The sequence below is a fragment of the Aythya fuligula genome, chromosome 2 (assembly GCF_009819795.1).
Source record: "Aythya fuligula isolate bAytFul2 chromosome 2, bAytFul2.pri, whole genome shotgun sequence".
In the NCBI taxonomy this organism is placed as follows: domain Eukaryota; kingdom Metazoa; phylum Chordata; class Aves; order Anseriformes; family Anatidae; genus Aythya; species Aythya fuligula.
Genome location: NC_045560.1, coordinates 35,133,361 through 35,277,539, shown reverse-complemented (window position 1 = coordinate 35,277,539; position 144,179 = coordinate 35,133,361). Strand labels below are relative to the sequence as shown.

Below are 144,179 nucleotides of genomic sequence, written 5' to 3'. Positions count from 1 at the left end.
TAGAGATCTAGTCCTAATCACCACCTAAAAGGAGAGTCTGGGTACTGAAGAGGCAAGAGGATCCTGGAGCAGACATTAGGGGTTTGCCCAGTAACAAAACCTGACAACCTTAGAGAGGGCAAATATCCACTGTGGGAAGAGTGTGAAAAACAGAAGCAGTCAAGGAAATGTATAAGGAGAGCCACAGACTCCTTGACAGAGCAAGCAAGATCATTTTTCTACGCGTGGTTTGTTGAACAGAAGCTGAATACAAACAGATGGAGAGACTTCATGCCAGTGTATGTCTCTGGTCAAGGTCTCCAAGAACTGGTGCAGCTGACTTATATCCTAGCCTCACAAATATGACCACATCTGCATCATTGTTTGCTTACCACCAAACAAGACAGTCAAAATTCAGACTATAAATCCTCATGTATGCTATCTTGTGCAAGTCGTGTGAAATGGCCCTAAAGTTCATGGATAGTCAGTGAAGAAATTGCCCCCTGCAGGGACAGTGTCACACAGGTAGCAGAGATGTTATGACAACTTCCTGCACAAGTTTTGCTTGTGTTTGTTGTCCCATGGTTAATAGGAAGGGACAGGTCATTTGAGTGTTGTTTTTTGTTTGTTTGTTTGTTTTGTTTTGTTTTGTTTTGTTTTGTTTTCCTGGCAGAAAGAACATGACCTAGGAGAAACCTGTCTCAACAGGTTGTTACAAGCAGATTGAAAATGGAGCTTGTGTACCTTGTAGACCATCCTTCTGTGTCAAGAGAATGGATTAGATAATAGATAAGAAGAAGGAGAATAGATTAGATAACAGATTAGAAGCAAATCCTGAGAGGTGCTGGACATGCCTTAATAAATAAATAAATAAATGGGCAAAACCTGCTCAGAAATGCACTTGGGCTGAGAAAACCACACAACTCAAAGTCAAGTACATGAGTACAAGGAAAGGCTGATAACACTGGAGCCGACTACTCAAAAGAATCAAGTACCTAATTCCAAACCCCAGCCAATGCCCTCTGAATCATATTTCATTTTAGGAATCCCTTTGCTCTGGGGATTAGTCCAGTCACCTCACATGTCACAGCCCAAATCCCTAGGGAACAACTACCAAAATAATTGTTTTGACCAGGTGTCATAGACTGTAAGCTTTTATCACAGTAGCCTGTGTACTTGTGGCATAATAGGAGATTAGGACTCACTTGAGAAAGAAATAGCTTGTCACTCCATCTATCAGAAGGTCGTACAAGAGACCAGCATTGCCATCATTGCGGAATAGGGGAGAGTTTGAGAAGGGACAAGGAAATTACTGGAGCTATTGAAGAGACACAGATCACTCCCCTACTCACACCTGGCCAGCTACTTTGACCATCAAGTTAAGGCAGAAAACAGCATGACAGATTGAGGATATGTCTATGTCAAACTGTGAACTCCATTTGGTTCTATGAAACGTGTTTTGTGTCAGTGCCTCTATACAGCGCTGTGACCTTCACCAAAGAATGTCACCCCATGTTGGACTGCAAGCTCATTTGTAGATTACAGCATACATTTTACTGCAGACACAAACAAGCTGTCAGCCACGAAAAATTCTTTCCTGTGGGAACAAATGTATTTTACTAGATTTTGTCTTTGAATTCTGTCTTTGAATACCTCTCCCAGCAACACCTAAGGAGGAGTTTGATGGGAAAGCCTCAAAGAAGAAGCATATGGACTGAATAAAACAGAACTCAGATGCAGAAAGGCTGGAAGAAAATTCACTGAATCTTGGGTTTGTGCTTGCCTCAGGATCAGATTGCAGGAGAGCCATGTTCAGGACTTGTACTGTCTCTGGGGTGATTTTTTAACACAGAAGTGTTTTGGATTAAGGACTTCATTCCCTCCTGATGCACAATTCCTGGGATGCTGCTAGAGTTTCGCTGCACATAAAGTCTAGGAAAAGGGATCCAAAGAGCTGAGGAATCAGGAAAGCAGAGTGGTAAGTTAGAGAGGTGCAAAGATCATGGTGGTGAATGTGCTGCACTTAGAGGGCCATACCCACAAGACACAATACTAGGAAAAGATCCCAGTTTCTAGACATGTATCTTAGATTACAAGATATATCCCAAGAGGGTAAGTAGCCCTTCAGCCACTGTAGATGACTCTGACCATTGCCTCTCTACCTTTCTGCTGCTCATTTCTCAGACACTGCATTCATAAGGGAAAGCTATGGCTTGAAAGTTGAACCAAGAACTTCACCTTGTCCTCACCTGAGTAGGGAAAGGGCATTTACATATTGTTCAAAGAAATAAGATGGATGTATGTCTAATTCATGTGTTCTATTTGTAGAGTGCTCTGCTGGCAATAACACGTCGTGACTATCAGGAAACCTTTCCGTGAAATGCTCTAGCACAATCAGTAAGCACTGCTCCTCAGGATTTTCTTCTGCTACTTGTTCTGCTTAAGAACCAGTGAGGTTTGTGAGCAAAATGTATGAGGAACAACTGAGGAATTGTTGAATTACATTAAAATGAAGTGAAACAGTCCCTCCTGCAGTAGGTTTCCTCTCCCTGGTGTCCCTGCTGAGGCTCCAAGCCATTACCTGAGTTCTGGTTAGAGAGTCAGCATTTCCCTGTTTTAAAAGTCCATTTTTGTCCTTTATTTCTCCTGTATGGAGGAAGATGACAGAAAATTGCCTCCAAGCCAAAAGTGTACAGTACTGAGGCAGCTTACCCAGCACAGACAGCACACCAGGAATCCTTCTGTTCTTGTATCATGTCTGATTTTGGTCTGAAGGATTTGCAGAAAAAAAAAAAAATCCTGGGAAGAAATAGCATAGTCATGGCAATTTATTTCCCCAGTTTTAAAGACCCACTTCATAAACTTAGAGATGGTAAAATCTAGCCCTTTATTTAGTCTCTCTCTGGACAGACATGTCTGTATGATGAAGGGAGGCATTCAGTGTCCACATCAGAAAGTTGCATGTTTCTTCTTCTCAGATGCCGTGAGAGAGAAATGCCTTTCATTACCAGTCTAGTGCAAGGAACAAGAGGAATAAGATACGGAGAGAAATATAAATAGATAAACTCACTGTGAGTCTGGATGTGTTTTTTTTTTGTTTTTTTTTTTTTTTGAAAAAAATCTTGGGTGGACTAGAGTATCCAGCAATGGGATAAAACAGATATATTTATTTTATTTTTTTTGAAATCCACAACCACATTTCCAAACCAGCACCGCCTTACCAGTAAGAAGGATGTGAGCTAGGGCAAGTGCTTACTGTCAGATGTAATACAGTGAAACACATCACATTTTATCCTCCTTCACTTGATTATTTCCCCATTGTGTTGTTTATCCTTGTGCAATGCAGAGTTTAGCACTCTGAGCTGGAATGTGCTTTCAGTGGTATTCTTTAGAATAGGAGAAATTTATTTGAGCCTATCTAGGTAATTTGAGGGTTTTGCTTCTTCCACTTGCACCCAAGGGCATGTTGCTGCTGAATGCATCCAGAGCAAGAGACAGCAAAGCATGACTTATGATGCCTGTTGTCAGGACACTCAGGTTTAGCCTAAAGGAGTGGAAGGGCATAGGTTGAATAAAGGTAAAAGACGCTTATGGAAGTTCACTGGAGCGGAGTAGCTGTAACTGAGCAAAACTTCTCAGTGGAGCATAACAGCAGCCACCAGATTGCTTTTAGGTCAAAAAAACTGTGTAACAAACACACATTTTTCAGTGTAAAAGAATTGATGGCATCAGTATAAACACTGTGTGAATAGCATGAGTTTTACAAAATGTATATATGGAAAGGTACTTCTACTTACATACAACTTGTCACAGAAGGATGTGTTTGACTATTAATATGCACCTGTGACAACTCTGACATGCTCCTGGTGTTGCATGTATGTTCTTCCGAAACAGGTTAAATCAGCATTTATCAGAGGCATGTTCCAAACCTAATCAGACACCTGAAAATATGGTAAGCCTAAATTATCTTTAAAACAAACAAACAAACAAAACACTAAATATACTTACACCTAGAAGATGTGGGATTTATTACAAATAACAAAGGTTATAGGCAATGTATATTAAAGAGTTTTTAACTTTTCTTTTTTTTATGCAGAATATATAGTATTTCTGTATGTGCTGCTGCTACCTCTTTAATACAAAGGTACACTGGGAGCTCCATAATGCCAAACTGTGAATGGACAGGAGTAAAATGAAAACTGTTCTTCTCCCTCTTAGCATATTTGCTGAACAGCTGAACCTCACTGGACTGGATCCAGCCCTCACTGAAGGGAATGGAAAAGAACAGCGCAGCCAGCTGGACCGCTTATCCCAACCCAGGCAGGGTTCGGCAGCCTGCGGATGGCCCCACAGGGCAGGACTCTCTGCAGCTGGGGAGCTGTGATCGGAGGACATACAGTGGTCTTTGTAGTACATGCATGTAATGCTGCTTCTGAATTTATTCCTCGTGTCTCTGGAAGAACCAGCCTTTTATGTCCTTAAAATGCAACACTCCTATTTCTCCACCCTTGCCACTGGGCCACAGGTTTTAGCAGAATAATTTGTCTGATAATAAAGTATCATTTGGTCCTTTTTATTTAAATGAAAAGTTTCTTTACAAAAGGGAAGTGAAAAACACAGACTTATCCTTAAAGGATCCCAAGAACTTGTCAAAAACAACTACAAATTTAGGGCACAGATTTAAACTTTATTTGTTTTTCTACAGCTTTTTGCAGAAAAGGTGAAGTGTCAACATTTGCTCTGAATATCCAGACTGTGCGTATTTTATACTAACAATAAAACAATCAGATGCTTCATGCTCTTCAAACTAGGCTTGATTCTTCAGAGCTTTCTTTTATGGAAGGTTTTTTGTGGATATATAGGGAGATGTGCATGCAGATGCTAAAAGACAGACAGACACATATTCACACAGGCAGCATTCATCCTGCATAGACTGCACCTCATCAGGGCTAAACGGACATCAGTGGGCTGCCAACCACCCCTGGGCACACAGCTGTCCCCCAGCGAGACCTCCAGGCTCACAAGCACCTTGTCAGCCAAGCATCTCCCCAGCAAGATGGGTGATCAGCACAAGGTGTTGGATGCAGGTTTGGGATCCTGGACCCCATCCCAGGAAAGCCATCAAGCTGGGAGTGTGGATGTGCCAGTTATGGGGGCTTATTTTTGGCGATGCAAGTGGTGAATGCAGACTACCCAAGGAGGCCGGGCTGCGCACAGACGGTGCTCGGGCACCGCTTCCTTTGAGCGCTGCCGTAGCAGTGGTCTGACACAATACATCTTAAGGAACATTTATGCTGTGTTCACTGCGCATTCAACTGTGGCCACTTCAAAGGTTTAGCCAAGTATTTTATGGCCATGGTAAAGGCTTCTTATTGATTTAAATTGCAAGCCTGGCTCCCGTCAGCTTCACTTGAGGGCAAAAATGCAATAAAATATCCCACAGCAGAGAGACAGACGTATCGCATTGAAAATCTTGAGAGATCCTTTTTACTATAATCACCTTCAGCAGCATGCTGTTTTCCTTTTTTTTTTCTTTTTCCCTTTCTTCTATAAGGACAAGGTTATCTTAGAGATGTGTCCATCTCTATAGATCTGGGAGGGGCCACCCCTACAATCTGCCGGCAGGTCTGTCCAGTGGCAGGCATGAACCAAATCCCGCGGGGTTTAGGTTTTTCCCTATTTGTCAGACACAGGCATGACATTGCCGGGATGACATTGATAGATTGGCAAACGCTACTGCAGAGTTACACAGTTTGGTCATACAGTCATTTGCATATGCAGCGAGCAAACCCCAAATGATTCAGAGAGGTGTGAGGCAGGGGGGACCTTGAGTGTGGGGGACCCATGTCCCCCATTTGGGGACCCACTGTTGGGACTGGGGAACACCATCCCTGCTGCTGTGCCTGGGGAAGGAGAAATGTTGTCTATGTGAAGCATTGCTTGTCATGTTCTCGCCGTGGTGATGCTCCAGTGCAGCTGCAAAGGAGGTCTCCTCGCCGGGGGGCCATGAGAAGACAGGCAATACTTTCTGTGTACTTCACAGGCAGTTTCTTTATAATAATTTACCTGAAATGCACCCGAGGTGAAGATAACCTCCGGACACATCCGGAAAATAGCAAATGACTGCTACGTATCTGACATTTGAAATAACATGTTTCTGGAGGGTTGACATTACAAGAGTCATTTCACTTCAAAATGTTATTCCTAATGTAATTTTTTCAAATTCATACAAGGCACTCGCTAGGATTCTAGCGCAGCGCCGGAGTCGCTCGAAAGACAGAGGTCAAATTCATTTCATTTCTTTTATGTTTTCCTCTCCCCGCTAGATGAAACAAATGATTGAGCCGGGGACGCTTGGCAGGTCGGCGGCCGCGCTCGGCGGCGCCGTCGCGAGATCGATTTTTCCCCGTCCGGGGGGCGAGCTGCTTGGCTGACATCTGTCGCCGTTGTCATGGCAGCCCATGGCGCGGCCGGGGTCAGGCCTGACAGGGAGGCCTCCCCGCCTCCGCCCGCCGCGCTTCAAGGTTAACAGCCAATGGACCAAAGAAATAGGCAATTATAGCGCAGTCAATTCTGGTTAGGGAAATACCCGAGAAGTAAATATATCTGATAAGCGGATGGAAATGAAGCGGCCCAGCGTGGGTTATGGGGGGCGGCGGGGGCCTCACTGCCTCGTCCTGCCTATGGCCCCGTGGCCTCCTTCGCCTGCCTCCAGCTCTGCCCCTCACAAAGGGCGGCTTTCCTCGCTCGCCCAAGGACAAGGACAGGCTCCATTTGCTGATGGAGACAGGCAAAGAGGTGTCTCTCCCACCGCCCAGTCCTGGGAAGAGAAGCCAGCTGAGGGGCTGCCACCATTTTGCACCCTGTGCTGAGGACAAGGAGAGAGCTTTCACGCTGAGCACAGGGCATCCTGAAAACCTCCTGCGGCCAGCCCGCAACCTCACACTGGCTTTGATGAAACACCATTGCTGCTTATGATGGAGAGTGCTGTATAATTTTTAATTGATTTTCTTGAAGCAAGACCGGAAAGGTGAAATGCACTGGAATAGGTTGTACAGCTACGTTGTGGAATCTCCCTTTTTTGAGATCTTCAAAAGCCATCTGGATATGGTCCTGGGCAACCTGCTCTAGGTGTCCCTGCTTGAGCAGGATGACCTCCAGACGTCCCTTCCAACCTCAGCCATTCTGTGATTCTGTGTGGAAATAAAGCATGGAAATTTCCAATTACAACAAGCATATCTCAGGAGTGCAGCTCCTGGCAATGTCTCCTCACAACACATTGAAGTTCATTATAGCAGTTATATTTCTGTCACCTGCCCTTGATGGCATCCCCTCGCTGCTAACCCCCTCCCAGCAAGCTGCAGCCAGGTTGTCTCACCCTTGGGCACTTTTAGTCACAAGGCAACCCACTCAGGCAGCCCCAGTGCTGGCAGGGATGGCACTGGATGGAGTGGTGATTTAGACTGGCATGACAGTCCCCAAACATGGGATTGCATAAGGACTGTAAACCCACAGAGAGGGAGAGCCATGATTCATATCTACGTGATGCAATTATACCAAAATACTATTAAATTATAACTCCATGTGAGTATATAAATGTATAGCTGTACATATGTGTATGTCATAATGTGAGTGTCTGTTCTGATGGTGGCCTAGCCATTACAGATAGGCTGGAAACACTTTCCTCCACCTTTCCGTGCCTGGGGAAAACAACCCCCCATCCCCAAGAGCTGGAGGGGCTGCACTGGCTGAAATGCTTGCATTGGTTCTCGTACTGTGGGTGTAAGCTTGCCCAAGCCAGAGCCCCCTGTCAATCACCCCCAGCTCCCAGGGGGACCGGCACAGCAGAATGGGGGCTTGTTTGTCTCAGCAGCTGCAGCTACTCCGGGAAGACCGTCTCTGAATCAATGAAAACATTCAGTTTTAATGACCGCAGAAAATAAATCCCGCAAGATCATGAGTTTGTTTCAAATGGTGCATCAAAAGCAATGCTGGCATTTCCTTCTGAAGAATTTTTCCCAGCATCTTGCTGTGGTAACCATCCTTCTCCCTAACCTTCTGACTTTAATCCAGAGCTGTAACTGGAACAAGATGAAACTTTCCGTTTCTGACAAGAACACAGCAAACAAGAGCTAATGTGAAATTTTCAGAATCAGACCCAGTTCTGAATGGCTTCTCTTTCTGCATGCATAGGCCAGGATCCCTTGTGTCTGCAACTCAGGTTGATTCATCATTTCTTCTGCCCATATATGTTTCTTGCTCTGTCACCTACAGGGCTCTTGTGACACTCCTCCTATGCTCAACCACATGTAAACACAGGGGTCAGGGCAGGGAGCTGAGGTACAGATCACTCCTCTGGCCTCAGTGCAAAGGTCCAGCTGCCAGTGCTCTGCAGAAATGGTGTACTCAGGGCCAGAAAGCTTCTTGCTGGCATTTATGAGACTAAACTCCTAATCACTTTCCTATCACTTTCTGGATTTTTCTTGCACACAAAATAAATTACTTTTGTGTATGTTGTGTTTCTAAAGACATTAAAGTTTGGGGAGCCAAGCTTTGCTCCTTTTCTCCTTTTTTTTTTTTTTTTTTTTTTTTTTTCCTAAGACTTTCTTCAGATTTGCCCTGAGCAGTCTTTACCACCAAAAAATAGCTTAGAGAGAGTAAAATGCTGTTCACCAGACTTGTTATTGATGACAAAGGGAAGTACCAAATCCTGAAGATTTTTTATTTTAGTTATTAGTGTCTCAGCTGTCATCCTGGTCTGAGATTCTGCTGATCTTCTGTTGCCCTGCTAGCTTTCTGTCAATCTCCTCAGCATATTGCCTGGGTACCCAATTATTTGACATTGCCCCTCAGATGCCCTCTGGACTCATTACATGGCCATTAATGTCTCTGTGTTACTGTCTCCATCTGCTAAGGAATTACTTTCAAAGTATACTGTGTTTTCCCTAAGATCTCCCAGTGGTACACTAAAAAAGAAATATTTATACCTAAGAAGGTCACCACCTCTATTTAGTCACCTGTTGAATGGATTCAAGATGCTTTGATTGCAAGCTTTCTGGGGCAGGGCTTGCCTTTGTGTCACTTGTAGATATTCAGTGCCTAGTGAAATGATCCTGTGCTTCAGAGGGAGTCTTCATCTACTGCTGCAGCAGAAATAATAAACACACAAAAAAATATATGCTTCCCAGATCTGGGGTCAGAGTGATACTATTTTTCCCCATTTTGGTCACATTTGTTGTCCCACAAAAAATGATTCATGAACTCATTTAATTTCTCAATCCTTTATGTGATCAACACGGCGAAATTTATAATGCCCATATACTCTGTGGAAGGCACCAGCATGTTGCAGCATTTTAACCTTTTAAATATTCCGTATTTCAGCTGGCTAGCCATCCTACCTCTTCTGCACAGTTCACTGCAGCTGTAAATAGTGGAGGAAAAAGAACAGACACCCAATCAAATTACAGAAAGCTGAAAAGGTCAAAACTGTACAATTTACTACTACCTTTTCCAAAATACATGAGGCTTTAAGATCCCATTATTTTCTCCTCAAATGCTTAATTGAAAGAACCAAAAATTGTTTAGCAGGAATACGCTTGTGGAAAAATTAGTAAGGCAGTCCTTGTATAAGTGTCACCAGCGTAACTGTTTCTTTACAGTCTTAATGTCAACTACTCTTGGTCTTCCTCTGTTATTAAGAGATGGCTTGATGCGTTCCAGGTCCTGCAGCTGCCTTCCCTGATTTTTAGTAGAGCATCACAGCAAGTGGGCAATCCTCAGCCCCCCACCCTTCCTCTGCCTGTCTGTTCTTACATGTGATTTGGTGATAAACTGGCACCTTTCTTCAGGGAGAGAAATTTTGTAAACACGCAAAGTTTGCTGCACATCTTGCATCGTACTGGAGGACAGTAATAAGTAGGAAATGAAAAAAAAACAAGAAACTGCCTTGAGCTTTTGGGACACCTAGGCAACACTACCAGGTGCATTTACTTGAGTAATATGCATGGAGCCTGCCTTTAGCCTGCGTAAGTGACATTGGAAAATGGCCTTCCCTCCATGACTGCAACACAGCCATTTGTTTTGCAAGTCAGTTTGCTCTTTTTCCTGGCAGGATCAATGTCTATAGAATTGCACCAACCTCCTCATCCTCTCCCGCTAGCTGTCCTTCCACCCATTGTAAATAATTCAAACAATTCCTATCGCAGACAGAAGGCAGCATCGCTGCTCTCCTCCTCAGTGCATAGAGAAATAGCTCAAAGATGACAGGCTGCCACAGCTCTGTCGCCCCCAGGTGTGGGCTGCTGTCCTGGGACTCGGTGAATTGCAGGCAGAAAAGTCATTTTTGCTCTGTGTAGCTTATTCAGCCATTTCAGCATGTGGAAAAGAGACTTCTGCTACTTTGCCATTTCAGCTGACTGTTCTTTTCTGTGAAAACATTGGCAAATAATCGTTAGGATGTATTTGCTCTGAGACTTTGCACTTTTTTCTTTCTGTTGAAATCACATTTATGTCATGTTATGAATTTTCACATGGATATCTTTGACAGTAAGTTAAAGCAAAAATAGCAGAAAATGAACAGCAGATAGACACTGTATTTTTTACACCACAGTGAAAGTGAAGTAGGGAAAAATGACAAAAATAAATGTAAATGGTGGAAGGGAAATAATTCCTCTCCTATTTTTCCACACCTATCTGAAAAAGAAAGTTTAAAGAGTACATGAATAGTTTTCTTTCTGTCACAGTCTAGGTATATTTTTCTACTAAGAAAAAAAGAAGTAAAAGCATATGGAAGTTTCCTCATTCACTGTTTAGATTTTCCTTTTCCTTTTCCTTTTCCTTTTCCTTTTCCTTTTCCTTTTCCTTTTCCTTTTCCCTCTCCCTTTCCCTTTCCCTTTTCCTTTTCCCTCTCCCTTTCCCTTTCCCTTTCCCTTTCCCTTTCCCTTTCCCTTTCCCTTTCCCTTTCCCTTTCCCTTTCCCTTTCCCTTTCCCTTTCCCTTTCCCTTTCCCTTTCCTCTTCCTCTCCTTTTTCCCTTTTTCTTTTTCTTTTTCTTTTTCTTTTTCTTTTTCTTTTTCTTTTTCTTTTTCTTTTTCTTTTTCTTTTTCTTTTTCTTTTTCTTTTTCTTTTTCTTTTTCTTTTTCTTTTTCTTTTTCTTCTCCTTTTCCTTTTCCTTTTCCTTTTCCTTTTCCTTTTTCTTTTCCTTTTCCTTTTTCTTTTTCTTTTTCTTTTTCTTTTTCTTTTTCTTTTTCTTTTTCTTTTTCTTTTTCTTTTTCTTTTTCTTTTTCTTTTTCTTTTTCTTTTTCTTTTTCTTTTTCTTTTTTCTTTTTCCTATGTGGCCCCTGGCACATACAAGTGCCTCCTGTATAAAAGCATACATGTATACATAAGACCATAATGGGGCTTGGGTGGAGGGGCTCCTGCTTACATCAAGTTGACTGAAGCATTGTGGGGCTCTGTTTAGCCAAGAGGGACTGAACCCAGCACTGGTATGCATTTGTGCAGTCGCAAGACAGACATTGGTCATAGTGCCTGGATGCCAGGTATGTGCACTCTATGAGGATTCACAAATACAACGTGTAGAATAATATCATTGATATAAAGATACCACTTCCAGGTTTCTTGACATAAAAGCACACCACCTTTCTATTCACTGAGTTCAAAACATTTCAGACACAATTCTCAGGTATGCTATTTTGTTTGAAAAACATCTAAACCTGGATTTAACATGCTTGGTAATGGAGAAGTGTCCCCAGCTTTAAATCATTCTCATGGTCAATTACTGTCTGAACTGACAACTTGATAAAAAAAGAGCTTTTGTCCTCAACTTTAACTTGTACCCATTTCTTTCTACTTCCTACTTCACTTCTTTACGTCTCTTTTTGCTTCCTCATCTCCTTTTACTGTCAGCTATTGTTTTTCTTCTTCATTTCTGTCAGCTTTACTTCCTACCCAACTTTTACCATGTCTGTCTTCTCAGCCTTTTTCTCCCTCCCCATTTCCTCTCACAACATCCCCACTCTTCTGAATTGATCTGCTTTGCAGAATTTCGTTGTGTCTGAGTACAACTGTGGCATGCAGCCAGCTGTGATTTAGTCACCAGCAATTTGTTGCTTTACCATGATGAAATCCTGCCACAAACAGAATTCCATCATATGAGAAGAATTTCCTTTATGGAAATTATAGATTTGGATGAGAAGGATATTTCTACTGTGGTAACCCCTCCATCTCCACCCCATTCTTTGCAGAAACAAAAATTTCATTTACTTCAGTATAAGAGAATGCCAAACTGGGCCTTTTGGGGAGGGGAAGAAGTAGTGCAAACTACTGATAATCAAGATAAATCAAGCCATGACGTAGAACATAAGCACTATGCTCCATTCAATTCAGCCAGGGAGCTCAACTTCTTCAGCACTGTAGGTTATTTTCCATTTGTAATTAGAGCAACAAAGAAACAGCCTTTCCCTGTTCTGCTCCATCAGCACAGCCCCAGCAAACATCCTCATTTTCAATAACTCTTCCCCTTTATCTCACTCTGCCTGATGCCTAATAAGCTGATTGCTATTTACTTTGGACCAACAGCTAATCTGTTAATGATTGATTTTAAATTTTTACAGCCATTTGTCTTTGGCAGGACTCGAGAGTGTGAGCAGCAGTCTTTCCTACCTGATGAATTGGCTTTTCTTTAAAAAAAAAAAAAAAAGAAAAATAAGATTTAAGTCAAAAGTCTTCACTGTTATGTTTTGCTGACAAACAGCTGATATGCAGTGAGCAAAGCTTAGAAAAAACAGCAAATCTTCATACAAAATTCATCAGCCTTTGAAACCGTCAGCAAATAATATAAGTGGACATTTTGTTAATAGTTGTAGAGGGGTAAAGACCTACTTATGAAGTAAAACATAATTGTACTATAAATTCACAGGGTTTAAAATTCTTAATTAACAAAATTGATGCTCGTAACCAGGACTAGGTAGGGGAATACGAACTAATACAGCTACTGTCCTCCAAAATGATCTAAACTGTATACCATATGATATATGTATTACCATGATATATGCCTAAAAGTGAATTTCATTTCCCATTAAAGGACTGCCAAATAGACAGTAGTTATTTTAATTGGTACAACACAGCAGTGCTGTGCAATTTAATCGTTGATTCTAAAAATGGAAAAGTGAATAATAACGGCTTAGCCTGTATATTCTGAAAAGAATAGGAAAAATTCTATACCAGGAAGCTATGCATATTTATAAATGTTGTTTCTTCAATGAGCCACTTAGGGATAGGCCCTGCAAGGAAATAAATCATGTTTAGAATGCCTATAGCATGTCTTACCCGTAGATCTCAAAGCACTTTACAAAGCCAGGCAAGTTGCATGATTATAGTTTTGCAAAGAAGAGAAGCCAAATATCAAACGCAATTTCCCTAACATCCAGAAAGACCCAGATCCTAGTTTTGGTTCAGGACCCACACTGGAACATAAACCTAATCCATGAAACCTGTGAAGCCACTTTATGCTAAACTATCAGTAAATTTTAAGAATATATATATATATATATATATATATATATACATGCCCATTTTTAAAGCTTTATGTGTGTATATGTGTATGCTGAAGGATAATCTGCCAGAAACAAGAAGGCAAGGATCCAAGTACATAATGAAGGATAACCTGACAGAAACAAGGAGGAAACCTAACAGGTTGTGCAGCAGGTCTGACTCCTCACTGATGATGAGACAGCAGAGGAAAGAAGGTAGTTCGATTTTCTTCAGTCCCACAACACAGCTGTGGTACCACAGGTAACCTCAGACAGGCCAGAGTCAGGGAAGTCTAAGGACTACTCCCAACTATCCCCAAAAGCAGGTATATGGAAGTTATGAGCCACCATTTCCATATATATATATTTTGCATAATTTGGCTGGAACAGATGAGCTGTATCCAAACATAAATATCCCAAACCTCTCAGTTTCTGAGCTCAAAGCTTAATATCTTACACAAAAAGTTTGAACCTATGGCTGGCTTAAAATGAAAAGTATCATTTTCTTGAAGAAAACAAACAGAATTGTAATTAATGCAACATTTTGGTAATATCAGCACAGGGCACCGACCATCAGTATGAAGGTTTTGTGTTCCAGTGACTGGCTGCATAATTGCAAAGCACCAAAAAGGACACACTGAACTGCTTGAAGGATGGAAGTTCTAATCTCATTAGTATTTTAGATGCCACAAGATGTGGAAGCTCCATCTGCCGCCAGCAATGTCATGGAGAGAATCAGGGCGGCTTGGGAACAGGACTCATGGGCTTCCACAATGGTCTATTGACCTTCTGGTGAAGCAGATACCATGTGACAGAGATTGCCTATCTCAGCAGACAGGATGGAAACAGGAGAAAGTGTTAAATATAACCAGGTAGACAGTGATGAATTGACATGCTGAAAAATCGAACGCTTCAGTAATCAGCCTAAGGATCTGATATCAACAACATTTTTCAGTTTTGTCCGAATTCATTGAAAGGTGTAGTTTAGCAAGCTCACTTCTTGTTGGTAAGACCTTTCATCTTTATGCAGGTTTTCTGATTGGATTCTGAGACGTCACCACTGGGCTCCATGTTGTTGCTGTCCTTTGCATAGAAAACAGACAAAACATTTGCATGGGAGTACAATGGCCTGCACAAATCCAGAAATGGCTTGACTTACAACATCCATTAAAAATTTATGACCTTTTCTTAGTTCCAATGAGAAGTTAGGGCCAAATTTCATCCCAACATTTACAAATATGGTTGTGTGAAGCCTCCAAGTGACTTGCAAAACACATCTGTGGTCCTGATCTGAAATCAAGTTCACGTCTCGCCAAGAAAGAAGGAATCTGTCTTCAGGCGTTGCTGCAAGTTGGAGATGACATTTATTGAAGCAGGCTCCATGGCAGTTACACAGGAGAGGATTTCAGCAAACTGCAGGTGGCCTGAGGGAGCAGTTTATTCATAAATGTAGTTTCACAGGTTGTTTGCCGAGTTTGAAGCGAGGTGATGTTGGGTACCCTCTCAACAAGTTGGAGTTGAGTTCCATCCTCACAGCTCTGAGTTCTTCCTCAGATGAAAGCTGTTTACTGAAAACTTGAAACAATGAAATATTGCAGGTATATTTAGCACACTGAAGCTTTTGTAACTATAACTCTAATTACAGAAGTCTAATGAATGTCTTTATGGCTTCATTAAATCTCTGGGATATTTATATTATCCAAAGAAATAATCTCCGTCCATTAAGAGTGCATAAATCCTGAAGCAGAACTTTAAAAATTGCTATGGATATGCTTATTTCATTGCAAAACACGTACAGAGAATTTAAAGAAATCCATTAATAGCATTATATACCTTTCTTCTAAAATATATTTTGAACATAATATTTTACTACAAAGGTCTGACTGCTAGCAAAGGAATGCAGGAGAAGACATTCTAAAGTAATTACTCAGATGGTCAAATGGGCAAAAATTGTTCAAATAATGTTTGAAAGATCGTTCATAATGGAGAATTTTAGTGTACCTTCTGTCTGTGTAAAGAAGCCAGGTTCCCTTCACCTCAAAATTAAATGGTATGGGTGCAAATGTCAAAAATCTGGAAGTGTAAAAAAAAAAAAAAGAAAAAGATTTTTTTCCTCAGAGTATATTTATCTCAAGCATGTGCACAGGCATTAAAGGTTCTTAGAATAGCTATAAATTGCATATGCAAAGCACCAGGTTTGCAACAAGATGTGCAGTTTTTGTGGGATCGATTCTGTTACCCAGATAAAGGGGCTGATGCCACCTGAGACGCCCTTGAGCAGCTGCGCTAGCCTTCAGCTGCCACTCCAGAAGGGTCTGGATCTCCCTAGGCAGCCAGAACAGAACCCTTGAGTGGCCAAGAACATCTCCAGTGGTACTAGACACCTCTCTGTGGCTAACTGAACTTCACCCCACCTGTATTCAGACACTTATTGTGCACTGTTAGCCCAGAAGGCTAACACAGGGACATAACTCAGTCCCTTGGAGCTCATCGGGATTCCCCTCTTCTTCAGACACCCACCAAAAAGTGGGTCTCACCAGCTGAAAAAAAGCACTTCTGAGGTAGCTATAGATTTCATGCTTTCCCTTTCCCTTCCCCACTTCTGAGGAAAAGTAAGCCTCAGATCCTTTCCTGCCCTGACCCTCTCTCAGATTCAGTTAGACTCTGACTGCCAAAATGAAATACTACTTTCCCTTTTCTCTTCATTACTCAAGAAGAAATCACATCCTGTATGGGCCACATCAGATCCGTGTTAGGTTTTACACCATTGCATCATTTCCTACTAACATGGCAAATAAATAAATAAACAAACAAACAAACAAAAAATTAAAAAAAAAACAACAACAACATGGTATTCTTCCCAGACTGACTGATGTAGCTAGGAACCTCCTCACGAATTCATTATAAAATTATATTTATATGCTAATCTAAAATACAACCCAAACGTGCATGAAGAGTACATGTCAGGTCCTCAGCACTGATTATTTTACTCTGCACATCTGCTTCTATTGGACAGCACTGTGTGCTTATGTAGGCATAGCACAGATAACTGCACAGCTCAACAAACAAACAAATAAATAAATAAACATTTAAAACAAAATCAGATGTCTGTGGAGAAGGTAGAAATTTAAAGCTGTGTCTTCATGCTAACCATTCTCTTCATCTTTCTTAACAGAAAAAATATACATGATTTTTTTGTGTGTGTGTGCCTTACCCCAGCCTCACTGAACTTAATAATAGAGACTCCTCAGATTTCGCACAGCTTGGGTCAGATTTTTAGTACATTTCTGTATACACTAGGGACTGGCAAAAATACCTCAGAGTAAGACATGTAAGTGGTTTGATCTGGTTAGCTTATCAAAATGATTGCACAGTTATTTTTTAAGAAGTAAACACTGTTGGCAGTGGAGGAGTTCTTGCCTGTTTATGTTTTCAGAATGAGGCTAGATTTCTTTCTGGAGCATCCATTTAAACTAACTGTGGCTTAACATTTGGGGGTACTTCCTTTCCTCTTAGCAGTAGTGAAAGGCTGCAAAGCTTTGCTGTGTTTGGTGTATATATGTTTTTTTCTTGTAGATTTCAGTTTCATGATGCACATGCTTATAAGGGAAGGAGTGAAAAGGGCTGTAGGCTAAAAATGGTGCTAAGATTTGTAGGAGTGAAGTTCTTGAGCAGTAACAGTCTGCAAAATTATCAAGATAGGGTGAATTCACAGTATATATGTGTACAGCATTTGCTGGGGATGTTTGCAGTAGTAATAAAGAAATGCACACTGTCTCATACAGAGCTGGGTTGAGTAATTTCTACCTAAATGCAACAAGAACATCAGTCCTGGTATTTGGGGTCCCTAAACAACAGCATCATTGTTAATAGTCAGCTGAGATGGTCTAACTTAACTATTTGAATGGAGACATATTGTGAAGCAGCCAAAGACAGATTTTGCAAAGGGCTTTTCCAATGATTTTTTTCCCATTTTGGAACACTTTCCGCTTCATAGAATCATCGAATGGCTTGGGTTGGAAGGGACCTTAAAGACCATCTAACTCCAACCCCCTTCCATGGCAGGGACACCTCCCACCAGAACAGGCTGCCCAGGGCCCCATCCAGCCTGGCCTTGAACACCTCCAGGGATGGGACATCCACAGCTTCTCTGGGCAACCTGTGCCAGTGTCTCACCACCCTCTGAGTGAAGAATTTCCTTCAAATGGCTAATCTAAATGTATCATCTTTTAGTTCAAGATCATTCCCCCTTGTCCTTTCGTTACCTACCCAAGTAAAGAGTCCTTCTCCATCCTTTTTATAAGACTCCTTTAAGTATTAAAAGGCCACACTGAGGTCTCCCCAGAACCTCCAGGCTGAACATCCCCAGCTCTCTTCTAGGAATGGGCAGGCTGGAGCAGATCACTCTTGAAAATCAATTAGTGAAATCCTGGGAAGGGGAAATTCTTACCTCATGCATTAAGAAATATGGCAATTGATTAGACATTACTGATCCTTTTGAACATGATTAAAGTAGTGTTATGTGCACTATAAATAAGGTGACATCGTCCAATAAAATTGCAAACTTTATAAATTTTGTCATTCCAGGAATAGAAGCAGAAAAGGCTATTTTGGATTTAAGTTCCTGAATATTGGTGATGATCTCTGAATCTTTCTCAGTTTTCTTTGGATCTCAGTAGCATGCATTTTACCTCTGAAGATAAAATGAGGTCAAACTTTGCTTTCCGTGAAGATAAAACTATGCAGAAAATGAAAATGCTCCTAATATTCTTAATACGCACCTTTTCTCTTGACTGTCAGAAGTCAAGGAATTTAAACATTTTAGAAAATCGTATATCCTACTGGAATTTTTTATAATGAACTTCAGTGGACCTGAGAAGCCAATATATTGCAACTTTAAACAGCCTTTCACCATAGGGTCCAGTTGTCAATGTATAATGTATTAATTTAAATTGTAATTGCAGTCAAAGACTCTCTCCTTTTCAATTAAACGTACTCAGAGTATTATGAGTGTCTTCTGAGACAGCTCTGAGGAGGTTGGTGGGCCTTCAATTTTAAATCTCTATTTAAAATTTTATGTTTTCTTTTCCACTCATCTCTTGGAACCTTCAGTATCATCTTTATTTATTAAAATATCAAGCTTCCAACATATTTTCCCACTCTAAAGACAAATCTACCTGCAATGATAAAAATGATCTGGCCCACTCTAAATGCATTAACATTTACAAGTGCTCTGCACTTAGCAATTGCTGTTACAGTATTACTTTCCATAGGTCCTCCTCTTACAGGAAAAGTGAGAAGTGAATGACCACAGCTGGAAAAAAAGATGGTGTTGCGCACATATGGGTAATTTTCTTTGGCAGTTGTTATCTAAGGCTCAGTTTTAGAAATTTATGTTGAACCTTGTATTTTCTAGTGACTTCAGACACAGCTTCAGGCCACTTCAGTGGCCAGGCCAACTGAAACATTAAAAAGCTTGATCCACAAGTTGTGTTTCTAGATGGGCAGACATCTCGTGAGTGTTTGTTTGAAGATCATTCAAATTTTATTACTCAGAGCAAACATCAGTAGCACTTATTTCTCCTTCATCCATAAAACACCCTTACTTTATTCTCTGTAAACAGCTCATCAACCTGCTCACTTTAATCCTAGATGCATTCACTGATGTTTATAATCCTGTCCTGTGCCCACTTCAACCCATTTAATTTTGTACTATACCCCCTCTAATTTTATCCTAATATAGAAATCTGCTTAACTCTTGCAGAAACACAGTAAAAAAAAGAGTATTATATAACGCAGTAGTAATGTTCCACTAGGACATAAAGGTTGTCTTGCAGTTCACTAAAGCTACTTCTCTACAGTGAAGTTGTATCCTTTTTTCTTTTTACAGAAACAACACTCACTGTAACTGTGGCAGCTGCCATTTTCCAAACTTGCTCCTTTTTCATTTTCTGCTCCCCATTCCATCTTGTGCACTGTGTTTCTCCTGGCCTTTTTCTATCAGTCTCCTGCATCATTCCTTCTTTCAGAAAAGAAACAAGTCCATGATTTAAGATGCAATGCCAACTCAGAAATCTTCTCTGAAATATCTGCTTCAGCAGTCAGAAGGGAAATTCCTAACATGAAGTGTAGTTTAGGCATCAGACTCCTTTTACCTGTCTGTGCAGGGGTTCTGCTATCTGGATGGGATCAGGTAGAACTTGCCAAGAAGAGTAAATATATAGCATGGCCCTGAAACAACCTTTCTCTACCTTCAGACTATTGATTTTTTTCTTTGACTGTGCCTCTCCTGGAGTTGCATTTACAGTCTGACTTTTTGTAATCTTTTCTCCAGTCCTTGCAATTCTAAACCCTATATAAGGACCCAGGCTGCTGCAAGCAACAAAGGCTTTCTGGAGGATAAACACCAACACTGACTTCCCACCTGTTTCTGAAGGCATTCCAATCTTTTTCTCCTGCATGGCTTTCATGGCTGTGGCACAAGAACTATTTATCCTAAACTTGTTAAACCATTGCTATCGGCATTGGGACATATTAGAAAAGTCTGTGTCCTGTCCTAGCTGCACATTGGTCGTGGGTTTACCAGACCATTTCAGCTCCTTTTGTCCCAGTTTCCTCACCTGTTCAAGAGGAGGTTTACAAATATTGGAGAGGTATTTTTGGAGATGGAAATTACATAATTAATAGGCATTATTATGGTTTGGGTCTGCATCCCTTCTCATCCTGCTCTTCATCCCATCCCATCCCTACCCATCCTGCTCTGTACAACGGAGAGTTTTGCTCTCCTGCATAAGAAGTTGATCTTTGTCTGGAATGACTTTTCCTCACTTTGACTCTTGGCACCCTAGGTGACAGTGGCAAAACTTTGGTGTGACATCCTGCTGCTTTGTGAACATTGTATGGAGAAACATAAAAGTGTATTTGTCCACAGTTTCTTATATGAATCTGTATATGCATGTACATACACAAATATAAGCTGTCCAGTCTACAGAATGACACTGTTGAAGACATTTCTCAATTGGTAGGAAGGATGAGAACCGTGTCCATGTCCCTGCAGCACCCAAAAAGGTAAATATGCCTGAAATGGGCCTATCTGGGTTCTTCTGCCAGGAACCACAACAACTCCGATCTCAGTGGATCTGCACAAGACACTGTCATTATCCCCGGATCATTGACACGATAGACCAAAACAGCTCCACTCTATCGTGTCAATGTGCACTTAGGGAGTCCTTAATCCATGGATCATTGGCATACAATGCTGTAAAATCTCTGTAGGAGATGTTGTGGTGTAGCGAGTCAATGCACACTTAGGGACTCCTCCATTTGTGAATCATTTACAGTGCATCGTGCCAATTTATACTCGGGGAGCCTTTAATCTGCAGGTTGGTGCATTTAGAGGGGCTCTGTATACTAAAAATACTTGTAGGCTTGTTGTAGTGTAGACACAAAGTTCACTTTCTTAAATAAATTTCAGTTTGCTCAGAAAGGACCTCCTGAAGGCATACAGATTCCAGTGGCACAATGATGCATCATGTCATAAAAATCCATAGCTTGCTGGGTTCTAGGGAATCTTTCAAAATCTCATTGTAAGAACAAAGGCCAAAAAAAGCTGCGGCTGTAACCTGTGTGTTTCTGACCCTCCTGCAAGTTTTTAAAAAATGCTTGAGCCAGTCTTTTTAACATGCTGCTTACAAAATAAATTAATCCCACGGGCCTTCTGTACTAAAGGATCATTGATCATTTTCATAAGAGCACAGAAAGTATCCTTTTCTGCAAATAATGAATGAGTCGGTGATCCAAAAATGTGAAAATTGTGGCAGCTAAATATTTACCCAGGTGATGAATTTTATTTTTTTTTTAAGTGGCCTTCAGTTTCACTGCACACATTGGAGAACTCACAGATGCCCAGCTACCTAATGACATCTGCTCTTCCAGTCGAAAAGCCATCATTTGCTCCTATGGTGTCGCAACCACAAGTGGATCCGGTTACTGAGAGCAGAAAAAAGACAGCTCTCCTTTTAAATATCCACCCTCCAGTCTTCAGCCTGGTATAAATCACTGTCATTCCATTGACTTCAGTGGGTTTATGCCAATTAACACCAGCTGACAGCCTAGCCCCATATTTAGTAAAAACTAGTTTCCAAGGCTAATGGGGTTGAATCAGACCTTTTGCTTACCAGGCAGCTTTGCCACAGGGAATTTTTCTTTTTTTTTTCTTTTTTTTTTTTTTTTTCTTTTCAAAAATTGACTTAAAAATTACTGAAGGCCAGTCTGACCTGCCTTGTTATTTACGATCCTGCGGTTTCTTTTATGAGGATGGAGTATGTCAGCGATGCCCCTTGCCACCGGTGAGCACCACACGGCTGCTGCCTCCCTCCCAGCCGTGCGTTCAGCAGGAGGGCACAGCACGCGCAAAACACAAACCTACCCTTGCCACCTGCACCTCACCAAGCAAATCTACCTAAAGCCGAAGCCTTCCTCTTCCTTGAGACCACGACAAAATGCCATGGGCTCTCAGGCTGGGATGAGAATGATGTCTTGGGGGGCTTTCCTTGCAAATCCAGTGTGGGCAAAGCGTGGCCACCTGGGATGCTCGCTCCTCATGACTCCTGTGATGCCCGTGTATGTGTGGGCACGGGTGGGCATGCAGCAGCCTCAGCTGCATGCTCCCCGGCTTGGAAACAAAAGCACTTGACAGGGGCAAGAGTGCAAGCACAGCAGGAGCCGGGGAGCCAGCCAAGCAGTAATCCAGGGAGTCAGTAGATCAGCTGCGGGGCTGGGGGAGCGAGGGGGGCGGCGGGGAGGGAGGGGGAGAGCTGGCAGGTCTATTTGAATATCAGGCTCTGCCACACTCGGGGCTCCGCTGACAACTTCATTACCTCCGCGTATAAAAATGACTGCAGGGTAATGCAAATGGCTCGTGCGGCGCGCGCTCGCCCGCGTCCTGCGTGCCGGCTGCAGGCCGAGGAGAGCCGGCGACGACGGGGCCCGGAGGCAGATGAGCTTTTGTCCAATTTAATAGGATATCTCTTGGAGGCATGATCCTCCCCTCCCGCTCCCCATGCATTATGGAGTCCGGTGACCCGGCTTTTCAGGCTCGGGGAGGGAGGGGGCTGTCTGCAGCTTGACCTCCTCTGTCAATCAGGGGAGAAAGAAAGCGGGGGGAGAGGGAGGGAGGGAGGCCCATCTATCTATAAGAAATTTCTAATGAATGTTAAGCAAATTTCCTACAGCCTGACATGGTGATCTAATTAATATTATAGAAATGTCGACGGAATATCATTCCGCAGATAGGATTTATCACCTTGAACTGCTGCATAACTGATGGTGAAGGAATGGGCACCCCCGTCCCCCCTGATGCTGATTAAATTAGACATAAGCATCAATATGTTACTTATTGGAGACTAGAATTTCATGCTATTACTCTTCAGTTAATCAGAGAGCTGTATCTTTTTTTAAAAGATATCAGACTCCCAGTTCTGCTTGTCTGATAAAACAGATGAAGGGTTTGACTATATGACACTCACTGTGGGGGGGGGAGAAAATCCTAAAGAAATGTGACCTCAAGCAGGCTGAGAGGTCCTGCGATGACCTTGGGGAAGCTCATCCTGAACACGTGGGACCCAAAATGCAGGGTGGCATTGATTCAGATGAAAGGAGCAGCAGCATCACCTTACTGCCCTTTTGCCAAGCATGAAAGGACCAGTGAGGAGGAGGCCTGCCATTCCTCTGCCCAAGATGTTTGGAGACAAGTACCTTCCTGCTGCACAGGATAAGTCCAGGTCCAATTCCCTTGGGCAAGGGCACCCAAGAGCTGCCTCTCGCCCCTGCCAGCCACAGCCCACCGTGCTCCAGCATTTACCTGACTGCCAAAACCTACAGACCAAGCTGTAAGCTTTTCCCATGAGCAGTTTCATCCTAATTATTCATTACTAGTGAATGTGAGTAGCAGATTCCCCTTTCGACGGCAGTATGTAACACCTCAGGTTGATTGTTTTCTTTCTCGACTTCCCTTTGTTTAGCCTCTGTCATCCTTCCTCAAAGGATGTGCGCAGGCAGCAGTTCCTCTCCCAGAAGCTTTGTTTGGTGCTGGGTGATCAGGGCACCTCAGCGCTGGAACAGCACCAATACTGATGCCAGCGGTGGAGATGACTGACTTTTCCTGTGTCTAATGCCTAACAGAATGATAATGCAAAAATAAAATAAAATAAAACAAAATAGAATGCATTAGTTGTCATTATATTTTGCAGTGCCGTGGCCGTCAAAGAAGTCGGAGCTGCTCAAGAATGTGTAACTAGACAAAATGGGATGAGGCTGAGCATAGGAAAATTGTGACAGAATATCAGGAAACATTTCCTCACCGTGAGGCCTTCAATTGTGTAATGGTCACCCCAGGGAAGCGATAGAAGTCTTGGCACTTGAGTAATTTAAAATTAGACTGGGGAAAGCACGGGGGAATATCCTGTTGGGAGCAATCCTGTATTGATAGTTGAATAGGCAGAGTCACCTAATTGGTCTTTTCAGGCAGAAGTGGGAGGCTGTGATGACTGATCTGTCCCCTAGGCATTAGGTTGCAGAATGACCATTTTGCATCACTAAATGCCTGTTCCCGATTTTCTGGTTGGGCAGTTTAATGCATTTCCAAGCTTGGCTAGCAGAGATGAATATTGTTGCATCTTACATGGGGCATAAAAACGTTCAGCTCGAAAGAAGCTCTTACGGCAGATAAGAGGATTTGTGATTCTGATCCCAAACGTTGTGATTAAAATCTAACAGTGTGATGCAAAATGTAATGAAGGGCTGTCAGTACCCTCTCGCTCATGGCTCGATTTCACAACCCACTTAATTTTTGCAGGGCTACCAACAGCAGCGACCCTCCCACCCCGCAACGCCGGCAAGCCCTACCTTCCCTTCCCACCTTCTCCCCTGGACCAGCACTAAGTGGTGGCGGGGCTGCATGGTCAGCTAGAGCTCTAAAAATGAGAGCTTACCCTGCGACACCCCCCGAAGACGTGTGCTCAGCCAAATCAGCTCTCAGAGCAGCTGCCTGCAGAGCTGCATGGATGCTGAGGCCAGCAGAAGAAGGGAGGGATACAGGAGAGCAGCTTCGGGTTGGGGGCATTTGGTGACAGCCCAGACTGAGGTCAGCTTCTGCTGATCAGCAAGCCTAGTCCTTCTTATTTTAATGCTTTGAAGGAAAAATAAATAAAATGAGGTGCAGCAAGCGTGAGGACTTTGCTATGGCTTTGTGGTTGATCCCCAAGAGCTCCAGCTACCTCAGGGCCAGGGTGTGATGCCCTCCCCTCTCATCTCCCCATGGAATTTGGGTCCAGCACAGATTTGCAGCATGGTGTTCAGCTCCTCTCCTGGAACAGCCCAAGAGCTGGGCTTCCAGCCTGAGCTTTCTGCAGTCCAAGGAGATCCTTGGTGTCTCCGGAGGGCAATTCACCTCCTGTGTCTTAGGCTTAGCCTCAAGCAGCAGCCTTAGCACAGCATGGGTCTCAATGGCTGTGCAGGGAGCCCAGGTGACTAATTCAGATGAGATTCCTAATTTTCGACATCTAAAGCAAGCTGGGGTGAATGCCTGTCTTTGGATGTAGGGAATTAGCCCATGAAGAGCTTGTGCTAATGATAAGCTTCAAAATGATCTTGAAATATTGTTTTAAATATACATTTAGCAATCAAATCTTCGTTTGGAGTGGGAGCTCTGAAAAATACCTTTTGGGACTGAGGAATGTTCTTCATGGTCCCACAATGGCAGTTCTCTCTCTCAAACAGGTGTTTCATCTATCTCATGCATCCTCCCAGGATCCCAAGAGGCACAAACTCGCAGATTAATTTTGCTTTGTTTTTTATTAACAAGGACTTTTTTTTTTTTTTTGCCTTAAACTGCAGAAAGCAGGAACAACTTGACGGCAAGCGAGGAGCAGGGAGGGTGACGTGGGCCACTGCCCGGTTGCCAAATCCAGCAGTTTGGCTCATGCAGTCCAGCTCCAGGCAGCTCCTGGCTGTGGCCACTGGCCTTGGGCAGCTCGGGAGGATTCGTGATCACGCCGAAGGAGCTCCTGTATCCAAAAGGAAGCGAGACCTGGGCTGTGCATTGGCTTTAAATGACATGCAGCTGCTGAAGAGCTCCGCGCTGAGGGCTGTCTGCTTGCAGCCTGACACCCAGCACACCTTCCCAGCGCAACTTAAAGGCTGTTCTTATTACAGATATAAAGCGGCGACGAGGAGAATGGGTAGCAATTTACTAACACCCTGAAGTGATGAAATGCAGGGAGGGAGGGATGGTAACTTTCCTTCTCGGCAACTGCTCTAACCTACACTAATGAGTAGACTGTTAGGGATTTTCTTCACTTAGCATTTCTCATTATTAATAAATTTTGCACTGACAACTATAAAGTGAACACTTTGGATTTATGCACCTAACCTAATTACATATGCTGCATGTACGCATTTCATTATTTACTTGACAGATTCATTCCTTGATATCATAAATAATTAAAGAAGGATCAAATATTAACAATCAGATACACGTTAATTCTACTCAAATCTGGGGAAACAAACACATTGTATTTTCTGTTCAATAAAAACAAAATAAAATGCTTTCATTAGAAGGGTTTAAAAAATAGGCAAAGTTCTCTACTGTCATTTTTATTTTGCATAGAGTGAAAATTAAAATGTCCAGCTGCTATCCAGTCCCTTTCCAGGAAAGCACACGGCAATTTTAATAAGCATAAAAGGTTAGTAATTTCTTTTTGACGGTTCCTAAATGAAACATTTTGCATTAGTGTTTGTCAGGAAACCTCAGAAGGACGTGACTTCAAATGTAAAGTCTGATCCCGTCCCCAGGAATGTCAACAGCAAATTCATCCCGACTTCAGGCAGGACAGCACCCAGCCCATTATTTCCCACACGTTAGCAGTTCATTTTGTCAGCCTAAAACCCCAAATTCTCCCCCTCCCACCAGGCAGCATCAGCTGCACGAGGGCCTGATCCTGCCCTGCGCTGAGTGCCTGGGGGTGGAGAGGAGCCCTGCGTGAACAGCACCCCTGGGGTGCAGCCCTGCTGCAAACACCAGGCAAAATTCAGCTCCTGCTCCTCCAGGTGCATCCCCCCTGCAGGAGCAGCCACCTGGGGCCTCCAGAGCCAGGTCTCTTCTTGGGATTGCTCCCGCTTCAGCCCCGAGTTATAATTAAATCTTCAGGCGAATTATTTGTGACGGAAAGCTGCTCCCAGCCACAAGCCCGTACTAACCATCTTGGTTGCTGCGCAAATTAAATTGGTGCTTCAATATTTTTATACGCGTTATTCAGTATCTCCGTTTGATCAAGAATATCCTCCAATTTGAACAAATTTACTTTTGGATATCACATCCCACGATTCTATCATTTTAAAGGTGTTAAAAATTCATAGATTGCCACATTATTCATCATGCAAGATTAATGCCAGCCTGACAGGTTTTGCAAAGATCCTTGTTTTTTCGTTTTCTTTTTTGTTTCTTTTTTTTTTTTTTTTTCTAAGTGCATACAGCAGATCTGCATGAGATGTACCTCAGTTGCTGAATATTGATTATTCACATCTCCTTTCTTATTTCTGATGCTAAAGAGAGAATATTAGGGTGTGATTGTCAGGGTTAGTGTCGCTCTGACCTACACGTGTACTATTAATAATTTATGAGTTGATTTGAAATAGATCTCAGTGAAACGAGCTGGCAATAAGCAGGGCTGTCTAAGATGACAAAGATTCAGAACAGGCCAACTCATGTACATCAGTGTCTCAGTTTCAATCCGAAAACAAAATGAAACAAAAACTTCCTGTGCCTTATGTAGCAGTTGTTGGGGATTTGTTGCTCGAAAACACAAAACCAAAGCACTCTTCCATATTAGAAGTTATGTCTGGATGATGCAATAGACATGTTAGTCAAACTTCCTAAAGTACTGAGCTTATTCAGCTATATAAATGTGTGCAGGAGGGATGGACGGGCAATAAAAGGCATGGCAAGCTGCTGGCCAGCCCCATGTTGCCCGGCGAGCATCTGCTGACAGAGCCAGCTCGCAGCCTCCTGCCTCCAACCAAGGGTTGTCTCCCCGAACACGGAGGTAAGAGCAGCGAAGGCCAGGCTCTGCAGGGGCAGCTGCTGGGCTGGGGAGAGGATGCCTGGCAGCTCATGGGTCAGCCCCACAAGCAGCACGGCACCAGCTCTCTCGGGAGCGAGCCCCATCATCCACATTGGGATTTTCTGTCTCTGCCTTCTCCTCTTCTCAGCTGCAGGGCTCAACGTGCTCACAACTCACTGATGAGGTGCGTTTCTGGGTTCCTTGTCACAGCCACATCCCCTTAGCTGGGGTGGAAATATGGCAAGGAAGATGTTTGTTATTTTTTTTTTCATACATGGTGTGCTACAAAAACAAACGTGGAAAGCAAACATATAACTAACCTCCACATTAAGGAGACTGCTACCTAAACCACAAGCAGGGAACTGTTAGGCACAGTCAAACTAGTCACTACTTTGATGCAAAACTGAAATAAAGATGTTCAGCCACGGAAATTACATCCAGCAGCACAAGCTGCAGCGGCAGAGAGTAGCGCGTCAGCCCCACGCGGTGACACGTGGACAATGCGACGGGATGACACCGCTCCTCTTGGTGGGAGTGCTTTCTCCGCCTGTCTCCCGGGAGTTTTGTAGGAAACCTTCCCTCTGAAGGTGGCAGCGAGCCCTTTGGAGGCCTGATTAATATTCCCCGCCGGTGCTGCAGCCCTCAGGTGGCTGTTGTCTCACAGCCAGCGCTGCGCGGAGTAGCAGGAGGAGCAGGGGCTTGAGAAAAGAAAAAATCCTTTATCTTCCTGTGGAGTTTCTGCACGTGCACTGTGTCAATACCTGCCTCTGCAAGAGGGGAGCTTGAATTCCTCCAACCTACCCAGCACCACACGATCTAGAGGCAGAAACAGGCAAGTGGCTCCCAGGATGGTGCTGCCTCTCAGCACTGCTCCCTGAGGAACTGCTGCTCGAAAAAAACCATCAAAGCACTGCAAGGAGGGGACAAGCAGGAGCAGGTGACCCAGCCACAAGTCACATCCCCAGCATGACTCACAGCCATGGAGGTGCCCAGGGATGTGGAGGACAGCGAGACCCTGGGCTCCTCCTTGCCATCCCAGCTGGGAAGGACACAGAATTGGAGAGCTGTGGAGGATATTCTCTGGGAGCTACATTTCACTTCAGGAATCCATATCTTTAGAGCCTCCTCAAATTATCACCCCACACCGCAGCTGGGAACTAAGGCAATGCCTCCAAAGAAATTCCAGGTTCTGCAGAGGGTGATGGCCATGAGGGCAAGCACATCACCACCGACGCCATGCACTGACTGTCCAAGCCATTTTTCACTAAGTTTAGCAGCCAGGCCTACACTTTCTTGGGTTTTACCCAGGGAAATCCCAAGTACTCGGTTCACAGCCCAGCAAAATGCTTTGTAGGCTCATAAGCCCAGAAATCTCAGCTGCTAGCAGGATGCGGCACATCAGCGCACATCCAGCTCATCAATCCCGCATGTCAATGCATGTGCCATCCTCAGAAGGAAATGCAAGCCTCGCCTTTTCACAATGGCTTCAGCATCATCCAGGAACAAGGAGGAACAAACTAAACCAAGGCATTTCCTAACGTGTCTCTTCTGTGGGAAAGAGGAAAGATAACATTGTACTTCGGGCTTTTGGGAAGGACGAGAGCTTGCTTATTTACAGGCAGTGGCTCGGGCTGATAAATGCCTTGTAGGAAGCCGTTGTGATTAGCAAGAAGCGGGGCAGGAGGGAAGAGCCCCTAAAGCTCTAGGCACAGCACAATGCTCTGGCCTTGGCACAGTGCTCGCCTCCTGCTCAGAAGTCACCATCACTTTGTACAAACAACACAGAACCAGGCGCACGCTCACAGGGCCTTCTGGCAAAGAATTCCCGTCACCATCCAGAGAAAATATAAAGCAAAATATGAAAGGAAAATATGAACCTTACAAGATTCGTCTTGGTTTTAATTAAATGGGTTGTAGTAATCTAGAAAAAACATATATTTAAAAATCTTTGGAGTCAGTTTCTGACACTTGCTTTTACAGTGGGATGGGAGGCCATGTCATGCTTCCCATCAGCAAAACACATCCTCCGGGTGTGAGGAGAGCTGCACCAGCAGAACAGGGAGCACAGCTTTTACACGGCGAGTTTAAAGCCCGGGTTTGCAGCGTTTGTTCACACAAACAGCCTTACCCCTGCCAGCAGAACTTATTATTTTAATAAGTTCTCATGGATGGATGAGTCAAGACTGAAAGAGCAAGCCAAAATCTGTCAATCTGTCCTGCAGTTTTCAGGCAGTGTCAGCCCTTCTTCCTTCAGTCCAGTTCCAATGATAACACCAACATTAACAGGACTGCGGCACTGCTGCATGGTTCCCTCTGAGAAAATCCTGTCAGTGCAGCCTATTTAACCGCCGTAAACAAGAGGCCCTAATTGCCTCTTTCTTCTCACCTCTGTTTTTTACTGTATTTTTTTAATTAGTGAGCCGCGTGAGTAACCCCCTTCTTTTTCCAAACTGGGCATAAATCTCTGTCCCGATTGCTGCAACCTGAGGGATAATTAGGCCCAAGCTTCCAGATGCAACAGATGTCTGGGGGAGTTTGGTTTCCCAGCGCCGCAGTTCAGAGTGAAGCAAATTCCTTTCAGGTGTTTCAAGTCAAACATCAAAAACCAGGGCCCTGCCACTACCTCCTCCAAACACTTCGTGCCTATGGTGAGGGTGAGACTTTTTGGGAGGAGCTCGGCACTTGGTCCCAGCCGTCAGGGGAGAGGAAGGGTCCTGGCTCCTCCCTTGTCTGCAGCAGATCCCCCGGACATCCCCGCACGTCACCTCGCCGTTCCTCAGTTTCCCCAGCTGTAAAATAGCAGATCCTGTTTATGGCATGCAAGGTTGAATTAGTCCCTCGTTGCAAAGGACTTTGAGACCTCAGGCAGGAAAACTTTATCATAAACACAGAAGAATTAGTGACTTCCTACATCCAGCCATTGATATGCAGGCTGTGATGCCAAGGGGTTGCTTTGACTTCCCAACAAAATTCAAGCCATCCAAAAGTCAAACTTGCTTCAGGAGTTCCTTTTCTTGTGTGATTGTGTTTGCAACGTTTTGATGGATGGACAGACAGCCACACCCCACCTTCCCTCCCAGTGCCCTCGGCCTGTACAAACAGCAAAAGCTGTGAATCTTCTACAGAGGGGAAAACAGGAGAAGATTCCTACAAATAACACATATAAGGCATTTTTTGCCATATAACAGGAAGCCATTCTGTTGATATGTACAGTTTACTCTTCCACCAGAGAACTTTCTTGGGGCTAAGTACTGCTCTCCCAAGGTGGACATGCACAGAGCTGTTTTCCTGTTGGGGCACCCAAGGGGAGACATAGCAGGGGAGTGATGGTCTCCTTCACAGGATGAGTCAGAGCAACAATATCTCTACAGACAGCCTCCCTAGGCAAAAGGTAGCCTTTGAAAATAGCTCTCCCCACACCTTGGGTACTTCAGTCTCGTAATTGAAAGCATGGAGCCTTCAAATGAACATAAGCAACAAATACAGACACAAATGTGAATGCTGGATTTGTCGGTGAAATCCTGTCCCATGCTAAGACCTCAACACTCCCACCAGCTGAATTAAAGACCAGTTTTATGGTGAGAGTTTTGGGTGAAGACCAAGTTGTATGTTATCACCTGATGGCCTTCACCTCAAGGAACTGGTTGAAGCGATATCCATGGTTCACAAAACCTCTGAATCTGCTCTTGGATGCGAGACACCAGCAAGTACCAGGAGAAGACCTCAGGCACAGAGCAATGCTTCCTTCCCTGGGCACCTGCCTGGCTCTCAGCCTCATACTGCCTTCACAGGGGCAAACACACAAGGCCAGAATTTGGCAATCAAATGCAAGAAATAGTCCTGTATCCATGAAAACCCAGTGCAGGGAATGAGATGCTAAAGTATCGCAGGGGGTCCAGACACAGATGAGAGGTGTTCTGAGGAAATCAGGGCCCCAAGGTCAAGTGTTTGACATCCTCACCTGACTCAGGCTTTTAAGAGACCTTACCTACCTATGGCTACTGGATACATTTCCTTTGCAGTAAACCTTTTTAAGTGTGTATTGCTCACATAGAGCAATTGATCTAAGAGGTCTTTTCCAACCTAAATGGTTCTATGATTATTAACCATTACCATGCACTGAGGACTCAGGACTTAAAGTACACATAAGTACACCAAAAACGTGAATTTTTAGAATAGTAGGAAATAAATCTAGAACTTCACGTACTACTGATTGTCTTTCAAAAACAGAAATGTATTTTAATTGCAGTTGGAAATTACTGTTTGAAAATGTTCTTTAATTCAAAGCAGGTATTTTTCTGCTTTCAGGAAAAAAAAAAAACTAACCATAACACATTCACAAAGGCCACCTATTGGTTCAAACAAGAATGTCATTTTTAATCTGAATGGCATTCAGAAGACAACATTTTTTCAACTTCAGTGTAAACAACACAATGTTTTTTTCCATTGACTTCAACTGAACCAGCCATTGATATTTCTTAACCATTTCTACTCTGATATTTGCATTTTGCATTTATGCATAAACTGAACCAGGCCTTCTGTATTGGGACAAGGTACAAACCATACGAAGCAAAGATGGTTTTGTTCAGAAGGTGTAGCTGTGGTGGATTATTTGGTTGATTGTTTTCTGTACTCTGTTCTCAATATCATGTTTTTGCTTTGTTTTCTAAATAAGCATCAAAGAATAAAATCAGTGTAAGGGTCAGACCAACCACCCATCGCAGCTGACGACTGTTCTCTTACCTACAAGCAAAAGAGGAGGGGAAGACACTACTAGTAATGAATATTAACTATTTATTTTGCAAGCACCAAAATCATGGGTGACACTGACAAGTTACACCGCTCTGGCATATTTAAAATATACCCATGGAAAGAATAAGCCAAAGCACAAACGCTTATAATCACAATACCCAGATGAGTTTTAAAATGCTTTGTTTGGTTCTTTTAAACAATGCTAAGCTCGGACATACGCCGGCGCGTTTAATTTAACATGGAAATTAGTTCTGCCTGATCAACGTTTTAACAGGAGGATTAGAGCAAAGTGTGTAGCTGCTGTAGAAGCCACGTGCTTTGCCACTCCTGGTCACAAACACGCAGAGACTGGGCTGACCAAGGCCTGGCCCAGCCATCGCCTGCCGGCTGTGTGCGATGAGCGGGTGGGCTTGCCCTCCTGTCAGGGGACAGTGTGGCATGAGCAGGTCCCAGCACCAAGCACTCGACCCCAAACTGTGGCTGAGTCCAATTGTCTCAGCATGATGGCAGGAGACAGCACCAAGGGGCCTGGGTGAGGCTGTCCAGGGGATTTGGGCCTCGCAGCCCCGCTTGCTGCTTTCTGTCCTCAGCCAGCACCTGGCACCACTGCCTCGAATGGCCATGGTTCTCCTGCCGGTCCCCCCTTCCTTGTTCGTGCTTTTCCCCCAGCTGTTATCCAGAAATGACCCACAGGAGGATCTGAGTCATCATGAAGGGGTCACCGAAACACATTGAGCAAAGAAATGACGAGAAAAGTGAAAATGCCCCCCACCACCAAGTGGCATTGGCCTGGGAGTGGGTACCCCCTGCAGCAAGAGCATGGTGATGCCTCCTGGAAGCCTGGGGACCTCGTGCCCAGGACCAAGCCACCAGCAGAGGCCACGGCACAGAGCCCAGGCCTCACCCCAGGCCTCCCATGGGAGGACGGGAGCCCTGAGCAGAGCACAGCCCCCTGCCATCACCTCCAGCCAACACAGGACCGCCAGCTCTCACCCTCCTCTCCCTCCCATGCTCTGCTCCATGCACAAGCACATTTCTCTTTTTCATATTTTTTTGTTCTTGTATTTATTTTCCTCCTCTTTCCCATTCCCCCTGTAATGCCGAGCAGGGCTGCTGATTACAAAAGAGGCAGCTTGACTCCAGCAATAGGTCTTCTTCACTAATCCTCACTGTCACGGAAACTCCAGCTGCTGCAGGAATAAGAGGCTCAATCCATATTTGCCAGCTCTAATATGAAATCTGTCAGGGCCCAAATTAATGAGTTCCAAATTCCTTACATCACGATAACAGGTTAAGACTGGTCAATTAATTACACAAATCCTCCCCGACTCGTCGTGCGTTTTCGGGCGGGATTGTGCCTTACATAACGCGGTGACACGAGGACCCCCGCCCCCCCCAGTGCCATGGGGAGGCTCTGGGGGGCTGAGGGGCTGCCCGGTGCCACATGGGCCTCCCCAAAACTGCTCCTGTTGGGACAGGACCCAACGTGATGCCGTGAATAGATACGTGCAGGGGTAATGAAATAGGGTACAGTGAAATACGTAGGAAGAATGACGTAATATTTCACAGAAATTTCACAGGATTATAGGGAGTGGAAGGGGCCTTGAAAGATCATCTAGGCCAAGCCCCCTGCCAGAGTGGGAACAGCTAGATTGGGTCATGGAAATAACAATGAAAGGATAGAAAATAACACAAAGTAAAATAGAATATTATAATAATATAAAAGTAAAATAAAATAATGTAAAATAAGATAAATAAGTTAAATAATGTAAAATTATGTAAAATATAACGAAATAAAATGAAATTAAATGTAATACAAAATAAAATATAACAAAATAATATAAAATGAAATAAAATATAAAACAAAATAAAAACATAACAAAGAGAAAGAAAAGAAAAGGAAAGGAAAGAAAAGGAAAGAAAAGGAAAGAAAAGGAAAGAAAAGAAAAGAAAGAAAAAAGAAAAATAAAAGAAAAAGGGAAAAGGAAATTTAAAAAAAAAAAAAAGCGAAAAAGAAAAAAAAATGGGGAAAAACGGAGAAAAGGGAAAAAAAAAAAAGAGGAAAAGAAAATAAAAACGGGGAGAAAAAAAAAAAAAGAAAGAAAAAGGGGAAAAAAATAACAAAATCCGATCAGATGGCGGCGGGGCTCCGCAGCACACCGCAGCCCGCGGCCCCGCTCAGGGAGCGCGCATTGCGCGCGCGGCCCCGCCCCGCCCTTGCCGCTCCCGCTGCCCCACAGCGCCCCCTGGCGGCGCGGGGCGGGGCGGCGCGGGGCGGGGCGGGGCCCGGCGTCTCCGCCCCCTCCCTCCGTGCCCGCGCAGAGGCGCCCCCCCCGCGGTTGCCAGGGGCAGCGGTTGCCACGGGTGACGGGAGCGGGGCCGCGCTCCCCGCCTGCCCCCCCCTCCCCCCGGGGGGCCGCGGGCACGCGCGCGGGGGGGGCACGCGGGGACACGGGGCGGGGCGGGACCAGGTAAGGGCGGGACGCGGGCATGGGGGGGGGGGGGGGGGACGGCCTGGGGCGCTGCCTGCCGGGGTCGTGCTCGTCCCCATTTTTGGTGCGTCCCCCGGTGTTTTTTTCCTTTTTTTTTTTTTTCCTTTTTACCCTTTTTTCTTTTTTTTTTTCCTCCCCATTTTCCCCCTTCTCCCCTTTTCCTTTTTTTTCCCTCCTAATTTTCCCCTTTCTCCGTTTTTTCCCCTTTTCCCATTTTTTTATCCCCCTTTTTTATTCCTTTTTTCCTCTTGTATCTCCTTTCTCTTTCCCTCCTTTTTTCCCTTTTCCTCTTTTATTCTTTTCCCCTTTTCTCCCTTCCCCCTATTTTTTTCCTTTTTCCCATTTTTTTCCTTTTTTCCCCCTTTCTCACTTCCCTCCCTTTTCACCTCTTTTCCCCGTTTTCCCTACTTTTTCCTCCCTTTTATTCCCTCTTCTCTTCCCTTTTCCCCATTCCCCTCTTCCCTTTTCCTTTTTTCACTCTTTCCCCCCAATTTTTACTTTTTTTTTTTTTTTTTTTTTTTTACTTTTCCTCTTTTTTCCTTTCTCCTTTCTTTCTTCTCCCCCTTCCCCCCCCCCCCCCCCCCTTTTTTTTTTTTAATTTTTTTTTCCTCTCTTTCCATTTTTTTTCCTTTTCCCCCTTTTTCTTTATCCTGGGGGGGGAGATTTCATCCCAGGCAGAGAGGTTTTATCCCAGGGCAGCACAGAGCAGCAGAGGAGCTGAAGGAGCCGCGAGGTCCAGCCGATCTGAGCCATGCCCTGGCTCTGTCATCGTCTCTTCCCCCGAGCACTGGGGCCTTCTGCAGAGAGAACCAGCTTGGGACTGGAAATCCTGATTTACATTTGGGGCAGCACTGTGAAATCCACCGGGGAGAAACCCTCTGCAGTGACACCTCCACTAATCCTCATCCTTCAGCTACAAAGAAACACCCACAGATTTATTCCATTCACCCCGAACATGCTGGCTTTATCTATAGAGATACAGATATAGGTATCTATATCCTATATTTTGACACATCACAACTGCTGGGTACCTCTATCGTTTAAATACCATACCGAAAATAACTGCAACATATCACATGTCAAAAATAAAAGAACCTCGGGCACAAAGCATTGCCGTGTTACATAGTAGGATTTAAGAGTATAAACTTCCTTAATGCTTACAAAACTCCACCCTCTTTCAATTAGGATTTTCTTTCCTTAGGACGGTTTCACATCTTCCTAGAGAGCGTATTTCATGTCCCCAAATAAGTAACAGGTTGCTCAATACTAGCTCATAATATCCTGAAGTTACACGTTACACAATTTGATAGCATACGTGACTGGAGTTATTTTTATTTCACCAAGAAAAGACAAAAAAAAATTAAAAACAAGCAACCAAAGACAACTTACGACATATGTACACATCACAAAAATAGTTGAAGTGTACTTACACAGGGTTAGTCATAAAGTGAATGGGATATTCATTTAAAAAAAAAAAAAAAAAAGGAAACCTTAATGACAGGTTTAGACACAGGATAAAAATAGTAACATGATTTAATGAAATAAAACTTTCAAGAAATCATCACATAAAATGAGAATATAACATGTACGCATGAGATAAAGCACAGCGTTTGAGTGCAGTCACTTGAGTACAGAATTACTGCCATTCAGTGAACTTGGCAACAGCAATGAGACGAAACCAGCAAACCAGAGCTCAGCCTGTCTGAAAAAACTAGCAGGAAACAGCATCATTCAAAACTAAGGAATAAGAATCAAAATAGCACTGGTGTTTTCCTAAAATCAAAGCGCATGATGGTGTTGAAAAGTCACCACATCACTCAAGTCACAGAAGACACTGAATGTTTTATATTTAAATTGTAAATTTATAATGCATATAAATGTTCCCAATTAAGATGTCCTAAAGTATTTATGTGCCCTTACATGCAGTTGATGCAAAAATAAATACTAGAACATAGAATGCTTTTCCTTCCCCTTTAAAAGGAAAAATTCCAGCACTACTAGCTACACAAACAACATCCAAAAGATAAATATTTAAACAAATTTATGTCAAAGGCAGGAAGAAAGTTCTGCTACAGTACTCTGGTTATTGAGCAGTGACAAAGGAAATAACAGAATAACAACAGAGCTATTAGAAAACAAATATTTATTTCAGAAACATCTCCATTTGGAAAACACATGCCAGCACACAAACACAGACCAACTCCTAGAATGGCACAAAAATAGCCCCAAAGGCTGGCCAGTCCTTGCGTTTCTGCAATGTGTGTCAGATACTGCAGACGTGGTAGCAGAGCAGCATTGTAAAGTGCATCGTTTAGCTCCATCTTTTAAAACAAAATAATCATTAAAAATTTTTAAAAATAAAATAAAAAACACTACCCAAGTCCTGTGTTAAATAAAAGCATTAATATATTTCTCAGATACAATTCCAGGTTTTGGTTTTTACATTTTCCCCATCTTTTAAATAAATTTTCTAAACGATTTTTTTCTAGCAATTTACCACCTTAAAAAAAAATAATTGAGCAATCAAACCATCTCCGTGTGGCAGTAATAGCAATTTTTAAGCTACTTTTAGTGATAACTTGTTGCTTTAATTAAATGTTATCCCTTTTGCATTAAAATAGCTTTGCTGCTAACTCGCACACAAGCTGAGATGGTGAATAGATACATTTGTGCAATTCAATAAGACTAAGCAAAAAGAAACAGGGGTATTTATCTTACGAAAGTGCTACCATCAACAGAAAACAGTGGCTTAAAGCAGTTACCTAAGAGATGTTATCCTCAGGCTACTAAAACATGTTTCTAAAATTACACAAATTCCCAGCTGGATGCTTTAAAAAACCATGCCCACACATGCCTAGGCTACCCTTTATTAGGTGGCCATTTATTAATCTATTGTTGTTGTAATTCACGGGCTTAAAACGTTCCTTCTTTGAAAGTATCCACAGATTTCTAAAAAAACGTATGTATTTCTTAAAAAATATACGGATTTCCATTTTTAGGCTGGGTGCTGAAGTATACGGGAGCTGCGCTGGGGCGGCCGGATCCCCTAGCTCTTTTTAATAGCAGTTAAATGTCAAATATAAATACAACACCACGGCGAAACATACTCCTTTGACAGAGCCCGGGACAAGACACTGCACAGCTGCTGTTAACAATAAAGAACAAAACTGACGTTTAATCAAAATAAGCGTTGGTGGTTGCAACGTTGTGCTCGAGCCTGCCTTTTGTTTGTGGGGGGGAAAAAAAAAATCAGCATCACAACGTGCTAACTACAGCGACAATGCAAGCAGCAGCTCCAGTTATTCCCAAGGACTGGAGGCCTACATTTGTGCAGCACGTTACAGCTGCACGAGGATCATCATCATCATCTCGGGGTGGCAGAGAGCCTCCATCTGAGCCGCCGAACTACAACATCCCTCCTGACATCTTCATGGAGGTGCCCGGAGTTAAAGTGCGTCGGGCGGAACCCTGGCCCTCGTGTAGCCAGTGGAAAATTCAGCCGCTGGTCTTAATGGACTTCATCCAAGATTTTTCACTGGGAATGAGTACCCGTGATTTCCCTGGGAACTGAGAATCTTGAGCAACCCCAGAAATGATGTCATTTTTATTAACATTTCCAACTTCTAAGCAACCGTACTCAAGAATTTTGGCCTTCAGTTCTCATACGCGATAAAACTAGGCTTTCCATAAACATTACAGAAAGACCCGAGGAAGATATATTTATATCTCAAATTGTCAGCAGCATATAGTTTGTACAAATGTTGTTTTGCTGATGTTGCTGAGCTACTTGAAAAAGTTAATACCTTGTGGGGTATGTAATTTCATCACCAATGTCAAATGACTTCTAAAGATGAAACTTCTCTGTTGCAAATTACAAAAAGATGCTTTGAATATATTTGATATGACCAACTTTCAAGCTGAGGAATTAAGTTATCTTTATTTTTCCAGATCTAAGACATGCACTCACTATGAGAAATATTTTCACAGCCATGTCAGTCAATGGAACATGACTGACCCAATATTGAGATTTTAACAGTTACAGAAAACTAAATGTAATAGGTAAACACGTAGACCTGAATCGACGCACATAATAAATCAAAGGAATAACATCAAGGTCTGTTTGGGAAATTCTCTAAGGACATATGGTTGTATTGGCAACGAGTCCTTTAGGTACATGTTACTAATAAGTTGCATTTACGTGGCATACGTAACTTGGAAATACATCAGAAACTACTCTGTGCTGTCCTTGGGATAGGAATACAGAAATGATTTTTCATGATTCTTCAGAAGCTGGGTTTGCTTTACATCCACAAGAAATGCTGTCATCACTAGGTCCAAGCCCGGAGGATGAACTGCAGAAAAGGGGAGAGGGAAAAAAAAAAAAAAGAAAAAAAAGGAGGAAATTGGTTTTCACAACACACTCAAAGCCTGAGTAACAGAGGAGAACTTTAATTATCTCCAGTCACAAAGAGAGACAGGAAATTTGGACTTTTAATTAGCCATTTGGAGTGCAGTTGGATATTTTTTTTAGCAAGATAATTTAAACGCGAATAATTCAAGTCTGACTAAATGAAATTCACATAATCAGAATGCAGATAATTGAATTTCTACTGCATTCATTAATTCAGTGTGGAGGTGTGTGTGAAGACTTCTATGATGAGCTGTCACAGCTCAATAAAATCTCAGTCAATTAATTTTTTCATTATCTTAGTATTACATCAACAAAAAAGTGAAGCATGCGCATGTGTATGTATATATAATCTCAGAAAGTAAGGAAATACAGAAATCACCTCTCCAAATCAGAATCTGCATCATTTTTCCCTTTTTTTTCCTCTTCATCTTCTATAGGAAAACGTCTGTTCAAAGAGGCAAACTTATGAATCGCATCAGCGACAGAATATTTGGTCTGTCCACATACACAAGCTTCCATATCTTCTGGGCTTAGCTGAGTCTGTAGGAAGAGGTGAAGCCTACTGTCTGAAAGCAATAATGCATTCTGTAGAATCCTGGAAAAAAAAAAAAAAGAAAAAGAAAAGCGAAATGTTTTTATAGAGATACACACACGCATTCTGAAGCATTTTACCAGTACAAATTCTAACTGATGTCGTACTGTTAAGTTTTTATATGAATCCTAAATCAGTTGCAGAAGGTAATGAACATATTAAAATGATTAGGTGTGTGTTACTTGCTTACTACGTTATTTGGAGTTTTAGGTGAGTAAAAACACGAGGCTAATAGTTAAGCACATCTGCTATAAGAATAACTTCAAGGACATTTCTCCCATTTAACCATCTGTTATTACCACATGGATCAATTAATGATTTTTAGGCAGTTGGAGGTATATACTCTTATGAAAATTTGCTCTCTGATTGATAACTGTCTATATACATTTTAAAATGGCTAAGCTTTTCTTTTTTCTTTGGTGGGGGAAAGAAGCGTGCACAGAGAGAGGACTTCAGACACAGTCAGTGCCAGGACTTTGAAATACCTGTAAACAACAGAGCTGACACTCGCCAAAATCTGTTTACACTTTTACAGATACACACGTTTAAGCTAGAGTGAAAATGCTGATACTGAACGATATTTTAAATGCACCTATAAACTGTTTTCAGGGAACCTTGAATACTATTTCATTCTAGCTATGCTTTTCAAAAGTCCATTTTCGTATTTGGTTCATATATATTCCAAGCCAAGTCTTCAAATACATTTAGCACAGAGCATTTAAATACAGTACGAGTGAAGAAAGTACAACACATTCCAGTAACACAGAAAGTTGTAGAGGTACTTTTACAAGGAGTGAAAACTGCAGATCATTATCACTATTTTGAAAAAAAATAAATAAATAAAAAATGCCACCTTCCTGCAGCATTTATCTACCGAAGGAATTATTCAATACATATATCCCAGAATATATAACAAGAGACTTTTTGCTTGCGTTTACATGTAATTTTTTTTATTTGTATGACTAAAAGTCAGAGCCTATAACCATGTCAAATAATTCTCCATGAAAATTACTTAAATATCTTTAAGCAAACCATAACTATTAGAGTCATTATTTACCTATTTCTACCCACTTAGGTTACAAGTAGTTACCCAAAAAAAGTCATCACACCATACAAGAGGAAACAAGAAATGACATTAATGCAAGAAGTAGTAAAAGCAGTAAGAAATTGTGCATTTGATAGGTACTCCAACTAAAATGAAATGTATAACTGATTAGTTCCTTCTATCAAAAAAGATTAATGATGTGCTTGGACTGTAACATTTTAAAATACAAATACATTCTGAAATCCGGGCTCTAAAGTAGCCAACATTACAACAACATTTAATTAATATACTAAAAATTGTCTGACTTTATCTAAGCCTATAAAATTCTGTCAAATCAAAATAAATAATAAGAGATATCTAACTGAAAACGTAGGATATTTCTGTACTCACATTTGCCTAGGAAAACACACACGCACTCCCAGCCAAATAATTCAAACTTTGTTATCTTCCAATGAGTCTAATGATTTACCAGGTGCGTGTAAAATTCAGTCTCAGAAGGACCAGATTTTGCTAAAACTCGAACACATTTTCATACCACCTTAGTCTTTTTAATCCTATATAAAGTCTCGCAATTTTACTTTAAAATAAATATAGCAAATAGAGTATACCTCCATGAAATCAATGCATGCAGTGTTTAAATACACTGTAAAACTTCTTAGCAGTCAAAGAAGCAACCAAACGCTGAGTAAAAATGATCCAAAGCACAGAATTTACAAGTCTACACACCTTGACAGCAACAGCCCCATGAATAGTTTGGAAAGTCATCATTCACTGGCCACTAAGAGAGGATCTCAGCCTTGACTCTTGATAAACATAAATTCCCAAAGACGACAAACATTGCGACAAAAAGTAAAAGAAAAAATAACCATCCCACACAATAAATCCATGCTTATAGTTTATGCTCTTGGAGGAGTAAATTTTCTCCTCCCTCTCTTCCTCCTCTTAAAAAAAAAAAAAGAAAAAAAAGAATAAAAAAATAACATCTTGGAGCTTACTCTGGAGTAACTATGAGTTACTAGTTTTCCCAGGCTTGGGAGCACAGTGAGGGGATGCACATTGCTGCAATTCTAACATTTGCGTGTCTAATACAAAGTAACACAGCAAAAGCCAAGATATTAAATTCTGCCCATGGCATTCAGTTTCACAGATTTTCGTCTTCCTCTACCTTCAAAAGTTTCCTGCCAACCAGCGAAAAGACGAGTAACTAACTGCTCATGAGATTACACCACACTTACAGCTTTGTTGCTGCTTGAAATGTATTTTATTTTCTTTATAAAATAATGGGTAATCTTTAAAATTGATTTTAGATGGTTTGAGGCATTACACCAGAGAAGTAATGAGCACTAACGTCAATGATATTGGACACAAATTCATTTTAGCTTTATTTCATGTCCAGTACAATTCTGCTAAGCCTTGAACTGCTAAAGCCGTGTTATTAACTCAGCAGTAACCTAACACAGGGAACAGCAAACAAAAGTGATAAGAGTACAGACTGATCAGGACCTCAAGGCTACCGTCCTTTTTCTGCAGCTATAATTCAATTTCCAATTTTACTTTACATTGGACTCATTATTTCACAGTCATTTTCTTCTCTGCTTCACAGTGCCATCTGGAGGTGGAAAGAGTGAAGGGAAACCGAGGGGATGAAATTAAATGTGCACAAGGCTAATCCCACATGCACATTTTGGGGGCGGGCTGGAGGATACCAAACACACAAAGCATTCTGCAATGCATTTAAAACCCTCCTGCAAGCAAATATACCCACACCTTTCACCCAGTCACATACCCTTGAAACATTTCTTCCTTCTTTTAATTAAAAAATAACTTCTGCTTCCCCCCCTCACCTGAACCAACAGGTTGGATCGCTTTTTAATTGCATCCTTCAAGCGATCAACATGAAAAATAAATGCTGTGCTATCCGTAAGGGTTACATTTTCCTGTTGGATATGCTCCCGTTGCAAGGAAACGACCACACGTTTGTCACCAGATGCTGTGGTGGCATTAAGTGCTGGTACAGCAGTCGCCCTTCAGGGCCTTCGCTGTCCCAGGGACACGTTGTGGGAGCTGGTGGGAAAAGCAGGTTTGGCTCCAAGGCCTTCAAAATGAAGAAGGCAGGAGGAAAGGCTGAATGCCCTGATGTTAATGCTCAGATACACGTGTGTGGTGTGAACGCAACCAGTAGCAGAGTGTTTCTCGAGCAGTTTTACTGCAGCGGGTGTCAGTGCCAAGCCGCCGTTGCAGCGAGCCGCGTCACTTCTCCCCGCAGCCGTGCTGATGCAGGAGTCACGGCTCCCTCTGCTAACTCCTACAGGCTGCCTGGCCTCGTTCAAGGGAACAGCAGACTTTCTATGCATGCCTAGAATAAGAATGCAAGGCTAAATCCTGCAAGTCTTCATCACATCAGTAGTCATTACTTGTCAGAGATCTCACTCCTCTCTGCCAGATTGCTCACATGCATAATGACTGCTTATGTGATTAAGGGGGCTGCAGGATAAGGCTCTACATTTGAATTACAGTTAATAAAATCATTTTTTATTCGTGGCCATGCGGATCTCTGTTTGTAAGCTTTCAGTAAACGCCCGTGATCTCTAGACCTTTAAAGAAGAAGGGCAGAAAATGCAACTTTCCAACCCGAAGAAATAATGTCATTTTTGAGGAAACGCCGGGCAGTACGTGAGGAGCATTTCTCCTTCCCCATGTTACAGCAGAGCATTTACAAAAGACAAAACATGTGCTTTGTCTTATTTGGACGGGGTCCAAAATCTGGTTTTCTTCAACATGATTTTATTAGGTATATTATACACTGCTCTGCTGGAGGAGAGCAACATATGGCCGAACAGTACAACTTAATCCTAACTAAAGATTTCCTGTATCTACTGTAACCTAATACAATGACAGATGCACACTTGTATGTGTGTGGAAGGTTAACACTCCGATTTTGTTTTCAACAAATTTACTCTGCCCATTTACATCATATCACGAGGGAAAGGGGAAAATAAAACTTGAGAGACAACAGATCACAGCCTGGGCTGTGGTGCCCTCTATTGAACATCCGCTCAGCCTCTCGCAGCGAGCGCAGGGCTCCGCAGTAAACAAAGCTTCATTTCCTCCTTTTAAAAAGCCTACTGTGTCTCCTCATTCATTTTTTATAACAGAGGAAATGTTACTGATAGCAAGCAACTGTGAAGCAACTGTTTAGGATCTGATAATGAATACATTTAGGAATTAACCGACACATGCCTGCAAAGCATTATTCACTTCAATGGATTTGCTTCCCTCGCCAGAGAGGAAATAGTTTCAAGGTTTTGCTCGGAACAGCTCCACTGGAAAGAGGCGGCCACCATCCACTGGAGGAAATCCTACCTGCCCCACGGCCACCAGTGCTGCTGCCTGTTCTGTGCTGACGAAGGAGCCTCTGAAGCCCTGGCAGGCTGGGATCCATCCTCCTCGGAGCCAGTCTCCCACTTTCCACATCTGCCTGTCCCCATGGGGACTTCTCAACACCTACACCAGCTTGTGCTTGCAGGACCACAGAAAATCTAAATCCCAAAGTTAAACCTGTGCAGCTAAACAGGGCTGAAAGCAAACGGGATCTTACAGAACCCAGTATTATAAGGTAGTTTTAATTTTGACCTCCAGTTTAAGAATAAGCTTTTCCAGTGAATCTATCCTCAAATCCATGAGGATACCTACCAGAAAAAAACACACATCATTTTCCTTATTCTTACAAAGTAATTCATAATTGAAAATGGGCTGGCTGGCTTCCGTTAATGCAAATGGGTTTTTGAAATATTAAATTATGCCCAGACAAGAAGTAAGCCTTACAGCTCTTCATCATTCAGAGATAATAACCTGTACGACAAGCAAGTCCGACCCTGTATTTGTGTGGTAAAGCCAAACCAAAACTCAAAACCCACTTCCAGGCTTCACCAAACTCTAAGGCTTTGGTTTAGTTTCCAGCTGTCGGCATGCTCAGCATGAAGAAGCTACAAAAAGGCCCTTTCTAAGTGCCTCAGCGTGCTACCTAGTTCTGTGAAGGAGGACAAGAGGACTCTATAGCTGCCTACATACAGGTGATGTGAAGGTGCTCCCAGGATAAAAGACAGGAACTGACACTTCTGGCATGTGGCTACCATCCTGGCAGAGGCTGCAGCAACCTTCTCACACTGAGCAACAGGCAGGAACAGAAAGGGTTTAAAATCTGAACTCCATTGTCAGGTATGGCTTGGATCCCGATGCTCTCACAGTGTACTGAATATAGCTTGGGTTCCTGTATCACCTTGACAGATACACATAGGTTAGGATCCAATTCCTTCCCTCTGTCACAAAGAAATATCAGCAAAGGCTGTGAGCTTGTGCACGATGACTGCTGCCACTGCTGCGGGGAATGAGGCACTCAGTTTTGTGGTTCTGAGCAATGCAACTGCGTCCTGGCTCCTTTCCCACTCTCTTCCCAATATACCAGGGAGGTCCTGCCTTCCCCTGTCGCTGCCACACCAGAGAACTTGTAGCATCCATACCCGGACTTCATGTAAAATCAAGTCTGTCTATATGTTTTTATATACATTTTTTTTCTTCTGCCTTTGCATAAGCTATATATATACACTCTCTATATAAACTGCCAATATGTAAAGGCAGAAGAAGTGGGATGGTGTCAGCAGTATTAGCTGGAGGAAGTCCAAAATCAGCAGTGATCACATGCAAGATTTAAAGACAACGTGCTCATCAATGAGTTCCACAAGAGAAAGAAATCACAACCTTTGGTTCAGACTTATTAAAAAAAAAAAAAAAAAAAAAAAAAAAAAAAAAAAAAAAAAAAGCATCATGGCAGCCTAGTTCAGCCACTAAAAACTAAAAAGATGCCTTCTATAAATAGCAGTACATCAGACATGCCAGCCAGCAGAGGGCAATGGTACGGCACATAATTTGCCAAGCCAATTCATCACAACACTACTGTATCTCTGAAAATTCCTTCCAACTATTCCCCCGGGCTGAGAAAAAAGCCGACACCTTTCCAAATGGCATCCAAGTTCAAACATTTAAATCATCTCCTTACGACAGAGATGCCTCTTTTCTCACTCCTGGACTAAGAGCAGCAAGGTAACATGCTCAACGCGCTGTCATTTTCTCCTGTCAGTACCCATTTAAGACACAGACATCCACAAAATTGGAGAGTGATGATCTGTTTTTAGAGAATCTACCTCTGTGTCTTGTCTTCTGAAGCATTGACAGCAGCTGTAAATATTTCTGATGCTGCAGTATTGTCCCGTGTTAACAGACGAGCCTCTTCACTATTTTAATATGTGAGTGATTTTGAAAACACGCTGCTCCGTGGGGCAGCACACCTAAGGCTGTGTAAGCACAGCTAAAAATTGCTCAGACACAGGGACCTGAACTACCTGTGGTCTGACTGGCCATTACTGCTCTCTCTCCTAGAAGCACCATCACTAGTTCACTGTTTTTCTCTTGTGAGGTGAAGAATAAACACTAATCCTTTTCTGCTTTCCTTTCCCCATCTTGTAAGTCCTCAACTAGTATGTAGTGACCATCGCTTTGGCACAGATCCTGTATATAACTGTACACAGAAATATTCCTGCAGCTCCCACAATGGCTAGCTCCTCCTGCCTTCAGTTATTGAGCCTAACATGCATGCCTTAGGATCAATCATTTATCGTCTGTTATGGAAACCTATAATTATAACATACTGAGTAGAGAAACAGTGGCCCAGTATTCCCCCTGCCCCCTGACCACAAGGCCTAAAACCTACTTAAATGATTATTTTTTCCTTTGCTTACGCAGTTCTGATTCATGGAAACACTGATAATAAAAGAAGACAAATGTCTCTGTTCTGCTTTACCATGCCCTTAACCCAAACAGTGGCTAAAGACAACCTCCAAACTCGCTCATAGTTCCTGCTGTAGCAACTCTGAACAGATCTGCACTCATAGCAGCAGTGGCAGGATATCAAGAGAATGGCAGAGAAAGCAGAAGATTACACCGACAAGGTCTCTGCCACTGCATATGATAAAGGGGTTACAGCTTTGCAGTACTAAAACTAACACTGTGCCTCCTTGTAACCCAAGTCAGAGGCTAGCTAAGACTGCACTGCTCCTTTATACTACCCCTTTACATAACCACACAGATGAATGATCTTATACAGACTGCAGCTGTAGTGAAAATTATCACAGCTGCTAGAGCTTGTTTATGTCAGTGAGACTGGTAAACACAGTAATTGGCATTATAGGAAGTGTACGTGTTAGGAGATCTCACTATAGAATTTACCCAAGCCCACAGTGTTTTAGCCCACAGGGTTCATTAGAAAGGTGTTCATTTTCCATGAATATCAAGATGGAAAGAAGTTTATTTCTTTTATAAGAACATCTAGCTCTTTCTTGGAAGCTATAAATAGACATCACTATGAAGGACCTTTCAACCTTAGTTCTGAATCACAATTCAATATAAATCCAAACCTATTAATTTTAATCAGTCTATGAAACACAATGGAAAAGCCCAAGTTGAGGTTTCCGTGCAACCGGCAGAGCTGAAGGCATGTATGTGAAATATGACTTTGTGCAAATAAAGCAAAAAATAAAACCAAATGAGTTGCCTATCTAGACGACCACAAGGTGGCTCTCACGCACCGGAGATGAGTTATGTTCAATCGGAAAATTGATGACATCATAAAAATGCCAACATCTCTGCGATAAGCTGTACTTACTTTTCCAGGAATTCTTGCAGACCCTGCCGACGATGGTCCACGTGATGCGGATTGTTCATATTGAAAAAGGGAGTTTTAGATGGCAGTTCGGGTAACTGTCTTTATAAACAACAAGCAAACACACAGTTAAAACCAAAACCGAAACAGCGGAGAAAAATGCTGCAAGACAATGCCAACCCCAAGCATTTGAAATTCATGAGCCATGTTCCAGAAGCTCAGGAAACTGAATTTGAGAATGTACGGTTAAGAAAATGGGGGGCTTCTGACACAACTTGAAAGGAAAAATAATTCAGATTTTTCTGGTCCAGTTGTTAGGCCTGCAGACATGCCTGGTTAGGTCATTTATGGCCCTTGGAGAACCTAACCACATCCTAGGTACACTTGTGCTGTTGTTACCAGTCAGTTTAAGCAGAACAACCTCAGCTCAACATTGCCTAGGAGTCTGCCTTGCCCAGATTGTCCTTTCTGCTACCTGTACGTAGCAAAAGGAAAAACAGCAGCTCAGATCTGTTAGAAATTAAAACTGGGACTCACCAAACAAAGGCCATCAGTACAAATCACTTTTTCTGGATTTAAAGCAGAGAAAGTGCCTTGTACAGAATAAGCTTGTACGACTGCAAGGATGCACTTGTACAAATGCAGGATACTTTCTAGTTCTCATTTTTACTGTTCTCAGAATTAAGGTAAAACAATGCTCCTCTTTCACGTGTTACTGACAGATTGTTAAGTAGGTATCTAATGAAACAAACCAATCATAAAAAGTTGCTCACATGAGCACAGCATTGCTCTGAAGCCTCTGCCGAAGCCAAACAAATTCTCGAAAGCGTCGTCTAACACAGGATGTTTTCCTTGTGAAGCACATACTGTTTGTCTGTTGAGAAATTGAAAAAGAAAGGTTACTTGTAAAGCAGCTTAACCTGACATGCAGGCATGACATCAAAAAGCATCTGAGATGCTAACCCTTGACACACCAATGGAAAGCTTGATAATTAATTCAATTTAGGTTAAGGACTATGCTTTAGCTCAGACAGGACTGATGACAGTTTCTACAGTTTCTCAGTGATTTATTTTTTTTTCCTTTTTTAAAGGAAGAGATAAGGATCATGGCACAACTTGCAGTAACAAGAAAAAAATCTCAGAAAGAAAAATTTTAGCAGACAGTGCCAAACTTTGCTAGGGAAAAAAAAAAAAAAAAAAAAGAAAAACATATTTAGTTTTCTAGTTAAAATCCTGCAAACAGCTGTTCTGACAGTGCGTGATCCTCCTTAAATCTGAACTGACATAACTCCTTTCTGCAAGCAGCAGCATTTGGAAACTTTCCCACAGAACACTACTACTCGACTAGAAAACACCAATTCATCAAAAGAGAAACAATTCATGGAAATGAGATGCTTTTTCCAACTTTTCCGATGGAGCATACATTTAGGCGAAACCCAGCCTCCCAGACAGGACTCCATTATAAAATTGCCTGCAGTCCAGCCAGCCCTCAAGAGCCTGCCAGGAGCCACAGCTCTTCCACAGGCACACGATGCAGATTGTGCAGGGCCCAAAGGTGCCAGCTTTCCAGAATAGATCCTGGCTACCTCACAGCTTAAGAAGGCAAATACTCCAGGAGCTGGGCAGAAGGGGTATCCGGCTGTTCTAAGAACCTGGCAGATGCAAGACTTTGAACCCAGATAATAACCTGGGTGGTAGGACTGACCCAGACTTGGTCTCTGAAAGTCCTAGCAGTGTAGGAGATGTTGCCTGTCAGCTTCTGAGATGCCCAGCACTGAGTCACATAACAGCACGTCTGAGTGACTTCACCCCAACTTAGCAGTTGCTGAGAAAGATGGCAATACGCTTCTATTGAGAAACACCAACGTCTACCCCACCCACCACCAAATCTACAGAATGTCTCTTTAGCAGAAGCCAAAAATGTAATTGCTTTCGTATCAGTACTTACACCACGCTGCAGAGGTTTAACAGCTGATTGCCACACAGGGTGAAAGTACTTGTCTTGATAGATACTGAACAAGCAATCATTTGACTGTTTGCTCACATTACACCAAGTGTTTAGCTTTCCCACACAGAAGGGAAATTCTGTCTGCCTTGTGCCAAACCATCAACTATGTAACTTGGTGCTTTCCAACTCTTTGCTGGAGAGCTGATGCACTTCAGAAAATTTATTTACATTATAGTTAAAAACCCTGGATCTAAATTTAGGAAATTAGGATAACTCCTTCCATGTATCACCCACCAAATGACAACAATCAACAAAATAAAATGATGTACAGGACAGGTTTAAGACAGAAGAAAACCATGACTCTAAGTGCACTCCATTAACAAATGGTGGACTACAATAATGAACCTGAATGTACTTAATTGACATATACCATCACCACTAAGGTGGTATAACATGAATATCAAGGTATGATGAAAACAAATACATTGGATCACCAAGTAACTTGGCAAATAGAAGAGTCAAGAAGAATTTAAAGTAAAAACAATCAGATACTTATCTGAAAACAAAGTTGTTTTCAATGTGAACACTTGAACATCAAAATTCTTTTATAATGTTAAGATATCACTGACCATGACAGTCTTCTAGTTGATGAGTAAAGCTAAGAATAGCGTCTGTTGCAATACACAGTGGAATGCAAGTGTAAATGCAATATCAGGTCCTATTTCCAGCTCTTTCATAGACTTTTCTGCATGGTCTTTTTGGCCACTCTACCCTTACCTGTTCTACTGCATTTCAGCTGTTAAAAGGAGAATAATAACCTGCAGTCTCCCATAAGCATTGTAAAGAAATTCTATTAATACCCGAAGCGAGCCCCAGCTCAGACAGAAACAGCAGTACGAGTCCAAAGAATCTCTAGTGATGTTTTTATACTCACATGGATAAATATCTCATAGTCGATGTAAGAATGCCATGAGTCTTCTTTCTGTGTCCTGGGGTCTCGCACCAAGACAGTAACAAATTCCTGCAAGTGCATAATAAAAATCAAGCAATTAATTTCAGAAGACAAAGGGAGCCTGAAAGACTCTCTTGATTGCTCTGCTGTTCCACAAACTACTGTGCTCAGATTAAAAGCTGAACTGCTGTTTTATTGAATTTTGCAACCCTATAAAAGGAGAAGCAAAAAGCAATGAATCATCTGAGCTATACCACATGCCCAGGAAATTCTTTGCCAAACTGCTAGCTGAAGAGGAATATTTCAGATTAAGTAATACTGTGAAGTTATATACATGCTTCGTGTGTGGGAGAGTTGGTTATCTCGGTAACTACAAACAAAAAATCTAACGTTCAAGTCACGCATCTGAGATAGAACTAGGTAGGCATTAAAATGGGCTTTTCCCACCCTTGTATTCAGCATTCATATAACATTTTATTTGACCCTAAATTTCTTCTGTCATTTTATCTACCCTCTTTTAAAATCAAGTATTCAAGCCCATCAATTTCAGGGATCTGAGTTAAGTGCTCAGTACCTCCACAAAGGGCTGAAGACCTGACTTTGTTCTGAACTTAAAATTTCTTGCTCCAGCAAGAAAAGCATACTTTTCCCACAGGAAAAATATGGCATTCTCCATTTTCAGGGGACAACATAGAATATTTATCCTAGAAATTGCCATATCTAGCCTATTTCCTTATAAATCATATGTTTACATAACAACATAGAGCCTTCCCAAACAACTTAAGAGTGATCCTGAAGGAATGAGAGAGGCCTGTGGGTATTACTGGAACGTAATTAGGCATCATTAATAGTAATTGGGAGCAGCTGAAGAATCACATGCCTCTGAGTGTTATCAGCTAATAACAACATGAAATCCTGTATCAAAAACAAACACGGCAAACCTGTGTGTTGATACTAAGATGGAAAAGGTTTCTTTAAAATATGAAGGCTGAAAGTGCCTCTAACTACCTGTCATTTCCACAGGGAAAGAGCAGGCTGCCCAAATCCAATTGTCTAAATAAATGATTACCCCAAAGAGCTAAGCCAACCACTTAAATAATGACTTAACGAAATGCTTTTAAGCTGTAGATATATTTTGGCTGAGAGGAAGGCACTGTGCTCCAAATCCAGGTACAGGAGTCAACTATAGGACAAAGTTTCTGACAAATAACATGCTTTTTTAGCAGCTCTCTTTTCATAAATCAAGAAATCTTGATCTTGAAAGATCTCAAAATGTGTCTCCAAACCACGAATGTCACAAATAAAACCCTTACTCTTCAGCCAGTTCCCCCCCACCCTCTCTCCCCACCACGCACACCAGCAGCAAACGTGGAACAGACCAGCAGGAGGGGAGCACGAGGACATCCTTGACAGGAAAAGATGCATTTTCCTGACCGGTCATTGCCCTCTGTATGTGGCAGGGAGGTGTTTGTGGTCCCCATTCAATCATTTATCATGCAGGAGCAGCTGATTTTATGGCAGAACTGTTTCAGAGAAGAGGAACCTGTGGCCTGGTGGAGCCCCAAGTTTTATCTCATATAGCCTGGCTCTTAGTCACAGGGGTGTTTTCTGCACTATTGCTGGGTACCGTCTTGGGGTCTGTCAGGAGTTCCTTGCCAAATAAAGCTTGCTTAAAAGTCTCCCATCACCTCTGCTGCTTCTTTCCTCACTGAAGAGCCTGGAGGCCTGATTCGCCTCTGCTCTGCACTCTCTGCAGATTTTTACCCCTGTGCCAACCTGGTACGAAAGGAACCAAAGAACAGCGTTGCAACTATTCCTGCTAGCTGAGGGTCAGGCCTTTGCTAACAGAACGACACCAGTGGGAGACATGACAAAGTTATTCCTCCTCCTGAGCAGATCCTGAGCACCAAACAAAGGATATAAAATCATTTTCAGTCCAGTTTTCCTTTTCCTCCTACCTCAGTTTCCATCATAGCATACATTCGGTCCCATTGCAACAACTTTTCATATCTACAGTCTTATTTTCTCCTTTTTTTTTTGTCTTTCCCCAACCTTCTCCTTCCCTGTGTCTCATTCTTCCCAGAGCCACAAACACTTCTAAATTTTTATTTTTTTTTCTGAGCCCCAAGTGCATCAGTCCTGCAAGCCAGAAGAAGCACAATTATGCCAGGAAGCTTCAAGCAGGACATTGCTCTCCTCTTCCTCTCAGCTACTGCAGCTGGACTGTAAATAGCCTGCTTACAGCCTAGCCTCGGGTTCCCTTCCTGCCATCCATTGCCATATCATCTTCCCGTTATGCTTGCTGTTGCCTAAATTCCTCAAATTATTTCATTTCCAAGCATCCTTCTCCTTTCCAAGGGGTCAAAATAAGTAAACTACTCCCTTAAAACCTCTATTATACCAAAGTATTATGACAGAAAGCTACTATTGGATATGCCATGGGATAGTAATGGGATGCCTTGCAAATGATTCCGGGCCACGTGATTTCCACACAAAACCCTGTGCACTTTCAATTTCCAGTTAAATGGCCCCCAGGTCTCAATACTGCAGAAGTCAAACACCTTTCAGGCTCCACCTATACAAGAAATAAGGCCCACTGTGCTTGTTGTGGTAGTCGGGTGTCTGGGTAGCAAATCACTGCCCCAGAAGTAGAAGTGTTTTATGGTTACAGCAGAGCACTTCAGTAAGATGCCACGCTCAAATATAGTCAGCATGAGCTCCAACTTAAAACACCTTAATCTCAGCAGAAGACTGGATGTTTGCTTGTTTTTTCCCCCTTCATTTGCTGATGGATACCAAGACTGAGGTCAGAATGAAGCAAGACAGGCATTAAGCAATTAGAAAAGAAAACCAAACTGTCCAGCCTTTCTCAAGATCTCCAGTACTTCCCTTCCAGCCATTGTGAATCCAGCAAGTTCTCCTTCCAGTTCTTGCTACACTTTCTACTGTTCTGGAAAAGCCATATTACACACGTGAACCACCCTTCCTCCTTTAAGCCTTGTCCTGTATACAAAACCCCACTGGGATACCAACACTGGTTGAATCCAAGCAGCCCAAATTGCCTACTGTGGACACCACAAAAGGCGTTTACACAGCCACCAGCTCGTACAAGGCCAATGTTCATGCACAGGCAATGTTAGGGCTTAAGCAGAGGTAGGTGGCAGAATATTCCCCTGGGAGACAGCTTTTGTAAGCTCAGTCCACTGGTCATAAACTTTACATAGATAAAGCATCTTTGGGTAATAACTACCTTTGAATATACTCCCCTCCCTCCCAAACTTGCTACAAAAACCAGGATACCTTTAGTAGGCATCTGTCTTCAGGTAAGCTGCTGTTCACCTGGGATGGGTGAGGCTGAACTCTTCACCCACAGACCACATGAAGACCAGCTTCATCTTCTATCACAAGACTGTGTTGCAGGCCAGCCTTACAAAAGGGGAAGCAGAACCCAAAAAGAACCAAAGCTTCAGGGAAGTTTTACTACAATCAGCTGCAATCATTTTCAAGGTGTCTTCTCCTTCCCAGTTCAGCTTGTTTTTTCCAGAATTGCAGAATTGTATGACACCACATTATATATACTTTGCCTTTTTTTTTTAATTATTATTTTTTATTTTTATTTTTATTTTTTTTCTGAGGGACACAATATCCTGGACATGTCTATTATACATGCAAGAACAGCATGTTTTCTGCAATGCCTAATGCAGACCAGAATTTACTGCTGACAGCCCAAAGTGCCTAAACTTGGCAGTGGAAGCCTCCTGCATTGGGAACTATACAGACTCAACAGAAAGCTACTAGTGAGTGGCATCTCTGTTTATTCCTTCTCCCTGGAAATTGTGAAATTCATAGGCAAAACATTTCCTATCCAAACTGCTAGCACTATAACTTCCATCTGGATTCCAGCCATCACACTGGCCCAAATACCCTCAAGAGCAACTTCACATCTGCCCCAAAACTGAATTAGCGAGGAATTCTGTTGAGGATGACTGAGAAAAAACTGAAAGAGATGTCTCTCTCATGTAGAACAACTCTGCAGAGTTACTGCACGTGCAAGCAGAGCAAACACGAGTACAAGAAGCAGTCATCACTACTTGGCAAACAGGAATAAGCCGAGCAGCTTCTCTGGCTGGATGTGCCTCTTAGTTCAAGGCTAACATGGCTGCGATTTCTGTGCCTGCCAGCCTAGGCATGGCACCATGGGCACTTCATGACTCTGTCCATAAGAAGTGGGACAGTCCCAGCTGTTAGGGTCAAAAATAAAAGACAAAACAGCCAAAGTGAGCCCGAGGTCTGGTGGGTACCTACCTCTCATAGTTACAGTCCTGTACAAAGACAGGAGTGCTGCCAACAGAGGAAAAGGGCAGTACTGAGGTCATGCAGACACAGGCACTGAAGACTGAATTGTTCCTCTCCAAAAAGAGGAGTATGCCATAAAAGCAGCTGAAGCAAAGAGAAGACTTTTTCTTAAAAAATAAAAATCTCCTGTTGGAGATATTTTTCACCAATGCCAGGGATTTCTCAGAAATAAGGCATAAGCTAAAAGCTCCAATATGTAGAATTTGACCACAAGAACTATGTTTCTGAGAAGTCCTTTTTTTATTTTCCCATTAGGAAAATAGGAAACCTGACATGGAAACATCTATTTTTAATATGGGAACAATCTGCCACGAGAGGGAGGAATAAAAATAATCCTGCATTGGAAGATTATGTGCTTCATTCATTCCAGCTGCGTCTAATTCAAATCTGTGTGCTCAGGACAGCGTCAGGTGATAGCCTCATGCTCCACGGTGCCACTGTTACGCGTCAGATTAGTCAATAACCTCCAAAGAGTCATTTTCCATAAAGCATCCTAGAAAAAGAGTTTCCCATCAGGTTGTCTAGTAGTAAAAGGATCAACCACAAATGAAATGGGGCTTTTCACACTGGGACCTACCCTCCATGCATGCTGAATAGTAAGGCTGGTAGGAAATGAACAGCTGAGATAAAATGACTTGTTTAAACTTTGAGTTTGCTGGCGCTGAGCAAAAGAGAATGTGCAACTTACGATACTTGTGGTCCACATTCATCTGGAAATCAGAGCTCAAGCCTCACTCAAATCATTATGTCTTAAAAAATACCTGATGACTGATGGAGAGAAGACTGAAATCCCAGTCCTTCTCTCCCACATGCGTGTCTGAGTCACTTATGCAGAGTCATTTACTTTCTTCCTCTCTGATCCACTGAATATTGAAGGAACTGGCAGTGCATCACTCCAGAATATTCTGTAGCTTGACAATTAAAGCATAAAGAAGAAAACAAGTATTTCCTGGCCTGTGTGAATGCCCTAAGCCACTCTCTTGGTGGATAAAGAGAAAGAGAAGGTAAGAGAAGATATAGCCCCCAGCATATTAACCAGGTGCAACAGGAGGTTTATTATATTTGTCCAGTATTGGCATGCAGGTGAGAGAGGCAGAAGGCATCTCCTTTATCAGCCCTGAAAGCTTCTTCTTTATCAGCCCTGAACAAGCTCACAAGTCAAGCAATAAGTTACTCAGCAGTGTCCAGACCAGCCCATGCAGATTTGCTGATGCTCATTAAATCCTCTCCTGAAGAAGGCTTAGACACTTCTGGAAGGGAGCTACTGCCACAGGTATAGGAAGGAACTGCTTGGGGGGGACATTGAGAGCTAAGTTTTGGATTTAACAGCACACACAGCTAAACTAAGAAGACATGCATATGCTAGTTTTCTGTGAACACTCACATTATTTCTGCTATTTAGAATATAAATACCCAACACAACCATATAGCAGCCAAAATATCAAAGGTGCAAATTGCCAGTTCTCCTGATTTCACTGGTGGTAGCAGTGGTAAAAGACTGACTGTCCAGAAGGTGCTGCTCCTGTAAAGCACCAGTGGTCAGCTGCTTCTAACTCTTCCTGCAATGTGCTAACAACCTTGGGGCACGTCAGTTTAAGCACTTTAATATCTGGTTCAAGTACGTGGCTTTCCTATGTGGCAATAATTAGCTCATACAGAGATTCCCTGCTAAATCAGTAATCAGGAGTTAGACTGCTGTAACCATTGCATAATTAACTGAGCTGGGTTTGGGCTAAAACAAACCACAAAGAACAAGGGATCCCTGCAGGGTCAGCTGTAGCAGAGCCAGGGCTCCAGCTTGTTTCCTAAAATCCAACTCCATTATCTAAAACAGCAGTACCTCCACGGAATATATACACTGTCTTCTCTCTGCGTGCCAGGTGAGTCCAGCTTCTCACACTCCTATGCATCCCTGCATTGACTTCCAGGCCGGGATGCACACTAGCAATTAGCTGGAGCAGACAATTCTTGGTGTTCCTTGATTAAAAGGAAGCATTTTATTAGCGCCTTGCTAAAAACAAACCAGTCATGGAGCCTACTCAACAGCACTTGAAAAAGGAGGAAACAAAGCATCACTGTGGTTCTTGAGGACAAGAACCACAGCAGTGGAGCAAGTAGCAGATGTGCATTTCAAAGGAATCCTTCCTCAAAACTGCCTGCAGGGTTTGCTCTTTAGTCCTATTAACCTGTTTTCCCTGTGGGCCGTGGATAAAGTCTGGCTCCAAACAATACTACAGAATGCTACTGTTGATTTAATTTTGTTGGTAAATTCATTGCATTCAAAGACTCATCCATATATGTTTTAATTGCAAAACAATTTGTATCCTTGAATGCTTCTGTAAACTCATTTTAATGTATTATTTCAATTAAGTGGTTTCTGACTTTGAATGGTTTGAACAGCAAAATATTATTTTCAATAACAATTACTGTTTTCAGAAAACTTTTACCTACAGTTATGCATTAGTATTGCCCCACCAGTGACAGCAGACATGGGTACTGCCACAAATGAAAGGCTTTTGTCTCTCATGGACATGAGTGGTCTTTGAGGTCTCTTTCTCCTGTGTTTGTCCAGAACACTTAAGTCAATGGGGCCTTATCTGCATCTTAATTCTGCATCACAAATTTTAAATAAATACAAATATCAAAAGAAATGGTGGTAAAATAGGTGAGTATTTGATAGAGCCTTATTAGTTGTATCTGATTAAACCCACTTCATTTACTGGCATTGATCAAACATGTTGACCTGGGCCTGCAAAGCAGGAATCACCATTTGCCATATACTACCTAGATCCGTTCTAATTTAAATTAATTCAGGTCCTAAATTGAGACAGCCACACTGGAAGTTACAAATCACCAATTATGTGTTTTCTTTTTCTACCCAGGCAGCACTGCCAGACAAAAAAAAAAATCTGCAGTGCTGCCTTTACTGCAATTTCAGAGTAGGATCAGGTGGGGTTTAAATATCCTGTCCGAGTGTCTTCCTCTGGCTAACATCAGCCCTCATGTACACAAATTAAGAGGACTGGGGGGCAGGAAACTGCATTTCTCGGTTTAGGCAGAAAGTCGGTTTCACTTCTCAGTCCTCTTGTTTTAATATGATACAAAGTTTAGGTTGCAAATTTTACTGAAAATAGTTTAAAACATTGACAGTAACAGCGATTACATCATCAGTCCTTAAAATGACTGTCTTGTTTTTTTTATAATTCTAAAAATTCCCGCATGTTTCTTCAATGAAGAAAGCAATATGACAGGTTTCATGAAACTGTCATTTGGTGTCAAAGGGTCCTCCTGAGTAGTCTGGAACACCCTGACCTAGAAATGCCAAAGAGCAAGAATTACAGGATTTTCAGGATCTTCCTTAGGATGTTCATGGCAACTACTAAAGAAGACTGCACTGTGTCATTCAGGCAGCTAACTATTCCTAATCACATCAAAATGAAGGCAGCCAATGGTACGATGAATTTGTGTAAGTAAAAGCAATCAGACAGTCTCAAAGCCAATGGTGGAACTGAGGGCATAGCAAAGTGTTGATTAAAATTGCTTCAAGGAAGTCAGTTTGGAAACAGCATATAAGACAAACCAAATTCAGTCTGTTTAGCCACAGAAACTTCTTTTCCTTTCCTTTCTATCTTGCAGTACTCATGGACTACTCTGGGGACTGGGCCACTGTCAGAACTATAGCATGACATAACTCTGATATTCTCAGTGTTTACCCCAAGGTGGAGCATCATGCCATGCTTTGTTCCCAGCATTTCACCTCTTTTATATATCACATCTTAATCACCAGCATCTGAGCACTCCAGAGACTTCACTGCATTTTAAGTGGAGATACTCCAAAGAAAAGTCAGTCTGACTTCAGGTTTAGTCAGCTGTATTGAAGAAATAGATGGCTTTCCTTGGAATTATGCAGTACACAGCTATTGGTAAATGTTAAAAGAAAAAAAAATGCCATGACCAACTATTTTACTTAATCTGACAGATGACAAACTGTAATCTCAATGAAATACACTCCACAAACATCAAAAGAAAATCCTTTTTTATTAAAGGTTATGTCACTTACTTGTTTTTCATGTTTTCGTGTCATCTTCAATGTCTTGTGTTACAGTAAAAATTGATCTGAAAAACAAAGCAGACATCAGCACGCCATTTATGAGTTACTTAAAAGGTCATTATCGCTTTTGCTAGACGTCAGTAAACTGTAGGAAGAGCCACACTCAGGTCTATACATAGCAAAAAAACACGTTTGCAACAGAAATAAGAATGTGTTCATTAAAATGATCCCATTTCCATGCCTTTTTGATTCATGACGGGCAGGTTCTCTGCTTAGCTGTGGCAGAAGCACTGGCTTAGTCCCTTTCTGGGGCTGCTTGTAACATACCTGGCCATCCCCCAGTGCTCATCGTGGCACTGATGCTCTGCACCAAGCTCCCAACAGCTCCACATATCCAGCATCCACAGCTGACACCCCTTGGCTTATCCTTTGTGAAAATGCAGCGGAGGCAGCACTGCCTGTGCCCTGATGGGTCTGCATGATTACGGCCGAGGTCTGGGAGACACTACAAGGCGGTGCCATCCTTGTTAGCTGGGCTGTGGATGTTTCCTCGGGAAATCCATGAAGTTGGCAGAATCAAAAAGCCTCTCTAAGTCGCTTCTTTGAAACAGAAAAGCAGAGACTCTGCATGCATGCTAAAACTCTGGCTAAATTTCACAGCATTTGTGGTTTTAAAATCTCCATGTGGGTAAAGTACATAATTAGACCAAATCCAAAAATCCTGACATTAACTTGCACTTTAAATCCATTCTTTTACTGGAAATCCTGATAAGATCTTAACTACCTCTGCCATTGCACAAAGCAGCCAGCTTGCTCAGGATAGATAACACAGGGAAGATCAAGGCAGATTTATTTAGTGCTGGTTTGCATACACACCTCCTGTGTAAATACAATGGCCATGGGGGAAAGGATTTGCATTTTGCCATTCCCCTTTACCTCTCCCACGTGCCACCCAGTCATCCTCAGGTAACACATCCACTGCCCCCCCCCCCCAGCTACAAAATTGTGCAATTTCCTCATCAGCTTTTAAATGCCAGCTTCCCCTTTCCAAACCAAACACACCCAAAAGCTTCCCTCCTCCTCCTCCTGCACCACCAGAGCACAGCTCCCCTCTGGGAACGCACCGGGCAGGTAAACCTCAACCCAGGGCAGCTGAGCAAAACCCTCTTATTGTGAAAGGTGAACTTGCAGCTTTCTTACACAAACGTCTACTTGTGAATAGGGGAGATACAGGAGGTTTAGGCTTAGCTGTACAGAGCTTGGAAACGCACAAATTATTGCATAATTACGTATTTAGGTGAAGCCCAGCTCAATGCCTCTTAGAAACACACCTAGCTGTCAAAACACAACTCTACCTACGTTAACAAAATACAAACATATGCACACTCAGTTTCCTGGCCTTACAATTTATTTATTTTTTGAAACAAACACATCTTTGTCAGATTTCTGTAGGCTCAGTTATAACCAAAAAAAAAAGGATATTCTCACTCCAAATGTCCATACGTCAGACTTCAGAAAGGGTGCCACCAGCACAGCTCCCATCTCCATAAAGGTGAGGCCACCAGTTTATTTCTGCTCTTTGACTTCTGTAGTTGGAACTTCATTGATAAAAACACAGGGAACCATACTAAAAACTCCCTTTTTTTTTTTTTTTTTTTTTTTTTTTTCTCTCCATGGCTTTATGCTTAACTAATCTGCAGGGTGATGGCAACACTCTGGGCAGGAGGTGCAGAAGAGCACCCTGACACTTGCTGGCAGTGCCAAACATGACAAGGGCCCTTCAGGAAAGTAATCAAGTTAGATATTCAGCTATCTGGCATGGCTAAGTGGCACAAAACAGCTGAACCAGGCCACAAGAACTTGGCTCATCATTTATTGTTACGAACACAGAGGTATTGGAGCTTTCCTTCGGCCCACGGCATGGAGAGCACTGTGCAGGCCTCAGGCTGTCACCAGAGGAAGGGCTGCTTCTGCCTGTTACCTAAACCAAATAAAATTAAAAAAATAACTTTTTTGGGGTTCTACCCCTCCCCCCCCCCCCAAAATGTATTTTTTTTTAAAGGCAACTCATTTTTTTCCCAGTTATATATTTTTATTCTGTCAGATTCTGCAGCCTCTTTCTCTTCAGTCTCTTAACTGATTTAAGCAAGTAATTATGCAAGCCCCAAATAGCTCATTCCTGACACTGTTAGTAAACGACTGGGCTGAAATAACACATTGGGTTTTGCCTTCTCCTTCCTAATGACCAAGTCACGGGCTGGTGCTGGTTAGCAAGAAGAGTTTAAAGTGCAAACAGCCACTGCAATTCTAAATATTTAATGGCTAAAGTTAGCATTGCACCACCAAAAAAGCTTCCTAAAATATTTAGAACACATCATTTTTTCATCAAGCAATCTGAAAAACTGAATTAGAGGAAGCAGAAGCACACCCTGGTACTTGGCTGTACATGCAGATACGTTGTCTGAGCAGACAAGAACCTACGACAAACCAAGAAACTGGATGCAGAAGGGAAGAAACTTTCTAAGCTGCTGCACTGCAAATATTACCCTTAGCTAATTTAATAGCAAAGGTTCTCTTGCTTTAGGAAAGAAATACAAAACCTCATTCACAGCTTTTAAAAATGTGTATATTGGAACAGCAAAATGCATCTTCCATTGCACATGCTACAGGCAGGCTGGCTGCCAACATAGCAACTTCCACTGGGATTAACCTCAATGCAAGCCCATCAAAGCTGCATTTTTTTTAATTACACTGACTTCAGCAAGTCCAAGATCACCCCAATCACCCTGCAGGCAGTTTAAAACCTACTGAATTAAGTATTTGGTTGGATAGCATGACTGGTATTTTAGGACTTCTTTAGCGTAAGTAGAAGTTGGTGAAGCAGAACAGTCCAACTGTCCGCTTAAGATGTGTCTGGCTACAGAAAAACCCTACCCAAAATACCAGTGATGGAGAGAAGTAGCTTTCAAAAGACAAGCAGAAGATTGCTGGTCTTTTTACTCACAAAAATTCCATCAGCAGAGAAAAGAACCAGTCCTGCAAAAAAAAGAATCAAAAAAGTCAACGGTAGGTATGGTTTTGATAAACATTTGTACTGTGACTGGAAAAAAAAATGTCACTTTGAGTAAGTTTTTCTTCTGTTTCTGATCTACTTTTATTATTATTATTATTACTGCTTAGTTTCATAGACTTAATGTAACACCTGTTCCTATCAGTGCATGTTTTTGACAGCCCTTAATTGCATAACCAAAGAAACTCCCAGGGAACGGCTTCACAACTGCCAACACCAACAACCCAAAAGCGATAAGGTTGGGTAGGATGGTTTGCCTGTAGGAGAAAGGAAAAAAAGAAAAAACACTACACAAACACCAGGAACAAAACAAAACAAGTGCCTCGGTGTTTTCCTTAGGGATAATACCTAAGTACTATTAAGTATTATACATCATGTCGTATATTAGAGTTGCTTTTATATTTTAATATCTAAATTAAAAGAAACTATATTACTGAGGAATACCCTTGCATCTTCCTCCTCTCACAGGAGGAAGTAACTTCTCACCCACATTCCCAGAATGAAAGATTAAAACTCAAGCAAGAGGCAAAGTAAATGACAGAGCCATGAGACCAGCGCAAACGAAGCCGAGCAAGGGGCACCTGGGGCTCTCAGCCTTGGGAGCTGACTCAGGCTGGGGACCGGGGTCTCCAAACTCATACCTGAGCACAGCCCTCCTGGCTGCCTCGCTAGCAGCTGTGTTTCATTGCACTGAGGTTTCACCACCAGCCCATTGCTAGGTAGTGGCACAGGCAGCACGTTTGTCTGCTCTGGGATTGCCCAGTAATGGCACGTAGCCAGTGTTGATCTTCAGCTCAAGAACTACCCATCCATCCATCCACTCAGCCACCCACCTTTGGTTATCTCTAAAAATACAGCTAAATATCCGCCCTCAAGCTTTAGGAGGGAAGAGTGATTTATTTTTAGGCCTTGGTCATGACCGAAAGTCCTATCCAATTGCAGGCAAAGTCCTCAGCTGCACTTCCAAGGTTGTTCCGTCACCAGTATCAAATGAAACTTGCTTTCAAGGCTTCAGGTGACCAAGAGAGAGATCATAATTAAATCCTTAAATGCATAAAGATCTTTCCCACATTTTAGGTCTTGTTCCCAAAAGGTATGTCATCCATCTGGATTTGTAAGGAAAATAAACATGCAGGTGATGGGGGAAAGAAAGGGAAAGACATGAAGAATAGAGCTGTAATAAAGAAAGATGCTAGCTCTGGAGAGTTTATCAGTAACCGTAATAAACTGAAATACTTCCATGCTAAAGTGTAAGTAGCACTTAGGCTTAGAATAGGATAATGCAGATTTCTCCTGGGGAGAATGGGCTGGATTTGCAGAAGACTCAGCCATATAGAAATGACCATATCGAAGAAGGTTGCTATAGCTGTTTCAGATTAAAGGATAACAAGCAGCAGAAAGCAACATTAACCTGTTTATGGAACAAATATAACAACAGCCATACTGTATTTACCAACTGAAATGTCCTCCTAGTCCAGCAGCAACTTAGTTGGTGACTTGTGGTGGAGCCTCAGAGGATAAGAAAAAGAAACTTTTGACTGCTTATTTCCTAGTTTTGGAGAAAATATTCTGAAAACTGTGTGAAGGTAGCATATGCTAATACATAAAAAAGTAACATTTTGTGATGGCCACATCATTGCATAGCCTGGCATTTACAGGATTTGAGTACAAGGTCATCATCATCACAGAACTACTGCTCTCATTGATGGGAATCAGCAACACACATCAGAAGTACAAACATTTCTGGAAGAGCAGGGGGCTCCATTTTCAGAGCACGAGTGTGCATCAGTAAAGCACCACAAGTCGTATCAGCTGAAAACCCCAGCCCCGGACTAGCCCTTTGCTCCAGACCGAACTGGATGGTTCACAGCCAAAGCGCTGCAGGAGCCCAGGAGGGATACAAGCTATGGACAGGCAGCAGTGGCTCTGGTCATGGGCTGAAGTTAGCAATCTCAGCACACCTAGCAAGGCAGCCCAGCTGACATGCAAAACCATCCAGCCACAAAACAGCTATCTTCATTTTTCAGCACTGTCACGTTGGCATTTTTTAGCTTTTAAGTGTGTTACAAGAGGCAGGTGTGCCCACCACCAGCACCCTGTGTTGCAGCCAGTTTCACCTCCTCTGCATCCTACTCTAAAGCTGTTCCCCGGGTATTCAGGCTAACCCAGAGTGAGCAGACACCCTCTAGCTCACCTGGTCCAGCCAGTTTAATACCTGGGGTCAATCTGACAACATTCAGGTGAGGAGTCATGAGCTCTCCTCTGCACAAAGTGCATACACAGGAGGGTGAAGACCGTAACCTTGGGTTGTTCAGGTCATGGCACATCCTTCTTCCTTTCATAAACCATGCTAGTTACCTGCTTCACCATCCTCCTGCAAACCACTGTTAAAGGTCTGCTTGTTAGAAGTGAAAAATGTATGAAAAACATAAGCATTTTATTTTAACTCTGCACAGCGCTCAGATGTCTGCAGACTGCTTAGCAATGTCCACAAAAATTCAGCACCCCTCCAGCAAATCCAACTCATGGACCAGGCTAAAAGTACCCACTGCACTAGTGTGGCACCACAGAAGCAGCAGTCACTTCATTGCTGAGCAGGACACACGGACATCATCTAAAGAGCTTTTAAAAGATCAAGAGCTTTCCGAATCACCAGCAGAATTTGTAGGCCTTCCCTCCAACCACAACACTATAAAAATACGCACTTCCAAAAATCATGCCTTTGTGGCTGTGCTTCAAATTCTGACCTCCAGCTGTCACTGTCAAGACGCTTAAGTTAACTGGTCTTCCCCTACAGGATTTCACTCCATTTGGTTGCTCGTTTACGGCCACCAGGTAGAAGACAACTCCTCTTTAAATACTATGCTGCCATTTTCTCTGTTGTGCTGCAATCTTCCCAGCTCTTAAGACCTGTTTAATCCAGAGAATTAATTTGATCCATTTAAAAAAACAATTATGAAAGAAATTTTCATTCATTCAGGAGAAACTTGAGAATCAAGTAATTAGCCAAATGTACCAATTTCCCCTTCACCCTCCACAATAAATACACAACGTGGATTACAGTGTCAGGTGTAGGTCACCGATATCCAGTTTCTGTAATATTATAGCACACTTTGAACTGCATGAGCTTAATAACATACTGCTGGACAGCAAAATGACTCACACGTCAAGGCTCTTTGGAGCTTCTAAGAGCTTAAAGATAAACAAGGAAGAAGTACCAAGAAAAGCATTCACAGTACATGGAGGCATTGGGTTTCTTCACTCTCCTATTCCTATTAGTCTCTAATTGCAGACGTATTATTGCAGCTCACCCAAAGGACTTCACACATATTCTGCAGCTTCAGTGGGTTGCTGATCCCAGAACAAGTTTTACATCGTTTTTCTCCCATTAGAAAATACTGATAAGGATAACTCTGGCAGATTCAGATTTAGGCAATGACTAGAGAGGGGAAATTGTGGGGAAAGACCTTGACAGGACAGTATGTGCCAGTCTTCATCTCGGTAACTAGTTATTACTCAGGGCTGATGTTTGTCACGATTTCCAGAAACTGTGTGGGGACTGCTCAAAATTCTCCTTCAGCTCAGACTCCTGTGCTCTCTGGGCAGCATATCAAGCTGGTCTGCCACGTTGGCCTACCTTTGTAACTCTTCCCAAAGATATGGGAAGTGTGTAGTAAGTAGTGTGTAATAAAAAGCTTAAACTACACTACATGATTCTGCAGCGTGACAAATAGTAGGGTTTGTTGCTGGGGTGTTTTCAGACTGCCAGTCATAGATGAGGCAGTCCGAATAGAAGTGTCGGTGACCTTCAGGATAAATTCTTAATAAATATCCTTGCTTTAGGGAACTTTGCATATCCCTTTTCTACAAACTAAGAAAAACTGATAGATGCTGAAATATCAGGACTCCAGAACACTGATTAAAATCGTCTCTCGTAAAATCTTAAATGCTGCTTCTGGAAAAGGGTCTCTGTTCAGAGAATGTATGGTTTGCTTCCTTCCAGAACTTCATGTTTCTTATAGGAATTAAATATTTTATATCATCAAAGCAAATTAAACTACCCTAAAAATATCATCTTCCCCAAGGTATCACTCTGTAATAGCTAAGTTTTACTTACCAAAGGAAAGATGGGTTGATAGAAGCTTTACTGCTGAATAAGCACAACAGAAATCAGCAAACACAACAAAGGCTTATTGCAACATTTCTTTTTGTCTCAGAAATGCAAATGCTGACATCACCTGACCCTTTATTTCCTGACTCACTCCTTGTAACATTTTGAATGTCACGTGGCAGAAATTTCTCATTTTTGCTTATTTTAAATGCTTTTAACTTATCATATGATTTTTCTCTACTGTCAAGCTCTCTTGCTGCTTAAATTGCTGATAGATATCACAACATGTCTTGTGTTGGCTTTCTTCCTGCTGGGGATTTCCTTATTCTAACAAAACCGTTATTTTTGTGAAGCACAACCTGGTCACATGTAGGAAGTGGTGGTGTTTGTTCTTGTCCCTAAAGAAGAAAGTGAAGCACAAGTGACAGTCCTGGTTGCAACCACAGCATAAAAACTACCAATCTAATCATGTGCACCTGGCGAGATGGACGTGTGAGAGCACAGATACAGTCAAAAATAAAATTATCAGTTAAGTAATTATTCCCCAAGACAAATCAATCCTGAACAGTCTCAATAACTGCAGCTCAAAGCAGCGGGGAAGATACATACTCAGCCAATATAGCAAGTTCACCAAGCATTTTGATCAGGTCTGTTCAAAATGCTGTGTTTCTTAGGTCTTTAAGATGACCGAGCCCTTAAGAGATCATTACAATGATCCATCTGGATGTCCTACATGTGAGCAGTCCCTAACACAGGGGCAACTCATGCACGCTCTCTTCCACTGAAGAGCTCATCAGGATGGTCCATCACTACTGCAAAAATTTAGTTGTGTTGCATCCGTGTTGCTGCACTCGTACATTGCACTAGTTTGTCAGCTAGATTTACTCATAGTTAACTATTTAATAACGTATTGAAGGTGAATTCAGCTGGGCAGCTTGCTTGTTGAACAGGCTTTGTTCTCTATCTCTAACTCTGTTAGCCTTTTGCTGCATGAAAACTATGTTTTGGAAGCAAATAGCTTTTAAATAATTTTACTCATTACTGAAGCAGACAGTTCTGAGGAGCAAACAGCATTTGGCAGGACAAGTTATTCATGAGAATGCCCGATAAAAAAGAAATTCAGACTGAAAATCAGTGATTCATCCATTACCACTGGATTTTCTGCTTTGCATTTCTACGTGCCTACTAAATATTACGATGTCATTTGGGGTACATTCACCTCAATTACAGTTCTTACCACTGTTACACTATGACCTCACAAGGTTGGCATCAGCCCCTGGCCAACTATCAGCATAGGAAGAAGTCTTCTAGTATGGGAAACTCCTTGCAGGAGCTAAGAGAGAAGAACAGGAGAAATGACAAACACAGATAACACGGTTATTACACCCATTCAACTCTGCAATCAGTCCTGTTTGCATATATGGCCAGATTTCCCTCTGTGGATGGAAAAAGGTCTCTTAAACTGGAACAACAGTGGCAATTTACATAATCACACCTTTAGTTAAATAAGCTGTAGCCTGGTTTGTGCGTTTGGACATATCTGAAGTCCCAGTTCATGGTCTTACTGGCAAATCCTCAATAAGCATCCGTCTGGTGGCTGCTAGCAGTTGCCAACACCCATGAGCTCCTCCCCAGCTCTGCTGCCCCGAAGAAAGGTGAGGATGCTGTGGGAACAATGGCTTCAGCTCAGGGTCACTGTTTAAACACACATCTCAAAACCGAACAGCAACCAAAGCAACTCAGCTACAGAAAGGTCCAAAACGGGCAGCAGCAGCCACACGTCTGCTGTAGATGGAAAAGAGTAGAGGAATCCTCTTTGGATGAGGGGGTATCCATCCTAACCCATCACCACCAGAAGCTTTCCTGAATAACTGATGCAATCAGGCTGCTATGGCTAACAGCCATGGAAATAACAGCACTCCTCAGAATTAAACTTTGCTAAAAATCCAGTCAATGGGTATCAGATACACCGAAACCCGTTATCATTTTCCACACTGCCTGCAGACTCACAGCTCAGATGGTTAGGGCAAGCCGGTCAGCACCCAGGGTTATAACTACGGAAGGTCTGGTGATCCTCGGTTGGTCAAAATAATTCTGCTATGTCCAGAAACATGCTAGTGGTCATCATTGTCATCATTTAAGAACATTGGCAAGAGAGTGCTATAAGCAGAGGCAGGATCTTTTATGAGAGGTTGGACATATACCTGGAGAAACAGAACAAATAAATAAACTCCTGGTTTCATAGTCAGTTAAACTGCTGGGATTGTAAATGCCAAAGCTGCATTTTTTCCAAGCAGACTTGTTAGTAGAATAAAAAATATTTAACCCAAAAAGCTTGCCTTGGATAAGGAGTTCCCCAGCTCTGAAGAGCCTGGAGAACATGGAAGAATCAATTTTGAAACCATGTAAAACCATTGCTTTTACCCATATACTATAGTGTAACACATTGAGAGGGCTAGCTGCTCTCTTCCTCGCCAGCAGGCCAAAGAGATCTTCCTTCCAAATCCACCTGTGATTACTAGTGAAACAGCAGTCAGAAGGTTAGTCAGAAGGCTTAGTTTCTGTGCAAGGATTTGTGTCAAGCAGTTCTCCATTAAATCCCCCAAAGGGGCATTTTGGCTATAAAACCTGTGACTCTTGGATCTTACTGCCTCAAACCACTGTCACAGTCTGGGAGGTGGAAGGACCACGTAAGCCAGCCACCCGGTTGCTTTCCCCATCATCTTCACGGCAGCCCCCACCTTTACAGATGGGAGACAAGGGGCTTTGATCTTACCCCGAGTTTCCCCTCCTGGCTGCCCACCAGCCCTGCTGATTCAGCCCCACGTAGCTATACAGCGATCAGTCCTCACTGTGACCCACCAAATGTAAGGAAGCCTTAAATCCTCAGGCAGCAGACCAACTCGTGTCCCAGTCATCACATGCAGGCCTTAATATTTCACATCTGGATACACATCTGGGCACTTTGGGCTGTGCTCCTCCACACCACGAGAGATGAGGCTATCTGGCTGTTCTCAGTGTGAGTATGATCGCAATGACACCGCACACTGATGGGACTGTTTATATGTGTGGATGCCCAGTGTGTCACGGGCTCTGGTATTACCAGAATGCTCCACAGCACACGAGGCCCACAGCTACGTATTTCGTAGCTATTTCCCTTCTCCCTGTAAACAAACCCTAGCACGCAACTTCTAGCCTTGCTTCTGAATGCCTCCTGAGTAGAATTTAATTTCTTCTGGGAAGAAGCACACCGCTCCTGGGGAAACAAAGCCTAACCCTCTAGGAAGGCGGCTGAAGATCTCGTCAAACGGGTACCAAAGTCATGACTAACCCAAACCCACACGGCCCCATTATGCAATTAAAATGGCGAGGCTAATGGAGTGCCCCGAGTTATAACCCTGTGACTGCTGCGGCAAGGTAGGCCAGCAGCTAGGCCCCGGGGGAAAGGAGGGGCAGGAACGTGAACGCCAGGAGCCTGCTGACAGGAGGGTCAGGGTGTGCTGCTCCTCCTCGTCTCGGCAGCAAAATGGAGGCTTTGTTGTAGGAAGGAGAAAGGCACCTGTTCTGCCATGAAGTACAAAATACCTCTGAGTGAGTGTGTCTTGCAAGACAACTCTCCGGCAGAGAAGAAAGGGAGAGCGAGGAGTAATTTTCTCAAGCCACAAGACCTTTAAACACCAGGGAACGGGAATTTCTTCATACCACTCGGCACAAAAAGCCAACGCCAAAAGCAAACTGCATTCTCTTTCTAAATACAACAGTTGCAGTAACAAAATCATTCTTAGCTTATTTGTTCTTAAACAAATGAAACTAGTCAACTTGCACCCTGCCGAAGCACTCTGTGGCAATCCATCGTGTCAGTCACAAACACTGCTTTCACAAAGTTATTGGAGCAAAAAGAAATGCCTTTCAAAGTGATTGAGCCCTTCCTCTTGGGCCAGACCCACAGGGTCATGCTGAGTAAAGGTCTGAGCAAGGTTCAGGTCTACCGATGAATGTACCTCTCCTGGGTCACGTCCTGAGGGAGGCATCTGAAATAACCTGTGCTGAAGGGCCAGCAGCCAGCAAACCCTGCCAGCCCACAGACACCAACCTGCACGACACCAACCCCAAGACGAAACCTGTTCAAAGACAGGCCTTTGGTAGAAGAGAACAAGCAAGGATCGATATTATTTACACAACCATCCCCCAAGTAGTGAAGGAGCGCATAGAGCTGGAAGCGAGCACAGTGTAAGCAAAGAGGTTGGCAGACAGAGCACGGGCTACTGGCTTCTTTAGCACACACTCTGTGGAGAACATGACCAGCAAAGGCCAAGAGGAAATTGCTTTCTGGGACTAGAAAACCTCCTCTGGGACCAGAAACCCTTCAGGCACTTAAGGTTTCTGTGAAGACTTACCACTAATTAGACCTCAAGAAGAGAAATATCATTTTGAAGTTCTCTAAGTTGAATGAGAATCATTCAAGTAACATGGTGGGAAGTACAGGACCGTTTGCAATGTTTTTCTTGTATTTTGTTCTCTTAAGTCTCCCAACAATCCCCCTGTCCTGCAGAAACCCAGACAAGTAGGATTTGGATACCTAAATATATGTATATATATAATATAGTGTTCAGTGTCTTTGTGGATGCTCACTAGATATTGTACTTACTCTTCAGCTGCTGCCCAAGAAAAAGGTGGACCAGCTGCTGGTCAAGTGTCATGACACCAGCCTCATACAGACATCTGGGTCCCCCTGGACAGCCCCTGAATGGCCCCAGTCACCTGTGTCAAGGCAATGTGGTGCCACGTGCATGAAGATCCCTACACACTGCAGCCTCTCCCACCACGAGGCTCAGTCTCTGTGCTTGGACTGTCGCAGGGGGTCTTGGCTCTGAGGTCTCTCTGCAGTCCCTCCTCTTGTTCTTCCCCTCCTGCAGGGGCTTGACTTCAAAAGCCCAAAGAGCCGCTGACCACGGCTGTGAACATGTTGGAGCTTCTGCTGAGGAGCAGAGCATGGTGACAGCCTTTGTGCTCAAGTGCTGTGACCACTCATGCAGACACTACTGAGATGACAAGCTTTTATTTTTGCTTCCCTGTTTCCCAATGTCTCTCTGTATGCAAATCGTGAATGTTTCATAACCATATAAATTAATCAAGGGGGTGGTTTGTTTTTTTTTTGTTCCAAGCCGGGGAAAGCTCATTAAAAGCATTTCTATTCTTAAACACTGTGCAGATTTAGCAAGTAATATTACAAATACACAGGCCCGGTGCCAAATATGCATCATACTTGTACATGTAGTTCTCTTTAACTATGTTTTTGTTTGTTTGTTTTTAAGAACAAGCAAATATAGCATGATTTGCTGCTCTACCCCAAGAGTTATTCTGCCAACAAGTCAAAAAATTCTTAGAGGACACAAAGCTGTGCTTTCCTCTTAGTATTTTTAGTAACAGAAAAACAAAACAAGTTGCTGAGTTAGTTTCTTTAGATAATAAAAAGATACGAAATGTCTAACAAGCGTAAAAATAATCACAATATCCTAAATTAACCAGATCCTGCATTTATCTGTTTACAAAAAACAAAAGCCTATGCATTCTACGCACCACATGCATGGAAGTAAGATCCATGTGATACATTGCAGAGACATGATGCACTGCATTTGTCACCTTTCCTATCCTACCTGTCAACTCCCAGGAGGCAAGGAAAGCTTCCTCCAGCAGTCTGTGCTGCTGAGCAGATGCTCAGTGCCTTCTTTGGGATTAAATTTTAAAAATAACAAAATAAAACACCATCACTGCCAAAAAAAAAAGAAAAACACACACACACACAAAATGCCAGAGAAGTGTTTCCTTCTTTCATATGAATAAATTATAAAACTGAATGATAAAAGCAAAGGTTTCAGTTGCCTGAAATTATGGTAATGGGGAAAAGTACTGAGCAAAAATTGACTGAAATGGGGCTGACAGCATGATTCAGCTCTTTACTGTCAGAAGTGCCCGACTTTTATACCAGTGCTCTTGACATGAATGTTTTATTACCCAGAATCAGAGGAATAGCAGAATAACAGGTGAAGCAAGCATATTTGGCAGGGCAGGTGCAGCCCTTGGGTGAGCGGGAATGCTGCTGTGTGCAGGGGGAATAGGCAGCAGGGGAAAGAAGGGAAGCAGCAAGAAGTGCTGCAGGGTTGCTCAGCTGGGAACAGGACGCGGGAAACTTCAAAGCAGCACCTGCCATGATCCTCTCTGGGTAGGAAAAGCTGTTTTTTAAGAGTGTCACGTGCAGCAGCAGCATGAGCTGTGTAGAAGTGTCTAGGAACGTCACCTTTGCCCTTACTATGATCTGGTCCTCACCCACACAGTGCTACTACCTTACACCATGTCACCGGTCCCTGCTGGATGGTGACAGTTCTCCAAGAGCATTCACATCACGTTTTTATCAGCTGATGATTCAGTGCTCTATCCCTTCCCGTGCCTGAGAAATATTCTGTTTGAGCAAACAGCCAAGAGGTTTTTGCTCTATACCGCACATTGCTTCGGAAAGGAGACCCCAGAGCGCTCGGAGCCTGCAGCTGAGCACCGCTCTGCTGGTTTCAGACCCCAGCACTGCCCCTGTGCTGCAAGTGGATGTACAGAGCTGTGTCCAGGTGCTGCCTTGAGAAGAGCTGCTCTTCATTAGCTAACGTGGAAACGCACAACTGAAAACAACTTCTAAGTGTATGAAAGGTCAAAGGGAGAGGCCTTGAAGAGTAAGGGCAATGTTTACCCAGCTCTGCCTGCGAGGCAGGGAATGGGGGAAAAACAGAACCTGAAGGGCTGCCGGGATGGGATCCAGGCAACGTTTCATCAAACACTGTGGTGGTTCTGCTGCAGCTTTCTACCGGGCTAACCCTGACTGACTGAAGCATAAGCACATCTTTAAAGAGAAAAATGAGAAAAAGAAAAATGCAGCATGGAAATCAATTACTATCTTATGGAGCTGTAAGAATTATTGTGGCAGGTTCTGTCACAAAACACCTGAGTTTAGGAAGGAGTATCTGCTAGCTGGCAAATATTGTTTTTCAGTGGTGAAGAGGCATTAATCATTAATTCCCGCAGCCCAGCAAATAACTGCAGTTAGGCCATATAAACAGACATAAATGAAATAGGAGCTATGACACCCATGTAATTTATAATGGGTTTTCCACTTGTCTGAACATCAAGAGGTATCTTATTAAACAAATATTTTTTTTGGTCTATGTTTAAAGTCTGTTGTTTTCCTTTTATTTCATAAATTCTTTGGGACCAATGACTGCCTGTTTGCCTGTGTCTGTGCCGCTTCTACCACAGGGCACAAGTAAATAAATAAGGCTTCTAGGTGCTACTTTCTTCTAATTACAGTAGAGCATCATAGAGGTTATGTTGTTAGTACTTTAGTAATAATATTTGCAGAACATATTTCTGCTTTAAAAAAAAAAAAAAAGGAAGCATTTTATTTCCGCAAATAAAATTTTGAGTCATAGTAGTCTATAATAAAGCTCACATATACTACAAGCCCTTAGAAGTATGTTCATACAAGTACGATACACCGATATAAGATCTTCTAATTGAAATTAATTAAAGATAAATCCTGCATAGACTAGGAATAAAATATCCATGATATGCAACATGCTTCTGGATTTCAAATCACAAGTGTTACTCTCATCTTCTGCACCTAGAAGACACCAGTATTTCAGTTTTTCTGCGGGATGGCGTGTTCAGCTTGGGTCACTCAGGCTTTTCCTGCATTACTTTCGGTTTCAGTTTCCCCCCACAGGTACAGGAAGAATGTCCCCTCTACCCCGAGGTCCTGTCCATCTGACACACAAGTGGCAGACACAAACCCAGGCCACTGCTCCCCTCCCGCGATGTCCAAGGAAGGGACCAGACATGGGGCGAGCGGGGACGTGGCCGTGGGCCAGGCGGGGATCCCGAGCACGGGCCAGACCCTAACCCTCCATGGTGCCACTCTGTGCTCTGTGTGCCATCAGAATTTGGCAGCACGGCCCCAGCACGGTCCCGCAGCAGACGTGTCACACAGCTGGGGGGCTGTGAGGATGCCGGGCCAGCTCGGCGGGTGCGGGACGAGAAGCAGGGAGGCAGCCACCCCTCCCTCCATGCCTCCATCCGCAGGTCACCGTGCCCAGCTCCGCTGCCTGCCCATGGCAGAAGCCAGCAGCACAAAAGCTGCTGTTGGCACCTCCTTCCTTTTACAGGTTTTATGATGTTTTAAGCGTATCGCCACCAGCTCGCTTCCCACGCTCCCCCAAATCCTCAGCGCTTTCGGCAGCACGCGATGAGGAGTAAAAACAAGGCCGTCTCCGGATTAACACAAAGAGAAATACGATGCATGAAAAATTCATTATAATGCATTATAATGCATTAATACATATACATACAGCATATATTTATGTAACACGTAATTCCGTGCACAGAGTATCTGTATGACACAGCGCCCAGCTGCCCGGCGCTGCACCCTCACCTCGGGACGCAGCGACCCCCCCCCCCACCCCCGCCAGCAAGCCTCGGTAACGCACCCTGGGTCTGTCTGTCCGTCGGTCTGTCGGTCTGTCCGTCAGCCTGTCGGTCTGTCTGTCTGTCTGTCTGTCCGTGTGTCCGTCTTCACAGCCACCGCAGCCGGAGCCGCCCCTAGGCCGGGCGGTGCCTGGCACGTCAGCGGCACCGGGGCCCGGCCCCCGGCCCTGTCCCTGTCCCTGTCCCTGTCCCTGTCCCTGTCCCCGCCCGGCCGCCGCCGTCACCTGGGGCCCGTCCCCTCGGCAGGAGGCAGGGACGGGGACACCCGCCCCGAAAATGAGCGAAAAAAAGGTAAAATTGGGACCGCCGGGGAGCTCCCTGCGCAGGCGTGGAGAGGGGGCCTGCGGGAGCTGGGCTGCGGCGTGGGGCGCGCAAAGAAAGGTGCTCTGGGGGCCTTTTAGCTAAGGGGTTAGAAGTGATGGTAATTAGGACAGATAAACCCAATTTTATACACACACACACACATATATATATATACATCTTTTTGAGGAGGAATGAAGTCTCTCCTGAATGTTTATTCCCTCAGGAAATCAAAATATCAATCATTTTTGGGGGGTTTCACTTTTTTTTTTTTTTTTCACCCCGATCACATCTTTGCGAGCTAGATGTTATCGTTTGAAGAGTTCTTTCTTTATTTTATTTTTTTAATGCTTGATATTGTGTGAAATATTGGAGATGGGCCTGGAAACAGCATTGTGACTTCGTGCCCCATCTCTGCAATAGCCTGTCCTTGGGTAGTGCAGTTGGGTTCCTAAAAAGGAGCTTAAGGTAGCTCAATTTGGCTTCTAAAAGCTACCCTAATGAGCCTAGGGGGATCGGGAAATGCTGGTCTCTTGCTGCTAATGATAAACATGTCTTTTCTTTTTTTCACCAGTTCCTCCACCTGCTAACACAGGGAAGGCCTTGGAGCTCCTGGACATGTTTCCCAATGTGCGCAGGGAGAGCAGATCTGCAGGCAGCATCCTCCCTGTGAATCGGCAGTCCTGGAAGACGCTCCTGGGTGCTGGAGCAGCACTGTGCACCTCTGGCCTATGCCAATTTCCAGGGACGTCTGGGGACTTAGCATGGCTCAGCAGCCAGTCCCAATATACAACTCATTTGGACCTCTGTTCTGGAGCAGAACCAAGATTACTGAACTGGACAGGGGCTGTGTCAGAGCAGCTGCCCTCTGTTAACAGAGAATAGCTCTGCTCACATACAGTTTACTGCTGTAAAGGGAAGCAAAAACAAAGTACAAAGAGGGCCTTTGAGCCCCTGTTATTGTCAGGAGGAATTCTCTGAATGAGTAGGCCTGGAAGGTAAAGGAAAATAAGGAAAATTAGGAAAATACCTTCTACTTAGAGTAGAAGGTATTACTTTTCTGTTACAACAAGTAGTAAGGGTTTCTACTTCCGAAGTGCTGAAATACTCTTCTTATCTATGTACTGTTAAAGAATCACCAAAGAATCTGAGCAACTTCTCTGATTTTTAAAAAGGAGAAGTGATTTGAATATATGTTTACTTCATTCCTAAATACTGAAAAACATAGAATATTGTCTTTTTATGTAACCTATGGGTTGATTTTTCCCGTAAGATACGAAAATATGAAGCAAGTTCTGGGATTAAATAAAAATTATTAATTTATCTTGCAGCAGAATACCCCAAACTTTATTGGATAAGAGCCATTACGCAAAACAGTACAGAACCGTGTAGAGATCAATATGAACAACTTATTCATAATGATGAAGTACAGAGAATTCCAGAAGTGTTACATAAAAGTGTCTGCAGTGACCTTTTTGTTCTGAAACATTTGTCACTTTTGTTTCGACAATGAACCAATAAACCATTTTGGTTCCGAGAAATGATTGACAAAGAAAGGCCAGATAGAAAAGACAGAAGTGAAAAAGGAAGACCGAGGCTAGCTGGCAATCAAATAGCTTTCTGCAGGATTGCTAGTATAAACTAGTTTTCAGAAGGCAAGTTCCTGTTACACTTTAACATAATAAAGATGATTATCAATGAGATTTATAAATCTCTCTGTTATTTCAATACATTTGTGAAATAATGCTGCCTCTAAACCACACAATTTCGCTAGCAAAAAATCCCAATTCGATACAGTCACATTTAGCAACAGAAGATGTACAAGCAAGTGTTCTTAATGAAAAAGGAAAAAAAAGTAATTATGATAGGGAACATGTCTCTTTCAGAGTTCTGTTCAAGCTTCTGAACTGTTTGTTTATACCATTTCAGTGCTCAATTCCTTTTTAAGGCTTTTGTTGTTGTGTCCCATTTCTGTGTCATATTGCATTACCTCTTTCCATAAGGGTACGGTAAGCAGATATTTTCCAGGAAAGAAAGGAGATTGGAAAACATCAGATCTTACCAAGATGACTGTTTGCAGTGAGCAGGAGAGCATACATGTAAAAGGACTGGCCGCTGATCATCACACATCTACATTTTGTGGTTCTGAAATGGAAGATCTGTCCAAGACCTCCTAGATTAATTTCTTCAAAGAAGTGTGTTCTTTTGTGGGGGGATCTACTTAATTCATTTTATAGCTTAATTTGGTCAATACACCCACAAAATTTTCCTAATCTCAGTCATCTGCACTGAAATTTCCTATTTTATGTTCCGTTCTCTATTTTTTCATGGATGACTGGGGCCATATGCTCCAACTCCTTTCCATTCTTCCTCTTGCCAGCAAAACAGGCTCTCAGTTTGCATTGAGCTCTATAATGCTGTCTGGTGAGAGATCCAGAGGGACCCATTGGATATTACTCAGAGCATCTACAGCAGGGGAAACAGCTTTCAATTCAACAAGCAAAATTTGGGATAATTGCAGCAGAAAAAAAAAAAAATCTATTAGTATAAAATATAGCATCCTAGGAAAACACCAGGAAAGACTGAGAAAACAAGAGGGAAAACAGAAAAAAAAAAAAAAAAAGGACCAAAAGGACTGGGAAAAGAGAATAAATATACTGTGGAAAGGGATAGAAATGAGAAGGGTGGAGTCTAAAATGGGTGTAAATAAGGGAAAGTGATGACTTAGGCTAGTTCTGTTGCCAGTTCTGAATTTGCATAGAGGAAATAACTGTACGTTTTCTGTAAAGTTCTCATGCTATTTTTGTCCCAACTGTTTTCACACCAGTGGTGGTGTGCCATGACATGATTTCCACCAAGGTTTCTCTGACAGCTTCCCAGGGATGCAGCTCTGGTGCTGGTGTGAACGGTGGAGGCTTGCTGCTGACATTATCTAACCCGCTGATCTGAGGGGATTTCTCTTTCTACACCTACAGCTCCTTAATGCTGTAATAAATCAATTCCAGTTACTGAAGCATAAGATATTTTTCTCCCTGCTTCTGCCAAACAAGAGGGACTTGATTCTACAATAGCTCTTAAAATTTGCACTGAAATAAAGTACTACTCTGCTATCGTGACGTCACTTCAACTTATTTCAGATTAAAACTGTGACACCCATTGCCTAAGAAGGGCAAACCTGTGTGCGTCTATGTTAGCATTTTATTGCAGTTCAGTTACATAGTTTTGAAGCAAATTAGGTTGACCTCCTCTCCTCCTCTTTGTCCTGTTTGGTGGAGCATCCCCAGGACACACAGAGGAAACATTTCACCTGCAATGTAGCAGGAAGCTGTGCTCCAGCCACAAATGGAGCAGCCTAGAAACACAAACCTGACCAAGCAAGCACAGCATGGATGCTGCTCTCCCGCTCAAATTAGGGTGCAGTGCAGAGCTCTTCCTGTGGTGCCATCCCGCGTGCTAACACAGTGATTAAAACACAATGATGCTAGCCCCATGTTTATAGCCTCAGCTATTTCCCTAGGCTGGGGTGAAGCTCGACACCCAGAAGATGCTGCAGGACTGCTTGGATCCAGACTGCTTGATCACATTATGAAAAAAATAATTTCAGATGCAAAACAAAATTCTTGAGTGCACCAGATACCCTTCCTTGAACTAGAGCTGCAGTTTTAAAAGATGCTTGGTGCCTCGGTGTTGTGGGAGGTGTAAGGATTAAGAGAAGAGTGAGAAGAAAGAAAGGAGCTCTTCCAATATTTCCTGTTATTTGTTTGTGTTCTATGGTGGAAAACAATTTTCCCTTCACAATGTTGTCATTTTGTATTTGGCAAGTATTGATTTTTTTTTATTTATTCATTTTTTTTAGCTTGTTTGCAGTAAAGCATGAAATGAACACATTTGCTGGTGCTAGTAATTTTTAGCCCTTTTCTATGTGTATGTATAACAGTAAGCAATCAAATAGATTTCAATAGTTGTATCCAAGAACACAGCATTCCTTCAAGCAGGTTGGACAGATGCGCTGATACCTAAAGTTGCTGGAGGATTGAAACCCTTAGCCTTGGGTTTTATGTGAGCAAAACTAAGGGAGTTTTAGATGAAAACAGAACAAGCAAGTTATTAGTACACTGGAAATTTTAATGCCATTAATGTAGTAGATTTAAACTTGATTTTCTGAGTGCAGTGCTCTCATACTCAGCAGCATCTGCTAAGTTTGCAGTCTCAAAGGTGCCTGCCATAGGAAAACAAGGTCTGCTCAAGCAAAATTGGGTCAGACAGAGGGAGGGAGGAAGGGAAAGAGGGAGGGAGAGAAAGAGTATTATCAGCATTCACATGGACCATGAGGAAGGACTGTTTATTGTGTTTCAATTTTTCCCCCTTAAATAGTTCCAATTTTCTGTATTATATCTCATGTGAAGACAAGCTAAAATGGAAGGCCTCTCTGTTTCTAGAGTGAGCAGGAAGGCACATATCAAATGAGAAGAACAATTAGTGAAAACTGCACACTGTCTTTTCAACTCCAGCAAAAACCAAATGCTTTATTAAAAACTGAAAACCATCAAAAAGAGCTACGACCCATTGCCATCCTTGCTGTTGCAAAAAGTTAGCTGGCCAAACTGCAAGTCTTGCATGGCATTCTGAAGTACAAATAAGCCAGCATGAAATAAAAAAGAATATTTTTAAAGGGACTCCTCCTTTACACATTTGACAGCAGCAGAGGAATACAGGCTTCCTTTTCCCTTCTCCCCTCTAACTTTGTTTCCTACAAGGTGTTTGTTGTTTCCTTGCTATATTTCTGGCCAATTTGGGTTCTGTTTGCTTTTGTTTTTCTAGGTCAGATTTAACAGATTAACACAGAGTCATTGTATTTATTTGCACAGATTCACCAGGCTGACAAAATCAGCACCCAGGGCAAATGCCTGAGCCACAAAATATACAGCCTGCAAATCCTGCTCGATACTTAGGACTATTTCAGAGCAGATGATAATAGTGTAAAACAGTGGCTTGCTGGAAGTGTCTCAGGTGCTGTTTTTCCATCGGTAGTTTCTTTCTGGTTCTTTGCTGGCTTCTGAAACAGATGCGTATGGCGGTTGTTCAGTAGTCCCCCAGCTTCTGTGGTTGGGGCAGATACAAAAATCTCCTTCAGACGTTTCAGGTTGACTATGATTTAATTTGTCCTCTGAAAACATCTGGGTTCCAGTGTCTCTAAAGGCAGCCAAGGGCAATTTTATACCTCAAGAGGGAGGCATCTGGGTCAGACTGTCTGTAAATGATAGTGTTTTTTTTTTTTTTTCTTTTGGCCATTGGCCATTTGGTAAGCACAGAAACTGTGTGGCATGTGAAAGGCATACGGACTACTCTTCACTCTCCACCATCGTTCTGATACGTTCATAAAGAGAGGTGGAACAAGAACAAACTTGCAATTTTACCAGTCCAAGGACTCTCAGTTAGTAAGTCCATTTCCTCTATTTGTGTTCTGTTTCTTCTTTTGATGCAAAGAAAATCCTCGTGCGCCATTTATTTATTTATTCCACATTTGAAAAACGATGACAAGATTACCCATCCTTTATCAGCCTTAGAGGGAGACCTGTTCTGAGCAGATTGTGCATGTGTACTTCTAAACGAGCATCTGTTTCATTTGGCAGATTAACCTACAATTTTCACCACACCGCAGAAGCCTGTGCAGAAACCTCACCCAGAGCCAGAGGAACAGAGGTGGGGCTGCCCCGCTGCCATGACTTCTGCTGTAGTCTTCCAGGCAGTGTCCATGCAATGACTTGCTGAGAAAACTTCTTGTTGCCCACAGGCAAAAGGAGTTGAGAGTAACTAGCAAGGGGAACCAGGGGAAGCCTGAAGGGAAGCCACTAAAAAGCCAGGAGGAATTAGTAGTTTTGAGGGGCATTTGGTTGATGGTTTTTATCTGAGATGAGCACAGACAGGAGGGACCAAGTTGGCAGTGAATATTTTAAGAGAAGCTGTAGCAAGGTGGCTACAAATGAAGATTAAGAACAGCAAAGTAATTAGGAGAAGCAGGTTTGGAAAGACAAAGACCTAGTGGGCCTGGCATTATTGACAGAACGGTGGTGTTACTGGGGAAGTGACCACTTTTCATAACAGCTGAAGCATGTATGCTTGTTCTAGTCACACACTGAGAAGAAAGAATATTTCCCACTGGTACTTTGACTGCAAAGGGTCAGGACTTAAACCTGTGTTGAATATCCAGCAGCTGAACAAGTTACCACACATCAGCTGAGTTACAATAACTGGTGCTGGTTCATGTAAACGCCATATCATACTATCTAATTTAGCAGGCAACAAGAAGGATTTAAGTGACTGCTATCATCTTGCATTCCCTTGCTTTGCGATCATAGTTTGTGGGCAGCTTCCACAGCATGAAGAGCAGATTCCTGCTACTTTGCAAGAATTCTCATGCCATTATCTTCCCTTAGCCCTATTGCATGGTCTTCATGGATTTACGCTCCTGTACCTGTCATTCAGGGGGCTAATCAGAATAAACCAGAATATAACCAGAATAAATACACTGGTACAATTCCTGTTAATAATGTATTATGCTGTTTTAAAGCTATTGCAAATTAGTATAACTCACCCTTTCCTTAGCACAGATATAAGCTTATCTAGTGCCAACTTAATGAAGTCTTTGACAAGGCTGTATTATTTTAGACATAACTGTAGTCAGAATGGTACTACTCTCATATGAGGGTACTACTCTCATCTGTAGAAAACTCTATTTTTGGTTCATCTCAAGGGGTCTCATTTAGTCTCTCAGCAGTTAGTCAAGTGTATCAGCTATCTCCTCCGGCTCAGCACGGCTACATCAGGCAGGCTTCACCCTGCTTCTTGACCATGGTCTCTGCACATTTCAGAGAAGTGCATCCATTGCCTTAAAGGCACTGCACTGAATAAATGCCATTTTTTTTCAAGTCTGTATGGAATAAGCAGTTATGCTTATGTAATATTTAAACTTGTGATAAAATTTACATCATATGCACTAGTATATTTGAAATGGTGTTTTGATTGTCCCATAAACAGACAGAAAACACATTCTAGGGTGCAAGTGGTGCCGAACTACTGTTGCTTCTTGGCAATCGGCAGACTCCACTTTGTGAGCTGCCTGGTTGACTTGCAGCAGTATCTCAGCACCCCAAGCAGCTTCTGGCTAGCTATTACCTCACCATGAAGCCATGCATTCAATGGGTCGATTTCCTTCATTTTGTAAATTTACAATGAAGGAGCAGTGCACTTTGTGCTACTTTGCATTGATCTATATAAGGTGGTTACTGTGAAATGATCTCAAGTGGGGAATTCAAAGCCCAGCAGGCACTGTACACCAGTTCCTCACATAGATGCACTTGTTTGACATGACGGATGCCTTTGCTTTTAACATATTTCACTTCTCATGTGTATTAAGTGAAACCACACAAATGCATACTTATGGCAAAAGAAAGTGCTCCCCCAGGGAGGTGTTGCAGAATAGATCCTCTGCTGTACCTGGTCTGAGCTATTTCTTGTGCAGGCAAGTCCTAGGGTGCACATGGTGGCTTTGTCTGCTCTTAATGACTTTAATGGGAGGTTTATTCATTATATTGTGTGGCCAAATAAGCTAAGGCCAAAGACTCTGTGACAGATGTGTTACTTAATTAGATATGCTTTCAAGTAATTGAGGGACTCTTCAGTTTCTGCTTATGCCTAAATTACTTTTTTCTGATCCCAAATTTCAAAATATATTTTTTTTAGTTAATTACCTTGTAATCACCAGTATGGATATCAGGGGAACTTTTGTGGTGGAAAGAGTGGTAAGAATTTCCTAGTCAAATTGCTACAAAACCCTTTGGTCTGGCCTTAGGATTAGCTGGCGCAGTAATGTGAGTAAGGAGGATTGCAATGCCTCCTGTCTTCAATCAGCCTGCGGCAGGGGATTCCCTCGTGCACTTGCTACAATTTCAAATAAATATTTCCATGCTGCTCTGTGCCATTCTCACTTCATTAGCACAATTAAGCAAGGAAATAAGTCTTGTTGCATGGATTTTTTCCCCATAAAGTTGCTGTATTCAAAATAGAGGCAGGCAGTGAGCAGTCTGTACTGCTGTAATTCAGCAGTTTCAGATAGCAAGTAACACAGAGGATGATAAGAAAGAGTGAGAGGCCTTCAATTGTTTGAATTTCATTTCTCCACTACTACAAAGTATCTCTTGAGTTTGTAATTGTGTCTTTGAAATGTTCTCCAGTACCGCTAGATTTATGTACATACATTGTCCTCCACAAATTCAAGTTTTAGTACTGCCTTTAACTTCAGTTTTGCCTTTGTAATGCACTGCCTAACAAATCAGATTGCCTCTTAAAAAAAAAAAAGAAAAAAAAAAAGCTTATCTTTATTTTAAGAGAAGCTAATATCTATCATTTGAAAGAGGGACTAGGAATTAAGCCTGCAATGGTCTCAGCATTGTAGCATTTTTGTAATAATGTTAAGACATGAGGAATGTTCCCTATGTCTTCTTTCCACGTAACATCCCCAGCATATGCCATAACCATTCCATCTGAATGGGTAAAGCTCCCTCTGCTCTGCGCATCGTTTTTCTTCAGCCACTTTGCTGCATCCCCAGCCTTGTCTCAGCAGGTCAGCTCTATGAGTCCAGTCCAGTATTTACCAGTGGTATTGCAAAAGGATGGGGAGTGTTTCAGTCAGAACTGTTCCAAGCGCTATTTTAGCATGAGAACTTTCTTGGAAAGAGAGCGATTTATCAACGTGAAATCTTTCAGCCAGTTTGGAATATCTGCATTGTACGGAGGCAACATTTCCAACTGCTAAGAAACTTTCCCAAATCTGCTTACCAGCATTTGCTGCGGTTGTTTTGCTGCTCTCACTCAGGAAGCAAACAGATTCTCCCAGTGCTCAGCATTGCCACAGAACAGCTACCCTGCAGTTCCCATGCTTGCTGTCTGCTGCTACTCCACAGCTGTCCCGGATGAAGTTAAACAGCTCTGCTCTCCTGCCCAAAAGTTCAGTAAAGCCAGTTAGAAGCCAAGGGAGCAAGTAGTGAGTTGGATCTCTTAGGATATCACACCACCATCAATGTGAATACCAGCCATGAAACCGGCAGCAGGAATGTAGCCATGGCTCTCACAAAACCCACCCTGAGCAGCTGTTATTTCTCACAAGAATTATTGGTGGGGTAAGCTATTCCATTACAACATCTTCTCTCTGCTAAGGGTTTGTAACATTTATTAATGTTACATCTTTATTCAAGTTTCAAAATGCTGCTGTATTTAAATGTTACCATTTAGTCATTGTTCATCCTAACAATACATTTGGAAACTTCAGCATGGATGTTGCATGTCTGCCAAGGGATAAAGAAAAACAGCGTCTCTTTATTCCAACCTTGAACCATAACTAAGCAGTTAATATTGAGCGCATAATACGACCTTTATTCCCCAGGCCCAGTTACTTCCCTCTAAACGAACACAACATCCTCTTAATGGAGGCACAAATCTTCACGACAGGAGCTCCAACTGCTATTCTACTGGCAGCGAACTGATCAGTAAGCAGCGAGCAGGGTTAGATTCCTGAAGGGGGGCATCAGTGCCTGGCACCACCTTGAGGGAAGTTGCTGTTCACCTCTGAAATTCTCAGGGCACTGCTTCCCATTCCACTTTTGATACTCATGTCCCAAGAGGAGCATCACAAGGAGAAGGCCCTACAGAAATATCCACTTTCACAATCCCTCTTCTCCAATGGCTGTTGTACACAAGCAGGTGTGCTTGGAGAGCTCCTGTGGTTCCCCATCATGGGTTCCTGGGTTCCTCGGGGTCTCCCCAGCCAGCAGGGGTGCAGGCACCCCACCTGCTGGAGAGGACAGGGTGCAGGCAGATGCCCAGCTCAGCCTGGAGTGCCACCTATTGAATCACCACACGGTTACACACTTAAACCCAGACACTGCATCTTGAACCACCCCACAAGTCGGCATCTCATTCAAAAAAAAGATATGCTTAACTATTTTTTTCCTAATCTGAGGGGATAGCATACATTTTCTGAGCAGTGATCAGCAAAATACTGACAGCCTAGGGGCTGTGACAAAACTACAGAATTTCAAAGGGCAGTCCATGAATTCTGCAGATATGCAATCTCCCAAATATATACATATATATTTAAATCTAAGGCCTACAATGTATTATTTTATTAAAGCAAATCTTTGAACACCTCCACCTGGCTTGTTAATACTATAATTATTAAGATTGGAGTGGCACTCAGGCGAATGGAAGTGTTTCATCTGGCTTTTGTTCAGAAATGTTGCATCTTGCCTAGACTACCAGGGCTCAACGATGGAAGAAGCAAGTAGTTTCAGTTCTTTAGCTTCTCAATATATTTGGTGTAAGCAGCATTTTGCGGATCTAGGAAAACCAACAACACAATTAATTCCCTGCCTTTTGATTGTTATTTTAAAAGGTGGGGAAGTAGTTCAAGCATTCTTTTTATTTCAGATATTAAAGAAAAAAATTAGCTGTCTCATTCTGTCTGAGTTTCAGTATTACGTCTTTTCTACGTGAAGACAAAACTTTCTGATTGTTGACCAAGGCTCAGTGCTTTTTGATGAAGACTTGGAAGCAAAAATACGTACACATCTCAACTCTGTGCAGAACAGGGCACCTGAAGGAAACCATTTTGGGGAGGGAGGAATGAGATCCACAAGCTAACGATGCCTCCCCTGCTCCAGAAAATGGGAGTGATTGGTACATTCAATAAAGAAAACTAACCCTGCCTTCCAGTACAAGACCCAGAAGGGCTATCTTTTCACCAGGTAAAAATTCTTTTTGCAGACAGTGCAATGAATGTAAGTACTTGACCACTTACTAGAACCATCATCTAATTAAAAAAATCATTGCAGTAAGTTCTTGCATTCTCCAACACCACGCCATCAACACCAGCGTCTTTAGACCTCGGAATATGAGCTCCCAACTGGATGGTGCCATCTGGAGCACTGGGAATCATATCCGATTCTCTCACCAGGTTAATAAATCCCACAGCACCTTCCAAGGAAGAAAAGCACCCTTCCTTTTTGTATGGGGGTAGATCAATTGCAGGCTCTTTCTCTGAGCCTGCAATTGATGTTTCTTTTTTGCATGTACTGCTTTTAGTTTAAACTATTGTCCTGGTTTCAGAAAGGACAGAGCTAATTTTCTTCCTAGTAGCTGGTAGGGTGCTACATTTTGGCTTAGGATGAGAAGAGTGCTGATAATACGCTGATGTTTTAATTGTTGCAGAGCAGTGCTTACACCAAGCCAAGGACATTTCAGCTTCTCACTCTGTCCTGCCAACGGGTAGGCTGGGGGTGCAGCAGGAGCTGGGAGGGGACAGAACCAGGACAGCTGACCCAAACTGGCCAAAGGGGTATTCCATACCTTATGGCATTGTGCTAAACAATATATAGGGGTGGCTGGCCATGGTGGGGGTGCTGGACTGCTCGGGGCTAGGCTGGGCATTGGTCAGCGGGTGGTGCACCACTTGTTTTGTATACGTTATTATTCTTAGCACTATTATCATCATTATTGTTATTATTATTATTGTTATTATTATTTTTGTCTTAATAAACTGTCTTTATCTCAACTCACAGGCTTCACTTTCCATTTCTCTCCCCCATCCCAGAGAGGGAGGGGGGAGGGTGAGCGAACAGCTGCGTGGTGTTTAGCTGCCGGCTGGGTTAAACCCCAACCACCATCTACCACTTATTTGAAATATGAGCCCTGAATGCTTTGATAGAAGTCCCTGAGATGGATTTTGGAGATGTTTTCCATTTGAACTTCAAAAAGCTCTGATGTTACCCGAGTTGTTGGCTGGAATTGTCCTAACAGCAGCACAAGCATCGTAAAGCTCAAAGCTTCTGCAGCCTCCTCCCAGGTCCCACTGAGCCGCAGGAACCACCAAACACTTGTGCCTCATGTGCTGCCACAACCAAAGTCTGGGAAAACAGCAAAACACTGTTAAACTGGACGTGCCTGTGAACAGCATACATTTGAGAAAGGTAAAAGCAACTAGTCAGCGTATTCACTCTGCAAAACGAAGCGCTGAGGCACAGCTCCTTGAGCTACCAGCGACACATCTTCATAAACCATCAGAAGTGTGGCTCTGCTTGACCCTACAGTTTTGGTGCACTTTGGTGTAAGGTGTGGTCAGTCTGTGCAGCAGGGTGTTTTGTGGGGGGGAGGCACCTCACAAACCTGGGGGCACCTTAGGGGTCCAGGCTGAGAGGCCTCCCTCAGCAGAGCAGGCACATCTTCATGGCATCAGTTACATGCAACAGCTGAGGAAAAGGAGGTGGTGCTTGGTGAAGAGATTCCAAACCAAAAACATCAAAGGTAAGGAAAATGCTGAGGGTGTTGCAGGCAGCTTTTAGAACAGGGAAGGGGAACAATCTTTTAGAGTGCTAGAGCCTAATTTAGGTGCGTAAATAATAAGATAAATAATAACTTGCAGTTAAACAAAAAATATTCTGGTTACACTTGAAATTACAGCAACTTACAGTGAGTCCTAAATGGATATAACCCATTAAGGAAACTTCAAGCAGTTTTAGAGAACTGGATCACGAATCCAGAATCATCATTAAACACATAAAATTGGTTTCTGCTGAACTGATAGAATTAACTTGCAATGCTGGTTGCTTATTTTGCATATACTAAAAACATTCATTTCATTCCATTTAGCAGCAGTTCTGCAATTAGTTCACTAAGGAACAAACCAGTCAAAATGAAGCTTGTGAAGTGATCCAAACTGGATCAGCTAATGAAGTGATCCAAACTGGAAAACTGAAGTTAAAATTTCTCAACAAACAACAGCGTGGTTGTGTTTAAATCGAGGGTATTTTCCTCACTCAGGGAGAGGGGTAGTATAGGAGCAAAGACAACCAAATACAACTTCCTAGGGAGTGTGGGGGGTGCTTTGGGGGTGGGTTGTGGTTTTTTTTTGGTTTGGTTTGGACAGGAGCATCAACACAGAAGGATCATGAAAAGACAGCCTGAAATCTTTGTTTCGGTATCAGCAAGGACAATGAGCAGAAACCTCCGCACAACTCACTAACTACAGAAGATATTTCATTTATTTAATCAGTTAATTTTAAATTAATAACATTTGATAACGTCTTTTTGCATATGTACCCAGCACATTCAGCATAATTTTACATAACTTGTAACTTTAAAGTGTTGCATTTCATTACCGTCAAAATGCAGTTTGACACAAATTGAGGGGAAATAAAAAGGAAACATACCAGTCAGCATTTCTACCAGCATAATGTAAAAAATTAAATTTCTAAGTGTGTAACAAGCCGTATAGTATTTCAACGTGAATACAGTGCATTTTTACGGATAGTCAGAAGGAAGAACCAAATATAATGTAAAAGCTGTACCTAGATGCAAAACCACATTTTAAAGGTTACAAATTGTTGAGCATCAACCTTTCAACAAAAACCTTTACGTCTACCACTTACAATAACCAATAAATTGACTTTTTAACCTATATTGATTCAAATCAGCAACTTCTTATGAACTTGATATCCACACTTGAAACAACGTAAAGAAACTGCAAAGTTCAGACAATCAAACACAAACTGCAAAATAACTACCTTAAGACTCGGAACTGAAAACCACTTCATACTGAAGAAACAGGCAGGAAAATGCATGCTGCTTTAGGATTCTTGTTTAGTCTATTTCTCAGACAACTGGGTAAAAAGAAATGCTTTAAGAATAGAGGCCCCAAAGAATTAAGCCATGAACTCTGTAGAAGACTTGCACATGTGACAGATGCAGGGTGATTTGTCAAAGGAAGAAGCAAGAGAAGGTAGCTAAGCAGTGAAATTTATCGTTAACTGGAATAAGGGAACCCCCACATTAACACAGATCCCAAATTTTTCCCGCAGCCACAGTGACTGAACTGTGCCCAAATTCAGTAAGAAAAAAATCTTGATAAGGCAGTTACATATTAAAAAGGTAATTTAGCATCAGTTTAACCACCGGTGTTTAACTGCAATTAAGTGTTTTACAAGTTTTAATTCACTACATAAATGGCTTTTGAAACTACATGAGAACAAGTATTTTTAGTCATGATTTATGAAACTCTATCAAAAGAACATCAAGCATAGATTAAATTCCTTCATTTGCTCCTCAAAATACCACGTGAGGGTTTCCAGGAATATTTTTATACATTTTTTTTTTAAAAAAACTTTCTAAGAAAGCATACTGAGAGAATCTTAACCATCTCTCCTAGGACTCTGCCAGTAGCACATTACATGATCATTTTAGTCAGAACTCTAAAACTAAGAGGAATTCTGAAACGAAGTTGGCCATTGAGATACAAAGAGGCAAAGCTCAAGGCAAACTCTGCCATAGTAATCAGAACACAAATTAAAGAACAAGCATAGATGAAAGCAAGTGAGAAGAAAAGCAGGAATGACAACTGGAAGAAGAATGGAAAAAGGCAACTTTCTTCCTCCTGAGTTTCCCACCCCTTACTTGGCCCTTCTGAGGGCATTCCCCAAGAAGCAGATGATAAACTCATTTTAAAATTCAATCAGAGAGAGAAACAAAGTCTCGTTTAAAGTACATGACTTAGAATCTTGATTAAAATATTAAACTTTAAAGGCAGAGGGCTATGTAAGTATTTTCAGGCCACTGCTTGAAGCATAATTTTACCTGAACCATTGCTAGTTATAGTATAGCCCTGTATTAAGACCTGAAATTAGAGCAAAGGCTGATGCTGTCAACAGATCATTATTTTTTCCCCCAATACAACCACAGAGGCCACTTGGCCTTGTGACCAACAGCCATACTCAGGCAGCACGGCTGCTATCTGTGACTTAAACAAGTACCAAAGCACATTCATTTCGCAGCACAAAAAAGTTGGCCCTTCCTGACTGAAAAAAATTATACCCCAGGCATTGTTCACCAAAAATATAGAGAACCACAGCCTGGTACTGGTCTGGTATTGTCATTAGAGAATAGCAGTGGGGTAATATTAATCAATCTACCCCCAAAAACAACTTACAGTTAAATACATTACGAATTGAGAGCTTAACATATCAAAAGTTCAGAAATATCATACCGCTTCAAAAGAGTCACAGCCTATCAGTATAAAGGAAGAATATAAAACTATTTTATTGACCACTGTTCACCAGTATTTACAATAAAGTAAACAATATACAGTCTGATAACATTCAAATTACTACAAAGTTAGTTTTCACCTGGTCTTCTTGGGACCAAGTGATCCCAAATACTAAAAAGAATGATTCTACAGGTTTTAAGGGCTAGGTTTGGGTAAAGAAGATACATGCACATCAATAGTATAGAAGACTACAAAACATCTGTGAGTTTGTTTAGACATTCATTATGATTCTGTAATAACTATGGAAGTTTATGAATGTTTTATAAAAGCTTTTACCTAATATGGAGGAAGTAGTAGTATCAAATGCTCTCTCATGATAAATGAAACAAGTTGCAGAAAGCTTTTATTTACTTGCTGTTGATGCAAAACACACTACTTCAAAAAAATATCAAATTTGAATCTTGTTAGAATGTATGCTTCTCACATTGCTAATAAATCAAATTTCAGGTTTTAATATTCATATATATAAAAAAGCAATGCAAACAATTATTGTGCTTCATCTTCTGGGCATGAATGCCAAGTTAGTCGCTCCTCATAAAAAGCGATTACGATCTGAGGACACTTCACGTTAGCTTCTTTGGCCAGCACCAGATCTGCCTCATCAGAGTCTTTCCTGATGTAGAAGAGAGGGGGGTTTAAGAAAACGCATAATTATTAATCCAGTACCTTATTTTCATACCAGGGCACTTTATTTTACAACAGTGGGTTTCAGGAAGCATACATATTCATAGAAACTTAGCAGCTCTAAGAATTTCCACGCTAATGGCAAGATTTCATAGCTGTATCTTCCTTTCCTTCCCAGGTTTTTCTGTTTTAAGGAAAATGCTGTTCAAAGGCAACTGTTCGTACTGTTACGAATTGCAGTACATAATGAAGTAAGTGTAACTTTGCTAATTTTATTTTTAAAGCATAATCAAAACTTCAAAGTGAAACGCAGTAGCATCAGTCTTAAGAGGTGCTATTTACATCCAAATTGTATTAAATGTTTATGCAAGTAACTTGCTGCATTTTGTACTGCCATTCCTGGTGCTGTCTTGGGGTTACAAAAAACCATTCCAATTTGACATGCTTCAGGCTCCTTTTTAAAGTGTATGCTGATGTTACAAACCAGCTTTGTGCTTACGTACATCTATGCTTTTTGCTTACGATCAGTTATGGAAAAACTAATCAATTACAACTGAACTACACAAAAATACGCTCCTTTTTAATGTTTTCCTTTGTGTTTTATTCTGACAACTATCCCTGTTTTCCATATTTTCTTTTGAATTTCTACTTCTGTATAACTGAACCAAGAGAACCTGAAGTCATTTTGGTTCTGGAAGAAAGGGGGAGTAAGTACTGAATGATTGCGCAAGTTCTGTTTTTCTACAAACACAAGGTTAATAAGCAGACCACCCGCATCTGGCTGCTGAAATGAAGTTTTTTCACCAGCTAAGTGCCTGCCCTCCTGTAGTATGGACCCAAACTATGGATGTAGGACTTACCATTTCATGAGGAACATGAGCTCTCCGCTGCTATCCGTAGCCCCAATTATCCGCTCAGGATCAAGACCCCTCGCAAACCCTCTTGGCTTATCAACCTATTGAGAAGTTAGAAGATCATTATCTAGTTCAAGATAAAATTGTATTTTGGCTTTAGAGCTAGATACATGCATTTGTCTGCATGCATAACAGAACAAAACAAAGCACAGCCTTACATAATTACAAAAGCTATGATTACATATAATAATTGCCTGAAGATGACAATTTCTTTTCCTCATGACTGGTCTTCAGGTCAAAGCGTTCAGATGCGGAGTAAGAATAAAGGAATTCTACACCAACATTTCTCCGTTATTTCTGAATGCTCAATAAATGAAACAAGCAATCTAAAATTCTTATAGTAGACAAAAAAAACAAGGATGGCTACGAAAAGCAACAAAACGGGCAAAGCCAAAATGCAGTCCTGGCAGCGGGAAGAACACATCCTTTTCAGCAGAACAACAGACTTGGGCGCTTGGCTTGGCCTGAGCCAACTGTGCAACTGCACCCACAGGGAATACCTCAACTCCTCTTGGCTCACTGAGATCGCAGCAGTGGTACAGAATATTACGCCTGTTTCCTTTATTATTTCCTCTAGTTTCACAACATCCTTTTTCAGAGTGTGACCACTACTGCACTGGGTCAAGCCACACACCTGACTTTAAATACTACAAATAATATTTTGTTTTCTGTATGTCAATATTCCTTCTGATGCCTTTGAATGTCACCTATTTTTGACAGCACACATCCTAGAGCTGTCTTCAGTAAACCACTGATATTGCCAGCCAGATCTGATTCAAATTTTTATAGTTTGAAAGTTTAAAGAGGAAAATGGGAAGTTCTGAACACATATGTACGTTATTTTGCACCTACTAGCACTAAGCTTACTATGTTCAATCATTTAAACTGTAGGCAAAACCCAGACCTTTACGTAAAGGTAAGTTTTCTTCAGCCACCCTTTCTACACCTTCTCCACCATCAAGTCCAGTATTATCTAAATAACTGCTTGGTCTTCACATTTTGCCACCTTTCCACTCACCTATTTAAGCATATACTTCACCATACAGGAGCCAGAACACAACTTCACCTCGTTCCATTCATGAGCACTTTGCTCCAATACAAACTGACCCACTTCACATTGTTTGTGAACCAGTCTTGCTTTTAAGTATTCAGCAAGCATCAAGGGACAGTGTCAGAACTTTTGGTCATATAGAGGAATGGCAAGTGATCATCTTTTACCCACTATTTTGACACTCTCATTGACCGCTACGTATCATTACAATTTCCAACCACGGTTCCAGATACTGTGAAATTTTTACAGTTTTAAACCCACGTTTGTTTCTAACTCTCCAAGTCATAACAGAATTTTGAGGGCAAGGGATTGGACAGACAGGAAGAGACACAGGAGAAACGAAGCTTAGTGCACAAACATATACTTACAGAATCACGTTTTTTCTTTGATTTACTATCATCGGATTCGCTATCTGACAAAGATTTCCTTTTGGCACCATCTGTTTTTTCTTTTCCAGCTTTCTGAGAGTTCAGAAAAGCTTCAATTAGCTCTGGACAATCTAAGTTTTCTTCAGGTTCCCACGTGTTGTCAGCACTGAAACATACACACATTTATGTAAAACTAGGAAAAGAAGAAAAACACAGCACTAGCCACATGGCTCACCTTAAGCAAGCCACTTTTTTCTCATTACTTAAGTCATCTTTCTTAAACCTAGGTAAGGATGCCTCTCATCATCTTTCACAACTTTCACGTATGGAACACTTGAAGATGGAAAGAAGTAAGCTCTGCTAGCGTGAAGAATATTTTTGAACTCTTCTTAAACACAAGGTACAGAATAAGCAGCTCTGTTAAGTCCTGTGATCTTGGTGGGAGCTCAGACATTCAGCCCTCAACCTACCAAAATCTACCCATCCATTTAAACTGACTCCCTGCCTGGTTTCCCTAAAGACTGTCCATGCAAACCAACTATGCTGTAAGAGCACAAACTAAGACTTGAGGAGAACAAAGAATATATAGCACCCACTGTAAGTGGTGTAAGTATGTACATCTAACCTTCTCTGTACCAGAAATGCTCTCAAAAGTTGTCTCTGAGCTTAACTCTATCTCCCTTGTTTGGCTGACTACAGAGAAAAAGAGCTCCAGGTCCAGAGCTGGGTACTGAAAATGCTCCAGTATGTACTTTATTATTCTTATTTCTTTATTTATTTTCAAGTCATCCATGAATGTTCCCTACAAGAATTAACACTCCATCAGAAGTCCTCACACACAAATACTGACACAGTACTACAGCACGAACAAGATATCTACAAATTATTTTCAGTGACTAAAACATATTTCTGCAACTTTAAACAAGGCCCCTGCATGCCAACACACTGCTGTTTATGCGCTCATCTTCACACAGATTTTAGGTGACAGAATTGCAGAAAGTTGCAATGCAACCGCTTTGAGAGCTACGCAACAATAAGAGACCTGCACACTTAACTACTTATTTTCAAATGCTAGGTAACAAACATTCGATGCACCCCCTTTTTCCAGCCGGTAAAGCACAGCTGTGCTTACACAAGGTCTGGGAAAGAGACTGACAGCTACCTTTTGGGTATGTCTAGTTAAAGCAACCATGCCAGAGAATTCCTTTGGTAAATTCACCTAATTCGAGAGAAGTTCAAAGAAGTAAACTATAAGCAAAGTATCTGCCTTGAATGCACCACTTCAGAGCTGCCTACAGTTTAAACCCCTGCAACATTTATTTCTCAGAAACAATACTCATTCTACCCCACGTGTAAGTATACCTATATTATGACAAATGTCAGTCTAGCTTACCTTGATAGATATTGACATAGGCTAAATCAAAGAACAACGGCAAAAGAATGATCACTGAAGACTTAGCAGGGACCCTGGAGCACTTTTATGAAGCATGAACACTAGGCTAGATATCTTCTGTCTTATTTTCATACTCGACTGCCCCTCTTGAATACATGTTTATGGATGTCCTCCCCTTTCCACTCTATAAAACGCATCCCCCACCATCCAACCCCCCATCCACGCAGTTATTTCAAACAGATGGTTAGTATTTAGCATTGCATCAGAAAAAAAATACTGGGGAATGCCTTACTCTGTAAATCCTTTCCATTTCAAGTAGTATTCCACCTTTCCATTCACAACACGTCTGTCCAGGACTTTCTCCACAACAAATTCTTCAGGCTCTGCCTCTTCAACTTTTTTACCTTTGCCATTTTGTTTCTTTCCCATTTTGTGCTACAAAAGAAATTCAGATTGCCATTATTCGTCCTCCTGCTTCACACAGTTACTTCACTGGCCAAATCCAGCTTTGGTCAACAAACAGCAAGGAATGGGGTACTTATTTACACTACAGCCAGGAGCTCAGACTCTTTTCACGTTAGTGCATGAGGTCGGGTAACCTGAGCAAGACATGTTAATATTTTGGGTTTTCTTCAGTCACTTAACGAGATACCCAACACTTAACAGCAGTTTTTATAAAGGTGAAATATTTTTGTCCACACAATTGGTGCCTCCACTCCCCTTATAAATTTCATTCCCAGAGTGCTACATGCTTGAAATTTTATAAAGCTTCTGTAAGTTAACTCTACGCCTGTGAAAGGGCAGAGGGCAAGAAACAGCGTAAGGCAGAGTAAAGAAAAGTAATAAGGGAATTGTGAAAATGCATAAAACAGAAAGGGGATGCTACTCAAAAAAAAAGGTGGTTACTACGTTTTCCAAAAAAGGAGAAGCTGATGGGAGCAAAGTTCATGATGTAGTGCTACTATAAACAAGTATTCAATAATGAGTGATAATTATTGAACGGGGCGCATGCTCCAGGATGCATGCTAGGAGCATTCAACTACTGCAGTCCCTCCTCATTCTCAGCCACGCACCGATGTAACTTACATTCAGGTGTCACAAAGGCGCAAAACTTTAAGACAGCTACACTTAAAGTACAGCACTTAACATGTAAATGAAGTTTTGCTAACTTAAAAAACTTTTAAGTGTTTTAAGTTTACATTTGATACTTTAAATAATATTCTTCAAAGTTCTTAAAATAAATATTACATCCACATCATCCTCAAGGCATTCCCAGTTTAATAAGGCACAATTTAATAGTTATAGAAGGACACATTTCAGAATTTCCTTGTTTGTAGTCTTGAAAAGGTTGGAACAGGTCTGTAACATCGCCATATCACATTTCTGGAGCACTAACAGACCAAAAAAAGTTTGGTTGCCATTTTGGATTGCTCCTTATAGGGAAATTGTTAAAATGGCAGCCATAAATTAACGGGAGCATTATTAAGCTCCAAAAAACATAGTCACGCAGCACCCTAAATGAAAACTACTTCCTCACTAACACACTTCCTACCCATCAGAAGCAAACGAGCAAAAATCATGGATCACTGATGTTTATGGCATTTTCCTAGCCTTCTCTAGAATTAACTTGGGTTAGCTTGCGAATACCGTGAAGCAATTTTGAAACTAATTTTTCGACTTTGCTGAATTTTGTCTTGATGTGGTGAAAGGCAGAAAAAAAATATCGGTTAGGTGCGAAGAAAACTGTCTTCTTTTTGTAAACTGAAGAAGCTGATGCTGTCTTTCCAAAGCCTACTCTTTGTGCTCTTCCTTTTTTTGTAATCAATTTTTCCTCTCCCTCCCCAAAATACCTTTACTCTGATTTGCAACTGAAGGTGCAAACAACGAAGTAAGGCAAGGAAAAGGTTCTAGTTTCCTTTTCAAACAGCAATTTTCTGTATACAATTTGTGTGACACTTGTTTCGATTTGGGAGTATAGACGAGATTATTTAAAACAGAGCATGTACTTCCAATCAGATTTTAACTGCCTGCACACTCCAGGTGTATTTTGGAAGACAGTATTCATGTCTGAGAAGCGTCAACTCAACCACACTGGCTTTTTTTTTGCCTGCACATGAAAAAAGAACGCAAGACCGAAATTAAATAAAAACATGAATATGCCCAACTCATCTAAGAAGGCTGCTTATTTCGAGAAATTAAAGTATTAAAAAGAGAAATGGGTAGAGATGAGGAAAACAGCAACAAAAAAAGCAGGAAAAAAGTGACACAGACTCACTACAGCATGGCATTATACTAATTATTGGCGATGAAGCAAGCAGGCTACAAGTGGAACATCTCAATCTGTGCTCTCCACTGGACTGAAATTCTCTAATTCCGTGGAATAATATAATAATTTCTAATACTGTTTTCAGCTTCACTCATTCTTGTCGCTTAAATGGTTTGGACCTCTGTATGAAAGTAACCTCTATTTCTGAAAACTTTTAAAGACCTTTAAGTATCTGTATAACCTTCCATAGAAGAAAATGAACATTATGGGATCTGCTTTTTTTTTTCCCTTGAAGTTCAGTAAGCAAAAGCGATGTCAAGGGTACGTTGCTTTTCATTTTAAATATTAGTGGTTTAATTACATCTTCTGAACGGCACTACTTTCTGAAGTGAACCTTCTTGAGCCTTTTCAACCTAGTTAATAATATTTAACTGCAGTGCCTGGAGAAATATTGAATGTTCTTTAAAAATTTTAAGTTCTGAGATTATACAAGCCCATGTAAATCTCAGCTTACAGGCAAGTGCAGCAGCTGACTCTAAAGGTAGAAATGTCCAATATAGCCCTGAAGGGTCCCTTCTTTAGGGTGACCTGTTTTGAGCCTTATTTTGGGCACTTAACCACTGGATACTCATCTATGGCACATTTCCCACCCTGCATTCAGAAGCCACCTGTGCCAGATACAGATGTTCCTCAGTGGATAATCGCGCTTTCTTTGAGGGGCAGTATGAGAACGCTGCCACGACGTTGTGGTGAAGTGTTTCAAGATACAGGAGGTAACAAAATCAGGATTACAGTTCCAGAGCTGAGCTATCCCCTAATATATGTTGGTTTCGCATGAACTACAAAATGAAGCAGAATTAGTTACGGTTCCCATGGGAACCATAACTGATTTTCCTGACCTGTGCGGCAAAACCCTGAACAACATCAAAATATTAAAAATACTGCATTCACGGACTCGTTCCCATCCCTGAGGCACCTCCTCCCTGAGCTGGCTAACCACTACACTTCCTCAAATTAGGGAAAAGCGGGCCATCAATTACTGACACAAAGTTCAGACATTCATCTTGATGAAATCCTTACAGCTGTTTTGTATCATATCATGTAAAGCAAGCACCGTGCTGCACTGTGAAGCCATGAGTTGATGCAAGTTTTTAACGTGCCTCAATCTGGGTCAATTAGCAACCATTTTAGGAAATTTAAGAACAGGCCTTCTGAGCGCATTGCAAGTCAGTTGTTCTGCTACCCAAATGGTGACTTGTGTGTGTGTGCATTCTTCCCTAGCTCCCTGCCTCAACCAACCTTGGATGCATCTCATGCTCTGTTTTTTTCAGTTCTTTCACACACGTGTATCTATGCATATATACAAAATATCTAGTTAAACGGCAATTACATCAACTTCTGCAACCAATTGCCCTTAAAAGTTCATATTTTAACATCAAGCAAAGCTTTACAGGACTTGAGATCCATGAATGCATCATTAAAGTGGTCCAGGAGGGGTTGGCATCTGATAATCTCTGCTCCTATGAAATTCAAAGAAACTGTTATTTGTTAACAATCATGTAAAAGGGCATCTTAACTACACCACATCATTTCCCAATAGTTATTTTTCTTCTATAAGGACTGCCTTTTCTCAGACAATTAGTTTTTCCTGAATAAACTGGAAGAAATTAAACAAATACATTACTTTCATTTCATTTTTACGTATATGATAAATTACATGGTATCCTGAAAGGAGGATAAAAAAAAATCCTTAGTGTTTTCTACTGTAGGACACATGAAATTGTGCAGAGCTTTTTTTTTTTTTTTTTTTTGGTCTTTTTCCCAATGCATCTCTGCAGAAATGGCAGATTTGTTAAAGCCAAAGATAAATGTCCTTTCTAGTAGCCTTACTTTCTGGATCTGAAATTTTGGTCAGAACAATGCTGGGGAGGGGAGATGTGGATGTATCTTTTAAATGGAGATGCCAAGTTATAAGTTTGAAGAAAAATATGTTGATTAAATCCTTACATACTTTAGGTGTGCATGAACTTACCAATGTAGTTTTATTGGAGGCCATTTTTATTGCAGACTTGCAGAGCTTTTACTAGAAAAATGCATGACAATTAAAAGGAAGTTTACATTACTCAAAGAAAGGCATCCCAATACAAGCATGGTCCTTGTTCCAACCCCCAGGTATTCATTGCATATAACATTTCTAACACGGATTAAATCCAGAACAAAAAGTAGATTACTACTTTGTCTGGCATAACCCAGCAACACACTTTTACCTAGCCAGGCTAAATGACACTGACAAAGTGGTACATATGGTTGGAAAAAAGGCTTTTCCCAAGGCCTACTAAGGCACAGAGATGTTTCTAGGGAAAGGGGGGAGGACCATCAGGGATGCTTATTTCCTTAAACCCAATGGAACAAGAGTTCAGATTCTAGCAGTTAATTAAAACACATGCTTGGATGTGTTAACTGCGAATCTGGGGGGGAGCAGCTACACATCTGCAGTGTAACCCATCACTCTTAGGTGGGAGTGAGTGCTGATGAACACGTATTTATCTTAATGCAACTGTAACGTTGCCTTCTGAATCTCAGGGTTGCAAGAACCGAGGTCCTACGCCAAAACCAGCTCAGCTACGGTGTGCAGATTTAACCTGGGCAGATTCAACCTGTGTCGGCCACAATCCATCCCCTTTTCCACGGCATTTCTCATCACCGGCCACCTCTTTTCGGCGTGCATTGTGTCCCTGCCCCACTGCCAACTCCTAAACTTGAGATTTTCCACGTACGCCTGGGCAAGGCGCAGAGAGAGGAGCCCTCCGAGGCCGGCCAAGCCCCCCGGGCTCCCCGATCCCGCCCCGTTCCCCGCCGGCAGGGCCCGGGGGCGCTGGGAGCGGGGCCCTCCCGGGGCTCGCCTCGTCCCCGTTTGCAAGCAAGGAGAAAAGGCGGGGGGGGGGGGCAGGAAGGGGGAGGAAGGGGGAGGAAGAGCCAACAGCGCTAACGGAGAGGAAAATAAATAAATAACGATTTAAAAAAAAAAGGGAAATACTCTGTGTGTGTGTGTGTGTGTGTGGTGGGGGGGGGGTGCTGCACCCCCCCCCCCCCGTCCCCGGTCCCATCGCACCCCACCCCGCCACGTTTCCCCCGGCCGGAGGCTGCTGGCGGAGGCCGGGCTGCGGAGGCCGCCCCTCGGAGAGCTGGCGGGCTCCGGCTTTGTCTGCCCGGCGCCCCCCTTCCTCCTCCTCCTCCTCCTCCTCCTCCTCACCCCCCCCAGCTCCTTCCTGCCTCCCCCACGGCACAGCCCGCGGGGCCGCCCCCCTCCCTCTCTCCCTCCCTCCCTTCCCGAGGCCTTCCCTCCGAAAAGGGGGGGGGGTGGAAAAAATATATATATATATATAAAATTAAAATTAAAAAAAAAAAAGGGGGAAGAAGCGGGGTGCCGGCCCCGCGGCGGGGTCTGGGGGGGGGGGGGGGGGAAGGGGGGAGCTGAAGGATACAGACTTCAATGGTGCTCGGCCGCGCCGCTCCCCCGTCTCCTCGCGGCTCTCGCCCTGCGCGCACTGAGCGGCGGCGGCGGCAGCGACATCCGAGGGGGCTGGGGCGGGGGGCGGGGGGAAGGCGGGGGGGAAGGGAGCAGCGGCGGCGGCAGCAGCAGCAGGAGGAGGAGGAGGAGGAGGAGGAGGAGGAGGGGAGCGGCGGCGCAGGGCTGGGCTGGGCGAGCAGAGCGCGCCGGCGGCTGAGGGGGCAGAGCGCACGCCGCCGCCTCCGCGCCAGCTGCGAGCTGCCTACCGTCGTCGCCGCCGGCACAGGAGGGGGGCCAAGACGTCTCTCCAACGGGGGGCGAGCGCAGGACCGCGCCAGGCGTCCAAAAGAAGGAAGATGCCTCGCGGCGACAGGGAGAGCGACTGGGTGAGGAGCGGGGCCGGGCCGGCCGCCCCGACAGCACCGCCACCGCCGCCATTTTGGCCGGCGCCGTGAGGGAGGCGAGGAGGGCGGCGGGGCGCCGGGGGGCCGCTCGCGGAGGGGGGAGGATGAGGATGAGGAGGAAGCGGGGGGCGGCCGCAGCGCTGTGCCGGCACTCACCCTTTGTCGCGGGGCGTGTGGAGAGGCAGGGAGGGAGGAAGGGAAGGGAAGAGAAGGGAGGGTGCCCCCCCGCAGCGCGATGGCGCCCGGCCGTGAGGGGCAGGGGCCGCGCTCTCTGTGTGTGTGTGTGTGGGGGGGGGGGTGAGGCCGTTTTACCCCCCCAGCCCTGAGGGGCAGCGCTTCGGCAATTTCCGGAGGTGGGGGGGGGGGGGCACGGGACGCGCTGCCGAGCCGGTTCGGAGGCGCTCGGGCGCGCCTGGCGGGTGCCGTCCGCCGTCGGAAATTGCCGAGCGGGCTGCGCGGTCTACGGGCGCTGCGGCGTTTTCTCTCCGGAAATTGCCGAGCGGGAGCCGAGCGGCCGCCTAGCCCGCTTCGGAGCGTTCCGGAAATTGCCGAAGCGAGGCGAAGGGTCCGCCGGCCGCGCTTCGGCTCTTTCCGGCGGGTGCCGAAGCGGATGAGCTCGGCGACGAGGGCTCCTTCGGCTCATTCGGGAGACGGCCATTCCTGGCGGTGCCCATGACTTTTTATTACGTGATAAAAACACAGAGGGGCGTTACGCAGAAACACTGCCCCTTCGGAGATATCTAAGCTCCGGCTCCGAGCTTTTCTTTTTTTTTTATTTATTTAATTTTTTTTTTAAAACCGAGCCGTCGGCAGGCAGGAGGAGGAGGGCGCTAGCAGTGCGCGGAGCTCAATTTCAAATTACGTAACAGCTCGGGCGGCCATTTCTGACGGGTTGCGCGGTGCTCCCGGGCAGGAACGCCGACACCATGAAGAACATGGTACGTGGGCAGGGCGGCGAGCGGCTCCTCAGCGGGACGGCTCCTCGGGGGGGCACCCGGCGAACCTCCCCGGGCCTTGGTTTGGGGGGGGGGGAGCGGAGCCGAGCTCCCTCAGCGGGGAAGGGGGGGGGGGCGGGGGAGCGTTAGCGGCGAGGAAGGTTCTGGAAGCGGCCGTTGGCGCCGCCGCGCAGCCCTGAGAGGAGGAAGAGGAGGAGGAGGGAGCGGTGGATCTGCGGGCGGGCGGCGGGCTCGGGAATGTGTCGGTGGCTGCCGGCCCGGCCGCGGGGGCTGGTCAGGGAGCGAGGCGCGGCCGGGCCGCGGTGGCGCCGCTAAGAAATGGCGGCGCTGAGGGGGAGGGGGAAAATGGCGGCGGGAGGCCGGGAGGGGAGGGGGGGGGGCTGCGGTCCTCGGGGGTTTGCGGGGCGGGGAGCGGCTCCTGCGGGCTCTCCCCCGCACAGACCCGCGGCGCTGGGTCTCACCGCCGCCCCGGGTGTTCGCCAGGGGTCGGCGTTTCCGCCATCCCTGCCTTTTTCCCTGCCCGCCTTCCCGCCGCACCGCCGTGGCTGCGGGCGGCGGCAGCTGCCGGGCGCCATTTTGCTCGCCCGGCTGCGGGGCCCTGCCGGCCTGGGCGCCGCCACATGGCGGAGGGGGGCCGCGGGGCTCCTGCCCGGGCTGGAGAGCCGGGAGAGCCTTCTCCTCAGGGCCTGCCGGGCTTTTGGCGGGCTTGGCCGCTAGCTGCTGCGAGATCCCACCCACCTCCCGCCGTTAACCGTTGTGGTTACTCGGGGCCCGGCTCCGCAGAGCTCTGCGGGCAGCTCGGCGTGTTAGTGCACGCGTTACTGCTGCGTGAAACGCGTCTCACTGCTCTGATGGTCAATTTTCCAGTAAGGGCTTCACGTTTTGCAGTCCTGTGAAGCGTCGGTTTAAGGCTACGAAAGAAGGTTTAACACAAACTAACGAAGATGCCAAGGAGTTCATAAGATTTTCTCTGTCTCGCTCTGTTCCTGCCACAGCATGTACTATGGAAACTTCTAAGGAGGTCTTTCTTCCAGCTTTTATACTGGGGGGTGTGGGAAATGGCTAATGTTTTTGTTTTGTTTTTTACTGACTCAGTGCTTTCATCAAGATTCTGAGAGGGACTGGCGTAATCATACTTTCTTCCAGGCTTATTACCGTTTTAGCATAAATTTAGGATTATCGAAGATTACTGGACCCTCATGGGAGTTCAATCCCAGACTGTAGCCAGAGTCTCCTAAAACTGACATGGTTGAGACAGCCCCTCTGCATTTGAGCGGCTGTGCATGTGTATGAGCAGAACAGCGTGTTTAGGACATTGTCACACACAGGTTTTCATTTAAGAAGCACTGAATTTCCTTTTTGCCATGTTCAGACCTGTGTGTGTCTAGATGTTGCTTCAGGTAGAGCATGTGCTCTGTGACAGATTATTAGGAACTTCCCAGAGGTTTGCTACTCTGTTTAATGTTTATTAGTAATGTGTGGTATATGTTTGCCTTCTAAAAAGCAAGTGTAGTTGTTACAGCCATCTCAAAGATGGCCTTAGTTTTTGAAGCTATTGAATTAATATTTTTAAAAGTAAGTCTAATACTTATTGGAAGAATCACTACGCCTTCTAATTTTGTCTAATTCTCACCCTTTTTATCCTAGTTCTTTTACTAGATATAAAAGAATTGATTTTATAGGGAAAAGTGTCTCTTGTGGGCCTAGGAAACTAGAAAGTAGTCCCTAATCTTCAAGCAGTTGTACTGGAGCAATTTAAAGAGAGGAAGTTTTTTGGCAGTTAGTTGTGGGTTGTTTTTTTTTTTTTTTTGACATTTTAAGCAATCATTGCTTAAAATTTCTCTGCTAGTCTGCTCAAACGAGAAATGATGGTGTGGCTTCAGACCAACTGTGGTATGCAGCATCCTTTCCTTTATTCCATTTAGGAGATGATATGAAAGGAAGCTTCATGTAGCATGGGTTTGTTGCTTAAAAACTCAATCTGATCTAATTTTAGTCATCTGCACGGTGAGGAGATAGTATTAGCTTCCTGCGTGTTTCTTAGAAGAAAAAATACTTGGAATCTGCTGTTGGATGTCGTGCTTTTAAGTGATACTGAAATAGAATTTTCTCAAATGTAGTAGTTAATTGGAAGGAAAAAAATGGATTTTATAACAGTTTGAGTTCTTGTCAGCTGGTAATAGGCCAATAACAAAAACTGAGGGGATGTTGTCGTCTCTGGTAATGGTGTTGTTCCATGCTACGTGTTTTTACATCATGCCTACCTTTGACAACCTCAGAAACCATGTTGGTCTTTCTGTGGGCTGGCTTAATGCTTTTGAAAGCATTTGTGCACCGCACTTGTTTACTAGATGTTACTTTAAAAAAAAAAAAAAAAAAAAAAAAAAGGCAAACGTTCTTCATTTTTAGAGTGACCAACCAATATGAAGCTGATGCGATCTTTGCATTTGCATTCTCTTGGGATTAAACCTGGCAGGACAGTTGACTCCATCAAACAAGATTATGAAATTATTACGTTCTGTGAAAGAGGGTTAATATTCAGTGCTTTTTTTTTTTTTTTCAGTTTGGTATTTGACGTGTGGACTAGTGAAATCTGTGATACAGTGGTATTCCTGTTACAGTGATGTGATATCTTCTTAGTATATTTTTTAGAGGGTTGGAAGGCTGATGTTTTTGTGTTACAGTACTGCATACAAAATAGTAAACGTAATACCTTCTTATTGGTCTTGGGCTTTTTCAAATGATACAATTGTCATTGTAGATATTCAGCATAACTAAGTTCAATGAAAATTGCTCTGAAATGTAATGGTCTTTTATTAAAAACATACTTTGTACCCATAAAGGGAAATGTAGTTTTTCCACGGAATTCTGATATCCCTGATGTTGAGAGGGGATGCAGTTAGCACTAACTCACTCTGCGGTTCAGAATACAAAACAAATTTTACAGGTGGTCCAGCTTCCTTCATTTTAGTAATTAATGAGGAGATATGAATCAGTGACCCATTTGAGAACATATTTAGCCATATTTATTTATATATTTTTAATGCCTTGGTTAAATAGTATCCATGTGCAATAATTTAACCATAATGATTTTTAAAATTGAATGAATAAAAAGAGGCAAAATGCAAAAAATTTGCAAATGGGTTTCTGTTATTTCTAATAAGGACACTTTGGTACTTTGGAGTGTTTTTTTTCTCCAACACAGTTTTAAAAGCTGTCTAATACAGGTCTTTGGGAGGACTTTTTTCCTGGAAATATTTAAATTTGGCCCTTTGCTTTTAATATTTGGAGGAAGAGATGGGAAGAGAAGCACATTATTAAGATCTGTTTCATAAAGTTGGACCCAGAGAATCGTGTATGTTGCTTAATTTCTCGAATACTGGTAGAATGCTTTGAACAGCCAAACCTAATTTTGGGAAACATCTCTTAGTGAAAGTTTTTGACTTCTAAGAAGGTCTTTCTTACTGTCTGATTATGCTGGTGCAGGCAAGTATTGTAAATTACATTAACGTAATCGTTTTCTCTGTGATAGAGGGAAAAGGAGCAGTTCCGCAAGCTGTTCATTGGCGGCTTAAGCTTTGAAACAACAGAGGAAAGCTTGAGGAATTACTACGAGCAATGGGGCAAGCTTACAGATTGCGTGGTAAGTTATATTAGTGCACAGCGATGACATGGAATTTGTAGAAATTGTAAAAATGGGGAGTTGTTTTTTTTGAACAACTTAACAAAGAGGGCGTGCACTTTTCTTCAGTGTACGTACAGTTGGTTCATACGTAACAGTGCATCAAAGCTTTTTGCAGGTTTTGTCTTGCGAAGTCTGCTGGTAATATTAGCAAGCATTCACAATCTGTTTTTTGTAAAATTTCTCGTTTTACAACCACTTGTTACAACTGTTCAAAATGCACTTCCAGTGATGACACTGAAATTAGCACATAGAGCATGACTGCATCTGCAACAGTGTGATCTGTAACCTTTGGCAGAAAGCTGATACCATGGTAGGCAGCCCCATGAACCTGGGGAAGGATGGCTTTCTGCAGCCTGGGATCTTCTCTACGTTTATTTTTTCTATTGCAGAAGTCGTTCCAGTGAATTTGTTCTGGAAGCAGTAAATCCGTATTTCATGAGCCAGTTTTTAAGTGTGCTCTTCGGGGAGTTTGAAAGAAATACTTGAGTTCAGAGAAAGCAAATACAAATCTAAACATGCATCACAGCTATGGGGTTTTTGTTAGCAGCATTTCTGAGTTACTGGTAGAGAATGAGCAATGTTCTGAACTTCTGTGATGCTAAGCAGTGCTGCTTGTGTCCTTGATAGCTTGCTGCTTCATATGTATTTTGAAACCAAGAAATACTTGAATTAGGTTTGTATGTTTTCTCCAAATATCGTTACTGTTAAGCTTCACATGAGACACGTAGATGTGGTTTAAACTTGCTCATTGTTTTTAGGTAATGAGGGATCCTGCAAGCAAAAGATCAAGGGGGTTTGGTTTTGTAACATTCTCCTCAATGGCTGAAGTTGATGCGGCCATGGCTGCAAGACCTCACACGATTGATGGAAGGGTGGTGGAGCCTAAGAGAGCTGTGGCTAGAGAGGTAAATACGTGTTTGAAAGCAGATCCTCATGCTTTGAGAAATGAACCTCTGTTTTGGTCAGAGTACAGATAAGAACAAACAAACCTCTGCTTTGTTCTTATTTGAAATTGTCTGGGCTTAAGTGCTCTTGGTTAAAGGGTGTGGCTGGGGCACCGTTCCCACGGTTTTGGTTTGTTAATTGACTATATTACATAAACCTCTATTATTATAGTAAATTCTTAGTTATTTTGGTTGTGAATCATGTCTGCAAGGGGTGCAACTGGGGTCTGGAAAGTATTGTTAGCTGAAACGTGTTGAATGTAATTATGCAAATCCCAAACCAACTCTTCTCTGGAATCGTTACTACATCTTAAATTAATGAGCTCCTGTCAGTCTTCTGGGTATTCTTTAAAGGTGACTGAAGTGACCAACATATAGTGCAGGAACTTTTTTTTTTTTTTTTTTCCCCAGTGGTAGTATTCAAAATCAACTTAGGGACTACTCACGTTTTTGCTTCAGGCATATTTGGTTTTAAACTCCAGGCTATAAATGAGGTGGGTGCACAGGAAGGCAGCGTAGCATACCTGTAGGCTTTTCAGCTGGGTTACTGGGGCACAGAGATACTTGAGGAGCAAGTACAGATTCTAAGTGACTTCTGTTCACTGCCTCGTCAGAGCTCTGGGAGGATATAACCAGTTCAAGAGTAGTATTGGAACCATTTTTTTAATGTATTTAGATTGATGAAGTGGAATTGAATGAAGTGCCCCATAGGTCAGGGAAAACAGAAACAAACACAAACATTTCTATTATTAACGATCCCAGTTTTCTTCGCATTCCCTGAAGAATGCAGGGTTAATTAGTATTTGGGAAAACATAATTAAAGCAGTGTATGTACATACTGTTTATACACGCAAAGCTGCTAACGAGCTTTAGGGCTGTCATACTTAACTACTGCAGTGGCTTGAATGTAATGCTCAAAACAAAGTTTTTGTTTTGTTTTTTTTTTTCCTTTTTAATTCCATTATTTTTTAAAAGGAATGCAAGGAGTTGTGTATTTGTATTTTGGAGAGGCTGAAGAGCATGACTGTGGATTTGCTGTAGTTGAAGCTTTGTTGAGATGTGGAATGTGGGCTTCACTGCTGGTTGGGAGGTGGACAGAGAAATCTGACGCACTTCCATTTTAATTAAACTAGAGCACAATTTTTAATTTTTCGTTACTGGATACCTTCAGTTCTTTCAAGCAGTTGGTCTCACATTTTTCTCTCAATCTACTTGAAGGCTTTTTATTTACCTTTAGGCATTTAGTAGCACTTGAATGTGTCTTTGTCAGGGCGTTCAAAACTTTCATGCAGGTTGGGAGAGTAAAAGCATTGCCTTCCACCCTACAAAGAGGTTTTAGGGACATACGCTGTAAGAGAAATACCTCAGTGTCTGAAAGTTTTAGTTTATTAGTATTGCATGCCTGAAATCCTGGCAAAATAGCAATTGAAAAAATTGCCTTTCTTTGTGGTAATTTGGAGTATTCTTGTAACAGGAATCTGGAAAACCTGGTGCTCATGTCACTGTGAAAAAACTATTTGTTGGTGGTATTAAAGAGGACACTGAAGAGCACCACCTTCGTGACTACTTTGAGGAATATGGAAAAATTGACACTATTGAAATCATTACTGACAGACAGTCTGGTAAAAAGAGAGGGTTTGGATTTGTTACATTTGATGACCATGATCCTGTGGATAAAATCGTATGTGAGTAATCTTCATGTCACTGTTCCATCTGATAATACTAATGCTTACAGTCATGGTAATTGTATGAAGCTAAATTTTTAAATGCATGAACGTTTGCCATGTCATATTTCTGTTGAGTTGTGTGGGAACGCTTATTTTTTAAATAAAGTACTGGATTCTTTGTTTAAATATATTTTTGGCATTCAAGGTTTTAAAACAATGATGAGAAGTGTATGGATTAGTTTGGAAATTACTTCATTTTTGGTAGTTGGCGGTTCTTGTCTGTTTCCAGAGGAGCACTTCAGTGCTCATCGTATTTTATCTCTTGTGGTTACAGTGCAGAAGTATCACACCATCAATGGCCATAATGCAGAAGTAAGGAAAGCTCTCTCTAGACAGGAAATGCAGGAAGTTCAGAACTCTAGGAGCGGGAGAGGAGGTATGTGCAAGTAATGCTTAGTGCTTTGTAGTTCATTTTTGTGTTCGCTTCCTGTGATTTCACTGCTTTAAAACTTTCAACTGTTAATAGGGAACTTTGGTTTTGGTGATGCACGTGGAGGTGGTGGCAACTTTGGTCCAGGGCCTGGCAGCAATTTCAGAGGGGGAGCCGGTAAGACAGGCATGTTTGTAGCACCTTTTTTTCTCATTTACATCATCCTTCAGATTTCGGGTAACTTTGTAAGCTACTTCTGTTCACTTTAAATGCAGCTGTAACTGCTAAAGTGTTGTGTTTTTTGTTTTGTTCTGTTTTTAATTTTTTTGAATAACTTGTAGACCTCTTGCATAGTATGCAAATTCACTATGTGGCTATTCATGTAACTCAAGTGACCTAATTTTAAAAGAATTTTATTAGATGCCAAAATTAACCTAAACTCAGTGATTCTGCTAAGGAATTCAGAGACTTAGTGTCTGTAATCATATGTGGCACTCATGAGCTCTATGGTGGAGGGGTTCTCTCTTGAACATGCAAATTATGTGCAAGCTAACTGGGTGTATGCTATGTCCAAATGGATTTCAGTCCTTTACAAATGCAAGAGGTAGAGGAGTGATTAGATGAGGTGTTTGACATGCATTTTTCTAAATCCATGTGTCTGTGAGATTTGGTTCTTAAGGTCATAGGGGTTGGATAATAAAAGAATTCACTTAAATTCACCTGTACCAAATTACTTGTTTTTTCTTCCTCCAATAGATGGATATGGGAGTGGCCGTGGATTTGGTGATGGGTATAATGGATATGGTGGAGGACCTGGAGGTTAGTTTACTTCTGTTGTGGGGTTTTGTTTTTGCTTTTTTTTTCCAGTTTTATTCTTTTTCTTCATTCTGAAATGTTTCTACCTTCACTTACTATTCATGTAAAACTTACTTCAATTGCCAAAGCTATTTTGTTGGCTTTAAGAAGCACACCTAGGTGTTGGCTCACACCACAACCATACGGTTTACCATATAAAGATGCATCTTGATGACTATGTATGCCCTTTTCTTTAGAATGGCAGCATTTCTTAAATTGTCTGGAAAAAAGAGATTTAAGTCCCTTCATTGATGCTTTAGGCAGTCTGACTAGTGGGTTTCACTCACAATTCAGTTAGGATGGGAGTTGGATACATGCCTTCATAAAACTCCCACCCTTTTCTTCCTCTGTAGACTTGTAAACAGAAACATATCCTCCATTTAGAATTGAGTTGCCTTTTACACTGAAAGGTTTATTTTAAAGGATTGTATTGTCATAGGTGGCAACTTCGGTGGCAGTCCTGGTTACGGAGGAGGAAGAGGAGGATACGGTGGAGGAGGACCTGGATATGGCAACCAGGGTGGGGGCTATGGAGGTGGTTATGACAACTATGGAGGAGGTAACCTACTGGCTTGAAAGGATCAAGTGTTTCAGTTGTAAATTAGTGCAAGTCGGTTGAGATTTGGGAGGTGTATGGGTGGGGTTAGCAAGCTCAACTTTCCAAACAAACAAAAAAAAAAGCAGCTCATATGCTGCTGGAATCATTGTACAATCTTGTTTTATTAAAATGTATAATAATGAGATAATCCCATGCATGTTTTAGCTTATCTGGGCATTTCTACTCTTGTGTTAATAATGCAGGCAATTACGGAAGTGGAAACTACAATGATTTTGGAAACTACAACCAGCAGCCATCCAATTATGGTCCAATGAAGAGTGGAAATTTTGGTGGCAGCAGGAACATGGGGGGACCATATGGTGGAGGTATTGTTTGTGTCCTGACCTGCCTTTGAGCCAAACAGAGTGGGGCAAGCTCTGGCTCTTTGGGGAGGTGGGAGGGAAGATTGATAGGTAAAAATAGCTAGAGTCTTTAATAGCTAGATTCTTTAGCAGATGCACAGTACCTGTTTTTTGTCTGTGTAGTTATATGAGTTGGCTACAATTTTTTTTTTTACAGTTCTTTGGACTGTAAAGCATGTACTGGGGAAAATGCATCCCTCTTCCTCCCCCACAACTATTACAACATGTTGTACAGATACCAATCTGTAAAGATTGGTAGGAAAGCTTTATCTTTGCTTTCATTGCATACTCTTCATAGTCTACTTCATACTCCAGTTAATAATGTCCACTAAACTTCCTGAGATTTTTCCTGTTTCTCTCTTGTTTTAGTGCCAATTCTTTTTTGTCATTTCCTGCTTTTAGTTGTCTAAATGTTATTTAATATGGTGTATAAAGCCTGTGAAATGGAAACTGAAAGAAGAAACCCTTTCTTGGTCTCAAGACAGTACAGGGCATTAAATTACATGTGGCCCTGCTGAATCTAAGATTTCAACCTGTAGTTCCTCTGGCAGTTTATTTTGGTGTTAGTAAGGTGCAGACAGTGAAATGTAAAATCTGAGTTGGATATCTCTGGAAGTAAATTGGATGCTAATCTCGATAGAGTGATCAGAAGCATTTTTAATTTGAGAAGTGTACAGATGTAACTCTTCTGTTGCTTGCTTTCCTGTAATTGCAGGAAACTATGGTCCAGGGGGCAGTGGAGGAAGTGGTGGTTATGGAGGGAGGAGCCGTTATTGAGCTTCTGCAAGCTTGCCATGGGTAAGTATGTTTTTAAATGCTAAAATTGCAGTGATTCGTGAGAGTAGCTGCAGGAGTTAAAAGCTTTTTAGGATATTATCTTTCCTTTAAAAAATGGTTAGATGAATAATTTCATAACCTATTTTTTTTACTCTTTACTTCTGTTGAAACAGGCTTCACTGTATAAATAGGAGAGGATGAGAGCCCAGAGGTAACAGAACAGCTTCAGGTTATCGAAATAACAATGTTAAGGAAACACTTATCTCAGTCATGCATAAATATGCAGTGATATGGCAGAAGACACCAGAGCAGATGCAGAGAGCCATTTTGTGAATGGATTTGGATTATTTAATAACATTACCTTACTGTGGAGGAAGGATTGTAAAAATGCCTTTGAGACAGTTTCTTAGCTTTTTAATTGTTGTTTCTTTCTAGTGGTCTTTGTAAGTGTAGAAGCATTCCTTTGATAATGTTAAATTTGTAAGTTTCAGGTGACATGTGAAACCTTTTTTAAGATTTTTCTCAAAGTTTTGAAAAGCTATTAGCCAGGATCATGGTGTAATAAGACATAACGTTTTCCTTTTAAAAATTTAAGTGCGTGTGTAGAGTTAAGAAGCTGTTGTACATTTATGATTTAATAAAATAATTCTAAAGGAAATATTGTGTAATTTTAGATTTTTTTTTAATATTGTAAAATAAGGCAAGGAGTGGGTAGCATAAGGTCCCACAAATAATATAAAGCTTATTGTTGTACATGTAAAATTAAATGCTGGTCAGAAAAAAAGTATGTTGTCTGTAAATGATCAGATTTAAATATCTAGATAACTTAAGGGATATCTCTGCAAGGAGAAACACGTTTTTAGATCTTTTAGATGCTGCTTCTTCAATGGCAAGGAAAGGAAATATCCCCAGCGAGGTACTCTTCCAGGGACACAGGTCTAGTACAAGAGAACTCTTGAAAACGTCACTAAGTTCAGCCAGTCTTAAAAAGCTGCGCTGTATTTCTGCAAAGCTTTAACTACGGTAGTGTTATAAGGATGCCAACGAAGGCTGAGGGTGTAGAGCAAACTAGTTCTAAGCATCAGTTAAACTTCTTTAGGTAAGATCTTGTTTACTTTTTCCTTTCTTACTGTTCAAAAAATGAGAAACTAATTTTATATGACAGTATTCTTTCAGTATAGTGATTATCATTATGTAGTTTAACATAGCAATAAATTGAGTTAACAATTACCAACTGAAGAGAAATTTGTGAATCCTGTTTTCTTGTATTATTAAATTTTTTACAAACAAATTTTTGTTAATTTCAGCTACTTAACATATTTTTTTCCTACTGGAATCTAGCTATGATATGAACCCTGGACAAGCATAGACTGCTGCCACTGTACTCTGCTACAGTTGAACAAATGAGACCTGCAAGTGTCCATTAGTAAAGCTTTGCAAGGGTTCCATCCCTGGTGTTGGTAGTTAAAATGGTAGGTCACAAGTTAATTAAATCATACAACTTTATTTTTGCATCCTGCAACATTTTATTTTTCTTGGGAGTCTATGCGTTATGGTGGTTGCAAGGTAATGCAATGAAGGTAGCTCTGTGCTGTTGAAAATGAACGATGTTGTTATGTGTCTTGTCTACTGTAATCTATTTTATATAACACATTTCATCCTGAAGGTTCCCAAGTAACTTTAGACTTTACGTGTAAGGAAAAAAAATTGCACCACAGAATACATCTGCCTCTGTGAAGGAATGTGTCGTCCATTCTTATAGCAACTGCATAAGCAGTTCTTTAGGAGGGGAAGTGAAAACTTCAAATGAAACTGCAGGTGGTATTTTATGAGTGTATAATGTAATTACTTAATTTGGAATTTGGCTAGAATGATGAGGTTTCCACCATTTTTTATAGTTCTTGCAGCTAATAAACCTTAGTGCCAAATTCAGTCAGCCTTACTCGCAAATGCATTCAATGTTTGCTCCTCAAATTAATGAAAACTCACCAACTAATGAGTTATTCCGAGTATGGGTGGCATACTCTTCTAGATCTGTTTTTTAAATTAAAATCAACAAAACCCACCAAGAAAACAAAACAAAAACAACAAAACAAATGCCCACACCCTAACTTCAAAGTTCCATTGCCTTTGACAGGCTACTACCTACTGAAGAACGTGGACTCAGCTAACAGAAGTCCTGTTCCTTTTGTGTTAGACACACCAGTGAACTGCTTATTACTTTAAAAAAAAAAAAAAAAAAAAAGGCTGAAGTTCCCCTATTGGTAATTTGGTTTAGACATATGTGATAAACATCTTCAGATACACTTTTTTTTTCTTTGGCAGGAAGGTGCCATGCTGCAGGTAACTAATGAAGAAGTGGTCAACCACAGAAACGCTTCAAGAAATAAGAAATTCTGTATCATCAGAAAATAGTTGTTTTTGCTGCCTTCATTAAAAAACCTAGAGGTTAAATGAATACTGATAAAATATCACAATTAGTACAGCTCCCTGTAATGCTGGGTTTTTTAAATGATAGTAATAATTGTCTTGTAAACCTTTCGAATAAAATCCAGATTCGGTAGGAGAAACAAATTACTAATGTTAAAATAGCAAACATTCTGTGAGTTGAAGGTTTAACTACATATTTTTATAACTTTCATAGCTTTAAAATAAAGTATTTTTATACCAAAATAGTTCTAGTGTAATGCTTAATAAAACTTAGTGTGTGTCTAACATTAAATAATGTTGATGTGCAGCTTTTAGACCTTCCATGATTCGAAACATGCCATTTTGAGGTGGGTTTAAAAACCACATTAATTTGGCAAGTGTATGCACAGAACTTGTACCTCTGAACACAGGCACCTGTTCTCTGTTGGGAGAAACAGTGCTACACATGAAACCTGCTTATTATTTTTTGCTTTTGGACAAAATTGCTTTAAAATAGCTATGTTTTTTTTTACCAAATTTTAAAAATATCTCCTCCTTTCCTGTTAATGAAACTAACCACAAGACAGTTCATCAAAATGTGTTAGGTAAATAACTTTTTCCTTCTTACCTTTAAAGAGTTTTTAGCATCAATAGTGAAAGACGGAATGGAAAAAAGAGTTCCTGCTGTACCAGAACTGTATTACTGATAGCTGCATCTTCTGAAAAAAACAAGCATGAGCTTGGGAGAGCTCCAGTTGGGAATGTATTGCTTGCATAATTTATTCTAAACTTGAAATGTATATGCTTAGTAGAATTGTGATGTCTTTAACGTTCTTTATATAACTCAAAAGTACTATTTAATGATTCAAAAATATTTTTTGGTATGTTTTTTAAGTTGAACTTTGAAATATTTGCATAGGTGTCCAGTGGGCTGCAACGGAAGCAGAAAATGAAGACGTTCAAAATCTGCTTTACTTTGCTCTTTCCAGCAGAATGAGTTGACCAGTTCATTAGGAATTTGCCTTCTTTCCTGGAACTTAGATTCTAGTTAATGGAAGTTTTCTTTACAGTTGACAAGTCCACATTCAGATCACTTAACTGAAAAAGTACTTCAAAGGGGAGTAATTCTTCTTTCTGTTTGATGTGTGTGCTCTTTCAATAGCTTTGCAACAAGGTTCCAAATTTCCTTAATTATGTATGTTACATTTTCCATGTGAATGTTTTACTTTCCATCTACTGGGAATGGGCATTATCTCTAGGGGTAGTAGCATGCAAAAACTTAAGTTATTGGATGTCTGAAGTCTTGAAAGCTTGGAGCATTTGAGTAAGTTTCCTGTTGTCTTACTGTTAAAACTTCCTTGATTTCTTTTTCTTGGTGCGTAAGAGTTAAAGCAAATGAAAATCAGTGTTTTGCTGATGAGTTCAGTGAGACGTGTCATCACTGAGTCGACCTAATACAGCTAGCAACTCTGAATAAAAACTGAATTGGTCAATTACCGCTCCTTAATTTTTAGATAATGTGTGTTTTTTCTTTTAATTTATGATAAGTTGGTTTTATGTCCCTCTATAGACTCAACTTCACTTTGAAAATGGAAAGTAATGTTGTTGTTCGGTATGTTGAAATACTTTAAGAAAACAGAAAATCAGGTTGTCAGTTGTAGCCACAGCTTGCTAAAGCAAACCTTTGCCGCAAATAAGTTGAACGTGCAAGACAATATAACTTGTTGTTGGGGTGGGGGAGGTTGTCTGTGATCTCAGTTATTAACAATGAAAGTTGAATTTTGTTCACATTCCCTGCTATTTGAGTTTTAAGCGTTGCATTGAAAGTTGCTTAGAAGATGAGAGAGTTTTCTGGATACTATAAAATTAGTAGGGATGAAACTTCGTCATGTGTAGGGAAGAAGATCGCATTCTTTTAGTCTTGATTAACATGCGTATTTTCTGGGGGATGAAATCATATTACTGGGGGCTGGGGGAAGGGCTTTGAAACCAAACCCTGAAAGACACGTGTATTTTGAAGAGTGCCGTCAGCAGAGTTCATTTTGACAACTTGGCGTTAGGGAAAGAGGATGACTAGCAGAGAACATAACGAAGCAGTACATTCATTCCCTGTCACCTCAGTGTTTTGATTCTGTTTCAAAGCAGAATGCATGAGGCAAATGAAATCTTTAAGTGTTGTTACTTTTTTTTAATTCCCTTCTCTCTCTTGAAGGAGATGTCAGGTTCTCTTCTCCTTCATACAATGATACTGGTAGCAAGGAGCTTCCCTGGGACCCCCCTTTCATGTCCTGTTGACCTGTCTTGCCAGAAGCCATACTGTCCCTTTTAACAGTTGTCCTCTTGCTTTGTAGCTAGCAGTGTCCATTTGCATTGCAGTAGGAGTTTGTGTTCACAGAGGTTATTAAAATGTATGAAAGCAAGAACTAGTTAATTTATCAGCAGTAAAAAATGAACAGTTGAAACCGTGTCTGACACTGACTGCTATGAACATACTGGGTCAGTAGTGACTGGGGACCATGTAGTTCACCAACATACTGTGTGACCTCCCATGCTGCTACCTTGTGTGAACAGGGTGGCTTGTGGCTAAGTTCATTTAGTATTGCTCTTTCATTGAAGTTTTCACCAATACGTGTTTGTTTTTTTTCTTCTCCTTTGCGCACTCGCTCTTGGTCACTATCTAGACATTCTTGTATGAAAATGAGTGGCCCATATATTTGGTGGATTTCCTGTAGCAGTACTACATCACTGAAGTTGCAGTGTGTTTACAAGGTACACTACAGTAATCAAAGGCTTCATTGTGTGTGTCATCTTGGTCCTTGATTTACCTATAATAAATAGTTTCTTTTTACAAGCCGGTGCCGTGTGTCCTGTTGCCTCATTAATAGGCCTCTACATACTCAGTTGTCAAGATTCTTGGTATGGAAAACAAAGGAAGGCTCTGAGATAGGTCGTGTGTACTTTGGAACAAGTACCAAACTTTTCAAACTGACATCGATGCGTTGTCCTTTGTTTCCTCTCTGAAGTTTGTAACTCCTGTTTACCAGACCTAAAACTAGATTGTAAGCTCTTTTGCAGAAACCGTCTTAATTATAAGATTCATCTTCTGTTTTAAAAAAAAAGGTTTATTGAATAAAACACAGATGCGAAGCTAAAGCTGCACTTTGTTGCAGTACTGCTACTGGTCTTTCAACGTGTGTGCAATGTTGGGGCAGCAGGCTGTATCCTGCGAGGGATTGTTTGCAGTGTTCCTCTGTCTAAGTGTTTGGCCTTGGTTTCATAACTCTGAGGGCACTGCATTCTAATAAAGTACTATGCTTATGTCTTTTTTTCTCCTCTGACAAATACTCCATAGTGCCTGTAAGTGTTGCTACCAGCAGTAATGCAGGAAGTCCAGTCCCACCATCTATTGTTTTTCTCTATACTTTGATCTGACCTTATTCTAACTGTATATACTACTTTCCATGATTACTTTAACAAATTTTTAGCACTCAAGGATTATAGAGACTGCTTTACCATAGGAGTGGTTTTAATGAAACTCCCATGTCAGTGACAGGTTAGTTGCAGAAAGGGAAGATACTTCAGAGGTGTACTGGCAGCTTTTAAGTGAAATTAATGGCAACCTACTAATTGGAAGGAAAAAAAAATCAGGAGCTTGTTCTGAGTTCTGCCTATAATTTTGTCTTTCCTGGGGGTATGTACCTGAAGGTTACAACTTGCAGTCCACTCAATAATTCACTTGAGAGCTGTTGTAAAGGGGTATCATTGCTAGCTGAGTTCTTACAAATTGATACTTGGTAAATAACAGAATTGTTGATCAATAATAGAAGTGGAATTGGCTAAGGTCAGTTCATGCTAATTTCCAATTGCAAACTTACAGGTATTTTTGGAACCAGTGGAATTGGGCTTTTATTTTGTATGTATGAGCTGTAGTACACTGCTTTTGATTAGTAGTATTGCTCTCTGTAAGAGTTCAATATGCTTCTTTATTTTCAGCATGTACCCAAATTTAACCATGTAACTTACCCAGCTGGATGCATGCTTCATTTCGTTAGGGGCTGCCTTTGCTGGAGTTCTAAGAACCACTCTACTTCTGTTACTGAAGGAGCAGGCATCAGTGTTTATATTTTTTTTTTTTTCCCTCCCTTTTTTATAGTAGGGACTTGCTTTGTGAGGTCCTGAAAGAAATACTAGGGCTTCTGGTTTAGTTATGGGACTAACTTAATAACCATCAGAATTTGTGCACAGGGGCCAGGAAATCAACCTTAAGACCTGGTCCTGGAAAGATTAGGTGCACAGAGTCTGAAATGCCTCTTACGCATGTCATTTAATTCAAAGATGACAACCATGATGACTTTCACATATAAAATTAAAAAAAAATATCTGGCTCTAGAAGTGAGACTTATATTTAATCCTATGTATCTGTTACCTGTTCTGGATTTTGGCAGAAGTTCATGAACTAGTGATTAAAGAAAGTCCTGGTAAGTACCAGCAAGCACAGATACGCCTCACAGTGATCATTAACTAACATCAAGAAATTGCAGGGCCTTGCTGATGGAAAACTCCCCTTTGAACTTCCCTTATCAATTTGAAGGTGTGTTAAAATTGAGCAGTAAAACAACAGATACCCACATACACAAACAAATCTTTTAATACAAAAGGTAAATTGTTCAAAGTGACCGATCTTGGTAATTTATTGTATTTTGCACTCTGAGGCACTGCTTCCTTTTTAGAAAATACCAGTTGCCTGCTTTGCATCTGCTGCTCACTAGTGTGAACGGCAGTGCAAACGTTATTTAGATGCTAAAGACATAGTTCATTTATTTGAGAGATACCGTGTCATATTTAAAATATTACACGTATGGTTGTTTTTTCTGTTTGGTGGGTGCACGTGCTTTAATGTGCCAGAGCATAAAGTTGCTATATTGCAATCATCCCCTAAGAGCTTGTCTTTTAATACCACTTTTATGGGGTTTGCTTGTATCAGAAGTATGTGTTGCTACCTACTTCTTAATGATGATTTTAACATCTCAAAAACTAGTATCCCTCTTAACATTCCTTTCTCACTAGTACATGTCTGACTTTTTTTAGGCCATCTTTTAGAAACGGATAAGCTATTGTAAATAAGCATGTAAAGGGATAAATGTCTCTTTTTGTAGCACAAATAAACATCAAAAACAACAGGTAAATCTCTTCATTCAAAGCCATTATGAGAAGTGGAACCTCATCATTACATGTACAGATAAATAAATTAAATTCTAGTCAGTTGTTTAAAGATAGGTGTTGAAAAAGTGTTTTTCGCCATCCATAAACTGAAAATATTAGGTAGTTACAAAATACCAGTTTTAAAAAGTTAAAGAGAAAACCTGAAGTATTTGTGTTGGGAAAGGTATCCAAAAGGAAAGGAAAAATGGAATGCACATAAGTAAATGTCACAGAATAGGAACTTATCACCCACCTCATCCTCAAAAAGCTTGGGAATGATACAATTGCAGAGGTAAGAGAGTATTGAATCAGGTACTAACTATTTTTCAGAATCTATTTGCAGAATGACCACAATAGTTGTAATCTTATTTAGTATGTTACGTTTGCATATAGCTAGAACAAAGTACATGAGAAAAATGCAACAGTCTCCTGGGCTTCTCTCCTCAAAGGAAAAGTGGAACCTTTCTGAACAAACCTAAAGCACAGCATCTCTCCTAAAAATGTATAAATTCACTAAAAATTAACTTAAGCTACACTGTCTTTCATTGCTAAACAACAATAACAGAAAAAAATAAGGTGATGTTGGATGTTAAAAATCAAGTACTTGGGCCTAAAACACATTTTTCTTCTATCTAATTTTGATCTGAAGCCTGGTGTCCTCGTTATCCCCCTCCCCCCAGTATTATTTTTACTTTGGTTTCTCAATCCACAGCTGTTGGTGATGCTCCAGTATCTTCCAGTAAACTGCCTTAAAAATTACGGGGAAATGAGATCTTTTATACCATGAATGTACAAAACACAACCGCTGTTGGCATATGGCACGAGAAAGCAGAAAGAAAATGAAGAAATGTGAAGGGAGTTTGATTCTATGATCTTCATGGGTCCCTTCCAACTTGGGATATTTGAAGATTCTATGTGAGGAAGAGGAGCAGCAAGGACTGATGAACGGGGAGAGGTAGAGATGGAAATGTTGCTAAAGGCACATCAAACTGCAGCCTATGTATTACATCTGATCTACAAAAAGGTCACTCTAGGAGCGCTGCTGGCCCTGCCCCTTTCCTGGCAGTGGTATGGCAGATGATCATCATTTCATTCCAGGGTGAGCTGGTTCAAGCTGCCCCAGTGTTAGAAAGTTAATGTTGAAATGAGGATAAAGAGCTTATCTGCAGAACTTAACTAGTGAGCACAGTGATGTAAGAGAGGGAAAGAGGTTTGGAACTTGATTTTAAGGTTGTGCTGACATGGTGTCACTGCTTTTCTTCTCAAAGCTTTTGGAGCTGCTAAATACATTTGGCTCAGCTACTTCTTAACTCAGGTCTATCATCTTCAGATTTTAACTCAACTTCTTTACTAATCCATTTGAAGGAAATATCCCCTCAAATCCATGTTATTCATGCCTTCTGCACCTGTTTTCTGACTGGGAATTACTATTCAGTTTTTGTCTACAAAAATAAAGCTGCTACATGATTCCTCAGCTTTGAAGTCCAAACAATAAACGAATACTGCAGCAGAATTAAGGTCCCCCATTTGCAGGCCTGTGTTAGAGTTTCTGGCTCCTAGAAATACAAAACCACTGCACAAATTTACATCAGGGCACCCACTGACAAGCAGTCATAAAATACACTTATTTAAAAAAAAAAGCTAAGATTGTAAATACATCACATAAAAACCATATGCTATGATTCCACCATAACTAAGCACCCCTACTGCTGTGCAGGGGAACGCTTTTCTGCCTGCAATGCACTGAACATTCATCATAAATCATACTTTCCATAGGAAAGCAACAATGCACTGCAAATACCAGAATGTCTTAAGTTCTCTAAGCTTACGGGGAGTTCAGGTAACAGAAGGAAGTCTTGCTGTATTTTTCCTAGGCCACCTGTAGTCTGAGAGACAGAGCCGATAATTTCATTTAAGCATTTCTTAAGAATTTATTTCTTTTAAAAGCAAGTTAATATACCTAAAAAATCCCCCATGGTGTAAAAACTTGCTACCTGGTAAAAACAAGCATTCAATTTTCAACAGATAAATTGTCACAAGATGGCAGTGCACTGATAGTCTTAAATAAAATATGTAATCATGTATTGTTATAACTGCATAAGGGCTACAGCCAAATTCCTTTTGAATTATGGAAAGAACAGAGAAAACTGTACCAACAAACTTCTGAGCCCCGATAATGTGGAATGCATTACCAAAATTGAACAGAGGAGGCAGCTAATTTATGGGGCAGGAGGCACTATCCAACCTGGAGATTCCCAAGACCAGGTGTTCCAGCTGTAAGAAAGAAACTGTATGGAAAACACTAATGAACCTATAAGGCTCTTAGAACAGGAAGCATATGTAAGATGCCACAGGAGTACTGCAAAAAAGCAATGTAGGGACTGGCTTCGAGGCTAATGATTGCAGCTATGAGCTGTGGGAGAAGAGGGTACCTCCAATTAAGATAACTATTTTTTTTTTGGTGAGGATGGACATCCAGAAAGTAAACAATAGTACCAGAAACCCAAAAGGTAAACAAAGTAAATAAAATGCTTTTGCTGCTAAGGCTGATTAACCTGAATTGTAGTAAAGATAGGTTTGTTCTCGAAGACACTTTTCTCATCATAAACACAGGGTCAAGTACATACAACAGTAATCTTTGTCTGCACGCGCTTATTAGCTACTAGCGTTGAATAACTTAGTGTTGTGTTAGAGAAATACACTAAGACCTGCTATGTAAATACAAATTGGTATTAGGTTTCAGAAAGGAAATCATTAGCTGAACTAATTAAGTAAACCATAGCAGTTCCATCCAACTTTGAACATTAGGTCACGTGAAAGACAGGACTTTGTAGTTTTCAAATCCCAACAAGTTATTGAGGAAAATTTTCAAGTCAAGCCAATGACAGCTGCTATACAAGGTAGCTTGTTTAAATTCTTCAGGTAAGTTTCACTGTATTAATTTGCTGATATATTTCCCATTTTTTAATTAGATAAAACAGAGTAAATCATTATCCAATACCCACTGAGTGTATTCTAATCCATTAGTTATACATGTGTTTACACATTTACCTCTAGCACATGTTCTGTCTGCTATGACAGAAGCTGGAAATAATCCTCTAAGGACAGAAGGGAAATCTACATGGTTGCTCTTGCTCTGTGACAGAAAAAACAGAAACACTCTGTAAAGCACACAGTTATCTTACACAAAAGAAGGTAAAAACAAAACAAACAAACAAAAACCAAACACACAGTCCAGGAAAGACCACAGCTGTGTATCATTGAACCACAGAATAGCTCAGGTTGAAAGAGACCTTAAAGATCATCTAGTTGCAACATATCTGCCATGGGCAGGGATGTCACCCACTAGATCAGGTTGCCCAGGGCCTCATCTAACCTGGTCTTAAACACCACCAGATCATCTAACTCCAGCCCCGAACAGCTGGTGTTTGGGATTTCACCAGCTGAAACACACTGAAACACACCAGCTGAAACCCCACTATCAAGTCTTCATCCCGCTGAGACACTTAGCAGAACAACTCCATGGCAAGAGCACCCTGCTCTGCCCCAATAAGCAGAACGGAGCTTTCCTTCTCTTTGGGACTGCACCACCCACTACCGTGATGAAAAAAAAAAAAAAAAAGCCAAAGTACCAGGGCAGTAGTGAACAGAGGGGCTGACAAGAAAACCAGATCTGATGTTCTCAACCCTCATAAGGACTCAATAAGAAAACACTTTGCATAGTAGCCTTCAGACAGAACAAAAGACGAAGGGCATCTGTTTTGGTTTAACAACACTAGATTCTTTTTCTAACTTCTGGTTACAATATGTACCTTCAGATCCAAACAATGAAGTTTCCCAAATGTCATTCTGTAACTGAGCGTAAAGCTTCACAAAAATAGCGAAAGCAGTGTAATTTAGTGTTCATGTCTCAAGTGTTTGCATTAAAAAAACAAAAACAAAAAACAAAAAACATACACACATCACCTTCATGATGTAAAAAATTAATAGAGTAATTAGTTAGTTACAAGTACTTTCTGTAACTTTTAGAATATTTCAACTATATAAACTATACTGGAACAGGGAGATTTTCAGGAAGGTGAACAAGGTCATATTTTAAAAAATAAAGTCGTAAGTCAGTCTTCCTTTCCTGTCCTTGCAAAGGACACCTTCAAATCCTAATGAAAGAAATCAAATATTCCTTTCAAACCATTTACTCAGTTTCTTGCACTACTTTTACTTCAGTGATAAAATCTACATTCTCCATTACTTCCACTTTAAAGTTTTCCCTTCTTTCGTTTTTTTTCATCATTTACTTGATTTATGTCTCCTTCCTCCTCCTCCTTTTCCAGTTTCAACTGGTTATTTTCTTGGTGTGGACAAGAGTTATCCAAAGCTTCCTGACATGCTTTCAAATCAACATCCTGAAGACAAAAATAAAAGTCCTATTAAGAAACACAATAACAAAACTCATCTTTAAGCACACTTTTAATTTTTAAACATCTACAGCATTTCAAGTAAAAAATACACTGACCAATTCATTCACAGAAATTAATTAAGTATATGCAGACTTTGGGGGCTGAATGACTTTGGGGGCTGACAGCAGCTTTGCTTTACGTATGCAGGCACTGAACCCATCCATGGTAGAACAGGACATTCATAATCACTGGCAACAAACTATTCTGAAACAGACATGCCATGCTGTGATTTCATGGGGAGTCTAGGCTTTCAGTATCATCTGGATGTCATTGCATAACAGCATATCCAGACCAGTTACATACTAAGTGATGGAATTTTAAAATAGGCAATTAGAAACATGACCAGTTAGCAAAATCCTCCTCTTCTTTCAGGGAAAAATACTTTTTTTTTCATCTCCAAGGATGAATTTATTCTGATTTAGTGTTCTCAGAAGCATTTTTCAAGTTATATCTGCTGTTGTATTGGCAGAGATTTTTTATTATTATTATTTTAAGGCTGGGGTATTGCTGGAGTGAAAAGGGATCACTGCTAAGCATTTTGCATATCTGAAGGCAAAAAAAAAAAAAAAACAAACAAGCAAAACCAAAACAAACAAGCAAAACTGTCATATTCCAGCTTTAAAGAGCAAGTCTGAGCTATTAAAATGTGAGACTGCGGAATGGCAGCCAGGAAACCAGGTGGCTACTCTGCATTAGTTCTATACATTCCTAGGAAAATGCTATGGCCGTTGCAGAAAAGCTCTCAACAGCAGCAAATGTAATGACTTAATGTCCTCTCTTCTCAAGATCAAAGCCTAAACTATATAAAAACTGCAGTTGTAACAGCCATCAAAACGTGTATGAGATTTTTTCAATTATTTTCATACAAAACACATTCATAAATATAACACGAGACTCTAAAAATAAGACTCAGAGTTAAATAACATTTGAGAATAAATTAATATTTGTTTTAATTCTATTACAAATATTTATTTTTAAAAACATTAGCATTTTTAAACTCTTTATTTCACTTGTTCTTAATTTCTTTTCATGAATAAGAAGGGACATTTAATTTTATAAGCAGTCATTTCTAACAAATAGATATGCATGGCCATTCATCTCTCTCTGATGTAAGAAATACTTTCCTTCAACAAAGCCCAACACAATTTCTACTTACTAAAAATGCTATTCCAATATATCAAGTCTTCTTTGCCAGTTGAAATTAAAATTGACCAGTTGAGTTACTGTTGAATCTCAGAAAACAAATGTGCTTTTCTAATACAATCACACAAAAATGCAGTACTCCTCTATCTAGTAAAGGAGCAGGAGAGGGAACTCACTACAGAAGACGCTGCGTACACAGTAACCAGCTACTTGCAAACATTTAAATGAGTCCAATGGAGCTACTCGTAGGCATGAAGTTATTCCTTCAACTGCATTTGCAGGATCAGGGCTAGTCTTTAGTATTACAAAGCACCATCCTAATACTTGTTCAATTAATATACTCCATTATCATCCTAACTGATAAAATCCATCATCATCAAAAACAAATAAGTCAAGGACAACAGCTATTAAAGACCTTAAACAGCTCCTCTTGAGCTGAGCAGCACAGAAAGCTGCTGCTGTAAGGTCGAGCATTCACCTCCTGAATAACACAGCAAATCCATCACCCTACTGGCTGATTAAGAGGTAAATGGAGGAAACAGAAACTTATTATCTATAACGTGATGCCTCAAAACCTAATTGTAAGCACAGGTTTTGAACAAAGGAAGTATATGGATAACAACTTGATGGATTCTATTAAGATGACAAGGGGTATGAATCTATTCTAACACCAGGGAAAACAAAGGCTTGCAGAAATTTGTAAAAAGCCCACAGTGTGCCCCACAGATCATTCAAAACCCTCACAAGTCAATTTGCTGAAGTATACAATGGAGACAGTCCTTCCCAGCACCATCACAAGGAAACCTGGATTTCTGAACTTCTGGGTCATTTCAGTGAAGTGCTCTACAGGGAAATCATATAACACAACTGGAAGCTTTTCCTCTTCATTACTTAGTTTTGTTTTTTAACAAAAATCTCGTGGATTATGCTGCTAAACATTTACTCTTTGATGTTAGTCTTTCCCAGTGGAGGAAAAACAGCTGGAAAAAAATGCTCAGCAACTGAATGCTTTTTTTCCAAGCCTGTGTATCGCTTGGGATGATTGCTGGGCTGCTGCTATGGGGAGAACAGAAAGGCCTCCTCCAGAAACAACCATAGAATGTTCTTGAATACAGCATTTATTTAAAAATAGCTTAATTTTCAGTCTGAATATACATCTAATGACAAAAAGGGATTACGTGTAAACACCACTTATTCAGTGCTGCACTGCCACACCTTGTGTTTCTGTCCTGTTTCTTATTTCATATTAATGGTAGCAGAAGAAACAGAAATACAGTCATAGTACAATCACCAGGAGCTCAAAATCTAGATCAGGATCACATCAGTCAGTCTCTGCACAGAGAAGACAACAAATTCTCTTCTCTCTTGATTGTGGAAGGCTTAGTATTACAGCCAAGTACATTTATTACAACAGCCGGTGTGGAAGTTCACACCTTACGCACAGCAGGCTGTTTACAAACTAAAACAGTAACTGAAGACACTTCTACTTACATTTGGAAAGATTTCTGCACAAGCAGAAGACAGGAGATTTACAGTACATAAAATAAAACAAAATAAAAAAATCCAAGTATCTCAAACTCTGATCTTACTTCTGTCATTTACTTGTTTGGTTGGGCTACAGAACACAATCTGAGATTGTCTGATTTAGTGAGTTATCTATCAGCCTCATGTGACAGAGGGCTGGGTTCCAGCTGTGCCCTTTTCCTGAGATATGACTTGCCACAAGTCAACTATCAGCTTCAGTTTGTGAGTCTTTGAAACATGAAAAATATTTATTTGTATCAAAACTGCTAATTAAGGTGGCCCCGAAATCAATGCAGGGGTGAGAGGAACTACAACTTTATGGGTAGCCCAACCTATGCTTCAATTGGAAGAACGTTGCCTATTCCAGCAGTTTTCCAAAACATCTTATTATGTTAAATATAAAGACTTCAGTTTCCAATTAAGTGCACTGGAGTACTGATCTCAGTATAAATTGGGTGCACAGTACATCAGACTGTCTGCATGTATCTCCACCCCATCCATATATTATTTGCTGTCTGTAACATAAGACGGAAGGAGCAGCACCTGTAAAGATAACAAAATATGAACAGGTCTATTGCAATGCATTGGATCAGATGAATAGGATCCCCCTCTAGATGCAACAGAAAACATAAGCTCTTGTCCGCTATTGGTAAGCATGCAGTTTGCAAACAGGGCTAAAACCACACAGTTCGTGGCTACAAGTGCATAGAAATATCTGAACTATCTTTCCCTAAGATAGAGAAACACCTCACTGCAGCTGGGCAGAGCACACAGGGTGATTTGTCTTGGTGTACAGGAGACACCAGGAGGCGGGGTGGACTAGCCCACAAGGAGTTTTCCGCAGTGAGATTTTGAGTTCTCTCTACAAATGTCTGCTGCACTGGTGCAAAGGTATATGACTATCATTATTTGCAAAAGGACACTACTTTTTCTGGCTGATTATTAATTTATTCTGTTCACATGCTGTCTTCTAATTACCCATTTTCAAATTACAATTTCCTTATTTTATTTATCCAGTTTCAAACAGAATTGCTCCATTACTGTCACTGATCCCTGATGTGCTTTTCTGTGCACTTGTATCCCTTCTCCTTTATGAGCTGCACTTTTCTATATAACTGGCACACACTCTTTGGTATTAGCTGAAAAGATGTCACAGGCCTTGTGATCTTTTCCACATTTTAAACCATTAAGTAACTTTTCAAAAGACAGTCACACACCAGTACAAGTTCAGCAAGGTTACAGCATCTAGGAATATAACCAGCAGTTTTACATGTACTTTACAACCTTGTAGACTTAAATATGATTTTCATGCAGCTCTCGGGTTACTGATGTTGCTCTTTGCTTGTGTGCTTTAAATATGTGATGATAATTAATTTTATAAATTGATATCTACTTAATTTCAGCTAAAATGCAAAATGTACTCTGCTGTCCCTCTATATTCATAATGAGCTCTAAAACACCCTTAATACCTGGGAACAGAAGAGTAAATTTCATTGTGTGAAATGTGACCAGCTTTTAGGAGGCAAGAAAGGTGGAATGGCAGTTGGAAACACCAAATATCCCCACATAATAAAAATTACTATGATATGCAATATTTATTATATTTTTATTGTATATGGATAGGCTTAAAAATGACACTAAAGCCATGCTAACTAAATAATGTATTCGATTAAGTAAATCAAACTGCAGAACTGTGAGTCCAAATGTGGCACCTGTCAAATCTCCATGACATCTATTCTAAACCCTAATATAACTACCTTTGCTGCAAACAAATGCACACAGTTAAAGACAGTCCTACTTGTTTCAGAGAGTTGTTAGAACCTAGCCACATGCATTTCTGAAACTAAAGCACTAAAACTTTACAGAGCATGGCTCAGCTATGTTGGACATTATAAAACAGACATACTCTGCACTCTCCATCTTCAACACATACACGGAATTAGCACCAGCCTACTTCCAGAATGGAGGCACAGATGGGTATCAGATGAAGACACAGACACAAATTGTATCACTAATTTAAATTAAGACATCAGTTTTCATAAAGCTGACTTGAAGGTGGTTTGATATCCCCTAAATATCAATCTTCTAAACCACTTCTAGAACATAAACCACATTCACATTCTATTTGGTCCTGTGCTGAGCTTTTGCAACAGCAATTGAATCCATCCTAAGGCATGCAACACCTCTGACAGTAAGCCTGATATGAAGGTTATTACATTTATTCAGTCACTCTTCCAGACTAAGTATAGTTTAAAAACGAACAAACAAACAAAAAAGAGCTCTTTTTATGCCTTTGCTGTCCCAAGACGCTTTCTATTGTGGTCAACAGTGGCATTCTATAAGAGACTTTCTCCACCTTTATGCAGGCTGCATCGGTAGTATATCCTCATTAATACAACATAATCACTAAATGATGCATTGAATAAACACAAAAGCATTCAGGGAACACCCCTTCAGATAAAACTTTGTCCACAACTCAGTTCCATTTTTCAGACGTCTTTCTTTTGATCCCTGAAGGCTAATATACTTTTCCAGGTACCCAGCTCATAACTTTCTCAAGTTATCCATCTCACTGTAGTTAACAAATGCCCTGCCAACTCTGAATAGGATCTGAATAAGGACAGCTGTTAAAATCCACAGTCTGATATCCTAGCTCCTCTGAGATGTGAGCATCATGACATCTCCTTTCCCACCATACATAATTCCTCTTCTATTATCCACGCTCATCATGCTAATTCTTTCTTCTTCGTGCATGCTATTCCCCTCATCCCCTCTCATGTACACTTCTCATGCACACTATGCACGCAGAATATGTTCCCCTATCTCCAGGTACCAGGAAAATGGTGGTATAAGTGAGCCCCACAACACTCATTTGGCGACACTCCTCTTGGCCACCTATGTGACTTGACTTTTTAAAACCCTCGTACTTTCTGCAGCACACTGTATTGAAAATCAAGATCACAATCTCCAAAGACCTCAAATGTGTGAGGTTCTTCTTTTAGCCCACTTCTCTCTGAAATCACTCAGCCCTTCACACTCTCTCTTATTAAACCTAGGTAAGTTCTGGCTAATATGGAAGAGTCATCCAATGCACAAACCAGTGCCATTCATCTACTTGCAGACAGTAATATTGCTCCACAGCAATACTATTATATCCTACTCTCTAAAAAGTTAAAAATAAATAAATAAAATTGAAAAAATGTTCTTCTGTGTGACTGTTCTCAAAGGGAGAAAAGCTTTCAGAAAAAAAGCCTACCTGGTTTCTACTTTTTTTTTTTTCTTTTTTAAACTAAGTTTTGATACCTTCCAAGAAAACAAAACAGAACAACAACAATGTATCTCAAAGTATTCTCAGTCAGTGTAAATATTTGAAATGGTGCCCAAAATCCAAGACGGATTCACTGCATCCAATCCATTTTTAATACTGTGAAATTCTGCCTTTGCACTGTGTTCAAAAACCTACGCTTGTAAAAGGTCTTATATATCGTGCTCAAAATGCCTTGCCAAAATATGAACATAGTGATTACAGTGCAAACAATAACAATTATTCACCGTACATTTTCTTCCTTAACTTTATTAGTTTATAAACAACAGCAACGTTATGCTGTTAAGTATTAAATACAGCAGACAATCTTCAACCTAGCACCAGAGTTCAGCCCTTATAAAGGGCTACAGGATCTGTTGTACAGAATGTAATGCATCCACATATGACAAATATTTTTGGTTTGGGTGGGGGCAGACCTCCTTCTCTGTCTCGCCCCAAGTTGGAGTCTGCCCTATGTACTGTACTGCACAATGACCCAGCACTGCAACTGCTGCCCTCACTCAGAGATTGGCTCATTGGCTGACGTGGGCAGCATCAGTGTTCAAGGGGTTCATGCAATTTGGAAAATAAAAGTGTTTTTCCAATGAGATTCAGGCCACAGATAAACTGAAGAGCTCCATAGTCCATCCCTGGTAATCTGAATTATTCCCCGTGTATATTCCTTGAGAGATAAAGAACTCATCCAAATTTTATACTCCCTTTCTTCACGTCATGTCTGCATAAATATACAGACACATTAATATACACATGAACTATCTGTACACAGATAGACAGAGGGCAAAAAGTATAAAAGTATTGAATCAAGCAGGGCAGCTCTTCACTCTTGCAAGGTATTTGGCCAAGACTCTGTACTACAAGCTCCTTGCGACTTTCTATGGTTTTGCTAATACTACTACCATTTACACTGGACCTCTATCTATGCTACACACATCTTGTAGCACCATGGCCTACTACTTCTACACGCACAGTTTCTAAGTTGCTCTGGAAAACCCATCTTGTTCATTTTGCATACGGGCCTGTGGCTCAACCTGACAGCTTCGAGAAGCGTTGTCAGGGCAGGTTTACAGTAGGAAGCCTAAGAAGATCACAGCCTTCTTTTGGCACAGTGGGGTATGGACAGCATCCCAGGTTGCATGCCTGTGGGATAGCCTATCTCCTTTTCCCATGGGTATCACACCTACATCCCATGTCAGCTGCATGTCTTTTTTTTTTTTTTTTTTCCCCCTGTATGTTTTATTGCTTTTTCTATGCTTAAAACTTTAAAATGTACATCCCCACATAGTGTCTCAATTTAGTATTTTCATTACAACTCATTCCTTGAGCAATCCAATAATAATTTGCAAGCACACAGGAATGTCTGGTTATTTTTTCCCTGTCTTTACCTGTATGAGTAGGTCAATAACCTACCAAATGTGACCTCCTTGTGTGAGCAGGCAACAAAAACAGGTTTTCAACAGCAGAATTCAAACAGACAGAATACACTGTCAGCATTTAAGGTGTAAGTGGTTCCAACTTAAATTCTTCCTTAAAAAAACAAGACCACAGTCTATTTCCTGAGCCCTATGAACAGATCTACAAACCATCTGTTATGACCTGCAGTAATGCAGGACAGTGAATTAAGTATAGAATTCAGAATAAGAAACTTTTTAATTCTGTTTCAGCTTTGGTACAAACACTCTTTCGTGACCCTGTTAAATACATCCATCTAAGAAAGCAGGCAGCAAGACTGAGATCATATGTTTATTTTTCTGGTTAAAAGGTGTATTTCAGAATAAATGTATTTTGTTATTTTTATTACCAAGGTAATAAAAAGCATTGTGGAGTTTACATTTTATTAGCAAACTTCTATTACAGAGGTGGGCTGAATGAAATAGTTTGATTAAAACAGTTAATACAAAGGTGAGAGCTGATCTCAGTCTGTTGGGCAGCAAGCTAAACGCAGAAACATACCTGTTAGCTTTACTCATTGTCAGACTAAGTGCTCAAAGTTTTATAACACTGCGTTACATCTTAGCACAGAAAAAAAAAAAAAAAAAAGTAAAGCAATCCCACACACTTCAGCATGCCCAAACTGTTTATTTCAGCCACTGAATTCATTTTCTTTTTCATCTGCATTCGTCTTCCAGAGTCATTTGAAATACCAGTTCCCTAAGGATGAGAATCACCAGTTCCCGTGGTGTTGCCAACAACATTCTCAAGAGCCCAATGAATGAAATGAATCCAGGAGTGGATTAATCTGATTGTGTAAAGCTTTGATAAGTTAGCAATCACGCAATAACAAGCGGAACAAAACCATCACTTTGATCTGTTTACACATAGCCCTAAGTCTGGCCCTGATCTAACAGAGATAAAAGAAAGGCTAATAATACCTCTGGTATACTTTTACAAAAGGCAAAATAAGGGTTATAAATCAGCAAGAACACTTTGAAATTCATTCTTCTGTTGCAATAACATTTTGACAGCACAAGTAGATGTATTCAAACTTACAGAGGTCAGCTTTAAAACTAAGATCAACTTTTCCCTTTGCATTTCTTTTTTTGGACCTGTCACGCACTTTGAAAGAAACCTGATGGAACAGACATGGTAGTTTTCACTTAGAAGTCCATTTATATCTTAGCTTAAGAACTTAACACTACCATGCCTTGGTCCGATCATTCTTTCAACTTAAACAAAACATGCATTAAAGAGAGAGATCCAGACCTACATTTAGCAAAGAAATTCATCATCTCTCTACAGAAACAAGTGATCCGTTACAATTAGGGTGTGGAAACTAATTTTGCAACTACCTTTCAAAAAATTAGCCAAGTGAGTGAACACACGGGGAATAGAAAAAGAAAAAAAAAAAAAAAAAAGAGAGAGGAAAAAGAAAAGGAAGGGAAAAACGAAAACCTACTATACAAGACAAATTTAGCAAGTATTAGTTGATGCAGGTCCTGTAATTCATAATAAGCACGGGTATTCATAATCATTCAAAATCAACTTGAAAAATCTCAGTAGTTTGACTTGAGATTTCAAGACGTACTGATTATCCTTCTAGGTCACAAAACCATCTTCTTGGCATTACAGCATATTTTCTATCTGCAGAGGGTATCACAGAAGTATCGGATCATAAATTAGATCATAAATTATTCAGGCATAACGAAACTCTGTGCCTGCCAGTGACTCGATCCAGAAAAGCAGTCCCTGCAGCTGAATGGCTCTGCTGATCTCCTTTAAGTTACAGATGTGCACAACACTTCCACGGGTGTGGGGTCTGAGCGGGGGCGAACAGACAGAAGTGCAGTAAGAACTGCGTCCTCTGCAACTGAAACTGGCCATCACCTCCAGGCATTCATTGCCTACCTTACTTTTTAAAGGTGCCACACTGATAACGGAGGCAGATGAAATGAGGCTAGAGTTTAGCCACAGCACTGTAAGGAGAGTGACACTGAGAAATGTTACTGGCAAGCCTAAAGACAAGACTGTGACATACACGTGCCCTGCAAGAGGTGATCCGTGGGTTAAGTCGATAGCTGTGACACGCTGTGGAGAAGCCGTATTTCTGCAACTCTTTGACATTCCTGAGCTGCCTGTATGCCCGCATGAAGAAAAAGAGGGCAATTCAGGGGGAAACGCCGAGTACAAGCGAAAGTTGCAATCCCACCTTGCAATCCCGACCTGCAGGTCACACACCACGCTCGGGACACGGCAGTGCCCTCACCGGGGGGGGGGGGTTTGAGCCAACCCTCGCTGCTCCTGCGCCTCGAAAGCCAGCCCCTGGGTTAACAAAACGAGACACCGCGTTACCTCCGGGCACGGACCCGCTCCCTCGCCGCGGCAGTGCCAGCACGGCGCGCCGCCGCCCCCCTTACCTCCGCCATGGGGCTGCCGCCTCCCTCCTCTTCCTCCCCTCGGCGCCCCAGCGCCGCTCCTCAGGGGGCGCAGAGCCCGGGGCCGCCCCCTCACGGCCGCCCCACAACGGCCGCCCTCCAACGGCTGCCCCCTAACGGTCGCTCCCCAACGGTCGCTCCCCAACGGCTGCTCGCCCTGAGGCGAGGCGAGGCGAGGCGAGGGGAGCCGCGGGGGGCGCCGCCGCCTCAGCGTCCCCGGAGGGCGGCGAGCGAAGGAGACGCGTTGGGAAGTTCGTTAGCTTGGGGGAGAAATAAAGATAAAAAGAAAAATAAAAAAAGAGGTTTTCCGTCTGTTTCTGTAACCAAACTTTTTGTCTCCTCCGTGCTCTGAAAAAGCCGTTTGCTGCTTCTCGCCACTGCACATTATCAGGACAGCTCAGACGAGTTTTAGTGTTTGTGAAGTGTGAGGCTGGCTGGGCAGTGTCACCTCTTCAGCAACATCTGCGTGTGTAACAGATGCAGTCCCTCAGTTTTCTGTCATCACAAATGACATCTCATCTTTTCATGTTATTCTGTGTGATGCTATGCAGTGGGTGTGTTACAATGCTCTTGGTGCTCTCTTGCACCTTATTTCTTGAATTCCGATAAAATATTTTTTATTAGAAAAATATTTTTCTTTCAGGAATTGAAAGGAACTGGAATCTGATTGTCAGATTCTATTGTCTTCTTTTCCAGGCCAAAGTGACATACCTTGATTTTTAAGCAGAAGCGTAACCAAAAGTAACAATGCTTATTTTGCTATCATAAATTATGTGTCCAAAGCCAAATACAGGGGACTTCACATTACATCTCACAGGATAAATGCAAAGACAAACATTACTAGAACTGGTCCTTATATTCCACAACGTTATATTGGCAATATACAACATCTCCAGTACCACCTGAGAGATATTTGTGTTACAGCATATGGCACTCTTCTGCCTGGCCCAGCTCCTGGTGCATGGTATGGCACATCTCACCTCAAAGGAGACATGAGCCTGTTTGGGATCACCATAAACCACTACAACGATGTACTTTACATTAGTAGGCCCATTTATTCACTTAATATTTTCCTTTAACAAAGTGGTGGATTTAAAATGGTTATCAGGGTATAGAAACTCTGTACCGTTGTTTTTGGGTGGTATCGTCCTAGTCCTCAGCAGTACACATGAGCAACTGGAGAGGGACCAAAACCTCTGTTAGTCTCTCCCAGTTAACTTTGGCTGGAAATAAACTTCACACAGAGAATATTGTATGGCAGATTTAGGGATGGTATTCAGGTTTCTTTGGCTCCCGAAATTCAGGACTCCAAAATCTTACACTCAAATTGTGTCCCACAGAGGAGGTTTCAGCATCAGAGATCTTATGTGCCCTGTCTTGGTCAGTGCCACAGCCGTTCTGCATGGCAAACACTGGCCACAGAAAAGTCGTCCCCTCTCATCCTGATCTGCAAAGTCAGTGTTATTTCTGTGCATGTTTGCTAATAAATCAATGCAAATCCCACTATATAGATGATATTGTAGCATGATTCTTTTAGCTCAAAATCCCTTAATCAAAAGATCTCTTCCAGCCTCTTAGTCAAGTTCAACACAAGAGCAAATGTGACAGCTGATAGCAGTTTGCTGTGGTCTGGCAGCTCATTTATGAGGGAGAAGAGACAAACAACTTTTGTAAATCTGAGTGAAGGCTTGATCTGAGTTGGTGAAAATGTTCCGAAGTAAAAATGAAGACTTCTTTCTTCAGGTTTGCAGTAGAGTAACTTCACAAGAGTTGTTGTGTTTCCACCTGAATTACTCAAGTGGAAAGAAGACTTGGTCCCTGTGGTATGCGGTCCCTCAGACTCATCCCTGCAGAAGGAGAAGCAGGGCATGCAGCCTGGGTGAGCACCAAGCTCTGAATCACCAGAGGCTGTATGGGTGTCAGGACTGGGAGCTGCACATGAGGCTAGATTACGTTTCAGCCATTTACAGCTCTTAAATGCATTTGTAGTCGTTTACTCCAAAGGAGACTCTTAACAATTTCAAGTGTTGTGCTGTTTTTAAATAAAGACAATCTAGTACATAGGTGTTTTGTTGTTGTTGTTGTCATGTTTTTTTGTTTGTTTGTTTGTTTGTTTGTTTGTTTTTTCTCCTTTCTTTATCACTAACTCCTGATAATAATTTGTTTTGTTTAGTAACATATCAGGAAATTTTCTTCCATGTGATATTTCATGAATCATTTTTTTATTGTTTCAATTTAGAAATACACTTCCTTTGAAACATGCTTTTAATCAGGATAAGTAATTCATAGATAATTGTCTCTCAGAGAAGCATTAGCATTAATAAGTATGTTATTTAATTTCTAGGTATTGATTTTGCTGCGTTAGATGGGTGAATTACTCCCCAGCATGCCTTTTTGCTTCCTTCCAGCATTGAAAAGGAGGAATGGCCTCTTCAGGGTAAGAGAGTTTACAATGGAGGCCAAGCAATTGAATACAAATCCTTTGCAGCAGCCATCTAGAGTAATGCAAGTGTTGAAGCTCAGGCTCTTATTCAGAGCAGGCAGGTACTGACAGTCACAAACATATGAATGTCAAGAATTTGTCTCCTGGTTTTAGACTATAATCACTTTATTACTTTATTATCTGACTGATTTCTCACCATAACATTTGCTTGTCATTCTGACTGTAAACAAGTAACAACACTTTTATTACTTTCCTAATGGGTGCCCCTGTTTTAATTTTACTTCATCCTTCTTTCAGCATAAGTGATCCTTTAAGTGGTACTATAACTACTCTCTTGAAAATCCTTCCAAGCTTAAAGGCATCAATTATCAGACTTAACAGTGTTAGCTATCAAAACGCATGCATAGAAAATATATATATATTCTTAGTTAACTTGTTTCCAATTTTTTTGCTCCTTGCTTTGAGTAAGTTTAATTTATTAAGGGTGTTTGCATGGATAGAAATGGGAAAAAGAGAATGAATCTGCAGTGGCTGGATCTGGTGTTTTCTGAATCAAATGACAAAAGCTGATCACACACCTGGGACCCACTTCTCTACGTTTCAAATTTTTACCCCCACAATTTGATGTTAGATACAGCTCTTTATGTTAGATACACAGTTACTACACCAGTGAAATCATCACATAAGTACCTGGATGGATCATGTATCTTACTAAGCTCTTACTACAAATCCTTTGGCAGGAGCCTGAAATAGCTGCAGTAGTGCTTTGGAGGCCACATTTTATAGGGCTGGACACAGGTCATAAGAGAGGCTCACTAAATTCTCTTATACCATACGGATATGTAATGCACACATGCTTTGGTGCCTCATCCCCCAGTTTGTCCCCTTGCCATCTCTGGCAGATAATCTCAATAGCAGAAACAGGTAAATGATGGATTGTCGTCTAGGATATATACAAATATCTATACTCAGGGGTGAGAAGTCAATTGTTTCTCAACATATAACAGCATAATTGAATATATTGAAAAGGTAAAATGCTTTGTCCCCTAGACATCATGTCAGCCACTCAGATTCAACTAGTTAAGCGTGCAACAAGAAGTAATGTGAAGCTGTAACTCACTTGTTGCCGTTCATCCTGATATCTGAAGCCATTGACTCTCTTTCTCCAAGTCCTTACCTGAACTCCCTCCCTTCCTGTGGCTGGCACCCTGTGGATGCACAGCAGGCTCCCGCAAAGTGATGGGCCAGGTTTTCTCTTTCAACTGATACCTTTGCCCACCTACTTTGTGTATTTCTCCCTATCATCCAGAAAAAAAAAAAAAAAAAAAAAAAAAAAAAAAATAAATGTGAATTCATTTTAAAACCATGTGTTCTTTCATTTACAGAAAGTGCAAAATCCAGCAGATCTCCAAAGTTCAACATCCAGCTCCCAATTCATCCTCCGTGAGGGAGGCCACTTGCCCTGGCCCAGTGTCCTTCATGCAGGAAAATGCACCCTTTCTTCTTCTGTGGGTATTTTTACTTTACATCGACTGATTTCAGTATAAGGACAGTTGGTGGCTCTTTACAGATCGGCATTAGGCACCTGCTTGCTTTTTTTGAATCTGTGCCTTAACGCTTTCTTCCTTTTTCACATAGTAGCTGGGGGCCAGCTGAGGCTGCAGCTCAGCAGGAATTCCTCCTACCAATGCAGTCCCAATGGCATGTGTGAAGGAGACTGTGCACAGACACACTCGGAGTACAGGGCTAGTGGAAATAACAGCTGAGACCTGAGGAACGCTTGCTGTCTTCCTAGGGAAGGTGATAAATGAGAAGTGACCAATCCTCCCATAAAATAAATAAATAAATGCATTTAAGCCACCAAAACCCAGCAACATTAAACTCCCAGCAGGGGCACTAGCTGAAAGCCAAGGAAAAGAAGATATTCACACACACACACAAATCCAAGGAGGAAATCCTCGAAACAATCTCAACCAGAACAAAATAGGCCAAAATGCAGAAAATAAAATCACTTGATAGAGGTAGCAGGAACGGGTTGATTTTGTCTGGGAGTCAGGAGGGGGAGAAGACAAAATGCATTGCTTCATGTGGTTTGCACTCACAGGTAGAAATCAATACATTTCCATTTCTTTTATTTCCTTTTCAGATGAAGCAGTTATTTTCATGGTAGTAACATCTGTGGGATCCAAGGATATTTAATGTGATAAGAGGTCTGGATATTTTTTGGAGGCAGTCAACGTCTCGATAATCTTGATAGCCTGAGGCACTGTAATGCTGTTGGCTCCTAACTACCAAAGTACAGGAAAATAAGAAAGGCTTGATGCTTTCAAGGTCTGCTTGCTTTACATCTAAAGCTCTTGGAAGAAACAAGACTTTTTAATATATTTTTTCATTTTACTTATTGATGCAGTGGTATGCCAAGAAAAATTTATCACCAAGACCGCAAAACTCAGGATTGAAAGACAAGATGGTGCAGGGTTTAAGGGGGAGATTGGATTGTGTTTTGCAGCCACAGCAGTTAGAAAGACAGTATCCAGCTGGCAATCGTGTTTACAGCTAAATGACAAATACATTTTGACTCAGGTTGATTTGCTGAAACAAGAAGAGTTACATAGCTCTGAAACTTTCTTCAGTCTTAAATGAGTTAGCCATTTTAGGAACTTAGTTTAGACTGAAGATTTCAACTGGAAAGTGATGATTTCTCTTAGGCAGAGGCACACTCCTGGGTGTAAAGACTGATTCTTCAGCATTTAGGAATCCACACCTGTCAGAAAATATTTTGTTATGCCTGGAAAGAAGATTTCAGCTCTGAGGTTTCTTACTTAAGCTGCAGTTATATTATTGCCAGCTGCTTGAACAATTCTTGAAACCTCCCTCCTGATTTTGCTTCCCTTTTCCAACTGTGTCTGATGCTGAACCACCTTATTAAACTGTTAATTTAATAATAATTCTTTCTTGCCTGCCGTATCTGCTGCTCAGGTCATTTAAATGATACCAGGGTGTTCTTGACTTCATTTTAAATAATATATAGTTTTTTAAGCTACTCTTAGATGAGGAGAAAGGAATGAGACACTGTCTCCTAAATCACAGCCCCATGTAATTACAGCTAGGCTAAGCACTGAAGGCCATATTCTCTTTCATTTGCACTCACTGAAATCAAACCTATTGCAGTATTCAACTGCAGTAGATAAAAAAATAATATTCCCTACCATTCAGGGTGTTACACTGTCATCTTCATAATGAAAAGCATTATTTTTCTGGCAGGGCATCCTCCAGCTAGGTTAATAACACTTTTGGTTCTGTTGTCCCTGAAACGGTGCCTGGATTTCTGCATGACAAGAGCTCAGTTGCTCCCTGCGTTTTGACGTGTATGCTTTGGCTTTGCCCCTGAACTTTAAAAGGAAAGCCTCACAAAACTACCCAGTAAAAACATTTCTGCCTTTCTCAAGGTGAGATGTCTGACTCAGAAACAAGGGGATTGTAGTCACTGCCTGTCTGCTGCTTAAGTTTCTGCACCCTGAAGTATGTGAAGGATTCCTAGGGTAATCCCACAATATTGCATCTGCTTTGTGCCCCAGCACAGCCACAGAGGTACCCTCTACTTCTTCTGCTTTGTGCTGCTCCAGCTACACAAAACAGGTGGCAAACTGGAGGAAACCACATAGAAAATACGTGTTACAATGGCTCTTTTGTCTTTAGGCACAAGTGTGATTTCTTCCTGCCCTGCACACCTCTGAATTAAACACCTATTCTGTACGGGAGACCAGCCTGGTGGCTGAAGTCCTATGAAGGAAAATCAGGGGTCTGTTTGCTTGTTATGTTTTTCTCCTTTTTCCTAATCTCTTCAGCATGGCTTTGATGCAGCCCAGGCTCGGTGCTATTGCCTTCAGGATAGTCCCTGCAGGAGCCGTATTTGCTGTGCCGGACACCAGCAGACTGCTGTCACAATGGTCAGCAGCCAGCCACTGCTGGCTTGTCCAAAGAGGAAGCTTGGCGATGGACTCGTAGTGTTAGGTGGGTGGTTGGGCTTGGTGATAATAAAGGTATTTTCCAACCTAAATGATTCTATCAGTCTCACACACTCTTTGCTAGAGGTAGCTTGTGCATTAACATTTTCTTTCCCTTATTTATTTTTTAAATGGGTGTAAAGGCCAAAGAAATGCTGCGGATTTAGAAGAGGAAACGGTTCCAAGCCATCAGGCAGCTAAGGAGGCATATTTGCTCTGTGTTTGGCACTAACATAGCTAGCTGTTACTTATGTTTCGTATTCATCATGAGATATCTTTCATTACATCACTCACTAGAGTGATACAGAGCTGTTGGCCAAAGCATACATTCACAGGCATGCTTACCAAAAATACTGAGATTGTGCATGCAGCCAAGTATTTCAGAAATAGTCCAAGTGGCTCTTCAGTGCTTAACAAGGTCTTTGTCTTTCACGTCAGCTCTGTTTACCATATCATGCCGCTTATTGCTTTTGACAAATGTCTCAAAACATTTTAGGAACAGAGTTTGAGCATTACAGTGACATGAACCAAAAATTCAGACTTCCTATGCCAACGGTGAAAAACAAAATTTTAGCTCTCGCTGTAAGAAGATAACACAAACCACCGGATTTAGGGGTCCCTATAACCAACACCACATCAATATACATTGATGTATATTCTCAGACGTATACAGATGTATACAACTGTATATTCTCTTATTCCTGTTGAGCACTTAGTATTTCTAAAAAACTTAAGTCTAGAAGAATATCCCAAGAGACCAAACCTGCTATTGGGTATCTCTCATGTTCTCTGAACGTGTGGAGGGAAAGGAGCCTGCATGCCGCTGTGCATTCCTTACCTGCTGTTACCAAACATGGACTCCCATTAAGTGTCAAATTTATTACTCACATTTGCTTTTTTCTTTAGACTTTTTAATCTGCCCCACAGCAGTCCTCCTATTTAGCAACTACATATTTGTGGATTTTTTTTTTTTTCATTGACTATAAAGATATGGAACTTGTTTACTCTTCTTCCAGTATTATCCTCGTTTTCTTGGCAGACTTGTAGAAGGAAATTAGGAAAAGGTTATGAGGAAATCAGAAGTTGCACTCTGATTCCCTCAGTGGAAGCAAGATGTCTGATTCTAGTAATTTGTTCTGACAAATTAAAATTTATTTTAATAACAAAATTATTCGGGATGGATAATAAGGTTATTTCAGAAAGATTTGCCACTTGTCTAGAACCCAGGCAATAGAGAAAATCAAACGGACTGAAAAACAGAGGTTACCAAGTTCAAAACCAACCTTTAATTTTATGGCTCACTTTTTACATTTAAAATTAACTGGATGTGCATTCTAGCAAGAATGATTACATTTGGATAATAGCATGGAGGTCCAAATCTGAGGTCAGAAATCAGATGTGTATTTTCCACATAGGATGGCTAAGCATCTGAATTGATCGTATCTGCCATTACCTGTAGTTTTGTGCGTGCATTAAAAAACAAGGAGCTTTCTATTCTCGTTCCTGTTTCAAAATTTGGTGCACACAACTCATTTATTAGAACCTTCTCGTCTGAGTATTCAGCTGCACGTGATGACACCCAAAACCAAGGCTACACATGCATGACCAGTTGATGATACAAGAATAGTACATCAAAGAAAGTGTCTTGTAGATGACTGGTCAATAAATCTGCTTGACAATTTAATTGGTATAATTGATAAAATCCATATAACTACGAGGGAGGAAATTAAATTACTTTATACAAATCAGATTGGGATTTAGATTAAAATTTTCTGGGTCAATTCTGTTTCATGCAAATTATGTTATGGAAGACCCCCTGGTTTGGAACACATTTATTAAGCTTTCTCATAAAAAGTGTATTAATTCATGTAGAATGGCAGAGCCTAGTATCCCTACACACAATTTCCCATGTGGTCTTCAAATCTCCACATCTGTACACATAAAAATGCCGCAATAACCACAAGTAGCATTGCTGTTTTATTCTTCCATGATCAGACTATGCCTTAGGAAACACAACAGGTTGTAGTAATGCTCTAACTAGAACGTGTTAAAGCACCATTCTTTGTTATTCACAAATAACTTTTACTATTAATGGTGAAGCTTTAGGACTTCATTCAGTCCTAAACTAAAGAGGAAGATGGGCAGAGGAATGGAGGTCTGTGGCTTGCATTATACATGTAGGGAGAATAAATAAGTACAACAGCTTCTTCTAGCCTTAAAACACATGAGAGGAAATATAGGTATGTTTTGTTTTGTTTTGTTTGTTTTGTTTTGTTTTTGCTTCTGCTCTTCAAGCTTAACAGAGAGCAAAAAAATAGCTTGCCCTTTCTAGTATGTAGTAGGAGTGAAATGATTTTTGCCAATCCTGTTGTTTCTGTGATGATGCATCTGGACCTTCTCAGGTCCTGCAGGAGAGGTGTGATTGCTCCCGCTAGCTCTCAGAAACCTCTCTATATTTCTGATAAGGGAGAGTTTAATGGAAGAAGGTCAGTAATGCTGGCATGCAGCCTTGGGAGTACTTGAATGCACATTCCCGTGAAAGCAGAGACACATATGAATCCCCTGTAGTCCTGAAGACAAGGGACAGACAAAGCCCAGAGCCTGTTTCGGGGAGGTTGCAAGGCAGTGACTGAGTGAGGATGATGCTTTTCATGGGAACATAACACCATCTACCAGTTGTCAAGGAAAAGCAGTGGTCGGAGGCCTGCTGCTTGTGTTTACATGACTGCATACCAGCTGTACAGTAATATTGTAATAAAAGCTGTTTGGGCAATCATTGTTATGCTGGTGCTGTTTAGCAGCTTGCTTCCAATATTGCATTACAAAAATTACATATTTCATATAATCAGGTCTGTCTCTTACTTAATCATCCTACTCCACGTATAAATCTTTAAAATGGACAGGTCTATAAATCACATGCATTTTTCATTTACCGTTTATTCTAAGCCAGGCAGTTTCTTATTTAAATTGCCATATGAATAAATCTAATAATCCTTATTCACTTACATCATCTCAAACTTTAAATCTAGTTCTGACTGAGGTCATAAGTGAAATCAGTATTAAGGGCAAAACTAGCAGCTGTAACAACTATAATAGCTCACCAAATTATATTAACGGGCTGAAATAACATTAAAAATGAGGAAGAATTGAATTACATTATTAAAGCATGCTATGCTGAATCAGGCAAACATTTGGCCTAACCAGAGATCCTGAATGTGCATGTACTGAGTTTATCATCACACTAGTCCATATGCCCTAGATAAATGAGGAATAAAGACACTTTCCCAAATGTGGCTATTTATAATCTGCATTTGTATATGGTATTATACAGATTTTTGAAACAACTGTCCTGACAGCTAAAGCCAGAAATACTCTTCTTCTTCTGGAATGGACTGTTTTGCTGATCTTATATAGGATATGATTCTGATCCTTTTATTCAGCAATATAGGAGCTCTCATGGAAGAGCTATCAAAATTATTCTTTCAATTTCTGGAAAAAAAAAAAATCACATTTTACTATAAAAAAAAAGGGGGGGGGGGACTGACTCAAGCAATCCATCTGTCATACAAACAACTTATGAAAAATTTATACAAAAATTCATACACAGAGGAAAGTATTTCTTTAGTGGTGCAGGAAAGAGTTACATGTCTCAGAGAAGGACTGGAAAACATTCAGCATTGCTCCGAAGTGGTGATGAGCTTCCCAGGCCCTGCTTGTAGCACTCACCTAGGTGTCACAACACATGCCTCTGCGTGGAGCTTCCTGCAGCAGGTTCTGCAGGGAAGTGTCTTTCTGGAGCTCTGTCAGAAAAAAGCTTTAATTCACATTCTCACTACTATTTCTAAGAGTAATAGGGCTTTCAGCTGCTGTTCTTTATTGTTTGGATGGCTGCAGCCTATAAACTGGAGTTATATCATTTATTACATCTACTTATTTCCAGCACTGGTGGAAAGAGTGTAAGGAGCATAGGATCTTCCATTGCCAAAAGCTGTGTCTGGGCCATCATGTTTATCAGGTGCCCATGGCTCTATTTCCTATAAATTTATCAAATTCCCTTTTCAACCCATTTCCACTTTACATTTCCACAATGTTTTCCCATACTGTTTGGGGCTGTCTGACAATTTTGTCCCTTATATCATATGATCTGAGTTATGACAAAGAGTAAAAATACATTCCTTATTTGCTTTTGCTGTGGTGGTCATACAGCTACAGAGCTCTCAGCCCAAGCCTTCAGACACCTGCCCTGCTGAAGTCAGGTGTAGGAGGGACATAAGTATTGGGGATATACACAAACCTGAGGGATATACACAAACTTGAGCTATTCAGTAGTAAATACCGCTGGGTTTTATGTGCCTTTATTTGGTCAGGTTACACTTCACTACTAACAGGAGAGCTGACTACGAGGCACCTGGAAGGGTTCCTCCAACAGTTGTTACTGTTGTAGATTTCCCCAGTTTGTGCACTGCTTTAGGACAAAGCCAGCTCAGTTTGCCTTCAAGCATCCTTTTGCTGCAGTAATGGCTTTTCTAGGATTAGGCTAACTTGCAAGAGCAACCAAGAACTGCTGCAAATAGTCTTTTTTATTTTTTTTTTCCTCACTACAATTCAGAAAAGAAAAAAAAATCAGCTGTAATTATTTTTCAGTATTTATGGAATGAATCAGTATAATAAAATTCCATGGTCAGTGCACAGTAATTGCCAGGGTGCTGTGGGGGCTAAGGGGGTGGGATGGGCAGGACCCCATGGGCAGGATCTGTCCCATCGCCAGCCAGGGGAGGGCAGTGAGGGGAGCAGCCCCAGCCTGGGGCATCCATCAGTCACCCCCCTGGGGACGGTGGGGGTGGCAGATGAGGCTGGTCATGGCACTCAGCATCAGCACAGCGATGCAGGGAAC

At 41.7% G+C, this 144,179-nt stretch overlaps 3 protein-coding genes and 2 long non-coding RNA genes across 10 annotated transcripts; 2 read left to right on the top strand and 3 right to left on the bottom strand.

Moving 5' to 3' along the window:
- Window positions 1-36,388: 36,388 nt before the first annotated feature.
- Window positions 36,389-74,814, bottom strand: SNX10 (sorting nexin 10). The gene is made up of 7 exons (XM_032181993.1): window positions 74,653-74,814; window positions 58,953-59,008; window positions 50,519-50,605; window positions 48,410-48,510; window positions 47,640-47,738; window positions 39,664-39,879; window positions 36,389-39,225 (listed from the first exon to the last, which is right to left on the bottom strand). The coding sequence occupies exons 2-7, from the start codon at window positions 58,974-58,976 to the stop codon at window positions 39,147-39,149; spliced, it is 606 nt and encodes a 201-aa protein (XP_032037884.1). The 5' UTR covers window positions 58,977-59,008; window positions 74,653-74,814; the 3' UTR covers window positions 36,389-39,146.
- Window positions 74,815-74,833: 19 nt separating this feature from the next.
- LOC116486061 lies at window positions 74,834-77,495 on the top strand. Its single transcript, XR_004252925.1, has 2 exons — window positions 74,834-74,941; window positions 75,525-77,495. It is a non-coding gene; the product is annotated as an uncharacterized LOC116486061 (long non-coding RNA).
- Window positions 77,496-88,026: 10,531 nt separating this feature from the next.
- On the bottom strand, window positions 88,027-100,894 carry CBX3 (chromobox 3). Of its 4 annotated transcripts, none has more exons than XM_032182015.1 (6): window positions 100,789-100,894; window positions 98,750-98,800; window positions 94,744-94,886; window positions 93,059-93,224; window positions 91,586-91,680; window positions 88,027-90,714 (listed from the first exon to the last, which is right to left on the bottom strand). In XM_032182015.1, exons 2-6 carry the CDS (start codon window positions 98,771-98,773, stop codon window positions 90,588-90,590), a joined length of 555 nt encoding a protein of 184 aa, XP_032037906.1. In that variant the 5' UTR covers window positions 98,774-98,800; window positions 100,789-100,894; the 3' UTR covers window positions 88,027-90,587. The 4 variants fall into 4 exon arrangements, with proteins under 4 accessions (XP_032037906.1, XP_032037905.1, XP_032037908.1 ...); XM_032182014.1 differs by lacking the exon at window positions 100,789-100,894 and adding an exon at window positions 100,207-100,304; XM_032182017.1 differs by lacking the exon at window positions 98,750-98,800 and having other exon boundaries at window positions 100,789-100,893.
- Window positions 100,429-113,129, top strand: HNRNPA2B1 (heterogeneous nuclear ribonucleoprotein A2/B1). Of its 3 annotated transcripts, none has more exons than XM_032182012.1 (11): window positions 100,429-100,614; window positions 105,121-105,231; window positions 106,032-106,178; window positions 107,692-107,902; window positions 108,219-108,320; window positions 108,411-108,491; window positions 109,071-109,133; window positions 109,609-109,728; window positions 109,971-110,093; window positions 110,845-110,927; window positions 111,080-113,129. In XM_032182012.1, exons 1-10 carry the CDS (start codon window positions 100,585-100,587, stop codon window positions 110,904-110,906), a joined length of 1,050 nt encoding a protein of 349 aa, XP_032037903.1. In that variant the 5' UTR covers window positions 100,429-100,584; the 3' UTR covers window positions 110,907-110,927; window positions 111,080-113,129. The 3 variants fall into 3 exon arrangements, with proteins under 3 accessions (XP_032037903.1, XP_032037902.1, XP_032037904.1); XM_032182011.1 differs by having other exon boundaries at window positions 108,411-108,500; XM_032182013.1 differs by lacking the exon at window positions 100,429-100,614 and adding an exon at window positions 101,234-101,570 and having other exon boundaries at window positions 108,411-108,500.
- A 17,893-nt stretch (window positions 113,130-131,022) lies between these two features.
- On the bottom strand, window positions 131,023-132,870 carry LOC116486155. Its single transcript, XR_004252932.1, has 2 exons — window positions 132,818-132,870; window positions 131,023-132,722 (listed from the first exon to the last, which is right to left on the bottom strand). It is a non-coding gene; the product is annotated as an uncharacterized LOC116486155 (long non-coding RNA).
- Between the last annotated feature and the right edge of the window lie 11,309 nt (window positions 132,871-144,179).

What these genes read in the sequence shown, in the direction of transcription:
- CBX3 (XM_032182015.1), bottom strand. Translation starts at nt 98,773, where the DNA reads ATGGCCTCCAATAAAACTACATTG. An exon ending in AAATGGAAAGGATTTACAGA is followed by an intron (nt 93,225 to 94,743) that starts GTAAGGCATTCC and finishes TGTATGTTTCAG; the next exon opens with TGCTGACAACACGTGGGAAC. An exon ending in CTCATGTTCCTCATGAAATG is followed by an intron (nt 90,715 to 91,585) that starts GTAAGTCCTACA and finishes CTTCTACATCAG; the next exon opens with GAAAGACTCTGATGAGGCAG.
- SNX10 (XM_032181993.1), bottom strand. Translation starts at nt 58,976, where the DNA reads ATGACACGAAAACATGAAAAACAA. An exon ending in CTGCAAGAATTCCTGGAAAA is followed by an intron (nt 39,880 to 47,639) that starts GTAAGTACAGCT and finishes TTTTTTTTCCAG; the next exon opens with GATTCTACAGAATGCATTAT. An exon ending in GCAGATTCTGATTTGGAGAG is followed by an intron (nt 39,226 to 39,663) that starts GTGATTTCTGTA and finishes CCTTTTCTGCAG; the next exon opens with TTCATCCTCCGGGCTTGGAC.
- HNRNPA2B1 (XM_032182011.1), top strand. Translation starts at nt 100,585, where the DNA reads ATGCCTCGCGGCGACAGGGAGAGCGACTGG. An exon ending in AGAGAGCTGTGGCTAGAGAG is followed by an intron (nt 106,179 to 107,691) that starts GTAAATACGTGT and finishes TTCTTGTAACAG; the next exon opens with GAATCTGGAAAACCTGGTGC. An exon ending in AGGGGGAGCCGGTAAGACAG is followed by an intron (nt 108,501 to 109,070) that starts GCATGTTTGTAG and finishes TTCCTCCAATAG; the next exon opens with ATGGATATGGGAGTGGCCGT.